The sequence below is a fragment of the Castor canadensis genome, chromosome 7, assembly GCF_047511655.1.
Source record: "Castor canadensis chromosome 7, mCasCan1.hap1v2, whole genome shotgun sequence".
NCBI classification, from domain to species: Eukaryota; Metazoa; Chordata; class Mammalia; order Rodentia; family Castoridae; genus Castor; species Castor canadensis.
In genome coordinates this window covers 150,185,950-150,329,221 of record NC_133392.1, presented here as the reverse complement: position 1 = coordinate 150,329,221, position 143,272 = coordinate 150,185,950, and the positions used below count along the sequence as shown (strand labels likewise).

Here is a 143,272-nt window from a genome sequence, read left to right as displayed (position 1 = left end):
TCTGACTCCAAATCCCAGGAAAACTTTTGCCCCTATGCACAGTCCTGGCATCCGAGCCTCTGCCTCAGAGTGTCCAGCCTTGGGGACAGAGCTCTCAGCCTGGCAAGAGCACTGGTCAAGGGCCACCACAGACACAGCCTCACCGTCCTCAGAGAAGGGTGGGGTTGTCATTCCTACCACATAGAGGGGAAGCTCCTGGGTGGGCTGGGAAATGAGATGTGGACCTAGCTGCATCCCTGGAGTTCTGAAGCACTGATGTGGACGAGGAGGGTTCTGCACATCTGAGGATGGAGTGGTGGAGGAGACCTTACTCACAGCCCACGGCCTGGTCTACGTGTGCTATACTGTCCCTTTGTCCCTTTACTCCTTGCCCAGACACGTGTGCACATCCCCTGCTGCTGCAGCTATCAGGGACACAGGTGGGCCATGCCTGGCGCCGATGATGGATGTAGTGTTTGCCCAGAAGAGAAGGAGCCATGGGAGGGGACCAGGAAAGGGCCAGCACCAGAGCCAGATGCTGGGAGAGAAGGAGCCCAGCGATGGCAACCGGCTGCTTCTTTCATAAAGTAGCAGAAAGCAGGAAAATGCAGAGGCGGGGTGGGGAAGGGAGCCTGATGGAGGAGGTGCAGCTCAGCTTCCAGCCTGATAGAAGAGGCACGGCTTCCACCCCAAGGACTTCCCCGTCTAGGGAGGTGAGCAGCAATCCCAGTCCTACAGAGAAGCTGATAGAAGAGAAGAGACAGTTTACAGTCCCATGAGAACCCCACTTAGAACACAGCGAGTGGCTCCTGCATCAGGGCGTGATGTGAAGTGACAGGCAGTGTGGCTCAGTGGGAAGAGCTTGGGCTTTGGAGTCACACGGACTCAGGTTGGAATTCCTGCCCCAAGCTGTGTGACCTTGACTACGTCACTTTGCCTTTCAGAGCCTAGCTGCTAACAAACCACAGTTAGCAGTTAAGTGACTTAAAACACTTGTGGCCCCCAGCTTGGCTGTGACCACCCAAAGCATGGCAGTGTGGAAGTAATCTTTGGGTGGGTTTGAATCCCAGAGGACTTCCTGTAGTAGAGCAGACAGCAAGGCTTAGATGTCTTGGCCTTACCTCTAAGTTTCCCTTTGCATCCCAGTCAAGAACACGCTCTGTGATTGCCTTATCTGTCACACCGATCACCTGTCATGGCTACATTCAATGCAGGTCTGGAGTCTGGCCAGGTTAAGAGGCGCACCTGGCAGCTGCAGGAGGGCTAAGAAGCCCTGAGAGTCTCAGAATTGTGGCCGGGAGCAGAGCCAAGCTGTGCAGCACTTTCCTTCTGGAGGGGTCAGTGGGCTTAAGGGCAGATACTGCTTGGCCACCTCCCTTGGCTGGCTGCTTTGTCCTTGTCCTCTGGCCTGCCTGGCTCTTGTGATTCACCATCCCTTCTTGTCTATTTACAACCCCAGACCTTGCCACATGGGGTCCTCAGATGGAGCTGATGGGGCCTGGGTGACACTGGGACAGGTGGGGCTGAATGGAAACCAGTGGGAAGTACAGGGCCAGTGGCTCGAGGTCTGGTGTGGCAGGAGAGGAATCTCGGGGTGATGGGACAAGCAAGTGGGAGAGACACCCATGTATACTGTTCCTCTCACCCGTGTTTGTTGAGACATTGCTGTGTCTTGTCTCTGTGATGTACACCATATCGGTTGGGTGCTATTGCAGATAGAGTGCCTGCCTAGCAAGTGTGAGGCCCTGAGTTCATGGGCTAGTGCCAGGGGAAAAAGAAAGGACAATGCTGAGAAAAAAGCAAGGCCCTGGGGACCAGAGTGCTCCTGCCGAGGAACCAGTATCCTGCCCCATGTGGTACTGGAGATCGTACCTGGCCCCCCGTTGTTTTATGAGTCCAGAGGAACCTGGTCTGTGGCTCAAAGGGGCTGAGTGTCCTATGTTTTGAACTTCATATGAGAAAGAGCAGTGATCAGAAGGGTTAAGGCAAGAGGGTTGTGTGGGAGAAGGAGAGAGAGAGAGAGAGAGAGAGAGAGAGAGAGAGAGAGAGAGAGGCAGAGAGAGAGGCAGAATGCTCCTTCCAAATCTCGTTCCCCAGGACAGGCTGCTCACAGACAAATGGGTGAAATGGCACGGAGGTGCGTAACGGCACAGAGTTATTTCAAAGCGATTATCTGGGATAACAGTAATTATGTCCAAGAACAGAGAAGGTCAAACCGGCTGGTCCCACTGCTCAACTCCGGCAAGACTCTGCCAAGCGACTGTGTGTGAAAGGAGCAGGAAGAGGACTGGAGGCGAAGGGGGGAGGGGGAGAAGGTGGAAGAAGGCACCGGACAGGGCCTGGCCCTGGATGAGGGGCTTCCAGGAGGTTGTCCAAAGTAGGAGAGAGCTTAGCTGTCTGTACCTGTGTCACCCAGAAAGTGCCGCCAGTTCTGGTGGCCTCTGGGAGACCGAGAGGGCTTCTCTCTTGACTGGGGAACTTAGTAGGTGCCTGTTCAGGGAACATGGGCTGGGCTGGGTCTTTTCTTGTCTTTCCCTTCATTTCTTCTCTCGTTTCTGTCTTTGTGCCATCCCACACCCCACGTGCTTGTCCATCAGTCACCTTGCCATTCACCTGTGGGTACCCTTCATTCTTGCCTCCCAAGAAGGGCAGGGGAGCATGTAGATGGTGGAAGGTTGAGAATGTGGGAAAATGGGTGATAGATAAGTGGATATGCACAGGAGAATGAGGATGGATGGAACACCTCTTCACCCATCTCCCTTCCCTCTCCTTTCTTGCCACTTGTTGGCTTACTCACTCTCATATCCATCCTTAGGGTTCACTAGGTGCCCTTCCATCCATCTACCTATCTACCCATCACTCTTCCACACATCCATCCATCATCTACTCATCCATCAAACCACCCACCTCCCTCTCATCCTTCTACTCTTCCATCCATCCATCCTCCGATCCCTTACCCATCCATCCATCCATCCATCCTTCCACTCTTCCACTCATCCACACTTCATCCTCCCACCCATCCATCCATCATCTACTCATCCATCAAACCACCCACCTGCCTCTCCCATCATCTATCCTTCCATCCTTCCACTCTTTCATCCGTTCATCCTTTTGTCCTTCCATCTGTCCATCTACCTACCCCTTACGCATCCATCCATCCGCCTCTCCATCTACCCATCCATCCATCCTTCCACTTGTCCACATATCTACCTCTCACTCTTCTGCCCATATACCCTTCACCCTCCCGTCCTTCCTCCCATCCACTCATCTATCAAACTACCCATCCACCCTCTCATCCTTCCCTTCTTCCACCTTTACATTTCCTGCCCACCCCTCCCATTCATTCCCCTGTCCATGTCCCATGTTCACCCTTCCACCTTTCTACCTATTCATTCTCCTACTTGCCCACCCTTTCTTCTTCCCACCTCTCACTTGTGCTCTTCCACCCACACTGACTCATTCCTCTCCTTTGTGACCCCTTAGCCTGCACACTGCTCTCGGCTGAGTCCCCTCATCTCCTGCTTCCATTGCTTCATTTATGCACTGTTCCATGCTTCCATGTTCTCCTGAAAGAGAACATGCCCCTCTTCAGGGTTTATCTTAGGGTCTCTATTCCAAGCAAGCATCACACAGCAGCAAACATGAGCCTGCAGGCTGAGAGATGAGCGTTACGTTCTGTCCCAGCCATTCATTGGCTGCACAAGGCTCAATGTCTGCCTAGGTAAGTTAAGAGGTCAATAATGCCCGCTTTGTAAAGCGGTCAAAGGGTTAAATAAGATTGTCTATAACGTGCCCAGCAGTGTACATGGCACCCAGGGAAGGCTCCACAAATGTGCGACTCCGTGGCAGAGGAAATGCAGAGATGATGAAACGCCCTCCTGTGCTCTCAGGTACATGGGTGTCATGCTGGCTGGCTGGGTACAAACAGCTTCCTGAGGCTGACTGCTGCCTTTTGTCTCCTGCCTTCTGGGGTCTCTGCTGTAGCCACTGATGGGTCCTCTAGAGGTATTTAAAGCAGATACCAAGGGTGGGTGGTGTAGACAGCAGGACATGGTTAAATCAACTTCATCCCAGCAGGGGGCCCAGGATGAGAGCACAGGCATTGTGCCAACTGCTCATTAGAGACGCGACACCCGCTCTGACATGCCTAGCAATGGCTCTGAGGGCCGGGGGCTGACGCTTCCAACGGGAGCTGGTGCTAACAGGAAAGCACTTTAGCTGAACCCTGTGGTCACAGAGGTCCTTGATGAGATGCACAGGGCAGTCAGACCCCAAAGGGAATGAGCATTGAATGCCCCCAGCCCCCACATGACAGGATCCCCAGAGAGGCTTGGAGTCCAAAGCTGGCGCTGTCTTCTGAAGTGCAAGGTCCTTTGTCTGTGAGGACAGCCTTCTCTCGGTTCTCCACGGGCCTGGTGGGAAACCTAAAAACCCTGCTCTTTGATTTGTGACCCTGTCCTCTGCTGTAAACCAGCCATCACGCACTAGTTCATGGTAACAACAGCAATCTCGCTGGGTCCTCATTAAAACAGGACCCAGCTTGTAGCACTTGCCAGTGTTCATGGTGTAAATACCCTCACCAAAGCTACCAAGGTGACATCATTAGACCCGGGTGGGAATAGCTGCTCAGAACACCCCACTCAGAAGCATTCTCAGCGCACAGACTCCACAGACACACACAAGAGCACAGACGGTAAAACGGAATTAGGAGGTGATGGATTCTGAATATTTATTGCCTGTTTTTAATGTAATTTATTTAACGGTAAGTTTGTATAATTTGATTTTTAATAATGGCTGTGTTTAACCTCACAAAATTCCCGAGAGTTTAACCATGGTTCTCCTGAGTCCCTGTGAACCGGCTCCCACAAGCCTTTTCTCTGAGTTCAAGGGAATGTGATTGCCGCCAGCCCTCTCAAAGTCAGAGGTGTGGGGGGAGGTGGAGAAAGATTTCTCAACCTTGAACTTCCGATGGGGCTCCCTCCAAGGTGATCTGGTGCCACGATGGAATGTGATTTTTCAGATTCATTCATAGGAGGGACTGGTGGTAAAATCGGCTCTGGGCATCTGTCCTGGGTTCAAATTCAGATTTTACCATTAGGTAGTGATATGTCTTTGAGCAAGTTACTCAACCTCTCTGAGCTTTTTGAGTCAATTAAATAATTGATTAATTTAACAGAGATTTATTGAACACCAGCTGTATGCCAGGCACTAGAAATGAGAAGTAAACAATGAGATCAAGAGAGTTCTCTTTGATATGCTGAATTCTCACTACACAAAGTTTTTGGTAGTTTCACATATGAGAGGTGCTTTTCAATGGTGCCTGTCATTTATTTTTTACACACTGTTCTTTATACCCACAGAGGTTGGATGGGGTGAAAATGGCTGGGATTCTGGTGTATTTCAAGATAAGGACACATTGCTACAAAAGCACAGTATTCTCTTTCATTCGAAGCTTTTTAAAATTGAAACAGACTCTCTTCCCTGGTGTTGCATATCTTACCTGGATTTCACATCATCTGCTTGTTAATCATCCATCCTTCCATCCATCCATCCATCCTTCCATCCATCCATCCATCCTTCCATCCATCCATCCATCCATCCTTCCATCCAACTATCCATCCTCCCATCCATCCATCCTTCCATCCATCCATCCTTCCATCCATCCATCCTTCCATCCTTCCATCCATCCTTCCATCCATCCATCCTTCCATTTATCCATCCATCCATCCATCCACTCTTCCATCCATTCATTCATTCATTTGTTCATCTAGCCATCTATCCACTCGTCCATCTATCCATCTATTCTTCCTTCCTTCCATTTATTCATTTACCCATCTGTCTACCCATGCACACACTCATCTGTGCACTCATTCATCTATTCATCCATCCATCCATTCACCTGTCCATCCATCCTTCCATCCATCCATCCTTCCATCCTTCTATCCTTCTATCCTTCCATCCATCCACCATCCATCCATCCATCCTTCCATCCATCTATCCATCCATCCACCCTTCCATCCACTCAGACACCAGGAGGAATACAGCTCTAATTTCAATGTTTTCTTCACAGATAGCTCAATTAGTGTAATTCTTAGCCCCTGTGCCTTTGGTGATTAGTGAATTTGGCTTCTGGTCCTTCCTGCCTTCTTCCCCTTTGGAACTCGCTATCCATAGGAAACAGACTTTATTTCCTCATCCTCTACCACCTTTTCCAAGATGGTAACCACTGACCACACGTGGCTTTTAGCATTTACAATGTGCCTAGTTGAATCAAGATGTAATTTAGTGTAAAATTTAAATTTAAAAACTAGTATAAAAAAGAATGTAAACTATCTCATTAATAATTTTTACATTGGTTATGTTTACATGATGATTTTTGGCAATATTAGTTTAATAAAATACATCAATACCAATTTCACCTGTTCCTTTAAAAAAAGCAAAACAAAACTATGACCACTCATTCTGCATGTGACCTGCCCTGTGGTCTGCAGGACAGTGCTGGTCCTGCACCAGCCCCTGAGAGGGGCTGGAGGTGGGGGACCTGCCCCCACCAGGGCTGTCTGTGATGTTCTGGGCTGCTCTGCCTAATTTGGGGGCTCACAGAACCAGCCCATTTGGGTTTTCACACCAGCTCATCTGTTCTTCAAACCAGCCTTCACCAGTACCAAAGGTGGTGTGGTGGTGGCTACTGGCTGCTCCTTCCTGTGTTTTTCTCACTGGGGTCTCTTCTGGGAGACAGGAGCACCATTTCTGGGTCTCTTTGAGGAACCCCTGCCATTCCTGCAAACCGAGTGGGCCAATCACTCACTTTGTGCCATGCCCTGTGCTGGGCAGTTCCACTCAGGTCTGCGATGTGCAATGGTCACCACACTGGGAAGCTTCACAGGCTGACCCAGAGCTCAGACTGTGCAGAGGGTTTTAGCAAGGTTGGTGAATTTCTAGGAGGATGTCCACGGGCCTGCTGCGGGGCCTACAGCTCCTGGCTGGAACCTGTTTAGGGGAGCGCTTCCCGCTCAGTAGCTTCGGCTTTGGGGTTGGGTTGTGCTCTGTGGTGGGGCTGCCCCGTGCATGGCAGGTCATTCAGTGGCACCCTGGCCTCCACCCACTGGATGCCATGAATGTGTTCCTCCTCCCCGCCACTATGCCCGTCAGAAATGTCTCCGGAATTGGCCAGGGTTAGGTCTCAACTTGACATCACTTACACCATCTTAAACGTTGTTTCACCTAGAACTGTTTGGCTCCAGTAGAGTCGGGCCCTCCAAGGGAAATGTCCTGGTTCCAGACCCTGTGCCAGAACACAAGACCCAGTTCCCGGACTACCCCTAGCAACTGACAATGAACAAGCCACCCTTTACCAGGTCCTTCTTTCCCTATAAAACCCCTAGTCTGTAAGCAGCAGTGCACTCCAGCTCTCTGAACCCCTGTGCAGGTGTCTTCTGAAAAACTTGTGCTGATGGTGAGGCATCTCCTTGTCTCTCTCTCTGCTTTTCAGTCTAACAGCCAGGTGTCCAGGGTTCTAATCGCCTCGGGTGAGGACTTCTGAGCTGTACCTGGCTAGATTCAGACACCAGTGCCACGGGCTCATCCTGCTTGCGGCACTCTGTGGGTGGGCTCTATTCATACTAAGGCCTTGTCTTACCCACCATTGGACCCCGGTGCCTGTCCTGGTATCCCTTGCCCTGCCCAGTGCTGGACACAGGATGGCTTTGTGAGCAGGGACTAATGTGAGAACCAAAGCCTCATTCTCTTCTTTCCCACTGGCGTGCAAAACTCACTAGTCCCCAGTTCTAAGTTGCTCATCAGGCAATCTTTAATTTTTGAAACGCAGCCTGTGCTGTGATATCACAACACCATTACTTCCTAAATTGCCACTGTGAGGCTGAGGGTATGGCTCAAGCACTAAAGTGCCTGGGTAGCAAGAAGTGTGAGGTTCTGAGTTCAAAACCCAGTCCCGCCAAAAAAAAAAGAAAAAGAAAAGAAATTGCCACTTAAGAGCAAGCAAGAATGAAGTCCTCCAAAAGCCTCAAGCCAGATGTTCCTGGAGGTCGTCCTGGCCTCTGCCTGCAGCTGAGTCTGACCCGCCCCTGAGCTGGGCCACACACTGTTCCCACCCCATGAGCATCCTTGCTGCACGGCACAGACCAGGACGGGCCTTCAGAGAGTGCTTCCCAGTTACCTGGGCCCACTGTCCCTGACAGTGAGGTATTTTGCAGCTGAACATCTTATTTGGCCCGCAGGTGGACTCCTTTTGCACAGTGGACGTGGTCAGCAGTTACTACCTAACAGGGTGGCAACCACCATCACAGCTCCTTGTGGAGGAGGACACTGAGACGTAGAGAGGTCACACGCCTCTGCCCAGGTCACATGACAACAGTGGTAAAACTGGGATGGAAAGCCAGCTGTTCTTTGACCCAGAGCCATAGTCACTACCTGGGATGTCTTCCGAGAGAGAAGCTGCTTGCGAGTTCACGCTGAGGATGCACCTGTGCCTGGGGCAGAGGAAGGGCCTGGAGGAGGAGCAGGTGGGCACCCAGACTGTGCTCCCTGAGCCGGCGTTGATTGGGCACTGGGGACAGGCCCGCTATGTGGGAACAAGTGCTCTGTCCCTTGGAGCTTACACTCTCACAGAGGGAGGCAGATGGTGATTACAGTGCATGTGATCGTGGGTGAGGGGTATGGTGGGGCGTGGGAGCAGAACAGAGCAGGGTAAAGATGATAAGGAGTGAGTAAAGGGGAAAAAATATGAATGGAGAAGTTAGGGCAGGCCTAGCCAAGACAGTTAGCATTTTAGCAAAGGTACCTGAAGGAGGTGACAGAGTTGGCTTTGTGAAGATTTAGAAGAGGAGTTAGAACATCTGGTGCAAAGGTCCTGAGGCAGGTGAGCTGCTGAGAAGCAGCAAAGAGATCAGTTTCAGGGGTCAGAGAAAGTTAGAGGGTAGTGAGGTGGGCTGTCTAGGAGCTCTGTGGGTCGGATAAGAGCCTGAGTGTTGATTGAACGAGATGGGAGCCACTGAGGGTACAGAGCCGGGTGAGCACAAGTGTGAGTTAGGGATTTCTACCCAGGATGCCTAACTCAGATGGAGGGAGCCCCGGCACTCCTCATGCAGCCCGGTCTTCTGTGGTGAGGCCGGGCCCAGGTGGCCTCATCCTCGGAAGGTACCAGAATTGTCTGGAATCCAGCTCAAGCCTGAGGCTTTGTGCACCCGCCAGGCCCAGCTGCCCAGCACCCACCAGGCTGGGTTCTCCTCCCCCACCAGCCGGTAGCTTTTCATCTCTTGCTCTGTCCCCTTGGGCAATTCTTTATTATTTCCTTCTCCAAAGTGTTTCTGAGACACGGCTCTTATGAAAGATGCTGTCCTGGATGAAGCAGGACGGCGTCATAATTCACCCTGGCGCCAGCTGAAACATTTGAGCGACAACACGACTGGTGTTGTCTGAGTGGAGTTGAATGGGATGGGTTCGGCAGCTGTAATACTGAAGGGAGAGTCACAGGGAGCCACAGGGACCCCCGGTCACCCCCCATGGCCAGGCGGACCTGCTGCCCTACTGCCCTGCCTCTGCCCTCAGACTGGGAGACCCTGCAGGCTGAGAGCTGGCTCTTCCTCAGTCTCCCCCATGGCACCTGATTCAGGAAGCCAAGCAAGGTGTGGTGGGAAGGATATGGCTCTGGACTCAGGCTGGCTTACCGTAAGCCCAGCTGTCACTCTTGCTAGCTTGGTTAACCTTGGGCCAGACCGTGGGCCTCAGTTTCTGTATCTGTATAATGGAGATACAGATAGCTACTCCAAACCTTGGCTGGGAGCACACCATGAGATAATGTGTATTAAGTGATCCTGGCTGCGTAACAAACACCCCCAAAATTAGCAGCTGGAAACAACAGGTATACATGGTTCACAGTGTTTCTGAAAGTGGGGGATCCAGGAACAGTTTAGCTGGGTGATTGTGGCTCAGTCTCCCATGAAGTATCTCAGTCAAGATGTCAGCTGGGCCTGTGGTCACCAGGTTTTCCAGGGCCTGGAGGGGCTACGCTCTCCTCTGGCAGTTCCAGGAGCCTAATGTCCTCCAGCTAGTGTGGTGGCCTCATGTCCTTAGGACATGACCCTCTTGTGACAGAGCCGTTGGTGTTGAATGGCCAAGGGAGAGCTACCAAGATGGCAGCCAGGCTACCTCCCCACCCCAGAGGTTTTCCTGAACTCACAACAGTTGTGCTAACACTACTACAGTCTTGTCTTAAACACTTCCCTCATCACCCCCACTACCAAGTCTCCTTGTCCCCGTTTATAATTAAACCACCCACTTTGTGTGAGGGAACAACAGAACATGTCGTGTGTCTGTCTGGATACTTTCACTTCGCAAAATGGGTTGGAGGTTCATCTGTGTCCTTCCATGCATCGAGCGTTTGTCTTTTTGATTGCTAAGTAGTACTCCATTGTATGGGTGTACCACATCTCATTCACCCGTCCTCTTAGATGGTTTCCAGTTCTTGCCTAGGGTAAATAGTGCCACCCTGGAAATTCCTGTGGCCATGGGTTCCCATTCCTCTTGTGTGGATGCCTTGGAGTGGGTCTTGACTCATTTGTTTATCTTTTTATAAGAAACTGCTGAACTATTTTGCAAGGTGGTGGCACCGTGTTATATTCTGATCAGCAATGCCCAAGGGTACCGGCTCCTCTGGGTCCTCAGTCTGTTCCCGCAGATGCATGGGGGTAGCCCGCTGCACTTGGCGTTTTCATTTTCCTAATGTTTTATTGAGCTGAGTATTTTCTTGTACGCTTGTTAGTCGTTCGCATATCCTCACTGGGGTTCTTGAACCTCTGGCCTCCTGGCTTCTTTATCTTTCTAGGTTCTCTAGGATTTTTATTAGGGACACAGCCCATGGTCAGACAGGTAACTTGCAAATACTGACTCCCAGTCTTAGCCTCTTCGCCAGTTCTGATGAAGTGCAGTTTATCAGCTTTTTCTCTACAATGATCATGTTCTTGTCACATGTAAGAAACTTTTGTCCATCCCCTACATTTTATCCTTAAAAAATGAATAGTTTTAGTTTAACTTTTAGTATTGCCATCCATTTCAAATGAATTTTTTTATGGTGAAAGTCTAAATTGATTGTTTTGCCTGTGAACATCCAATTTTCCTAGCACCAGTGGTTGAGAGATTATTGCTTCGCCGCTGGAATACCTTAATGCCTTTGCTGAAATGTAAAGATTTATTTCTAGACTTTTTTTTCTTTTTGGTGGTACTGGGGTTTGAACTCAAGGCCTTGAGTTTGCTAGACAGGTGCTCTACCACTTGAGTCATGCCCCTAGCCTCTTTTTTTTTTTTTTGCTGTAGTTATTTTTTGGATAGGGTTTAGCCTTTTTTGTTTTTTTTTTCCCCTCTGGGATAGCTTTCTATTGTGATCCTCCTACTTCTGCCTCCCAAGTAGCTGGGATTACAGGAGGGATCCACCACGCCCAGCTTCTTGTTTTTGAGACAGGGTCTTCCTAATTTTTTTCTGTTTTGTTTTTGGCCTGGGCTGCCCTTGAACTGCACTCTTCCTACCTCCACCTCTTGAGTAGCTGGGATTGTGTTTCTGGACTCTTAGTACTTACTGTTCTGTTATCTGTTCCTTGTGCCGGTACTGCACTGTCTTATTAGGTGTGTCAGGGTAAGCTTTGAAACCAGGGAGTATAAGTCCATCCATGTTCTTCTTCCTCAGAATCAAACATGTTGACTTTTCTTCCTCCCTTGCATTTTATATCAGATGGGACCCGCTTGTCCATTTCTACAAAAATGTGTGATGCTCTGTAACATGAGTTGCACCATTCTGTCATGTGTGCAGTCACGTGACATCGATGTCTTGGGAGCATCATGCTGTCATTTGTTCTTTTGATCTTACAAACCAACCCCAGCCCTGTGTGTGTGAGGACTGCACAGGTGAGCATAGGACGAGGAGGGGTCAGTGGGCGCCTTGGAGGGTCACGATCCCTAGTGGATGGGCGTGTTCCCTGAAAACTGCACACCCAAGGGGACTGTCCGTCCCATGGACTCTCCAAAACAACCAACCTGCTTCCTCCAGTCTTCTCGTCCTTTCCATGATATAACCTGGGAAGTGAAGTCCAGCGGCGGGGTGGGGTTCCTACCGGGGAGACGACAGGAAGCCAGGCTGCCATGCGGCTTCAAGTCTGCCTGGTGGACTTGGATGTTTTCAGGGGGAGTTTGTCCTCTTCTCCAGACTGGGAATGCCACACAAGCAACAGAGTGACCTCTAAGGTATGGCCTTGTGTGCAGCAGTAGCGGGTGACTGGATGCCCAGTCAGTTCAGGTGCCATCTCTTGCCACTGACAGTAAGACACCAGCTAGTGCCACATAACAAATCATCCAAACTCAGAGGACAATCTCAAGGTCCCAGTTGCCGGACGGTCAGGCAACTCCCTGGGTCAGGAGGGCTGGGCTCAGGCTCAGCTTTGGTTCAAGCCTGCTGTCATGTGTTCTACTGGAGCCCAGCTGAAGGTCAGTGGCCACCAGGACACGCTCTTCTCAAGCCAGATCCCCTGAGAGCAAGACAGTGGGGGCGGACCCAAGATGCAATTGAGGTTCCATCCTGGAATGTCACCCTATGGCTTCATCCACAGCCTATGGTAAATGAAGTCCGCCGGCCACCCCAAGGTCCATGGGAGGAAATTCACTCCACTCTTTCTAGTAGAAGGTTCTGCGTGGGTGTGCATGGCATGACAAAATGTGTGGCTACACTATTATAGTGGGAGGAGGGTGTTGGCAATTGGGAATCGTGTCCAGTTCACAAGTACCAAATTGTGTGGATGATGTGCCTTGAAAACAAAAGGCTGGGTGGTGTGCTCGGTGCTCAGAGCTCGCTGGAACTGCACTGATGGGCTTTCTGGGGCTGTCACACCTAGTGACTCGAGGGAGTGACCTGTAACCCATGGCCCTCTTCCCTGGGCTGCAAGTCACAGGTGCCCATCACACTCATGGATGTCACATGTTCTGAGTGTCAGAACAGGGAGGACAGTGGAGACCTACTAACACACGATTGCCACCACTGCAGCTAATGTCACTGAGCATCTGCCACCAGCCAACACTGTGCCAAATGACCAGCTTGTGAATTCTCACAACAACCCTCAGAAGTGGGGAAATACTGTCTCAGGAAATTTCACAGACCGAGGAAACAAGACCCAGAGGGATGAAGTCACATCAGGTCACACAGCTGGGGTTGGAACACAGACCTGCCAGACTTGAACCTGCACGGTTGTGCACCAGGCTTTCCTGAGCCTCTCCTTTGTGCAGTTTCACGAAAGTTCGCTTGCGCTCAGATCTTCAGAGGAGCGCTGTAACTCGAGCAGCTGTCTGGCAATGAAATGGGTGTTTTCCTCCTGAGTGTGGGGAGTGAGCTCCCCGTTTTTGGAGATATTCAAACAGAAGCCCGGTGGGTATCTTTCAGGGACGCTGGGCGAGACAGGCTGCATGCAGAGCCAGTTTGTAGCAGAGACTCCATCCGGCACCGAGCCCCGCGCAGTCATGGTCGTGGCCACCTGGTCAGTTGATTCCAGGGCCACACTTTGAATCCAGGTCTTTTGGCTCCCGGGTTTTAGAATCATGGACCATGGTTCTCAATGGTCATGTAGGACCCTGTCTTCATTTTACAGAGATGAGGGGTGACCAAGAGCCACCCTTGAGGAGATGGCACAAGGGCACCTCCACACTTAGTGGCAAAGCTGGACTTGAACTTGGGGCTTCAGGTGGTCATCAGTCTGCCTCCCCCTCTGAGCCTGCATGGGTCAGGAGGGAGTTAACCAGATAACTAAGTGACAGCCTCGCTCCACTGCAGGCTGCTCTTGTTTAGAAATGCAAATGCCTTGCAAGGCCACTGCTGAATGCTTCGTGTTTTGACGCCACACAAATTACTCTTTTTATTCCCTCCCTCTAAGACTTGTCTGGGATTGTTTGTACTACAAAAACCAGAGGGAACTGAACCATTTGCTGGAACAATCCTGCCAAACCTGCCTCTGGGAAGAGGCCTGCCTCAGCAATGAGGGCCCTCCTGCTGCTCCCCGCTACCTCCCTTGGCTGGGATGGATGGAGGTCCAGCTATAGGAACACACCCTTTTGCTCTTCTTCCTCCAGGGCAGGAAAGGCAAGCCGAGCTCAGGAAAGGCACCAGGCAGGTGCTGTGCCTATTTCACTTCAGTCCCCACTTTAGGAGACAGGCAAACCTTGAGTTTCCGATAGCTGGAAAATCCTTGCTTCTGTTCTCTGGCCCCCTCCACACCATCAACAAGTCCCTCAATGATCAAAAGGATCTGTGTGCCCTAAGGCAGCCCACTTGTAATGTGTGACATCCTTTGAGTTGTTAGCTTAATTCTTACCATGGGGTTCATTACCCCTGTTTCACAAAAAAGGAAACTGAGTCTCAGGGAGGTGAAGGGTCAGGTTGTGAAGTTTGCATTTTGTTGATCAAAAATGGCTGTGTATTGGTGACCTCATAGGGTCAATAACTTGCCCAAGGTCATAGAACTTCCACTAGTCTATGGACAGCAAAGCCATCTACCATGTTTGAGTTTAACCCTCTCAATGGCCCTGTATTTCAGTTGAGTAATCGACTTCTGTTTGGATGAGGGATGAGAATATGTACGAGTCATATGGTCCACAACAGGCACCGAGGTTCAGTCAAACTATATCCCTGGGCTCTTACGTGTCATGGAGGCAGAGGGCCTGGCTTCAACATCCCCATACTCAGCTGTGTAGTTACCTGCTGTTGTTTAACAAAGATCCCAACACTGCCTGATCTAAAACACACACTTCCTACCCCAGAGCTTCTGTGGCTCAGGAGAACTTGGGCTGCTGGCTCTGGCTCAGGGTCTCTCAGGAATCTGTAGTCAAGATGTCAGACAGGGCTGCACTCATCCGAAGGCTCGATTGGGGTTGAGGACCCTGCTGCTAAGAAGGTTCACACACAGGGCTCTTGGCAGGAGGTCCCCCCCATCCTAACTTCATAGGATTAGTTAAATTTCCTGACAACATGGCTTCCCTAGAGTGAATGATCCAAGACAGAGAAAGATGGAAACCACAATGTCTTTCACGAATTCAGAGGCCATTTTCTGTCATAGCTGCCACATTCTACATGTAGTCAGGAGCCGCTTAACGCTTTGGTCAACCATGGGCCACAAATGTGAGGGGGTCCCACAAATGGTATGACCTAGTGAACTGTGTCCATCTCAGTTTGTATCCATACATTTTACTTAATGATGCATTTGTCAGCATGAGTATCCACTGTTACATGGCGCATGACTGTATGAAAAGCACATCGATACATACAAGGGACTGCAATTTGTCCCCATAGAAGGGAAGGATGCCAAAGAATGTGTGGACATAATTTAATGCCACCCTGCTCAGTCCTAACCTGATGCCAAGAAAGCACAGGGAACAGAGAAACTTCCTGGCATGCTTTCCCCAACCTGAGCACCTATCACATTCTTCTTCAGGCAAATCTCCCTTCAACTGAGAAAAAAAAGTTTCTTGATATCTCTCCTATGCGGGAAAAGAGCAGAGAACATGGGCAGAAGTCAGACAGCCTGGCTTCTCCTCTCCAGGAGCACAGGTCCTGAACTTCCCCTTCTTCCCTGGTGAAGGCTTATGGGGAGTTGACTCCGTAAGACGGCCTTGGCCATGGAGCTTTGGTGAGGAGGCTGCAGGCTGTCACAGGACAGGCACTGGACAGGAGAAAGGAAGACCGGGTTTCAAGATGATCTATTCACAGGGGCTGAGGAAATGTCCTAGACGGGACCCCTGGGGACTGCAAAAAATGCAGCCCAAACTGGTTTAAGCAGAAATACAAAAATTAACACCTTCTGTAAGTGAAAAAGATGTGGGTGAACCAGGCTTCAGGAGCTGCTGAGGTGAGGTGAGCAGTGCAAGATGTGGAGGTAGAGGTATCCAGCTGTTCACCCAAGACTCAGGCTCCCTCTGTCACAGGGCAAACTTGTTACTGAGAAGCAGCCTCCCAACTAGGACTACATTTCCCAGCACCTCTTGCATTTAGGGGTGACCATGTGACCAGTTCTCACCAATGGGATATGATGGAAGTAGAACATTTCACTTGCAGACCTGGAAGCTAAAGAAGCAGGTACGCCTCCTTCATTCAACTCCTCCATCCAACTCTGCATCCAGGGCAGGATGCAGAGAACTCCAAGGAACTAGGAGTCCCAGGTAGAAGGATCCAGAAAGATCCATGTCAGGCTGAAATGTGAGCAAGAAATACTTTTTCATTAGTGTAAGCTACTGAGGTTTGGGGGTTATTGGTTATAGCATCTAGCATTGCTCTAATCTAGATATCAGGACCGCCTCTCTCCAGGGTCTATTCTGCATTGTTTTCTGCGACTCCAGTCTTAGTCTCCATGAGATAGCAATATGGCTGTCAGCAGCCCTAGTCTAAGTAAAGGTCTAGAGATTCCTAGACCGAAGGCCAGCAGAAAGGATTGTGTCCTGTCCTTTTAATAGTTTGAACAAAGTCCCAGGCCTTGTTGCTCAGGGCTTCGTCTGTGGGCTTATCCTGTGTCTGGGTGGCTGCAGTGCTGGGATTGGGCAGCACACACTTGGGCAGCAGGTTGGGGAGAGACTGGCTGGGCATTTGTCCAAGGCCATGAACTTGGGTTTCAAGTGTCCTTCCCTATTCAATGAGGGAGCTGGGCATCCAGCTGTTGTGGAGGGTTTGCTGGGGTGGAAGGACCTTGGATTGTTGCTCAGACCTGAAATTTGTGTCTTGGGGAAGCTCGAGTCTCCTTCCTGCGGGAGCATCATGGAATTGGCTCCTTTAGGCTCTGGTTGACTCTCCCAGCTGAGCGTTTTCTGTCTCCTCCATCCTTTTGTTCTTCCTCACATCCACGCAGGGCACTTTCTGGAAGGACATCAATGTCTGTGCCCAACACACGGTTTTGAACATCACTCGTTGGGCTTGCCCTGCTGCCAGCACTCTGGCTGGTTCGGCTGCCATAGCCGGCCCTTTGATTGGAAGAGCCTGCCTCTCCCGCTCCAAGGCAGCGGGCTTCAAACCTCGGTGTGGCATTTTCATGTCCTCGCCTGCGTTGCCAGTCCAGCCTCGTCTAATGGGGACATGCACCATGAGGCCCTTCATGTGGCAGATAATGAGGTGACTGGCTCTTTCAAACACCTCCTCCCAGAGGCCCTCCAGGCTGCCCTGTCCACCGAGCTCTCTGAACTCCTGTGTGACTCCTGTTTCAACAGCTAATTGTGGCCTGTCCTTTAAGTGAACCATTTCCTACTTCTCTGTCTTGTGTAAAGTCCTTCAGGACAAGAATATATTTTCTCCTCTTGTGTTCCTCGAAGGTCCGTGGCTAGAACAGAGCAGAGTCAAGGAAATGAAATAAAACGAAGATGACATTTATTTAACATAGACAACTGTCAGACACCCCACTGGGGATGTTTGCATTTGGCTTTCATTTGTCTCTCACCAGCAGCCCTGTGAAGTGGATATCTAGACACATATTCTTACACATAACGAGCCTGACACTTAAGACAGTGCCCAAGGTCACTGTCACTCATTTCTTCGGCATTTACCCAGTGTCTTCCGTGTGCCATGCTCTGGGCTGGACCCTGGTGGGAAATACCAAATGGAACCAAGTTCTCCAGAAGCTAGTGGTTAGGGGCGTGGGCTCAGGACTGGGTTCTCAGATTCAAGTCCTGGACAGCTATTGAACTCTGCCACCATGCATGACATATTTCCTTCCTCTGGCCCCAGATGTCTGTGCAGGTGAAGCTAGAAGCATGTTGGGACCAGTGTTCGTACCCCTGCTTCATACTGTTTATATACCAGGCCCTTGTTTAGCACTTATTTGCACCTACTGTATTCCTGACACCACTTAAAGCACCTTACAAGTGTAACTCCTTTTATGCTCTTCCAACCTGTCACTGGTGCTGTTATTATTCCTAGTTGACAGATGAGGAAACTGAGGCTCAGTCTATCATGGCTGCTCGGATTCAAATCCAGAACCCCTGCTCTTAGCCTCTTGGCTCTGTTTCCTTTTTACTTAATAGTGATGGAATTGGGCTGAATTAAATCACGGTAATGTTGGCAGGCCGGCTAGGGGTGAGTTTCCATGAGTCCCCATGGAACATATCGCCACATTCATCTCTCCTTGGACTCCGATTCAGGGAGTGAAGTCATGGTCCCATGAGGGAGGCCCTGACCAGGGTCCAAGCCCTATAGTTAGGCAGGGCAGCATGACCTTGTGAGTGGTCCCTGGCCCAGCCCTGGAGGCAGGGCTGCCCAGTGTGGTCCATGGCCCAGAAACTAATGCCTTGCTCAGACCCCGGTTGGTAGGGCTGGGAGCTGCCTGGTCATCTCTGAGCCTGGACTGTCCACTCCACCATCCCCAGACCTCCAGCACTCCTAGACCTCACTGCTGTCCCTCCTCCTAGAATCGGGACCAACCCTTTCCACCACTAGGTAGCTGCAGGCCAAGGCTGGGGCGGCTGCTCTGAAGGCTTTTGGTGTGCAGAGCGGTTTTCAAAGGAGTCTTGTTTGATCCTGGGGCTCTCTTTTCCCCTCTACTTAACTGGAAGTGATCAGACGCCTCTGACAAATCTCAGCGTTATTCGGCCATCCCTGGTGTGGCCCAGACTGGCAGCTCAGGCAAGAGGAAGCAAAATCCACCAGCTGGGGACAGGGAGGCTTGGGACTGATCCAAACACGCCTTCCTCCCTGCGGCCTTTCTTTCTTTTGTGGGTTGGCTGTTTGAGATTCAAGATGTTCTTTGAGGATGGATCTGTGTTCCAAAGAGAAAGCCAGTGTCTGTCTGGAAAAAGCTTGGACAGAACCTGGCTGCCCTGCACCTTTCATTGCCCCCCTTCCCCTCCCCTGTCCTACTCATTTGTGAAATTTTCCTGCACACAGAAAGATACGAGGAACGATATCAACCAAACCTTGTTTCCTAATCACTGGGAATTTACCTCAAATTGCAGAGGTGCAGATATGCACACCTGTGCTCAGGTGTGCACACTCCCTAACTTCTCCAACCCCAACTGAGCACTGCCTATCAGACAGCCAGCCCTACTCTCTGGTGTTCCCTCCTCCCTTACCTGATCTAAGGAAGGCAGGTTGGCCTAAGTAGCCGCATCTTCTTGATGGAGGACAATGAGGCTCAGATTGGAGCACGGTGGACTGGCTTTGGTCATGCAGCTGGAAAGTGGAGGGGTCAAGACTCTCAAACAAGACCTGTGGCCAGCGTCCACACAGCCTCTCCCTCTCCTGCTGTTTCTAGAAGCCAAGACAGTAAGAAGTGGACCATCACTGCCCACTGTGTGCCCTGTCTGTGTCCTCTGTGTCTTTGTCCCCTGGTGCCCACTGGTCATTGGTAAATACTCATCTGATCCCCCCACTGCCAAAGAGCTAGTGTGTGGCCCTGACATGGAGGGGAAGGCTGCTTGAGGAGGCACTGGTGTGACTGCTTTTGGATTCTCTGTGTGTTTCCTAGGGCGGCCATAAGGCTGGCAATACTTGGGATTCTTTTGCTGGAAGCTGCAGCATGTCAGCCTTTGTCCCTGTCTTCACATGGCTTCTCTCTGTAAGTTCCTTGCCTCATAAGGACACTAGTCGTTGGATTTAGAGACCACCCCCCCCGCCACCTCCCCATCCAGAATGACCTCAGTGAACTGCTTTTGGATGTGGATTGGAGAAGTGCTATAGAACTTAACGGGCTCCAACCCACCGCTCAGCAGGTGTGTCCTTGGGAAAAACATTTGCCTTGCTGGCACTGATACTTCCTTTTTTGCCACACTGGGGCCAATGGGGCCTGCTCACATGGGAATTGGGAAATGAAGTGTGCTGATGGCAACTGGCATCAGCGACCCTTACTACTGGTACTTCTGCTACTGGATAAAATGTGAGGGTATGGAAGGGTAATGCTTGTGCTTACAGTAGGATGTATTTAGGAGATAATGAATTCCAATAGGATGGACCAAATCTATTTATTTATTTATGTGTTTGTAATTACTTGGGTTTAAGTGGGGCCACAGCACACACCTTGCTTCGGGCCTGAGTTTGGAACCATTGAAAAACAGATGCCTGAAAGTCAGGCAGGCAGATAGAGGTAAAACTCCCCTGACTGGGGGTGAAGCTGTCTGGAGGGTGTGGCTTGGTAACTTGTCCTGTCCTGCTGTCCTGCTAGTAGAGGAGATGGAGCAAAGTGTATGTGCAGTGCCCCTCTCAGACGCGCAACCGGAGGGCTGGGGAGGGGAGCACTGGGCGAGCTGGCAGGGGTTGGGACTAGTGCGGGAGGATGGGAATGTTATTGGAAGACATCAAGTCCTCCCACGGAGCTCCTCTCCCAGATAATTAATGGCAATCCTAGCACTGCTGCCACCCTCTAGCTGGGAGACCTGTAACCAGTCACCTGGCCTCTCTGGGCCTCCCTTTGTTTTTACTTATAGAATAGGGACAAGGAGAGCCCCTGGTTTCTAGGCCTGTGCCTGAATGAAATGATTTAACACCTGGGAAGTTCTGACACAAAGCCAGATCTTAATGAGTGCAAGCTTCTCTTTTTATTATCCTTCTCAATGACTGTGTGACTGATGCTCAGGGTGGTGGCAGTGGTGATGGTGATAATGATAACGGTGGTGGGAAGGATGGAATGATGGTTGTGGTGGTGATGATGGCGATGGTGGTGGTGGCAGTGGTAGTGGAGGAGGAGGTGGCAGAGGTGGTGGTGGTGGTGGTAGAGATGGTGGAGGTGGTGGTGGTGGTGGTAGAGGGGTGGAGATGGTGGAAAATGGAATCATGGTGGTTGTGGTGGTGAGGACGGCAGTAGTAGATACTGGAGAGCAGTGTCTTACAGCATGGTGACAGTAGAAATGAGACCAGGAAAAGACAGCAAGGCTCCTTCTGGAACCTCAGCTCTCAATAGAAAGAACCTAATACCAATCAAAGAGGCGACCTGTCTGCTCACTTGAACAAAGGGATCGGTGGCCTTTATTGATCGGGGGGTGACTACAGTTTGATAATTGTCCATTGGTCAGGGGGATCATATCAAAAGATGTTTTCCTTCTCGTTCCCAAGCACCCTGACCTTGGGGCATGATGATTTAACCCAGGGACTGCTGAGTCACTCCTGTTGTGGGTGTCATCGTCTTGCACAAACGTCCTGGCCTTATGGTTTGGTCTGGGTCTATGACAAGGTTGAGGGGCAGTCGGTGCTGGAGTTGCCGAGAAAGCACAGGGACGGGGGACAGGAAGCACATCTGCTCCCATGGACCCTGGGCCGAGCTAACCCTGCCCTGTAGTCTGGGACAAAACAGACCTCAAATGCTCAGCAGGAAGGGGGTGGTGGGGCAGTGAGGTGAGGAAGAAGCCTTTGGAAAATCCTGTGGACTCTGCCAGTGGTCATTGCTAAGCCCCATGAGTCCTGTCATGCAGAGACCCCCTGCCCGATCCCCTCACCTCTTGTCTTATCGCACCCAAGGGTCCAGCCCAGCTGATCTGCTGTAGGTCCCCCAGAAGCCCAGTTGTCTCTCTGCCAGGCCTTAGCAATGCTATTCCCGGGGCCTAAGATGCCCTCTTTTTACGTCCGCCACCAACTCGATATCATCCTTCAGCCCTCCACTCAGCTATCACCTCCTCCAGGAAGTCTCCCCGGTACCTCGCCTTCTGTTCTTCCTCTACTTCCACTTACTGCACTGACTGTGGGTGGAGTGTGTCCTCTTGGGAGGGCAGGTCTCTTGTCTAACCACATGTGCCCAGCACAGGGCATGGAATATTCTAGGGGCTTTTTAGTTGTGTGTTACATGGATGGATGGATGAATGAGTGGGCAGGGGTGAGGCCCAGAGCAGACAGACTGCTTCCACCCCCTTCTTCTTCTTGCTTGGAGCCAGCCTCTGGACCTCCCCGCTGCTTCCTCAAGGCCAGGCAGAATGTCTGCAGGAAATATAGCGATATCTAAATGGTAAATAGCTATAGTAATGGCCGAGACGGGCTCTATGAACCCTGCTCAGGCTCATTGGCTAGCTCCAGTGTCCTCTCCACTCTTGATGCTGTTCTAGAAGGCCTGTCATGCCTAGTTAGTGCTCACACTTTGTCAGGACCTGTGAGGGTCTCCAAAGGGCCAAAGGGCCCCACTCAGAGGGAGTTGTCCCATGGGGGAAGCTAGGTGTCGGGTGTCCAGTCCCTCCGGCACACCCCCTGTGACCAGCAGGTGATGCTCGTCCTACACATCCTCATTCACGGTCTCTGAGAGCAAACTGCACACTAGGTACATTCCTCACCCTGGTCCAGGCTCTCAGAAGGAGCGGTGAAGGCCTCACACAGGCCCAGAGAGTGGGGCTCAGACAGGAGAAGAGACCCCGGTTAGGGAGCCCTAAAAATAGAATTCAGCCCAGGGCTGCTGGACTGCGAGCCTCTGCTGCCTAACACGAGGGGCTTGGCTGGATCAGAGGTTGGTAAAATGTTTGTAGTGGAGGAAAGCTTTGTTCAAACAGAATCTTACACAGAAACTCTCAGTAGACCACAGATAAAAGCAAAGTGGATCTGATTGAAGCTGGAGCAGGGATGGGTGGGTGGGAGGGGGATCGACTGGCTCTTCCCAAGCTCCTCTCCTCCCGCCGTGCAGTCTGCAGGGCTCACTGGGGGACCTAGAGTCTGGGTTCCTTCAGGATGAGCCTTATCCTGGGGCATACAATGACAGGGGCCACTTGGGGGTCACTCAGAGGGTTATGGTGACCTGAGAGTTCATGAGTCCATCTTCCCCAGCTGGAGGAGACCCAGGTCCTGCCAGGTTTCCTAGGCAGCACTTGGATCAAGCCTATGAGTGTAACATTCTACCTCTCCATATGGAATCCAGTCTCTATGAATTATATAGACTGGGTTTCCTCCAGCCACTTCCTCCAGGGGTGATGGGCAAGGATGGCTTGGAGTCAGTCTGCATTTTGAGCATCCAGTGGCAGGAACGGGGAGACGTGTAGGATCTCACTGCGGACGAGGAGGCCAGGACAAGGTGTGGAGGTTCCAAGCCCAGTTCTGGGCAGGATCAGAGCTGTGCAAAGGGCATGAGGCATGGCTGGGGACCAGCTCAGGAAGGTGGTAATGAACCCCAGGCCTGGGAGATTTCAGGCCATAAGGAAAGATTTCTCCTAGGCTGTCATGGTGGCCCATGTCACTGGGTGCTAGAGATGAAGGCCGACTCCCCCCCCTCAAAAAAAAAGAGCCCAGGAGATTGGGGAAGTGGGTGTGGACTCAGAGAGAAGCAGGGGCTTGCTCAGTAAGGAGGTCGAGGACCAGAGAAGGTCCCTCAGTTTGGCCATCCCTCCAGGGGCTCTGATTGCTCCAAGAAGTGTCATTTTGGAATATGAATTCAAATCTTCCCCTGAAGTGGGATTAGGAATTTTGGGGGGTGCTTTAAGGGAACCTCTATCTCAACCCCTGTCCCCTGAAAAATGCCTAAGTCTCAGGTCTGCATCCCCTATTCTGACCTTTCTTTCTACTCCATTTCTGTGCCCAGTGGTCTCGGGGTCATTAAAACACCACCAGCTATGGGATACCCCAGGCCTGACTCACACTCAGCACAGGCCTGGGAATCCTGGATCATAGTCCCGGCAATGCCCCTGCCTCAGGTCCCCCACGCGTGCCTTAAGGGTGCTGGATGAAATGACCTGGGAGGGTCCCTGAGGCTGGCCTACACTCAGGAGGCTGTGGTTGGAGGCTGGAGTCTATCCTGGCCTCCTCCCATTGACTGGGGCTGGCTGAGTGCAAAGGAAGCTGAGAGCCGCCAGGATTTCATGCTGCCCTGCCATCAGTCACCCTGGGTGGACTCTGGAAGACCATTTGGTTTATTAACACAGACACTCTTGGCACAGCCTGCAAACAGCAAATTGGATGGGAGTTCACGGAAGTCAGGGGATGTGTTTATCACCTCCTGCTCCATCACCTGTCGCTACTCCGGGCAGCTGGGGGCCGACCAAGGTTGGTCTTGTGGGGAGGGGGTGAGGAGGGATAAATCACCTCCAAAAATCCCTCACCCCTGGCTGTGGCTGCTCTCTGCTCTTGGTCTACGGCAGGCAGACCAGGATGTGACCTTGGCCAGGGTCCTTCTGTCTGGGCCTCAGTGAATGAGACCCAAGGCACTATGGGAACAGCTGGGCTTGAGTGTCAGATCTCCCACAGCTGGAGGATGGCCAGGTGCCCATGAACACATCTGCCTTTCCCTTTCCAGTGTGGAGCCTCACTCCTCCACTGTGGAATAGGGACAGTGGTTCATCTCTGTATTCCCTGGCCGTTTATCCTGAACCCCTCTGGGTACTAAGAAGCTAGGATATTCATAGGAGTGGCAGTGTGATAGCTGAGTGTGTTGTGTGCCAGCACTGCATGCATTCTGAGCACTTTGCTCCTTCAGTCATCCAATCTTCACGAAACCCAGCGAGGCAGATAGGGACACAACTCCATTGTTCAGATGAGGACTGTGAGGCCCGCTGAGGTCACGTGCTCTAAGGAGGATGATGACATTGGGTAACATACTGTTCACACCATGGTATGTGTTCAAAGGGTCATCCACGGGGTTGTGGGCTGCTGAGGGAGACCCAGAGGGTGAGGCTGGTTTTCTGTGAGGAAGTCAGGCAAAGCCGTGGGACAGGGTGACAGTTGAGTTTGATCTTGGGGTGGACGGTCACTTGGACAGATGGAGCTGGGAGGGAGTGTTCCAGGGTTAGGAGGAGTGTGTGTGGGGTCCGGGACACAGGCTCAGCACAGGGTGTGCAGGATCAGCAAGCTGTTTGCTCTACAGCAGTTCCTAGAGGAGGCACAGCATGTTTGAGATCTCGCCAACATCAGTTTCCGAGAAGATTCAGGGCGACGGTGCCCACCTGCCTCCTCTCTGACTTTCCAGGCTGTGGGGCAATCACGGAAGGGCACGAGGATTGGCAACTGTCCTGAGCAATCCTTACTTGCAGAGGCTCTGCTCCCTGGGAGGCCTGGGGCTCCAGAGCCCTGTGGGCAGGCAGAGGATGGTGAGCTCCCTCACCTGGAAGTGAGGGGCTATGAAATTGGGAGCCATCTTCATTAATGAATGCTTTTTCCTGCTCTGTTAATCTCAGCAGCAGGGCCAGCCTGCTCCTGCCTGCTGGGCGCTGGACTTAGTCTCACTGCCTGACAAGAGGCAGTTTGTTCTCTGAGAGCCACGCCTTAGAATCAGACTAGCCCTAGACCTACCACCATCTTACAGATGAGGAAACCGAGGCTCAGTTGGAGCATTCTAAATGTGACTTGTTCAAGGAGACACAGCAGAAGTGGTGGAGTGGGAGGTGGCACCTGGTGCCTGAGACCCCAGAGTCACGTCCATTCCCTACACCAGGAATTCCTACAAAGCCAGCTGTTCATGAGCAGAGGCTGAGGGACCTGCTCCTTTGTCCTTCTCCCTCTCTCCTTCCTTTCTCCTCTCCCTGGTGTCCTGCCCTCCCCTTTCCTCCCCTTCCCTCCCTCTCCCTGAGCCATGCCTCCTAGGTACGCATAGCAGACTCCCCTGGGAAACTGGAGGAGTCCTGATCTGATGCAGACCTCTCCTGACACTGGAGGCTGGCGGGCGGCAGGCATTAGTACTTTTACTCTGTAAATATTGTAGGCCATGCCAGTACCCAGCCAAGGCCTGGGGTTCGGAGTTGGGCTCTGTCCAGGGCTGGCTGCGCAGACTTTCTTTCCCTACCCTATCTGGCTCCTTCCTCTGGCAGCAGCAACATGGCTTCTCTTTGGTATGTCCCCTCACCTCAGTCCATGTGGAGTGTTGGGGCTGATCCCCCTCCCAGTCCCAGGAGAGAGCATGTGACTCAGCCCTGAACTCCCAGCCTCTTCTGCTTCAGAGATTGGCTCTGGGGTGGGCACAGGGCTCCTTTCTGTCCAATCAGCATCCACCCAAGGACTTGGGCTGCAGCCATTGGCAGCAGCTCTTTTGTTGGGGCTGCTGAGGAAGGAGGGTTGAGCCTGGAGCTGCTGGAGGCTGCCAGGTGCAGGGAACCTCCAAGTGGAGGTCAGCACAGAGAAGGGCAGAGCTCAGAGCTGGAGAGAGCTGATGGCTCATGGAGCCCCTGGATCCAGCCGAGCCCAGTGATGTCCTGGGCATCTCAGATGCATGAGTCAGTTATTTCTCATTTTGAGTTAGATTGAGTTGGGTTTCTGTCATTTGCAACAAGAAAGTCTTGACTGAAATGCTATGGGACTTGGGACAAGTCTCACTCGGGACTTTGCAGTCTGTCTGTAACACGACAAGGTCAGGTAGCAATTCTTCCGGTCCCTTCTACTTCTACCATGCTGTGTTAGTTACTTTTGCACAGTGATGACCAAATACCTGGGAGAGCAATTTAAGGGAGGAGAGATTTATTTTGGCTCATGGTTTCAGAGGGTTCAGTTCTGGTCACTTTGCCCTGAGTACCTGGGCAAAATATCATGGCAGTAGGATTGGTAGCAGAAGAGAGCTGTTTGCCTCATAGTGGACAAGAAGCAGAGAGCGAGACAGGAGGCTCCCACCTCCTGAAGTTTCCAGGACCTCCCAAAATAGTGTCACTAGCTGGGGACTTAGGCTTTAACATATGAGCCTTAAGGTGACATTTTGTATTCAAACCAGAACACATCCTATGCCTTGTCTCTTGGACTCTTAGACAAGGTGGCTTCTCTGGCTGTGTTACACTGAACATTGCTCTGGGTGTCCTTATGAGGTCATGCGTGCTATCGGGGCTGAGGACAGGCTCAGTGTGAGTCTCCTAAACTGGAGGCGTAACTGGGAAGGAGTTACCTGGTGCCACACTTCAGTATTAGCACAAGTGTCTCAGTCTGTTTTGCATTGCAGTAACAACATACCTGAGTCCCAGTATAAAGAAAAGAAATTTCTTTAGCTCACGGTGCTGGGGGCTACAGAGCACGGTGCCGGCACTGGCTTGGTTCTGGTGAGGGCTTCCTGGCGAATGGCACACAATGGCAGGAGTGAGGGTAGAAGAGGAAGAGAGAAGTTACACGGACCAGAGAGGGACCAGTCTTGCTGTGTTTCTAACAGCTGCTCTGGATAGAACTGGTCCACCCTAGGACACCTGAGCTACTGCATTCATGACCCAGGCACCTTCCACTAGACCCCATCTTTAAAGGTTCCCACACTGGGGACTGAGTTTCTACCTCATGAAACTGTATAGCTATAATCAATAAAACAAAAGTGTTTTCGTCAAATTTCTTGTGACCAGCCGTAATGGAACATCTGTGATGATCCTGGAGATTCTATGGAGGCCACCAGAGCCACCACTGCTTCCAAACTGTGCCCACCTGCTGAGTCTAAAGGGGAGAGAGTGCCTGTGAGATACACTTAGTCCCAGCGATGATTCTTTCATCAGCAGTAAAACAGCTGAAACCTACCTGGCACCAAAGCTGTCGTGTCACCCAGCCAGATTCTGATGGTGATAAACATAATCTGGAGGAAAAACAGACAGACAGATATGCTTTGGAGTCTGTGGCCAAGTTTGCTCTATTTCCAGCACATTTGTTACTGTCTCCTTAGATGTGTCCCTATCCTTTTGGCCATTCGTTGTCACCTGCCTGTCTCTGTATCAGTCACTATGGCCAAAGGGTTAAACAGGCTGAATGGCTGGACCTGCTCACTTCCGCAGTGGGAAGGAGTGTTAGCTCCACATACCCCCTTGAAGTCATGGAAGGAGAAGCCAGGCACTGCCCCGACAGTAGGAGTGGATGGTGGGCAGGCAGGAGTTGACACCCATCGGGGTTGTGAGGACAAAGAACGAGTGTGTACGCTCAGGGCCACTTGTGTGTGCATGTGATCACCTCCACGCACAGGAGCTCAGGAAGTACTGGGTGACCTGGGGCTGGCAATGGCCCTGAGTTAGGAGGCAGGAGAGTCAGGGCTGGGACAATGGCTTTGGGTGGCTGCTCAAGGACTATTTGGGTCCCAGTCAATATTACTCCAGTGGGCAGACAGCTCTCTGGGGAAGGGTTCTGAGCAGGTAGGCCACAGAGCCAGTACTCAGAGCATTCAGCTGCCATCATGCGGGTCCTGGCTGGCTCTGCTTTCCAGCCTGTGGCTCCTGCCTCCCTCTCAGCTCCTCCATGGCTGTCACCCTCTAGATGGGGCCCAGAAACTCTTGTGGCACTTCTCAGAGCACCCAGCATGTCTTCCACTGAGCGGGATGCTCCCCAGTATCCTGGTTGCCAGGTGGCCTTCAAACTCTGTCTCCCCAGTGTGAAGTCTCCAGCACAAAGCACAAACTTTGGGGACAGACAGTCTGGGTTCCTGCTATCCACTGGCAGAGCGTTTGGGACAAGTTGCTGGGCTTCTGTATGTCTTGCCCTCCTGTGGCTTAAAGCGAGGGCAATGGTGTTTCTTTTTCCAGGATAACATCAGGATGCATGGGGACATGGTGAGGGGGTCCCGGGCCTGTGCTCCTCACATGGTGTCTGGGCTTACTTTGTGTTCTTCAATCGTTTTGTGCACATTGTCTCAGGGCTGGGCCATCCAGGACCACTGAAATCTTTCCTTGGGCTCCCCAAACTTTGGAGTCCCTTGTGACATCCCAGAAGTCAGTACCAGAAACAGAAACAGACTTAGTTTTCCCAGGAAAGAAATACATATATTGGCTTCTACCTCCAGCCTAAAGCCCAAGTTCATCTCAGAGCAGGAGCCTAGGTACCGGGCTTGCTCTCTACTCGGTGAGTCTACCATCCAGACAACCAGTTCTAGGAGTGAGAATCCCAGCAGCTCCCACCCCCATTCCCTTGCCCTAACTCAGGCATCACTGGTCTAAGCCCCGGGGGCCTCCCTCCAGTCTGGGCCATGGCCAAGCAGAAATCAATTTGTGAGGTGATTTTTTAATTTGCCAGTCAACAGAGGCTGATGGCTATCTCTACTTGCTGTCTCTGTCCCCACAGGGAGGAAGGAAGCAATTTGAGCAGGATGGAGGGTGATTCCTGGGAACAGAACTTTCCAGGCCTGGTCCTTCCTGGCAAGGGGCTGACTCCTTTGCTCCTATTGGCTGCCTAGTTGGAATATTTTCTTCCATTGCATAGATGGATAAACTAAGGCCTAGAGAAGTGAGATGACAAAGGACCTGCTCGATGCTGTGGACTGGTAAGGGAAGTGCTGGGCTCTGAACCCAAGTTTCCTGACTCCCATGTGGGACTGTCCACCTGAGGTCCCCAGCATACAGTGACTATGACCAGGGTTGCTAGTGTGGTTCCTATAAACAAATGAGTTAATTTTTTAATTAAAAAAAAATCACAAAACTTACAATTTTATTATCTATCTTCTATCTATCTATCTATCTATCTTCTATCTATCTATCATCTATCTATCTAGCTATCATCTATCTATCTATCTATCTATCTATCTATCTATCTATCTATCTATTTATCTATCTATTGTGGTACTGGGGGTTCAACCCAGGTCTTGAGCTTGTTAGGCAGTTGCTACATCCCTTGAGCTATTCCACCAGCCCTTTTTGCATTGATTATATAATAAATAGTGACTGACTTTATTTCTGGGCTAGCCTGGACCTCAATCCTCCTATTTGTGCTTCCCCGTGTATCTGGGGTGATAGGCACATGCCACTGCAATCAACCATTGGTGGAGATAGGGTCTTCTGTGTTGGCCTTAAATTATGATCCTCCTGATCTCTGCCTTCTGAGTAGCTAGGATTACAGGCATGGACCACTGTACCCAGTCCCCATCTTCCTGGTTTAAATACAGTGAGCAGTGTTCAGCACACTCACACTGGTGTACACACAATTTTCAGAACTCCTTATCTTGCAGGGCTGAAACTCTATGTATCCCTTAAATGACAATCCCTGTTTCCTTCTTCTTCCTCTAGGCCCTGGCAGCCACCATTCTTCTGTCTCTACAGACTGATTATCCAAAGTATCTCCTGTCAATGGAATCATACCATCTTTAATCTCTTGGGAATTATTTCATTTGGTATAATGTCCTAGAGCCTCATCTCTATCATCGGATGCATCAGAGTCTCCTTCTATTGTAAGGCTGAATGCTGCTCCGTGGTGTGGGTGTGGCACATGTTAGCTGCTCATCTGCTGATTAATGAACCAGCTTGGGTTGGTTGGCCAGGATTTTAAGATTCTGTCCCCATTTCTTCCTAGTTGTATATTTTGGTAAAGTGACTTAACCTCTCTGTGCTTCTCTTCATTTGTCAAGTACAGATAACACCTCCTGGGGTTGGTGGTAGTTGTTGGAGATGCTTTGGGTGTCTGCCCAGATCCCCTGGACTGGTTATGTGTGCCCAGCGCCTAGTCACTAAGGGAGTCATTTTCAGTAGCTTGTCCTTCCCTAGAAGGTCACCCTGGTGACTGGAGCCATGGGTCAGGAAAGATCAGGAAGGATGTGCCCCTGCTAGCAGTGGTGGCCACTGACCAATGACTGCTTGGCACGTGTGTGTGTGCCCGTGTGCAGGGGATGTGAAAGCCTAGCTCCCTTGTCTTAAGGTGGGCCACACTCAGCAATACAGTCTCCGTTCCTGCTCTCCCTAGGGGACCAGGCCTAGAGGCTGGCCTTCCTCTGCACTGCATCTTAATTTACTTCCTTGCCCTTCCTTACCCTCTTTCCCTTAACTCTTACAGGTTTCTCCAAGAGTGTGCCCCTAAAACAAACACTTGCACACCAATCCCCATCCCACACTCTGCTTCTGCCAGACACTATTCTAAGCACCTTAATTATTAAGTAATTCAGTCCTGTCATACCTCTAGAGTAGGCACTATGAAAACAGTCATGGTATGTAGCAAACGTGCTGATGAAAATGAGCTTTTCTTACTGTTATTGTTATTGGCTGGTCACCTGGACAGAAGAGAGCTGGAGTGGGAGGAGACAGGAAGGTGGGAACCACAGAGCCTTATTAAAAAGGGGTCTTACCAAGAGGCTATAGACCATTTACTCAGACCTACCACATGCAGTGAAATTGAAGAAGCAATAAAGAGTTTCCCAAAAAAGAAGAGCCCAGGACCTGATGGATTCACTGCCTACTTCTATCAGAGTTTTAAGGAAGAACAAACACCAGGCCTCCTCAACTGTTCTGCAAAATAGGGAAGGAATGGTACCAAACATACTTTGAAGCCAGTATTACACCGATACCAAAACCAAATAAGGACACACCAAAAAAAAAAAAAAAAAAAAAAAAAAGAAAATCACAGACCAATTTCCTTGAGGGACCTAGGCACAACATTTCTTAATAAAACACTTGCAAACTGAATTCGACAACACATTAAAACCATGAACAAGTTGGTTTCATTCCAGGGGTGCAAGAATGGCTCAACACATGCAAATTGATAAGCATAATACAGTACATAAGCAGACTAAAGGACAAAAACACCTGATGGTCTCAATAGATGCAGAAAAAAGCCTTCGACAAAATTCAAAATCCACTCATAATGAAAGTCCTGAAGAAACTTGGAACAGAAGAGACATGGTAATGACTCCGTGCACCAAACATCATACTAAACAGGAAACTGGAGACATTTCCTCTGAGTCCAGAAAGAGACAAGGGTGTCCACTCTCCACTCTTAGTCCATACAGTGCTTGAATTCTTAGCCAGAGCAGCAAGGCAAGAGAAAGAAACGAAAGAGTTACAAACAGGAAATGATAAAGCCAAATTATCCCTATTTGCAGATGACATAATCCTATACCTAAAAGACCCTGAAGTCTCCACCAAAAATCTGAGAGCTGATAAACACTTTTGGCAAAGCAGCAGGACACAAATTCAGCTTACAGACATCAGTAGCTTTTCTATGTATATTGAACAATGAGCAGATCAACAATCCCATCCGCAATAGCACCAATAAAATAAAATAAAAATAAAATAAATGCATATGTATAAACTTAACCAAAAATGAAAGCTATAAAACATTGAAGAAGACACTAGAGGATGGAAAGAGCTCCCGTATTCATGGATCAGCTTGATTAATGCTATCACGTGACTACACTACTGAACGCAATCTACAGATTCAATCCAATTCCCATAAAAATTCCCATGTCACTTTTCACAGAAATAGAAAAACACAATGCTAAAATCCATATGGAAGCACAAAGACCCTGGAGAGTCAAAGAAATCTTGAGCCTAAAGAGCTGGAAGTATCACAAAACCTGACTTTAAACTATACTTCACAGTCATAGTAACACAAACAGCATGACACGAAACAGACACATAGACCTATGGGATAGAATAGAAGATCTGGAAATAAGCCCACACAGCTATAGCCATCTGGTTTTTGAAAAAATAGCTGCGCTAAAAACATACATTGAGAAGCCAGCCTCTTCCACAAATGGAGTTGGGAAAATTGATATCCACATATAGAAGACTGAAGCTAGACCCCTGTCTCTCACTCTAAGCAAAACTCAATTCAAAATGGATGAAAGACCTTCATGTAAGTCCTGAAACTTTGAAACTACTAAGAAAATCTAGGGCAAACACTGCATAAGCTGTGACTTTTTAAATAGGACTCCAACTGCTCAGGAAGTAAGAGCAAGAGTTGACAAATGGGATTATACCAAACTAGAAAGTTTCTGCTTCACAAAGGAAACAATTACCACAGTGAAGACAACAGGAGAAAATCTTTGCAAAGGATTAATATCCAGACTATTTAAAGAGCTCAAAAAATTAAACACCAAAAGAGTAAAATAATCCAATTAATAAATGAGCAAACAAAGTGAATGATTCTCAAAAGAGAGTAGAAATGGCTAACAAATACCTGAAGTCGTGTCCAGCATCCTCAGCCATAAAGGAAATGCCAACCAAAATGGCACTGAGATTCCACCTCACCCCAGTCAGAGTGACGATCGTCAAGAAAACACCAATCTGGCAGGGATGTGGGAAGGATGAGCCACATGCGGCTGGTGGATGCGTGTTAGTGCACCGCCATGGAAAGCAGTATGGAGGTTCCTCAAAACACTAAGAAATAGACCTGCCGTGGGATCCTGCTACACCGGGGCATATATCCCAGGGAATGCAAGTCAACACACAAGAGCGCTAAGCCCATGTTTATGACAGCACCATTCACGATAGCCAAACTATGGAATCAGCCCAACAACTGGGCTGTGTGTATATAAGGAACGTATGCATGATAGAGAATTATGCAGCAAAAAGAAGAATGAAATGATGACATTTGCAGGAAAATGGGTAGAACTGGAAATCATTATGTTGAGTGATATAAGCCAAGATGCAAAGAACAAAATTGAATGTTTTCACGTATATGTGAAGTTCAGACCTTAAAAAAAAAAGTGACATGATTGTGAAAGGGAGACTGTTCATGGGAGGGACAAGTTGGAGGGGGAAGGAGGTGAGGATAGTGATGGGGTGAATATGATTGAGCTACATTTACACACATGTATGAAAATAGCATCACAAAACCCACTAAGAACTTTAAAAGGGTGGGGAGAGGGGTTAAGAAAGTAATAGAGGGGCGAATTTGATCAGAGTACATTTTATTCACATATGGAAATACCACCATTTGTGCCAATAAAAAGAAAGGCAGTTTAGCAACTGAATGGTTCTAGAATCCCAGATGCTTCCACTTGGAGTGCTGTAGGGAAAATGGTTCTGGATTTGTGGAGTGAGCTTTCTCTCACTCCTGTTACTACTGATCCTAACTGGGGCTAACTGGAGGCGACGAGAGATGCAGAAATGACAAACGATAGACAAACCTGCATAAAGCCGAGCCCAGATGTGCTGGGCGCTTGGATGGAGATGCACAGCAGCCTCATTGCTTTTTACTATTCTTCTCTTTATCTGCTTTTTTTCTCTTTATTCTTTAAGGCCTTGCTTCTAAAGTCTTTTTTTCTGTTCTTTAAAGTCTCTTTCCTTAGACTCACTCTGTCCCATGGTGTTTTCTCCTAGCTTTTCTTTAGCATCATCTCTCTTAAAGTCTTTGCCCTCAGACTTGCACTGTCCCATGTTCCCTTTAATCTCTAGCAACACTCAGCAGCCCACCAATCAATCCATTCCCCATCAGCGAGTCTTTTATATCCAGTGATAAACAAGGAGGTGGAGCAACAGTTCTCAGTGACACTGTAACAAGAGGAAACTGCATTCCTATTTCTCTGAACGTAAACAACTTAGGAAAAGCAGCTGAGCTGCATTTTGTCTGCGCTGGGGCCGTGCCAAACTCAGCCTATCATTGAGCACAACTGTGCTCATGTAGGCTTCTCAGAATCTGCTCCTCACAGATTTGTATCTCAGCCCTGAAGGACACAGAACTGTGATGTACTCGTGATGTCTGCCCGGGCACAGGAGAGGGCAGTGATGGTGAATGTGTGGTGCATTTGCTACTTAAGGGTAGCTGACATGGAAGGTCTCTCCCAGCTTTGATGGCCTGTGGTTCTGATTCTAAACTAGTGTTTAGAGGGGTCTGTTGATGTGCTTGTCACTTAGAGATGGCCACTCCTTGCTGAGGAACCAATGCCTCCTGCTGAAAGCCAGCCTGCACTTTCCAGGCACATGAAAGCTCCATCTTGGAACCCGGTCTTCCAGTCCAGCCTTCAGCTGACCCATGTCCCCAGCTGAGTCCTTGACTACAACCTCATGAGAGGCCTTGAGTCATGACCACTAGCTAAGGAACCCCAAATTTGTGATCTGCAGAAAATGAAATTTTGAATGTTTCTTGCTGCTTTAAACCACCATAATTTGGGATGGTAATGAGTTTGGGACAGATTCCTGTCATGGGTGACTATTGACTTGAACCCAGAGACCCCTGACACCTCAATCCTAGCCCCGGAAGATAGGAAGCACCTCCTCACTGGCTTCCACCTCCCACATTCAAGCATTGGCTCCCGGACATTGTTTCCCCTGTATGAATGAATCATGTGTATATACGCCAAGAGCATCCCTGGGGCATCCCATGTCACAGAGGGAGGGAGGCCTGGGCAGGAAGTGAGAGGACATGGTGAGGTCTGAGGTGAGACACTATTGGCTCACACCACCCAGAGTTGACAGAGCCAGTGCAGAACTCTCACTATGATGACAGTGAGAGGTGGGGCCCAGAGGACACACAAACTGGGTGCCCAAAAGGTGTCTGATACCCTCAGTGACCAAGTGAGGGAGGCTGAGTGTGAGTTACCACATAACTGACTGACTGACTGACTTGAGTGCAGGGTGGAGACAAGGTCCACATGGGCTGGTCGCCCACCTGGAGAAGTGTAAGCAAAGGCAGCTCTTGCACTTCGGGGGCCAGGCATGGGGAATGGTGCCCCCATGTCCTGTGGCTCCTCGGGAGTAAGGGGGTTGCTCATCTCAGCTCCAGCTCCTCCTCACCCTCCCTGCAGAAGGAGGTGAAGGGGTGTTAGGCCCTGGCACTGAGTTCCAGGTGAGTGGGGCTGTGGAGAAAGAGAGAGAGAGAGAGAGAGAGAGAGAGAGGAGAATAGGGGGTGGTGGTGGTGGGGTTTCAGCAGTAGCTCTCGCTGGCCAAGTCCTGGCACGCAGCACATAGTTAGGACACGGGGAGAAACTATGGTGCCTTTTCTTCCCGACTGGGTCTTGCTAGAGAAATAACCCTGTTCTCTAGGAGACGGACAGGAAGATGGCAGGCTTTGAATGTGTTTTGCTACCTGGAAACTGGACCAAAACAACCTCTAGTTGAGCTGGGAACACCAGGCAGGGCATCTGAGAAGTGTCGGATCAGTGTCCATGGGATGCAATGTTTCTCACCCCAGAGGAAACCAGTTCCCAAATGGCAACAGTCCTCGTGCTGCCCTTCTGTCATGAATATTATCATGACTATCCCCACTGCACGGATGGACAAAGTGAGGCCCAGAGAGCTGGTGGTCTGCCTGAGGTCACCTATGTGGTGAGGCTGGAATGAGAACATGTTCAGGGCTCTTTCTTCTCCACCCCTGAGAGAGGTTCAGGGTGCTACAGTGTCATCTTAAGAAGTGGTGGGCAGAGCTGGAAATCAGAACCCAGGACACCTGGCTTGGACCCACACTCTGTGCCTTGCTGTAGGGTTCTGGAAAAGTCATTCCCCACTGGAGCACCAGCTTTCCCTGTGGAGAAGTGCCTGGGTGCATGCCCACTTCTGGAACCCTGGTCAGGAGTCACAGGGTTGGGTGTGTGTGGGTGGGGCAGTGACTAACTCAGCCACAGGGCAAGACAAGTGGCAACAGACTTGCTGGTCCCCACAACGCTAGGACTGGCACAGCTAGGCCATTTCACAAAGGACAAACAGAGGCTCTGCGAGGTTAGCTGACTTGCCAGAGGCACAGAGCTGTTAATATATGGAGGCAAGATCTGAACCCAGGCCACCAAGCTGCACAGCTTCCTAAGCAAGGGCACTTTGTTTTGTGGCTGTTGTTTATGGCTGATAAACACTGCAGTTACCATTTATTCAGCATCTCCCATGTTGGGCATTATTCTGGGTGATTTTATGAGCAATGTCTGCAGAGAACTTTTCATTTGCAAGTGAGGAAACCACCCAGAATGGCTCAAGCAAAATGTTGTTTACTGACTCTCATAATTGATAAACTCAGAGGTGAATTCCAGCACAGTCAGATCTTGGGGCTCACATTCTGTCCTTAGCTCTCCCCGTTCTGCCCCCTCTCTGTGTGACTGTCTTCCCGCCTGCTGGAGCTACACTTTTCCCTGTGGCTGCTCTCACATTTCCGCTGTCCTGGCTGATTCACCCCAATGGAACAGAGACTGCCTCCCACCACAGGTCTGTGTAGCCATTCCAGGGAAGGTCTCTGATTGGCTGTCTCTGAAGCAGAAGCCCACTCCTGAGCCAATCGGTGCTTCTGGAGCAATGGAGCTCTGTGATTGGCCAGACATGCCTCACATGGGTGTGGTGGGACCCTGTGATTGGCAGTCCCAGTGTACTCACAAGGCTGTTTACAGAACAGACACCGTATACCTAGATCAATCTCGTTAACCTTCACACAGTCTTCTGAGAAAGGCACAGTGACACCCTGTATCTTACAGATGAGGTCATGCAGGGTCAGAAAGGATGAGTAAAGTGTCCAGGTGACATAGCTGGGAAGTGACCATGAGCAACTCATTTAGACAGGCTCTAATGGGAATTGAGAGGGCAGGCACTCTGGTAACTCAAAGGACAAAGCGTTACGGAGCATGTCCTGTGTACAAGGCTCCGGGGAGAAGCAGGGGACGCCGACTCTGCCAATAGGGCACTGCAATCTACCTGGGGTGAGCAGAGTTAAAACAACAACAACAACAACAAAAACCAGCTATGGATGGAAACATGGATGGAAGAAGAGCCGTGATGGAGCTGTCGGTGATTAGTTGCTAAGTGAGTGGCACAGACCGTAGTTGCTCCCGGCATTCAGGGCAGGGACTGGAGACTGTGGGCTGCAGTCAGGGAAGCCTCTCTGAAAGAGACTCTGAACTTGGCCTTGATGCACAGACAAGAAGATGTGCAGAGGTCATGAGGAAGAGGCCAGGCTTCCCCTGGGGTGAAAGACTGTGGTACCCAGGCACACCCAGGTTTTCGATTAAATCCCCACAAGTTTAAATTCCAGCTCTGCCACTGATGAGCTGTATGGCCTTGGGCCAGTCCCTTCACTTCTCTGATCCTCAGAGGTTTCATCTATAAATTATGAGAGGGGATCCTGCTTGGAATAGGTTGTTGTGAGGACGGAATGAAACTGTATGACAGTGGTGAGGTCATGGGTAAACATAAGCAGTGATTGCAGATGACCAGATCCAAGGCATTCACGCTCAGCCTGGGGCTCCGGACGATTTGCCAAGGAAGACTGGTCCCCTACCCTCTCTTGAGCCCCTTGGCTTTAGTTTAGAACGACACAGTACTGGGCACTACACACAAGAAAGTGCCTCTTACCATGCCTGCCACAGAGCAGGCTCAATTACAAGCCCTATTTCCCTTTCAGGGTGTCCTTCCCAAAGCACTGGCAGGGTGTGTGTGTGTGTGTGTGTGTGTGTGTGTGTGTGTGTGAGAGAGAGAGAGAGAGAGAGAGAGAGAGAGAGAGAGAGAGAGAGAGAGGGAGAGAGGGAGGAAATGGAGCATACTGATTGGCCAGACCCAGGTCACATGAGCAGCCCTAATCCTGCAGGGTTCACTGAGTGTTTCTCAAGCCTCTGACTGCAGAGTGGGGAGAAGGGTGTTTATTTCTCCTCTACTGTAGCAGTCAGAAAACTCCTGCTTGTGTGCCGGGCTCGTGTTTGTGCAGCCCATGAGCTAAAAATAGCGTTTACATTTATAAAGGGCTTAATAAAAAAAAACAAACCCAGATACTATGCTATCTGTAGGCTCATGTGGCCTACAGATCCTAAAATATTTACTATCTGGTTCTGCACAAGAAAGTTTTCTGAGCCCTGATCTGTTTTGTTGTAAACACCAGGAACCTGTGTTGTCCAATCCATCAGTAGCATGCAGTGAGAGGGCTTGCTCAGAGCAACGCATAGTTGTTTCTGAGTCAGTAAAGGCGTGGGGAGGGGAGGTTCCAACTAGGGATGCAGAAGCACTCTAAGTCAGTACAGCCACCCTTCTCCATCTGAGAGTCCCAGAGATCCAACTGTGGATGGAAAAAATTCCAGAACAAAAACTGTGTCTGCTGAAAACATGGAGACCTTTCTTTTTATTCATTCCCCGAAGAGTGCAGTCTAACGGCTCTTCCCACAGCATTTACAAGTCATCCAGAGATGGTTTAAGTGTACTGAAGAGAGAGTTCTATACAAATGTGGTGGCTTTTGTATAGGAACTTGCCTCTCTGCAGATTTGGTGTGGAGGGGGGTGTCCTGAACAAATCCCCCAGGGATACTGAGGGACGACTGGATTTAAATGGCGAGGGTGGGCTAAGCGGGGCGGGGCGGGAGGTGCTTAACATGGGCTGTGGGATAGACAGGTGATGGAAGGGTAGAGAAGAATCCCACAGGGCAGGGAAACTGCTGCCAACCCCGGACCTCAGGGAGAAGGGGGAAGTGATGCTACCAGAGCCCATGGAGAGCCACAGCAGCTGAGAGCCCAGTAGGAGGGGCAGTCATGGGGAGGGAGGAGAGCCCTGGCCCTCCCCTCCCCCTTTCATTTACAACATGGCATCTGTCCTACTGACTAAGTCCCTCCAGAGGCCGCTTCCAGGGGCATCTCTGAAACTCACCTGCAGGGTTTGACCTCCCTGCTTTGCAGACCCCAGCCTGGGCCAGGTGAGAAATGAGGGGAGGGCACTGGACCCAGCATTGCCCAGAAGGTATGAACAGATTCTGCCAAGGGTCAGTCCCTCTGGTGATCACTGACAAGGCTCAATGCCTGGGACCATGCAGTCACATTTGCACAGGGGTTTTGCAGAAGCTGGGCTCATCAAGGCACTGCCTGGTCACTTACAGGAGATGTGTCCACCTTTATTGCATTCAGCTCCTACTTAGAGACCCCAAAGTGAGACCCCTATTGTTTCTTTCTTGGTTCAGGCCTGCCTCTTCTTTGTCATCACAAAGATGTAACAGTTTCTCATCCTCAGACATCACTCCACTCCCTTCCCAGTGTTTTCATACTCAGGGTATCACTCTGCTCTCTGTTACTGTAACAAGGTACCCAAGGTTGGGTAATGTATCAAGAAGAATGGTTTGTTTAGCTAATAGTTTTGGAGGCTGGAAGTCCAAGATCAGGTGGTCCCATCAGCTTGGCCCATGGTGAGGCTGCCTTGGCTGTGTCATCATGAAAGGATATGTGCAAGAGGGAGACACGGTGAGACAAGACTGGAGGGAGGGGCCAGTCTTGTTCTTTAGAACAATGCACTCTTGAGGGAACTAAGGGGTCATAGGTCATTAATCCCTTCTGAGGGCTGTATCCCTAATGACCTAATCATCTCCCAGTAGGCCCTGCCTCTTAAAGGCCTCCCACTTCTTATTGCTACCCTGGGACCAAACCTCTCACCCAGGAACCCTTAGGGGACAAACCCCATCTAAACCATGGTGTCCAGCCTTCACTCCAAGCCACTTCCTGACTGTTGTCACCATTCCTCTACACTCATGCACTCTGTTTTGGAGCACATTAATACACTTATTTTAGTTCAGGAGAAAACTTTGCATTGCTGCTGTAAATAGAAACTCAGAATAAGATGCATCAATAAGAATAAATATCCCCACATGGAATCAGTGTTCATTAAATCCTGGCTAGACCTGCAGCTTTGGCATGGGCTGTGAGCTTCATGAAATGCTTTGGTAAGAAGGGAAAATAATAAAAACAAGAAATCATGAAAGAAAAGCACTGAAGAGAAGCTTTCTCCTCCATGTCATCCCGGGACTGGAATAGAATTGGAGAGGGATTCGCTCTGACCCTGTGTGACTTGGTGCTATCAGTGCCATCTCTGTCATTTCTCTCTACACCTGGAATCATACTGAAGGCACACAGTCAACACCAAGACATGTGGCACCCCTCGGGGAACTGGCGAGATCTCTCCTTTAATCTCTGCTCTAAAGTTCCACTAGTCTTTCTTCTATGATTATTAGAGTTAGTAAGTTCTAGCCAGCCAATTTTTACACTGTGGAACACAGAGAAGTCTCTAATGCTCATGTACACACCTCATTCTTAATTAGATTAATTAAGTAACCACCTGGAAATAAGGACATTCTTATAAATGCTGACTGTGCTGAGTAAAGGCAGACATAGCCCATGTTACTCTTCCATCTTGTGAAAATTCTGTTTTGTTTTTTGTTGTTGTTGCTGGGATTTGAACTCAGGATCTGGTGCTTGCCAAGCAGGTGCTTACTACTCAAGCCACGCCCCCAACCCTTTTTTGCTTTACTTATTTTTTGAATAGGCTCTCCCATTTTTGCTCAGGCCAGCCTGGAACCTCCATCCTCCCTATCTCAGCCCCCCTTGTAGCTGGGATGTCAGGTGCACACCAGCACACCCAGCTTGTTAGTTGAGGTCTTGTAAACTTTTAGCCCCAGCTCGAACCACGATCTTCCTTATCTCTGCCTCCCCAGTAGCTGGGATCTGTTTTTTTGTTTGTTTTAAATGATAAATGAACAGTTTCTTATAAATAGTTACAACTACCTGTCATCTGTGTCAACATTTATGACTTAATGACATGGTTTCTGTGGTATGACTGGTGTTTGTGATGTTTTTGGCAGAATTTTAGGAAATACAGTTCCAAGCTGTTCTATATCACATATTGCATATTATACATTTAATTTCTTTGGAATTTACTACGTCACACTCTGAGAAAAGCCCTTACCTGGTCTTAATCCTCACAGCAACCCCGAGGGGATGGTACTGTTAGAATCCCTATTTTCCCAGATAGAAATTAAGGCTCAGAAAAGTTGAGCTACTTGACCAAGGTCACTGGCTACTGAGCATCAGAACTGAGACTAAACTTAGAACCATTGTTTCTCTCATCTCCTGGGGGAAACTGAGGCCAGTGAAAGGACCCACCTTGCTGTGTCCAGGGCCACTGTCTGAGTCTGAGAAGAGGTCAGCCTTCTGTCTCTGGCTCCCCTTCCCTGCCTAACCCTGCTCCTGCTGTTCCCTGCTCAGGGCTGTCCCTCCGAGTCTGCCTGTCCTCCAAGCTGGTAGGGCTGTTGTTGATTAACTGAAAATACTGCCACAGCTCCTCAGGGCTCTCTTGCTTCTTTGCTTCTTCTTCTGAAGAGAGCGCGTAGCTTCCCTCCCCGCCCCCCTGGCTCTAAAGTGATTACTTTTGCAGCAGACAAACATACAAATGTATCTGACGTTGAAATGTGGGGCGCACCAGGACAGGCTGTGTTTAAATAACAGCTCCATTACTCAAGCCTGGGAAGCTGGAGCAGTCTTGCTGGAGGCCTTCCTCCGGCTGACTTTGCCGTGGGATGGGAGTCTGTTTACTGCTGTTGCAGGTTGACTGTGATGTTGTTCTGATTCAACTAGTAGCAAAGTCAATCGGCCTACTGAGTACAAGCCCAAGTGCTTAGTTCAGGTGGGGGAGTGGCGTGGGGGGGTAATGTGTAAAGAGAAATAAAACTTTCCAGTCTTGGGAGGCCTCCTTCCTTCCTCCCTTGCACCCTCGGTCCCTCCTACCCGCTCTCTCTTTCTCTCTCTTGTCTTTCTTCTCTCTTCCCTCCCCATTGTCACTCCCTTATTCCAACCATTTTGGGACCCCGTTATGCTCTGGGTACCCTGCTAAGACATTTACGCAAAGATAAATCCTGATTGTTTCAGGACAGACCTAAAAATGTACTGGAACTGAAGGATGCCTGAGCTGGAGGGATTCTTCACAGTAACAGCATCTCGTTTAGAACTGAGAACACAGTGACCAGCAGGCAACTTCCCCAGGGTCACACAGCCAGAGGGCAGCAGTTCTCATCAGACAGCGTTTCTTCTAGCTCGGGGGGAAGCGCCAGTAGGACTTACGCCAATGCTGGTGGTTCTGCATCCGGAAAGGCTGGTTGTGGTGAATAGGAGGCAGGGAGGGAGCAAGGGAGTGGCTGGCCCGTCATTACCAGGAGGCATCAGAGAGACACAGGCACGAAGTGTCCCAGGCTTCTACCAGTGTTCTGGGCATCCTGCTTCTTTTCCCAGCCAGGACGGGTGCTCTGATCTCAAATAAAGGTCTAAGTAGACCCTGAGTCCCCTCTGTGAGTCACCACAGAGCCCTGGGGACTCGTGCCTCAGATCTTTTTCTTGCTCTCCCTTTTCTTAGGCCCAATACTTATTCATGGCCCATGACCCAGGTCCAGAGCCCACTCCAGGCTCCACTATGACCTCATGAGACCTGCAGAGTACCCTGGGCTCAGGGTAGGCAGTTGCCATGTGGGGACAGGGCAGAGCCTCAGCATGTAGCCTGCTCTGCTTGAGACAGAGCAAAGTCCTTCTCAGAGACACTTGGTCCAGCCAGACGAGGTCAACTGATGGTAGACGAGAACACCTTGTGACCCCCACATATGACTAAATGTACAGCTCCTAGTGCCTCCTCCACCCTGCCCTGGCCCCATGGGCCTCACAATGCCTCTCTAAGCCTTGCAACTGGCTCCAGGGCCCCAGCCTTGACCAACGTAGGCAACGAAGTCGCAGGCTGAGTCTCTCTTCAGTCGGTGGGCCTTGAGTGGTAACTGTAGCCCTTGACAGCTCTGGGCCTCCTGCTAGACACAGCTTCACACATCTGGAAGCACGATGAGCAGGAGGAGGCCCCTCTGAGCTGGTCTGACATAGTGAGTGCTGAGTGGATAAGAGCCTTGGCCTTTATGACCACCCCTGCCACTCGGAGGCTCAATCCTTTGGCTGTTCTCTCCTGGCATCTAGGTCCCCCTTGCCTCTCATTCCAAACTTCTCACCAGCCCATCAACACCCTCTCTGGATGGCTCTCTGATGCCCCAGACTGACAGGACAGAGCCATCAGCGAGGCACAGCTCTGTGAGACCCCAGAGAACTTGGCCAGCCTCTCTGGGCATTATTTTTCTCATCTGAAAAACAGGTCAACGAAATAGACCTTACCTCACATGGCCTCCTCAGGGACTAGTGACTTAATTGCAAAGCACTCAGTGTGTTTCTTGGCATGTAGCAAATGGGCAGTAGGAACACCAGCTCCAAGACTGTGACATAAAAGGTCACATGTACACAGAGAGGAACAGACGACCAGCCCTGCCTCGTGTCTACCTTGCTCTCACAACCTGTGTCTCCCACACATCCGGCTTGCTCTCCTGCCTCTCTGACCCAAGTTGAACACCCACCCTGTTGTGTCCTCATCCCCAGAGCAGGTGGCTGGCTTGTCCCTCAGAGGTCCCACCATCTGAGTTGCAAAAGAGTTCTTCCATGGCGGATGTCAGACCCTCACGGATTGGGAGGGTGCTCTAAACATCTCTCTTCAGCGACATTTGATCATGTTCCAGACATCGGGTTGAGTAGTTGACAAAGATTGTTTCATTTAGTACTTACAATGAGCCCATGGTGTAGATAATAGGATGAGGCTCAGAGAGGTGAAGAAGCTTGCCTGGGGTCATGTGAGCACTGAAGGGCAAAGCTGGGACTCAAGAGAGCAGAGTCCAAGCTCTCAGCGTCACCCTGTCCTTTCTCCAGTGCATCCGAAAGACACTTTTTTTACCTGACACACTTCCCCCTTCCAGATCCTCTCCCAACTGTGCATCACACAGCTGCGTCCCTGGCCTAGGGGGAAGGCCATCCACCTTCATGTCAGAGACATGATCTGCCCTTTCTCAAGCAGATGGCCTTCCACAGAGGGTCTGACCTTCAACCTCCTCCTGACCCTAATCCCCAGCCCCTCTCCTGCCTCTTGAATTACTCCTTCCTCGATGCAGCCATGTCTGCTGAGACCTGTGTTCCTTCTCTTTCTCTGCCAGAGCTGATGGCTTGCACCCTCCAAAGTACACATTAACAAGAACTCTCACATGGGGCCTGTGTGCTTTCGGGTCAAGCCTGAAAGTTTTCCCCAGAAAACAGAGGAACAGGCAAGGCTTTGTCAGCTCAAAAAAAGTGTGTTTATGTGTGTTCCAGTAACACAGACTCTACAAGCTGTCCCCAGACAGGGACCACTGGCTCCACACCCATGGCACCCTGGAAAAGCAAACTGATCTAACTGCCTAACCTAACATTTCCAAATGCGTTATTCATCTACAGGACTTTTCTTTCTTCCCTTGGCAACTCCAGTTGGCATCAAAAAGACCCTCCAGGGGAGACCTCATGGGGAACCAGCTCAGTCTCACCCACTTCCAAGCCCAGCTTATCTTATGAATCCAACCATCTCCCAGGCCCCAAGAGAACCCCACCTCTTCCAGAAAGCTTCTCTTGATTCTTCTGACTAGAGACAATCATGTCAGGAAACATTCAGGTCAGGGACTTTCTGGAGTGTTTCTGGAGTGGGCACTGGGTGGCGAGGTGCTTGACATGGTAGACTTTGGAGACTGGTACAAGTCTCCATTCCCCCTCTCCCCCTCTTCCCCTGTAACCATTTCCTCAGCTGCAGCCCGGGACAGTGATGGGATGTTTGCAGGATGTTCCTGTGCACACAGTGGAACACACGGCACACGGTAGACACTTAGCGAGTGGCAGCTGCTACTGTCACTACTGTTACTATTGCTTTGGCACCATTGGAGATGTCAATATCTAATTACTTGATTTGTTCCCCAGCTTTGTGGTCTTTGTCAGGACAATTTCAGGATCATTAGGTGTGTGACTCCCGCCAAGAGGTCAACTTGAAGCAGGTAATTCTTGCTTAAATTCTTCCTCCTGGACACTGTCTGGGATGGGGAATGAGTGATGCTCTGGCTTGTGACTAGGGAGTGGGGTGTCTCATGAGCTGAGTCAGCTCTGAGGTGGCTGGCAGAGGAGCTGGGACTCCCCGATGTGAGCACTCAGAGTGGCCTTGGCCTCCCTGTGTCCATGCTGTGAAAGGAAGGCACGGAGGTGGCTGGGTTTAATGAGTGTCTCTCCCTGGATAATCTGATCAATCGGTGAGTCCTCCTCACCCTGCTCATCAGTGGCACCTTTCAGGCCCTTCCTTTGGCTGCTTCCCGCCTGGTGGCGACCTGCAGTCAGCCATTACTTCTTAATTACTGGCTAAATGGTCTCATTTGTTCACCATTTGCCAGTGCCAAGGCCGCCCAGGGCAGCAGGAAGAACTTGGAAATTCCTCACCAAGCTTTGTCTTTGGGGAAATAAAGGATTCCCCCACCTCCGCCAGCTTTCCATTCTCCCCATCGTCCTCTGGCCACACCAGGCATTGAGGTGGCCAAGCAGCCCTGCAGGTGGTGCAGGCTGCCGTCTCCACAACTGCCGAACCTGCTTCCCTTGCCTTTCTTCTCGCCTGGGCCTCTCTTGTCTCTGCCCGTCCCTATCTTGGTCCTCAGTGCCTTCAGCCTGGTGCGATAGGACGAACTTGACTGCAACCATGAAACCTGGATTTGAATTCAGTCCCACACCAACCCAGTGAACTTCCACCTTTCTCATTTGGCTATTTTTTTGGCAATAGTGGGGCTTGAACTCAGTGCCTCACACTTAATAACCAGGTGCTCGAATACTTGGTCCATGCCACGAGCCTTTTCTGCTTTAGGTTATTTTTCAATCAGGGTCTCATGTTTTTGCCCAGGCTGACCTGGACTGCAGTCATCCTACTCGTGCTTCCTACACAGCTGGAGTGATAGATGTGCATCACTACGTCCAGCTCATTAACTGAGATGGGGTCTTGCTAACTTTGCCTGGCCTTGCCTTGAACCTCTATCTCCCGATTTCTGCCTCCTGAGTAGCTGTAATTACAAGCATGAGCCACTGCGCCAGGCCTGAACCTCTACATCTGTAGGAACAGAATGGGTGTGACAGCAACTGGTACGTCACGGTGACATGTGAGGGTGACAGAAGAGTGAATTCCCATCCAGGGTTGTATGTATTACAGACATTAACTTTAACTCTCCACTTCTCCCCAAACATGTTGCATCTCATTTTTTGGTGTTACTTCCATAGGGGCCTTGCACGTAGATGGGGGACTTTGGCTCTGGTCACCCTCTCACGCTGGCACACTCTACTGGTCTCCCTCCTCTTCTGCAGGACGGGAAATTCTTCTTCAGTTGTGCTGTTGAGAAACTTGCCCGTGCTCCTCGCAGGCGTGGAGAATCGACCTAGCAATAAGGTACCTAACGAGGTGCTGGAAACTCCAAGGGCTGTGGATGGACTGGCTGCCCATCTCTGAGTAGAGCTGGGTCTTCAAGATTTGCAGGCTGGGCTCTGTGTGCAGAGGCAGGGTGTGGAGAGCTTCCCCTTCACTCTTGGACGGCCAGCTGGGATGGGCTGCCAGTAGACAGGCTAAGGAGAAAAGACCTAATTTTACTAATGTGCCAGAGTGGGGAAAGCTATGGGGAGAGGCAGCATCTCCCCCTTGCCCAGTGCCCCTCCAGTGTTGGTACCCCCTTCTTCCTAGGGAAGAGAGGGTGGGGAATGGCAGCAATTTTGAAGACTGCTAAATGAATGAACTAGGAGACAGAAATTAACTTGTAAATGATTTTCTTTGGAATTTGAGGGAGCCTGAAAGACAGACATTATCTTGTGACAAAAGTCCCGTCCAGGTGTGACTGTGTTCTCCAGTCCTCTCTTTGGTGATAGATAATGAGATTTCAAAGGGGGGGTGGATGGTGACTGTGTTTTCCTTGGTGGATCCAAGTCTTAAGGCAGATGAAGGAATAGCAGAATCCCTCCCCCGGCCTGTGGAGAGAAAGAGGGTCAAGAGAGGGGTGGTGAGCCAGGCTTAGTGGCCGTGTATACCCGTAATCCTGGCACTCAGAAGGGGAGGGCAGGAGGATCAAGTGTTCCAGGTCACAGGAGGTAGAGATCAGGGGAATTCAGTTTGAGACCAGCCCAGGAAAAAAGTAAGATGCATTTCATTTCGACAAGCAACCCAGATGATGATTCCCATCTATGAACCCAGCTACAAAGGAGGTGAAGGTAGGAAGATCATGGTCTGAAACCAGCCTGGGGAAAAGTGTGAGACCTTATCTGACAAATAACTAATGCAAAAAAGTCTGGGGGCATGGCTCAATAGTAGAGCTCCTGCCTAGCAAGTGTGAGGCCTGAGTTCAAAGCCCTGACTAGGCTATGTAGTGAGCTCTAGTCTAGCCTGAGTGACACAGCAAGACTCTGTCTCAAAACGTTAAACAAATAAAATATTTAAAAGGAGGTGGGGGAAGGTTAGAAAATCCCTGACTCCAAGTCTGTTTTTCCAACCCAGTGCATCAAAGTGCCAGATCATTTCTGACCTGGGGTGAGGTGTGGTGAGCTCCCCAGGAACTGCTCCAGTGCACGACCCACAGAGGGGAGAGGAGAGAGGACACACTGGCAGAGGATGAGCATGGTGAGCTGCGGTGAGGCTGGGCCTTGTTCCTTAGGCTGATCAGCCTTGGGTTCTCCCTGGGGAGGAGCAAGGTGGGGATGCAGTGAAGCTCTGCTAGCAGGTGGGTTCCCAGGAGCTGGGATGCTATAGTCTCCATTCCTGAGGGACTCTGGGTAGACATCAGAGGGCTCACCACAGAGCCTCTCAGGCATCTCCCTAGCCCAGCCCGGCCCAGTCACTCCTGGCCTCTAGTCTGCTTCCCTTGGTTCTGGTATTCTAGGCCCTATGACTTCCTGTCTGCTGGGTTTTTGGTTTTTTTTTTTGGTGGTAGTGGAGTTTGAACTCTGGGCCTCATGCTTGCTAGGCAGGAGCTCTACCATTTAAACCTCGCCCCTAGCCCTTTTTACTTTAGTTATTTTTTAAAATAGGTTTCACGTTTTTTGCCTGGGGCTGGCCTCAGACCACAGCGCTATACCTCCCTCAGAGCTGGGCACACCCAGCCACACCCAGCTTGTTGGTTGCGATGAGATCTCAGTAGCTTTTCACCTGGGCTAGCCTCAAATCACAATCCTCCCAATCTCTATCTCCCAGGTAGCTGGAATTACAGGTATGTGCCACCATACCTGGCACCTGTCTACTGTGCCCTTTGTCCCTGGGTCCTGATCACTGCTTTCAGTCTCAACCTGGCAACCAGCTGCCTGGGCACCTTCTCCCCTGGCCTCTGGGTTTCACTCTGACCCCTGAAAACTTCTCTACTGCTTTCTTCATCACTCAGCCCGTGGGTTTTGCACTTATGGAAAGAAGCCACATCACCAGTCGCACAAGGGGCAGATTGGTTGCGAGGAGGTGGGAAGTATGTATGTGCTCTGCCTTCAGTCTCCTAAGCGGGCACGTTGGCCCTGCCACTTCCTGGCTGCACGACCTCAGGTCATTGGTCTTGCTGTGCCTCTAACCTATAACAAGGAAGATTTAATAACAGGACCAGTATCGTATTGCTGTTGTCAGCTTCGAACTCATCCTTCCAGGTCCAGCTGTTAGAACAGTGCCTGGTACACAGCAACTAACTAACTGCTCCATGAACATTTCCTCGATGGTGTTTGGTAGAGTTTTGTCAAAGCGTCATTTGTTATCTTGAGTGGCGTGACCCAGATAGGATGCAATGGCCGGAGAAGTTGTCCTGGCACTCATGGACGACCATGGATTTCCACCAAGAAGATCAAAGCTGAACAGCAATGAATAGGCAGGAGGGGTGGTTGGTCAGCACCAGGAACAGCTCCCGGGCCTCTAGCACTGCATGCCCTCTAGTCTCCACAGGACATGAACCAGCCATCCCTGGCAACTGCTCATCTCCTGGAAGCTAAGGTCCCAGGGCTGGGAGCCAAGTGGACATTGTACAGTGATGCCAGTGCTACCATGTCTGGTTTGCCCGCGGGAGTTGTAAGAAAAAGACTGAAGAAGCCCAAGAGTGGGAAACCTGACTCCAGAGTCTGTCCTCTCCAGTCAAGGGACTTGGAGGCAGGGTAGTAAGGGCAGGGTCCCCCTCCACTCTGGGGACAGGCTTTACCGCTGTAAAGCAATAGTTTTCTTTTCCCAAGACTTGCCAGGCTTTGGCAGGCTTGGATCCCTGGTGGTCCTCTGGGGATAGAGGTCATGGGTTCCAGGGACCAGCAGATGGCACCCTGTATCCTGTGTCCATCCCTGGAGCAAGGGTTTCCAGCTAGTGGCCCCAGGACACCAGAAAGGAGCTCTAAGACTGCAGGAGAGAGTGGAGTCCCCAAACCCTGATCTGTCGGCTCCCTCCTCCATCCATCTGTTCTCAGTCTCTCTAACCCCGCCCCTGGCTCCCATCAGCATGGCAGCTGGGGCAGAGGCTGGACCTTGGAGACAGATGTTGTCCTGACCCCATGCTGTCTGATTCCCCTTCTCCTCCGGGAGGTCTGCATTGTGGAGGTTGGGGAACAACCTACCTGTCCCTTCTACCTCTCACCCATCCCTTTGGTTCCCCACTGGAGGACACGCTGGGCTGGCCTGGGACAGCAGGGCAGTGTGGGGGAACAAGCAGTGGAGCAGAGGGAGAGTGGTGACCAGAGGTGATTCCGACTTGTGGTGCTCCTTCACTCCAGGGTGGGCTCAGGGTTTCTGGGAGTGGGTGATGTTCGGTGGGTCGCAGGGGAGTGAGAGGTGGAGCAGAGGAATGTGGGTAACTTCTTCTTCATCGTGCCAATCACACACCTATCCCACTTTGGCACATGACATTATCATTATTAGGAGGAGGATCCAGCATTCCTTCTTTCCTTCTGTTTTTTTGTGTGTCAGGACAGGGAATTGAACTCAAGGCCTTGTCCTTGCTAGGCAGGTGCTCTAGCACTTGAGCCACACTACCAGTTATATTTTGCTTTAGTTGCTTTTCAGGTAGGGTCTGAAACTTTTAGCCTGGGGCTGACTTTGGATTGTGCTACTTCTACCTACACCTCCTACATAGCTAGGACACACACTACTGGGTCTGGCTTATCTATTGAGATGGAGTCTCACTAACTCTTTGCCCCAGTTGGCCCCCAGTCACGATCCTCTCAATCTTTGCCTCCTTGGTATCTGGGATTACAGGTATGACCACCTTGGTTGGCCTTTTATTTTTTGAGATAGGGTTTTCCTAGGTTACCCACATGGCCTTGAACTCTTGGGCTTAAGTGATCCTCTAGTCTCAGCCTCCTGAGTAGCCGGGACTAAAAGTATGTACCTCTATGCTGGTTCCTATACTCCTGAAGACCATGCAGCTAAGTGGCAAAAATGCCTACCTTTGCTACAGTTAGCCAAACTGGCTTCTAATTGCAACTCTGGCCCTGAACTGCAGTTGTTTGACCTTGGACAAGGCCCTTCCTCAGTTTCCCCACTTAAAGACACCCTAGGTTGGCCTCGGATGCTCCCTAAAGACCCCCCAGCTTTAAGAGTCTCTGAACAGACTTTCCCGGGGACTAATGCTTTTTAAACACAGTTTGCAAGATCCCACACATGTGTCAAGGCAGAGCAGGCGGCAGCCCGGATAGTGTGAATGATGGTTGTTGGGAAGGGCCCTGGTCCAAAATATCTCTGTGGCTTATCCTGCTGCCAATGTGCTTAGAGTCCCACTGTCCTATGATGCTATCATGGGGCCCTACTTCAAAATGCCAGCCCTTCAGTGATGATGGCTTTTCCTTCTGGGACGAAGGAACTTTTGTTTTAATGGATGTTGAAACTGGCTTGCATTTCCTGAGTCCCAAGTAGTTCTCTTGCAGGTGGAAAGAGGCTGTCCAGGCCTGGCTGGGGCACTCCCACAGGTGAGTGGCAGGGAGGAGTCCAGAGGAGGCGGAGGCCTCCCACAGGTGAGTGGCAGGGAGGAGTCCAGAGGAGGCCTCCCACAGGTGAGTGGCAGGGAGGAGTCCAGAGGAGGCGGAGGGGGACTTGCTGTTTCAGGAGGCATCCCAGGCTTTGACACTGGGTGGACCTGGGTTTGAACCCCGGCAGCTGGCTGACCTTTGGGGGTATTACCTGCCTTCCTCCCTCCTGCAGCCAAATCCCTCACTCGTCTGGGACTTGCATACCCGGGCTGTGGAAAGTGTTCTTCTGTAAGGGTGGCATCCAGCCTGCCACAGCCTGCCAAGTGTGCAGCTTTTGAGGAGAGGCCTGGAGGCTGGTGCTGGAGCTGCCTCCACCTCCCCCTGGCTTTTCCTGGCAAGACCAGCTCTGCCACCTCCCTCTCTTTCAAGCCTGTCGGGCTGACAGCTGATGGATGGGAGACTGTTATTCTTCCCCCAGCCAATGTTGCCACCATGTCCCCTTCCTGTCCCTCCCCAACTCTGAGTACTATAAAGTTCTTCCTGAAGAGGGAGTGCTCAGAAACACCTGGATGGTCTGTAAACTGAGGACACAGCTGCACCTGTCCAAGCCGTGGCTGAGTGGGTAAGATGATGTGGGAGGCGCCTGGCATATGACAGGCTCCTGATGCATTTGGTGACACTCAGTGCTTCTGTTCTCACTCCAGATGAACATGGGGGTGACTCCTTGGTTCGTGCAGCCCTGGAGTCCTTACCTGAAGGCAACTCACAGAACCACCAATGGCAAAACTGTAGGAGACACTGGCAGGTACAAAGTAGGTGCTGAGGTAATTGTGGCACACACAGGCAGAGTGACAGCCAAAGTCCTCCCTGGGCACAGGAGCCTCCACAGGCTCATCCCAGCCCTGTAGGCCCTGGGATGTCCTCACCTTTAGCTCGCTTCTCTCTTGTTTGCTCCATCCCAGTCACAGGGACATTCTTGTTCTTGTTGGAACACACTGGGCAAGCTCCTGCCTCAGGCTGCTAGACCTATCTGCTCTCTCTCTCTTTCTCTTTCTCTCCCTCTCATGTCTCTCTCTCTCTCTCTTTCCGCAGTGATCCTTCTTGATCTGTTCTCTTGCTTCCTGCAAGTTTCTTTAACTGTCACCGTGGCAGCAAAGCCATCCCTAACCATCCTGCTAGGACAGTCCCCACCCCTCTCCTTCTTCATGCATTTATTTCTCACCTTGTTCATGCCCTTATTGGAGGCCTACATGCAAAAGTGACCATTTCATGACACGACCCCGTTCTGTTGGCTGCTTTCTGCCATCATCACGTAGCAGGTGCTCAGTAGACACTTATAGAATCAAAGAAAGGATACATGAATGAATGCACCTTGGGAGACACCATTTGTTCGGGTTCAATGTTTCCTAGCAAGAGTTTTCCCAGTCTCTAGAAGGAGCCAAATCTGTCCCAGCAGACCCTGAACTCTCCTAAAGAGAAAAGGGAACCAATCTCCACTTGGGATTCAATTCACATGGCTGTAACTTAATAAGGGAAGTTTGTTCCATAATATTCATTCAACAAACTGGGCATGGGGGCTGTGGGTTAAACATGTCTGCTCTAAAGTCTACTGCTGAAACTTAACAGCCAACAAGATGGTAGTCAGAGCTGGGGCCTTTAAAAGGTGATTGATTAGGCCACATGGGACTGAGATGCTTTTAAAGAAGGTATCATGTCGTGTTGCGCTTGTACTTGCTAAACTGTAATATGAGAACTCAGTGTGTTCCTTCCCTCAGGAGGATGGGACATAGCCCCAAGGCACCAGGTTGGAAGCAGGGAGCAACCCTCATCAAACACCAAACCTACCAGCACCTTGATGTTAGACTTCCAGAACTGTGAGGAGATAAGTTTCTGTTCTTTATAAATTTCCCAGTCTCTGACATTTTGTTACAGCAACATAAATGGACTAAGACAAGTTCTTATGATATGCTGGGCCCAAAGTCAGGTGTTAGAATTTTGGTGCCAGGAGAGACTCACTTGTTCATGCATTCTGGAGCTCACAGTGTCACGGTACACCTGCACTTATGGCATTTCTGACTCCGTCTCTAGATGGTCCTGACACAAACTTGTCCTGCCTCCAAGGGATGTCCCCTCTCTCTCTGTCACCCTCGGCCTGATCTTTTGTCTTGGGAATGAGGTATTGGTATGAGATGGCCCTTAACGACCTCTCTGGCTCCCACATTCCTGGTTCCCTGGGAAGGACCTGGGGAGACAGAGGTGCTGAGTGCTTCTGGTCTCAGGGAAGGCGGGGACACAGAGGGGGCAGCTCAGTGCTGGGGGCCAGATGAGGACAAATGGAGCCCCAGGCTTGCTGCCTATGTGAGGAGTTGGTTCTTCGACTCAGCCAGCATCCTGGCACAGCATGCTGGGAGCTGCTTTCCCTCGAGTGGCAAAAGCCAGGCAGAGTGCCAGCTCGTCAGGAAGAGCTTCACAGTCGCGGGAGCCAAGGGGACGTGGTGGCAATGTTGGGTGGGGGAGATGATGACAGCCTCCCGTCCGTCAGCCGTCAGTCCTGACAGGCTGCTGAAAGGGAGGGAGGGTGGCAGAGCAAGGGCCTGCCAGGAGCAGCCGGGGAGGCTGTGGTATTTTCCAGGCACCAGCCTCCAGACCGCTCCTGAGAACACGTCAGCCCAGGGGGCTGGTGCAGGCTGGGTCCGGGTCCCACCTCTTCTGGGAGAAGATGTTCACCAGCCTGTGCGTGCGTGTGGAGTCCCGAAGTGAGGGGTTTGGTCTGGGGAGGGAAGAAGTGCAAGTGAAGCTGGAAAAGAAAGAGCTTTATGGGAGGCTGGTGACCGTCTCTCCAGAGCCCTCACTGAAGAAAGCAGGAAGGACTAAAGTCAGACACCAGGAAAGACATCATGGCAGGCCAGCCCTCTGAGAGGACATTGGGTTACCAAAGGGAAGAGTCGCTACCTGAGAGGAGGGTGTCATTACTGATTTCTGGATGCGCTCTGATTCAGTCGTTCACTCATCTTAATTTACCTTACCATGTGCCAGGGCTGAGCCCTGAGTGGACAAAATCTCTGTCCTTAATGTGGTGAGTGAGACAAGCATGGGCTCAGCTAATTAGACAAGAAGAGTTCAGGAGAGAGAGAGAGAGAGAGTGAGAGAGCGGGGGGGGGGGGGGGGGGTGGAGATCTATTTGAGCAGGTCTCATGATACCAGGAAGATCAAGTATGAACAAAGACCCCTGGTGGGTGAGTGTGACACCCAGGCTTGCTTTGGCTTGGGTAGATGTCCTTGTCAAGGAAGGCTAGGTCACCTGGCCCACATCTGGCCAATCAGTACAGTCCATTCTCCTGGCTATGTGATTGGTTCCAAGATGGCATGTGATCCAAGATAGTCCAGTGAGAATCAGCCCTGGGATTTTTGATGCAATCACTTCACCTCTGTGTCAGTTCCTTCCAGTGGGGTCATCCCATGCCAGCCTTGACTGGAGAGACACTAAGGCTGGGAATCAGGGGAGTGGGTTTGAGCCCCAGCTCCGTCCTGTACCTAATGTGCAGTGAGGGCACATGACTGCCCTCTCTGGGTCTCAGTGTCCATGTTTGTAGAATAAGGACTTCTCAAAGCAGATGACCTTCTGGGTCCTTTTAGCTGCTTCTGTGGGAGGGTGTGCCTTTGTCTAGTTCGGTCCATCCCTGATCTGGGTGTGTGGGGGGTTCCTACCGAACATCACAGCCTGTGTTATCTGCAGTGTTTGGCTCATCCTCGCAGTGCATCTGCTTCCCTCCACCTTCACAAGACCGGAGGGGAATAGCTGGGGCTTTGTACAGTAAACGAAGCCGAAAACCCTGCCCGGCTGTCCCTCTCCCTCTTTGCTGGAGGCTCAGAGAGGGCGACAGGTATTCATCACTCTGTGCAGCTCAGCTCCTGCCCAGGACATGAAGACTCCGGGCTCTCTCTCCTCTCTCTCTCTCTCTCTGTCTCCTCCGCTCCCCCCAATACCTCCGCCCCAAGGCAGCTCCCCTGTCTCCATTCTCTGTGAGACTTTGGAAGTTCATTATTTCCCTGACTGGCTTTTCTGGTGAGTCTCAAATTAATTTTCCATCTCTCCCCTTCTCCCAAGCCTCACAATCATTAAATGCCAGGGAAAGTCAAATAAACACCTGATTTACAGACGCATTTTCCTTCTTTCTTTCTGTTTTTAAAAGCAGGAGCTTCTATTAATCAGTTGTGTGGAGAGGCCTGATTAAGCAGTTGCACACCCTTCAGATGAGCAAGTGTGGGGTCAGAGGGCCCAGAGGCTGGCAAGAGGCTCCAACCAGGGACTAAAAATAACACAGGTCCTTGTCCCCACCAACCCTCCCCACGGAGGTCTGGGGTGGCCTTTTCTGCAAGGAGGAATGAACAAGGCACCTGGCCAAGACCTGGGGTCTCGCCACCTGTCTGAACTGGGAGAGTTTTAAAAATATCTTCACTCAAGAGACTCAGAGAGAGGAGGACACCTTTCCAGGGTCACACAAGGTCAAGGTCATGCTGGGATTAGAAGTTCAGTTTGGGGGCTAAGGGCTAGAGAGGTTTCTTGGTTTGAATGCTTTGAATAAAGCATTATATAATTATTTGAATAAGGCCAGTGTGTCACATATACCAGCACTACCAGAGGGCCACACCTGGAACAGGCACAGAATCTCTCTTGCACATGGGCACATCTCACATAGAGGTGAGCTTGGGTTGCTTCTATTTTTTTTAATCTCTGGAAAGCAGGGTGACTTTGTCATCTTCCTGGATGGGGTGACCCACCCACACCTCTCCCTGGATTGCCTTTGCTGGATGGAGGACCATTGACCAGCCAGCACCCACTCACTCATTCTGCTGCTCCCTGATCTGTGAGCCCTGTTCACAGCATCATGGAGATCCCAGTGAGGCAAGGGGCCCTGGGCCCTGGTGTTTCCTCTTCCATTCGGTGACCAGAGGCTCAGGATACCTGGAGACTCATCAAGTGTGATGAATGTCCCCTGGCCCTGGTGGGGATTGTGTGGGTTTACAGAGCACCCACTACCAGGTTTGTTCATTGATGTGTGGGAAGGGCCTGCTCCCAGGGTCACTCCATCTCCGGTCTTCCTGGCTCAGCTCATAGCAGGTGTTCCGTAAATGGAAGGAGTGCCGTTGTCTGCTTGGTGTGAATGCCCTCCCCACTACAAAGTGCACATTGGAAACTTAATCTCCAAACTCCTATGTTCATGGAAGCGGGGCCCCTGTGATGATATCAGCAGTTTTGTAAAGAGAGGAAGAGAGATGTGAGCAGGCCCATGCACTGGGCTCACCGTGGACACCTGCACCAGGTTACAGTGCAGCACAGGCTCTTGCAGATGCTCTTATCTGTCGCTGTGCTCTGAACTTCCCAGCCTCCAGAACCTCGAGTCCTTCTCTTTATAATCTATAACTGGTCTCTGGCATTTGGTTGTCACCATAGAGAACACATTGACCCATCCGTCATTTACCGAGCAATTTTATGCCAGGTGTGAGTAGGCTTGGGTTCAGAAGCAGGTAGTTGGACAGATGAGGGTCTCCAGAGAGGAGCGCCCAGGTTGGGCGTGAGACACTTAAGAAAGTTATTCCAAATGTCCTGGAAAACTTCAGTGAAAAAGAGCCAGTCGTCATGCTATCGCCACACTTCCACAACTAAGCAATTAGGGTGAGTGCAGGACTGTGCACCATGCTTTGCCTGTTTGCTTTAATACGTTCTCCAATGGCCCCAGGAAGTGAACACTGTTATTGCTCTCTTGTTACACATGAGGCACAGAGAGGGTTAGTAACTTGCCCAAGGTCACAGAGTCCGAGGAAGAACAGAGGAAGCCAGGAAGGAGAGCTACTAATTCTAACAGGAGTTGGAGAGGGGCTGCTTCTGAGAGGGAGGGCTTTAGTGGGCTTTGATTGTAGACATGTACCCTTCCTGCCTGCTCATCAATGCCACCCTCCCCTGCTCCTTTCTTCCCCTCCTCTTCTCCTGCGCAGATCTCCAGGGAGCCAGCTCAGTGCAGGAGCTACAGAGGCAGCCACATGGCCTGCCAGCCCAGCCCGATTGGACTGAATGCATCTGACCAATGAACTGGACCCCAAGAGTCAGGGTCCTAAGTGTGTATGTGTGTTGGGGGGAGCCAGAAAGGGAAAGGGGCAGATCGAGGAAGAAACCACCTGGCTGGTCAACTTTCTTCAGGCAGGGGTGGGTGGAAAGGGCAAAGGGCTTGGTTTGGCTTTGCTTCCCTTTGGTTCCTGAGTTCCAGAGGCCCAGCTGTGCATGTAGCTTCTGGGGGTCGTGGGGTCCTCTTATAGCCTAACCTTCAAATCCCCATTCCCTAAGGGAAGCTGGAGTGGCCTCCAGTTCTTCCACAAAAATGTAGCCTGAGATTGATGGAGGCACAAGTCCTTACACACTAGGCCTAGCAGACAGGACTGGCATCCAGGATGGAGAAGGGCTGGCACGAGGCCTGCTCACCTGCAGGCTACACGCAGGCCAGGGGCATTGAGACAGACACTGAGGAGCCTCATGATCTCCCTGCCTCAGAGCTGCAGCCCAGATGCTGAGGGGGCTGGTCCACTGGTGAGGCAGCTGGGCTCTCTGCCTTGTTGCAGAGGCCCTGTGGCTCACTCTCAATCAGACCCTGTCCCCAGCACAGAAGCAGAGTTAATTAAACATAGCCTTCCCTTCAGCAGGGAAATGGAAAGCAACCTCCTGATAGAACAATTAGTATTTACAGCCCCGCCTCCCCTCTGCCTCTTCCCGCCCTCCCTGAATGCTGAGCCTTGATTGGCTCAGACTTGCACCGCTCAAATTTGGAGCCACTTGCTGTCCATAAATTAGCATTAAGAAGCAGGGAAGAAAGGAAAGAAGGAGGAGGTGACAGGGGGTCCTGCTTTGAGCCCCTACCACTTTGGAGGAGCTCAAGAAGAGACGCTGGTGACTGAGCTGCTGGGAGCAGGTACCTCAACCTCTCTGTTTTCTTGTGTATGTCCCAGGGATTAGGTGGCTGCCTCCCATATAAGTCTTGTTGAGATCAAATGAGAAAAGAAGGCACTAATGGAAATGCCAGGCATTGAAATATCCCGTGCCTTCTCCTCTTTCTCCAAATGTCAGAGACCTAAATTCAGCTCGGCCGCTGCTTTGCTGTGTGACTTCAGGCTGGCTTCTTGGCTTCTCTGGGCATCTGTGGGAAGGAAGGCTGTGCCTGCCTCTGGGATTTGTAGGATGGGCTGTGCAGTGAGGGGTCCAAAACAGATGCCTGGCAGAAGATGTCATGGACCCACCACCCTTCCTCTCTCTGCTGTTGCATGCCGTGTGCACTCAGGCAAGCTGCTTATAACTCTCCCTACCTCTGTTTCCTCAGTGTGGTGACAGCTCCCCTCTTGGAGGGATCAAAGGAGTCAGTAAGTCTGAGTGTGACAACTATTCGGACCCAAACAGTGGGGCCGTTCTTAGCTGGAACCCACAGCTTATCTCTAGAACATAGAGCCCACCTCATGGCCAACTGTGTCCATGGCTAAGACTGAGGGGGGAGGGGAGTTCGTCTGTGCCTGGGTTTCACCTTTTGTGAAACAGCTAATTGGGCCCAGCATTCAGGGCTGTTGGGAGGATGGAGAGGGACGAGGACGCAAAGCTCCTGGTGTGTGGCTCCCAATCCATGAACTGACTGGGGACCATTGACGCTCTGCGAGTCTCCAGCAAATCAGAGCACTTGTTGAGCACCAGCTGTATGCGGGCATCGTGCCTGGTTCTGGGAATGGAGGCAGAAGATAAGCTTGGACCTGCAGTTCACAAGAGCAGAGGTGCAAATGTGATACGTGTGAAACTAAACAGTGACTTCAGGCTCTGGGAGAGGAAAGCAACTTCCCAAGAGCAAGACAGCCCAAGCAGAGGTGAGAGGTGCAGACCCAGCACCAGAGGAGCTGAGAAGCCAGGACGGGGCTCCTGGGACCAGTGCCACCCCAGCCATTCTGATGGGAAAACTCACTCTGGGTCTAACCTGAATTCTTCCTGCTTCAAAAGGATCCCATTTCCCCTGGTCTTCTCATGCCAATGACAGATATTGTCATCTAGAAGCTAGCTTGGCAAACTTAAGGTCAAACTAGCAGATGATGACATGGCTTCTTACCCACATCACCAAAGAGTGAACTTGGGCAACCTCTTCACCCCCCAAGCCTCAGTGTCCCCATCTGGATGTCAGCCAGTAGCAATTCCAGGTAAAGGACTGTGCAAGGGCAAGAAGGGGCAGTGTCTCAGGGAGGTGGAGAGCTGGGCTGGCAAGCATGTCAGAGGGGGTCACGTCCAAGTGCAGACACATCTCGGAGGCGTCACTTTGACCAAGTGACTATCTCTTACTGAACAGCAACTTACTGATGTATAGAATAGAAATAATAGCAAAAAAAATTGAGTTCCATTATTTTGCTGTGAGGATGGGATGAGCGAATGCAGAAAGCGTTTGATGCTGAGTTTGGCACATAAACGATTTCTACTTACTGACTTGCTACTCTTATCATCACCTTTGTATGTGCCAGGTACTTGGAAGGTACCAACAGATCTGGAAATGCCTCCTGCCTGCTCTCTTCCGAGGCAGGGCTGTTTCTGTCGCCAGAGGGAATGCATGGGAAACTTTGAATTCGCCAATCTCTGCTGCCCTGGGGAGTTTTGTCCTTACCAGTGACTCCTCCTCTGTTCATTGTCAGAGCTTTTCTTGTCAAATAACCATTGACCCAAATCAAATCTTGACCAATAAGTGTTCAGAGTCCTTCCACACTTCTTTCTCTCACTATTCCATTTGGCAAGAAAGACCATCAAACCCCAGAGAGATTCAATGAGTCATCTTAGGGTTACCCAGCACACAATGCAACCCGCTCCTCAGCCTTTTCTTAAGGATCAGAGCACCAGGCACTTTTTATTTAAAGTCACTTTTTATTTAAAAATCACTTTTTATTTAAAAATCCCCTGGAGGGCTTAAAGAAATGGATTGAGTGGAGAATGTGGCAAAATTTGTCACTTGGTCAGTGAGTTAAAGATGCTGGGATTTAATGTTGTCTGGTCCCCATTGGCTACTGTACCCTTGTGACTTTGGTACATCCTGGTGCTCAGCTGAGGATCTGTGGGGAGTCCCTCCTGGACCAATATGAGCAATAAACTGGCCCAGAACCTGCCAGACTCTTAGGAGGCACTGAAAACAGTGCCTAGAACATGGCGGGGCCAAGGTACATGTGAGCCACTGACTGTTCTTCTCCGTGGTATTCACGGACCATCAGGCAGGGGGTACGGGGGATGGTAGAGACAACATGTCAGTAATATGGCCTCCTAGTCACGGGGTCTGAGTCCAAAATTTCAACTCACCAAGGATAGAAAGTATTGGAGAAAAGTTTCACCTATACTAAACATGTATAGGTTTTTTTTTTCCTTGTCATTTTCCCCTAAACAATACCATGTAACAACTATTCCCATAGTACTTACCTTGTGTTAGATATTAGCAGAAACCTAAGATAATTTAAGGATATGAGGGTGTGTGAGGTTCTGTGTGAACAGTGCAATGTCACGTAAGCTATCTGAGCATCCCAGGAGTTTGGTGTCCCCCTGAGTCTCCTGCAATCCATCTCTTTTTTTTTCTTTTTTTTTTTATTCATGTGTGCATACAATGTTTGGTTCATTTCTCCCCCCTCCCCCCACCCCCTCCCTTACCCCCCACTCCGTCCCCTCCCTCTCCCCCCCACCCCCTCACTACCAGGCAGAAACTATTTTGCCCTTATCTCTAATTTTGTTGTAGAGAGAGTATAAGCAATAATAGGAAGGAACAAGGATTTTTGCTGATTGAGATAAGGATAGCTATAGAGGGAGTTGACTCACATTAGTTTCCTGTGCATGCGAGTTACCTTCTAGGTTAATTCTTTTTGATCTAACCTTTTCTCTAGTTCCTGGTCCCCTTCTCCTATTGGCCTCAGTTGCTTTTAAGGTATCTGCTTTAGTTTCTCTGCATTGAGGGCAACAAATGCTAGCTAATTTTTTAGGTGTCTTACCTATCCTCACCCCTCCTTTGTGTGCTCTCGCTTTTATCTTGTGCTCAAAGTCCAATCCCCTTGTTGTGTTTGCCCTTGATCTAATGTCTGCATATGAGGGAGAACATACGATTTTTGGTCTTTTGGGCCAGGCTAACCTCACTCAGAATGATGTTCTCCAATTCCATCCATTTACCAGCGAATGATAACATTTCGTTCTTCTTCCTGGCTGCATAAAATTCCATTGTGTATAAGCACCACATTTTCTTAATCCATTCGTCGGTGGTGGGGCATCTTGGCTGTTTCCATAACTTGGCTATTGTGAATAGTGCCGCAATAAACATGGGTGTGCAGGTGCCTCTGGAGTAACTTGTGTCGCAGTCTTTTGTGGTATGCAATCCATCTCTTATGAATACCACAGCATCTAAGGGACAAATATATTTCATTTCAGTAGAGGGAATAGCAGGACACCAAGGCTCTTTTGGTCCCTGTGTCTTGGTGTCCTGAAACTTCTTCTTATTGCTTTTAAAAACAAAACCAGCAACAGCAGCAAAACCAAGAAAGACCCTGCCCAGTGAGCCCCAGCTCCAGCTCTAAGTCAGCAGCCTGAAGGACAGACCCAAACTGAGATGGTGGTGCCACCCTATTCATATCTGGGTTCCTGAATGGAGCCCAGAATTGGAGCCTGCAGTGCTGGGAGCTGGGTGGTGGCCTGTGTTCAGCCATCATGGGATGTGCTGAGCATGTGCACAGGGGAGCTGGGGCTGGCCTCATTTGGGAACTGTCATCTCAGAAGCTGGAGCACTGGGTTTGGGAGAAGAGGTCTGAGTTGAAAAACAGCTCCTAGAAGCTCCAGCACCTCCCCGTCTGAATTTGAAGGGAGGCAGCGATACCCCCTGCAGGGTCAAAGCCTGTTCTCTCTCCCTTCCTGCATTGTCTGCGCTCTGTCTGGCTGAGCAATGATCCATGAGTCAGTTGAACTCTTCTAGGAAATGGAGCTGCTGTCTGCTCCAAGCTTTGCAGTAAATGGACCTTTGCCACAACTTGCCCACAAGCAGGCTCAGGAAACACCTAAATCAAAAGGCCATTGCCAGCGGGTGAGGTCACAGAGCCATGCTCACAAAGCTTTTCTTATGTGCCAGGCACCAAGTACAGCCTCTTGCTTAGTCTCCAGTCCCCCCGAGAGCAGCGTGGGGACAGACGAGAGAGGGGACATCTGGAGTGCTCACTTACAAGACCGACTGTGTCTTCATGACCTGCTTGAGCTCAAACAGTACTTGCAACTCGTGTTATGATGGGATTACTGCTGTGAATGCCTGATTATTGGTTGGTTGGCCAGAAAACACCCAGTGCATCATGGGTAGGTCAGAGGACAGGTTACTTGTGGCTAAACTGGCAGCCTCTGTCACTGTCCAGGAACCACTCGAGTCATTTCTCTGAACAAGGATCTTCCGAGAGTGGTGCCCGTTTCTTCCTGTTTTACCCATCTGCAGTCTGATTCATCCAGGGGGGCCTATATCTCCATGAGGTGTCCCTATCTGTCATAGACCCTCTGGCAAGATCAGCCTAAAGGACAGAGCTTGCCCGGCAGCCCACACCTGCTGGGGATCAGATAGGCAGTCAGCATTCCAGTGTCCCTCAAGTCTTTGGATACCCTCCTCTACAGTCTCCCAAGGAGATACTGGCTTTGAACTTGATTTAGTGGAATGCTTTTCTGCATCCAGACTTTAACCAATCAGCCAAGCACTGTTAAGTCAGTCCAGTGGCTTGTGTCAACATAATGAATCCAGAATGTTGGTGTCATGCAACCCTGTCTGTGAATTCAGCCTGGTTCTTCCCCCTTGGGAGCCATTCCCCGAACTATGGAGAAGGGGATTCTGGGAAACGTAGTTCCAGGGTTACTAAGATGTCATGTGACTACACACCCTCTTGGTTTCCCTGGAAGTGGATTGTTATCTTTTTAGAGCTACCAGGGCACATGCAATGACACCTCACCCCAGATTAAACCTAAAGGTCATTGCGTCTTCCTTTGAGCCTGAGACACAGCCATCCTGCATGGAGTGATCCTCTTTGTCCTAATAACAGTTACCCACTGTGTCACCTAATTTTGGCAACCTTATGATAGAGGAATTGTTGTCTCAATTTTACAGAACTGAAGCTCAGAGGGCAAGGCTGAGTTATCAGTGAGGGTTGGACCAGAATTCAGACTCAGCACCTGCTTCTGCAGCCAGGGCCAGTGGCTGTGGGAACTCCTGCCCCTTCTCTCTTTCCCTGCTTGAGTTAAAATCTGGTCGTTGGTGACAGATTAGATATGGAACTCCAGAACCACAGACTGTCCTGGCTTGCTGCACAGGGTCTAAAAAACACTTTACAGTGCAAGAAATTAAGGCCATCAGTTAGGCACCTGGTCCCAGGCAGCCCAGTGGGTTATTTAACAGGGCTTAGGCCAGAGGGTGATTCATGTCTAAGGGGATCAGAATTGTGTGGCTGAATGAGCTGCGTTCCAAACACGCCCAGCGCAGGGACACGCATCAGCCCAAACCAACATTACGCCTCCGTAGGCAGCGGCAGGCTTCTTCCTGTCATAGTCTCTGGTCCTAGAAAGTTAAGTTCAGCTGCCAGCTTGGCTCTAACCAAGCTGTATCAAGTGACTACTTCATTGGTCCAAGAGCCAGCTGTCACATGGGTGTCTTTGGCTTTCTCTGATACAAAGGGAGCAGGGTTCTCTTCTCTTGACAAATCAGAGGAGAGAGCAGGGCTGACATGGAGGTGGATGACCTGCTCCTTCAGTTCCAGTCTGATTTGTGTGCTTGCACAAGATGACAGAGCCACTTAGTCTTATTTTGAGCTCATCCAGACCTGACAAGAGCAAAACTGTTCAAGTGCGAGCATTGGCAGTTGAATGGGACAAGTGTCCTTTCCTTGATGTGTGGCCCCCTCCACATTCTGTTTTTACCCAGTGCCCAAAACAGCAGACAGTGACCAATGAGCTCTTAGGTTGTTCATGTATTCATTTAACAAACACTATCAAGCCCCTTCCACAGGCTAGCATGGTGTCAAGTGGAGGGTGTACCTGTGAGAAAACAGACACTGCTTTATTTTGTTGAGTTATAGTCTAGTGTGGAAAGACAGGCAAACAATGAAAATATATCAAATGACTGTGATAAAGGTGAGATGGAAGGGAAAAGAAGGCTAAGGTAAGAGATCACAGGCATGAGAGTTAGGAGGGCGAATTGCAGAATTAAAGGTCAGCCTTGGGCAGGTGACACCTGAACAAAGGATTGTAGGAGGTAAAAGAAGTGGTCCTGTGGATGTCTGGGGAGAAGCATGCTAGAGAAAGGGAGCAGCCAGGGCAAAGGCCCTGGGGCAGGGAGTGCTGGTGTGTTCCAATAACAGTCAGGAGGCTATGGTGGCTGGAGCACAGGGGGGAAAAAGAGGGAGAAGCATGGAGAGGAGGTCAGAGGGATGGGCAGGGTGGAGGCAGATCTTTTACTGTGACTTTTACTCTTGGCAAGATGACGGAGTGTGGCAGGGTTGGGCTGAGCAGCTACTAAACTGGCTTCCTTGGGTAAAGGCAGGTTTGGCTGCTGCACGGGGAGCAGGGTGTGGGGCAAGGGGGAGGTGTTGCAAAAACTGGGTGAGCTACGATGGGCGCAGACCTGGATGGCGGCAGGAGAGCAGGAGTGTGCATCAGACTTATGAGTGTTGTGTAAGGGGGGAGCCAGTGGATTCAGCTGAGGGGTTAAACATGGAGGGTGAGGCCAGCAGGGTAAAGGAAATGCCAACTTCTCAGCCCCAGCAACTAAATGGACGATGGATGGCAGATAGACTTTCCCAACTGGCTCTGCCATTTGGTGGCTGGAGTACCCTGAGCAAGTTAGCTCCTTAACAGTTCTGTGCCTCAGAACTGTTAGGAATGAGTCCTAACTTCTCAAGGTCATTATGAAGACTGAGCTGGCACACAGAAGGTACTCAGTGAACCTGAGCTGCCACAGTTGTCATGGTGGTTGTCGTTGGTGTAAAATCTGGATACTGCCTGTGTCCGCAGCCACACTACTGTGGCAGAGCAAACAGTCGCAAAGCCCAGCGTCTCTACTGCCTGGCTCTTGGCAGTCGCCCCTCACTGCTCTAGACCAAACAGGAACTTCTTCAGAACATGCTTTGGCCTGATTTCTCGTGCTCCTTTGGAGGTAAGGGTCTGCCCCATTCTGTACCAAAAGAGGGGTGGGGGTGCAGTGGATGACCTTTGCCTCCCCCGCCCTCACCCTGAGATCTAACCCCCAGGCCCAGAGCTCCGTCTGGCTCTGGGAGAGGTGCCCGGGGCGCCTCCTCCCTGGCCTCCAGAGCGTGTTGTGTGCGGTGATCACACGCCCGTCACAGCTTCTAATGCTGTAGAATTATAAGCCGAATGGAGGGATTAACAGTTACTGGAGTGTGTGGCCCTGGAGATTCTGATCTTGGTCTGCTGCAGCCTAGCATGACTGCACCCTGTCCCCACCTGTCTGTCCCCCAGGCTCTGCAGTGGCTTCTCCAGGCAGAGCCTGCTGGTAGTGAGGCAGAAGGGAGACACAGCAGTTTAGGAGGCATCCAGTTTGGAGTTGATCCACTTGTGGCCCTCACTGGCCGTGTGACCTAGACAAATCACTTAGCCTCTCTAAGCCTCATCCCTTAATGTTTTGGGGATGACAGAAGATCCTATTTATATGTTTGGCCCAGGGTGAAAAAGAATTCTTTCAGGGAGCATGGCAGCCTTGTTTTATCTCCTAACGACAGGGGTCCAATCACAATGTTTGGCACATAATAGGTGCACAAGAAATGTCTATTGAGTGACTAAAGGAGTGCTGAGTCTTCACAGCCTGGTTTCCTGGCTCCCATTGCTCTTGGTGAGTAATAATTTTGCTATGAGAAGGTTTGATTGTCCAATTCTTAGAAGTTTCCCTTTGGCCAGCGTGGGGATGTGGGTGAGTTTCAGGACAGGGGCAGGGTTTTCCCCAGTGTGAGGAGGAAGGAAAAGGATGTGTTTGGATTCCCATTGGAAAGCAGGTCAGAGAGTCAAGGCCACAGGCAGTCCTGGCACATGGAGAGAGACAGGTGACAGATGAAAAGACAGACAGAAAAGTAGATGGATTGGCAGATAAATAAACAGAAGACCTGACAAAAGGCAGACAGGCAGGTTGCTAAGTAGGCAGACGAATAGACAAATAAGTGATGGCAGGTGTCCTCGGCATCTGTCGCTCCTGCTGCCCCTCCCAGCCTCTGCGTCACACACTCAGAAGCAGAGCCAGTCTTGCAGGGCAGGGCCTTAGGGAAATGTTGGGGCTGCAGCACCTGTGTGTGCCACTACAGGCAGGGGCTGGATGCTGATGGAAGGAGGAGCTGAGATAGGAGGCTGAGTGGCTGGGCATGGGCCAGGGAAGGAGGTTAGACTGGAGGCAGGAACCTTAAACTTGACCTCCACTGTCCATTTTCTGACCCTGTGATCTTGAGCAAGCCTTGCCTCTCCAGGCCTTGCTGCCTTTCAGTCCTGTGGCAGAGGCGATGAGGAGAAGTGGCCCACAGCAGTCAGGGCCTGGTAACCTGGCCACTCATATGACAGTGGGGTGGGGGGAGCCAAGGCACCAGATGCAAAGCAGCTTGGAGGTGAAGACAGTTGGTGATGCTTGCTCAAGCATGGGTCCTTCATCTCTGTGGGGTAGGAGCTACTGAATTTTGAAGACCTGAGTTGAAGAGGGAAATCTGGGGACAGGTAAAGGCTAATGAAGGGTCCCTTGAGGTAGGGGTGAGCAGATGAGGGGCAGGGAAGGTTTCTGGCCCTTTAGGGATCACCTACACCTAAGACTCCACCTTTGTGCTCAGATTAAAAAGAAAAGACCAAAGAACAAACTTGGGCAAATATTGTATGTGTTGGCGTGGTGGGTAGCCCAGGCTTGGGTAGGAGGGTGGAGAGGAGGTGTTAAGCACTGTGGCCGGTCAGGGAAGTCTTCCTGGAGATGAACATAGCATCCTTCCACAGTCCAGGAGCTGATCCTGAGTTCTTCCACGCAGCCTCCCCCCATCGGGAAGAAAGAACATGTTGCTATGACAGCAGCAGGTCTGAGCCAGGGGATCGGGGGATCTAGAATGTCACCCTTGATATTTAGGGGCCCACGGGACTAGGTGGGTGCACAGCAGACACCTCCTGTGGGCCTGTGTCCAGGGCTCTGGTATTTGGCCTTCATGGTAGGGGATGAAAGGTCTTTGCAAGCTTCTAAGCAGGACGATGACTTGATTTGACTAAGGGTTAACAGTCAATCACTCCGGTGCTGGGCGTGTGACGGAGGGGAGGAGCCCACAGTGGAGACTAGCAGACCCTTCAGAGGTGGTCTTGGATCCCCAGGCAGGAGATGAGACTTTGGACCAGGTAGTGGGGTGGAGAGTAGTGGATACATTAGAGGTTTACTCCAGAAGTTGAACGGCAAAAGAGGATCCCTGGAAGAAAAGGATGGTGGGAGTGGGGGACAGAGGGACAGGGGAGACTACTGGGTGCGGCCTGTGGGGTCTGAGGTGTTAGTGAGGCATTCTTGGGAGAGGCCCTAGAATGAAAGTTCACACTCTTCCTCTTCGCTGGACTTTACCTTCAAGGTCCACACGGGGCATATCACTGTCACATGTGACAATGCTTTGATCCCCACAGCCAGCCTCTGAGGGTGGATTTCAAGAGCAGGAGTGGGACACTTGGGGTCTAGTTCTAACAATGCCTTCTTAGGAGCCCGCAGATCCTTACCATGGATGTCCCCCTGGCCACACGGGAGAGTAGTTCCTGTCTCTGAAATGAAGGCTTTGATGGAGTCTGGGGAGAGAAGAAAAAGGAGAGGCAAAGTGAATGAGGCAGAAAAATAAGGGAAGTGGGTTGGGAATGGAACTAAATAATGGAGCAGCTTATAAAGGATGGAGGTGAAAGGAGAAGGGAGAAGAGGTGGAGATAGGGTGGTGACCCAGGTGCAGGGAGGTGAGGGTCAGGAAACAGTGGGCATGTCGGGGCATAACCAAGGAGACCTGGGAAGTGGAGGGAACAGCCAGGGCCAGAATGGGTCCCTAGGGAAGTTGAGTCCCAAGACCTGGTAGGAGAGGAAATACAGCATCTACCCCTCTCCTCTGGTCTCTGATTGACCAGTGTTTCCTCCCCCTGGAGGAGCCCTGGTGATGCCTTCTGATAGGTCACCATGGGGTGACGGCCAGGAAAGGAGATGAAGCAGGGGTCGATACAAACGCGAGGAATGCTGCTCTGGGTGATGGGTGATAGAGATGAGATTTAGGGAAGAGAAGGGTTGTGGGCCGGTGATGGTCCCGTGTTGATTAGCCTTGAGTTTCCTTTGAGCTCCAGGACAAAAACGATGTGGTCTCTCTGGTCAGCAAGGCAGAAGCTCCAGCTGCTACCCAACTTGGTCTCCCTCTACATATGCATTTGTCACTGCATCAAGGGGACGCCTGATGGATAATTAAGTGAGAACGGACCTGTTGTTGGGCTTGAATCTCATTAACTGTAACATCCCTGCCCATCTTGCTGTTCCTTCTGGAAGCTAGGGGAGCCTGGGATGATCAGGTACCTTCCCTCTGAGTGTCCCAATGCCAGCTGGAGGCTGGACTGCCTGCTGCTCTGCTGGACTGAATTACACTCCAGGGCAGGCCCTGCAAGGTGAGGGTCAGTGTGCTGGAGTCCAGAGTGGAGCGCCAAGCACAAGGTGAAGTGTCTTAGGTAGGTCCAGGTCCCTGGAGAGATTGAAAGAGACATCCTGGTGATATGGAGAGTTGGTACAAAGCTTCTTTCTACATTCTGATTTCCCCATGTTATGGAGCTCTGACTGTTTGAGGATTTCCAGGAGACAAGAAGTGGTGGAAGTCCATACAGGCCAGTCCAGAAAAACACGATGAGCCAGGTGCCTGTGACAGATGCCTGTAAACCTAGCTTCTCAGGAGGCAGAGATCAGGAGTATCATCAGGCTTGTCAAATAGTTCTGGAGACCCTAGCTCTAAAAACCCATCACAAAAATGAGTTGGTGGAATGGCTCAAGGTGTAGGCACTGGGTTCAAACCCCAGTACTGAACAAAAATAAAATAAAAAGAACATGATGCCCTTTTCAGTACCATCAAGGCAGAGGTCTGGAAAATCTTCCTGACCTTTCTCTCCTTCCATGGGGCCAAAGTCAGTGCAGACTGCAGCCTCCCTCCTGGAAGCAGCTCTGCCCTGAGGCCAGTGAGGGGAAGGGGAGTTCACATTGGTCACACCACAGAGTCTATGCTGGGAACAAGACGAGCAGGTAGAACTGGAGTCTGGAGCTGAACTGCTTAGGGTTGAACCCTGGCTCTGCCTCTGACTAGCTGTGTACCCTTGGGCACTTAACCTCTCCGTGTCTACTCTACGGTTGTTGGAAGGATTAAAGAAAGTGTCCATGGAAAGTGTCTAGAATGGTTCCTGGTGCACTGTGGGAGCTCAGTAAGCATTACTAATCTTGCATTCTCTTGCAGAGTTTCCCAAACTCAGAGGTGAGACCTAGGGGACCGCCATTTTATGAATGAAGAGAGCAAGGTTCCAGAAGGGGCAAAACTTGCCCAAAATCATATCTCTGAGGAAGGTGCAAGGCAGGGCACACACCTGGTCTGGCTCATGCCGAGCCTGAGCCTTTTCCACTGTCCACGTCTGCACTGGGGTGTTGCCTAGGAATAGAGGTGGGCAGGAAGTGAGAGTTGCTCTGAATCCCCGCCCCACAGGTCATCTTGCTTCTCAAAGTGCCTTTACTCAGGCAACCCAAATACATGCTGACAGCCCTGTCCCTTGATCTTGTGTTGAGTCAGCTGGGAAGGAGGCAGCCCTCCTCCTGCCACACTGTCAGATGCACTGATGTGCGGGTGGAGGCAGCAGCTGGTGCAAAGATTTTGGCTCCCAACACTAGGGAGCTTCTGCCTGGCTCCTCTGACAGGTGGCTCATGGCTTAGGAGCCAGGTAGACTGGTACCCGAGGATGGATGGCAGGATGGGAGTGTGATGGTCAGGTAGTGTCTGAGTTTGTTCTGGCTTCCCTGGCTCAACTCCATGAAAAAAATCCCACAGATTGAGCCAGCAGAGAAGGGGATAGGTGACGAGGATGGGGTTTATAAACAACACTACGGGGTGAGGATGTTAAAACGGACCTGTTGGGTCAGATCCCCTTCAAGGGACATTGAACTACAGTCACTGACTCAAAGTCTCAGAGTTGGGGAGGCGAGGGAGAGATTTCTTGCTATAATTACTTCATTTCTCAGATGGAGAAACTGAGGCCTGGTAATTGGAGATGCAAGCTCAAAGCCATACAGCAAACCTTCCATGACTGACCTGGACCTAGAGTCCAGATTTGTAAAGTCAGGTCAGTGAGAGCCCCATCCAGCCTTCCCTGACACCCCCACCCCCTCCACCCCCACTATGCTGATAACTTGGCTACCATTTTTTGAGCATTTACTAGATACTAAGTGCTTTCAAACACTTTCAAGAGTTAACTGCTTTGATCTCACCTCTTAGGAAATAGCACTAGACTGAGTTCCATGTGGGGAAACTGAATCACAGAGTAACTTGCTGAAAATCATCCTCCTAGGAAATGGCAGAGTCAGGATTTGATCCCTGAGCTCCAGGGTCCAAAGCATCTGAAAACCTAGACAAAGAGTGGCAGGGGCCTTGGAGCCCATTGCTTCCCAAGTAGTTATCAGTCTGGTTGCTCTTGTGGGTCACTGAATTTTTCTCCTTAGCATCTTCCTTGCTGAATGTTCTCACGACAGGGCCCCAGGGCTAGAGGAGATGAGAGCTGAAGCGATTTCAGGAAATAGGATACAGGAAGATAATATTCACTTGTGGAAAAAAATCCCACAGCTCCATGGAAAGAGCAGAGAAGGAGGCGCAGGGGGTTTCTGTCTGTGGCTGGCTGGAACAGGACACAGAACAGATATGTCCCTCTGCTGGCTCCACCTCTCCTTCATGCGGATGCTTGGTCCCTTCCCACCCTCTGGGGGCCTCTGGAAGCCCATCTATAAGGAACGATGTTGATGTAATTTTCCTCTAAAAACCCTCACAGCTCTGATGTCTGAGGCTTTGAGGAGGTCTATCACAGGCTACTTCTCTACTTTCCAGCAGGTTGGTGCCACAGCCCCTTGGGAGTCTCCTGTCCTTTTCACACATATCTGTTCTCCCTCCCAGGAGCTTCCTCTCACTCTAACTGGAGCCCGATTCCTGCTGGGAAGTTCTTCTTAAGTCTCCCTTAGGCACTGTCTCTCTCATTCTAAGTTCCTTCTTCCAGGATTGTTTGGATGTTTCTCTTAATGCCAGACAAACTTAGATCATGACTCCTAGCTCAGATTTGCCATCCTGGACTGGGTGTGTCCAGGCCTTTCAGAGATGCCACTGTTAGCTTCAGTCCGCTGTTCCTGAGCAAACCATGCCAGGGAGGGGAAGGGTGGGCTTCCTCCCCTCCCCAAGCTGAGCTCAAGGTAAAGAGGGTCTCTCCATCTCCCCAAGTCAGGCAGAGCCTCTGGGGCAGTAGAGAGGGGCAATTAAACTCACAGGCTTCAGGGCAAGCCATGCAGCTCACCTGGGACCCCCTCCTCTGCAGCTCACAGCTCAAGATGCATCTCCTCCCTCCTAACTCACTCCCCATTCTTACTCATACCTGCAATGGTTTGACACATTTGCCAAACGCCTTCTGTGTGTCATAATCCAGGATGGGTGGCACCTGGCATCCCAGGAGCTTGAGGGATGGTAAAAATGAGCCTGGAGTCTGGATTCCGCCAAGCCTGGGTTTAAGTCTTGAGTTTCATACTAGCTAGCTGCAAGATTTGGGGAAATGGTTGCACTCCTCTGATGTCCTGTGTCCTTACTTACAAAGCAGTCGTAACAATATTAGCTCCTACAGTGGCTGGGAGGACGTGATCTACTCCACGCCTGGTATAGAGCTGAGTATAAAATGTTAGTTTCCCTCTTCCCTCTCCTCTCCCTTGCCTTTCCCCTCTGCTCTCTCTGTGTCATGGCTTTTTGCAAGCATGTCTCCCATCAACTGGGGACCCTTAGAGGGCTCTCTCTCACACTGGTCCCCAAAGCAGGTCCCGAAGTTCCCTCTCAGACTAGGAGCTCCCTGAGAAAAGGATTTCTCATTCCCCACTATTTGGCTGATGGTCCCAGGAGTCCCGAACTGGCCAAAGAGCTGGCCGTGGTGCTGACTTACTCTATCGTACTATTGAGGGGAAAGGCATTGTACTCCATAAACGGCCTCACTCCCTTGCAGATCCTCTGGCTCCTCCCATTACAAACATTTTTCCCAGTATGAAAACCTTTAGGGACAGGCCTAGGAGGGGCACTCTAGAGCCATGAATAGGCCAGAGCAATCAATCAATCCAACAATGACAACTTCTACCCTCCATTTCTCTGATGATGGAGGAGGGTGGGGATATGAGAGGGAAATTTCTAAGTGCACAAGAAACCATTAGACAGTTGCCTACCTGTCTACCTGGCTGTGACATTCCTCTCCAACCTTCCCCATGCACTGCAGCCACACTCTTCTGAAGGTCTCACTATTGCTGAGACAGAATAGCCAAACAGAAAGAGCCAGAAGAAAACTTCAAGGTCACAGAGTTCACCTTCCTCATCATGTAGATGAAGGAATGGAGGCTCAGGTGACTAGGACACTTGTTCATACCCAAAGAGCCAAAGAGGGTCAGAGATGGGGCCAACACTCTTGAGTCCAAAACACAGTGTCCATCATTTGTACAAGGCATGACAATTTTCAAGTTACTTTCTTAATTAGTGACTTGACCTTTGCTTCCCCAGGGCCTAGAGCATGTCTGGCACAGATGTTTTATGGATGAAGATGTGATATCAGCAAATTCTCACAGTTATGTTAATTAGGCAGAGGTTACATCCCCCATGAGGTGTACAGGGCGGTGGTGGTCGTAGTTGCCTGTAGGGTAAATGACCATGTCTTCTGCATCTGCATTCTGACACTTTCCCTCAGTTTCTTGCTAAGGCTCCCATTAATGTCTAAGCAATCACAAAATCCCTTGGCTTGGAGACTCTAGTTCCTGTGTCTCATTCCTTCCCTCTAGTCTGGCAGCCTCTGATCCAGCCAGGCCTCTTCCCATCGTGTGTCCTACACTCTGCTCTCTGCGTTCTTGACTCTCAGGTGACTCATGACATAGTTGCATGCTCGGCTCAGCACAGGCTGTGACCAAATGCGTACCTAGTGAGCCTTTGAGGAATGGATGCTTATGCCACCCCCTGTGTGTCCTCCTGTCATCCTTCCATTCTCCTGCAGACGCCGCCTATCCTCCTAGGCTTAGATCAAGTCCCACCTCTTCTAGAAAATTTCCCAAACTCTCACAGAAACTTGTCCCCAGGGGTCCTTCCTTTTTCTAAATTCCTACAGCTTATCCATGATCACTTATGTCCCTGTGTGCTGGGGCATTATTTTACCTTTTCCTCTGTCTGCAATGTGTCCATACTCTCTCAGCCAAGTGGACCCTTGTGTACCATGGTTACAAGCTCCAGCTTGGCGCTGATGAGATCCCAGTGTGGGTCAGCATCTAACCCCGAGCCCAGTGAAGGAGGACGGAGCACCCAGTGTCTCCGCGCCAGCCAACAGCAGTGCAGAACTCAAACACCTGCTTCCCAGGCTCCCCATCTGAACCCCCTTCGAACTGTGTCACACTGCACCCCATATCTGTCCCCTCTCCTACTGGCTCCCAGCTGCCTCCCAGCATGCTCCAAGGTCTGGAAATCTGGCTTTTCTCAGCTGGTAGGTGGCCTTTAGAGGGAAAAAAAAATCCCTTGATGGGGAGCTGGTCAGAGTTCTGATCACAGCCTGTCACTGGCTCCTGGTGGTTCCCTGGGCCAGTGAGTGTCCTCCCATCTCTGTGCCTCAGTCTCCTCCTTTGTAAAACGTGCATGACTGACTGGCTCTGGCTGCCTCTTCCCTCCTAAGGGAGAAGACAGAGAAATAGCCGGTGCCCTGGAAGACCCAGCCCTGCCCAGTTCTGCAATCTTCACACCTGCTGTGGCACATCCATTCCCTGCTCAGAAGCCAAAGGGATCTTTCCATCATGTCAGTGTCTCCGTGCCACCTCTGGGCTCAACTGTCCATCCTTCCAGGCCTCTCATTAGGAATCGGGCTTTATGCGGTCTCACAGACTCCTGGTGTCTCCATGCTTGTCTCACTCTTCCTCCCTCACTGCCTCTGTGAGGCGCTCTGCTTCACTCATACCTTTGAGGAGCTTGGCCATGATATTCCCCCTCGCCACTGATGTCTTCATGCCACCTCCACCAGGAAGCCTTCTGTGCTCACCCGGTGAGGCTGGGCCTGTGCTGTGTGGCCCCCATCATGGGGACCATCCGCTTCCTGAGTGTATACACTGCCCCTCCTAGCTAGAGGTGGGGCTCAGTCCTCTTTGAACTGGGGTTGGTCTTAGTTACTTCCTTGGCTAAGGGGACAGCAAAGTGACATTCTGGGACTTCCAAGGCCAGGTCATCAGAAGCTTTGGATCAGGCCTGGGCTTCTCACAATGTAGAGAGCTGCTTATGAGGCCTAGTCAGCTGCCTCATAAGGGGCCTCACTACTCAAGACTGCCAGGTTGTGAGGAAAGTCAGCGTGGCTATTTGGGAGGACAGGGGACATGGACCTTCCCCTTGCTGATGTGAGCATCCCAGCCGAGGCACCAGCTGTGCTGGTAAAGAGACCTCTGGGACACTCGGTTGCCGTGGGACACAGCTGTGTGACAGCCCCTGTGAGCGCTGCCCAGCTGAGCCCAGTTGGCCGGCAGAGAGGTTGTAACACGTTTATGTTTTTAATCCACTAAATTGTGAGGGTGGTTTATTCTGCAGTAGCAGACCATGAGAACAGTCCGAGCCTCCCCTGGCAAGCATCCATCGTGTGTTGTTGGGATTACTTGTCGTGGCAGAGAAGTCAGCTCCCCAACCCAGTGTGCCTCCCTTCTGCGTGGCAGCCCCACCGTCAGGAAGCACTCGCCAGCCAGAGGCCACAGCTCTCAGACCCCTTTGCAGCCGGCAGGTCGGATGACTGAACTCAGGCTCTCAGATTTGGATAAAAGTGGTAAGCACAGTCCAGGCCCACTAAACGTCCTGTGCAGCCGCAGGTTGAAGGTGACGGTGTCTCCATGAGACTGGGTCCCCGAGGAGAGCCCCATCGATCGACCTTTCTGCAGGAGAGAAATAAACTCCGTGTCTGAAATTAGGCGGTGGACGTGGCTCTGCCCCACACTGCCTTAACAATGTCCCGCCCTGATTAACCGTGTGCTCCCACCAACAGGGTGGCAAGCACAGAGACAGCCTCGTTCTGTTCACCATCCTACCTGCAGCACAGCGCTAATGCCCGGTGCGTGCTGGACGTGCAGTGAACCCCAGGGCGTACCGCATGCTGGGCTGTTCATTTACTCTTCCGTGTAGGTTCTCAGAATCACACAGTACCCTCAGGTGAAGCCTGAGATGTGAAAATTCTTTCCCTTCCCCAGAACCTCCATAGAGGGTGGGGACTGGGGGCATCCAGCTTCCAATCCTCCCTTTGCTGAGGTCTGATTTGAACGACTGATGATTTTAGGCTTTGGAGGGGTGGTGGGGGCGGTTAGGTGGTGGCAGCTTCTTTCTAGCCAGAAGCTAAAAGCACGTTGATTTTTTCTGATATCCTTTCAATGGGCCCCTTCTCCACAGACAGCTCCTCGCAGCTGTTAGGACTTCAAATTCCTCCTGCATTCAGGGGGGCAGAGAAAAGATATGAAAGGCTTTTTGACTGACACAAAAGAAGGGAGAAAAGTGGAATAAAAACGACAATGTGGTTAATACAGAAAACGGTGAAATTCCTGGCACTCACCATAACACTAATCTGTCTAAAGTGGCTTTGATCTCTTCTGCTTTAATTAACTTGTAATTATAACATGATTTTTGCAGCAGGCAGAATCTGGGATCTGGGCCCTGACAGTGCCTTTAGCCTTGGAGAGGCGTCATGAAGTGGGGTTTGCAGCATCTGCCTTTCACAGAGCGCGCCCCACTCCTGGGCTTCCTCACGTGCACAAGCACGTGCACACGCACACACGCTCTCCCCACCTCCCCGCCGCCACCACTGTCAGGGGGTGGCAGCTGTGTGTTCCTGCAGTTGCCGAAGCTTACGGCTGAGTCTGGGGCTATTGGGGCAGCGTCAACCTCAGGGTAGAGTTGCAGAGGGCTCATATTGTTTGTGAACACGGTTGCCTTCTCTTGATGGCTCTGGCTGGTGCGTCTTGGCAGCCCCATTTTCAAGATGAAGACACTGAGATCCAGTGAGTTCAAAGCCTCCCGGTCCATGGCTAGCTGGAGTTTTGAGGCAACAAGAATTAATCCACATCATGGTGGGATGAGATTCCACCCCAGCCCATGAGTCTCTGAGAGCTGCCTTGGAGCTGAGGGCTTCTAGGCTGACATATTTTCAGACTTGTGGGGGTGAGGAGAGACAGACTTCCTCCTCGTCCCCCTGGCTGCTTCTGGTCGGTCTTTGTGATACTTCACTGCAGGAGTGTGTTCTGGTGCCGAGGCACGTTTGGAAACCATGGATCTGCCCCAGCTCCCTCCTTGTACAAGTGAGGAACCAGAGGCTCAAAGAAGAGAAATGACTTGGCCAAGACCACAGCTGGTCAATGTTGGAACCAAGATGGTGTCCCAGGCTGTCCACCCCTCAGTCAGAAAATACAGCACCATAGGTCAGGAATCCAAACAGAGCAGAGATAAGGAGGGAGCATCAGACTGCAAACTTGGTTCAGAGAGGTGAAGCATGGGGTGTGGGGTCCACCTGCTGCTTCTCCGGCCTCCCTACAGTTTCTTCTGCCCAGCAAGGCTCCTGTGGAACTTCTGTGGCTGGTGATCCCCACAGTTGGGGTGTGGCACCTGTGGCTTTGGCCCAACCATGCAACTTTGGAAATAGGTTTGGGAGACGCTCGTCCTCCCATGGTGCCACACCCTCCACGCTGGTCTCTGGTTAGAGGAGCGCTCCTGTACCTCCCCTTGGTTGCTGTGATTGGCTCAGGGTTGGCATGTGACACAGCAGGATATCCTACTATCAGAGTCTTCCTGGGCTCAGGAAGCTGAGCACATGTGGGAAAGAGACAAGGAGATCATCTTCCTGAGAAGGAGCCAACATAAAAGAGATCAAGCTGAATACTGAAGAGAGTAAAATCAACTTTGGAGACACAGTCTGAGCCCCTGGATCAGGCTATGCCTGAAGTCTACCCTGTTTCAGACTTGGCAGTTGATTCAGCCAATAGAGCCCCCCACCCCCCCACCCCCCCGCCAGCCTAGGCCAGTTTGGGTTGATTTTTCTATCATGAGGCTTCACTGCCTCCTGGCTCCCTGAAAAATCAATGCGTGTTTCTCCAGAAGAGACTGAAGTTAAATGAGTATAATTCAAACCATGATATATTTTTCCCAGTAACCTCTTTTGTGTGTCACTTTTGGTCACATGTTTAAAATGCCAGATGGATTCACAACCAAAAGGATTCCTGCCATATTTTGTCACTCTACGTGTACATTCTTTGGCCTCTTGGACTCCTTCTCTTTCCGAACTTTGAGCTATGAGTCAGGGACCAGCATTCTGACTAAAGCTTTACTGTTGAAATGCTGTGTGGCTTTGAGAAATTCACTTGCCCTCTCTGGAGTTCAGTCTTCTCACTTCTAATTTGTCCTGGTGGCACCAAAAGATGCCACCAGCTTCCACACCTGTTATCAGTAAGCTTGCTGTGTTCTTCTGCTTCACCTCCCAACTTTGAGGTGACTCCCTCTGCCTGGAGCAGTTTCTCCTTGGTCAATCAGAACCACATTTCAAACTCTAGCCCAGCTCACCTTTCTCTAGGAAGCCCTGCTGGCTTGGCTCCTCTGCTGCCTAGTTCCAGTCCTGCCTCTGGGCTCATGCTGGCTCCTCTGAAGCCAGGTGGGGTTTTCCTCTGTGTGATGCCAACTGATACAGCTTTTAATCCTGTCACTACCTGCTGATCCATGCCAACGCTGGGAAAATGGCCTTTGTTGGAGAATAACCTCTCAGTGTGGTAGAGTTAGGACTAGGGGTTGTGGGTGTGGACCCTACTGTGTGCACCTGCTACAGATGTCTGGCGCCCTCATCTCCCTGAGTGTCTCCAGATGTATTCCCACCTTCTTGCTTGTATCTTGCTCTCCCTACCCCGCACTTGTCACCCTTTCCCTCTACCAACCCAAATTGCCTCAGAGACCAAGACCCAAGGCCAGCTGAGTCCCTCCATGAGCATCTGAGCCCCAGTTCCGGGTTGCCTGGCTTCTGGGGGTCCCAGCTGTGGGGCTGCAGCACCTCACACTTGCAATTATCTCATGTGAGAGATAGTCTTGTTTGTCCAGCCTGACTGCCCAGCCCCCAGGGACTGGATTAAGTCCCTCCTCTGACTGTCCAGTATCCAGCCCTAGGCCCAATGCAAGCTGGGAAACCAGTGAATGGCTCTGGTTGTGTTCAGTGTGTTCCAGGGAGACACATGGGCTGGTGATCTCGGGAGGTGGGATGGATGCACAGAACTCACAGTGAGTGACTCTGAAATACCAGGCCACTCAGATGGCTGCCTCGTGGGCAGCACGTCACTTAATCTTCCCAGCAACTTCATTTCATCCATTCGTTCAGGTCTCTCCTAAGCTCCTAACACATCCAGACCACGTGCGGGGCAACGGGCACTGGGTACTGCAGGTAATGTCAGTCAACACCAACCCTAGAAGCCAAGCTCAATTGCCAGCTGCACTGTGAGATGAGAGTGGGGGAAGAGGCCAGTCTACCAGACTTGGGCCCGGCAGGTGCTTCCCCAGGGGTGGTCAGCCTAAGCAATAGGGGCAGGAGGTGAGAAGACACGGGCACAGCACAATGCCAGGAGCCCTGGAGAGTTGGGAGCAAAATTGTGGGTGAATGTCAGTAGTTTTGGACAGGAAATGAGTGGTATGCAAATGAAATGCAAAACTATGCAAATCATGGACATTCAATTTCAGTCCAAAGCTACTTTGGTAATAAGTCTACAGCAGGGCTGATAATGGAGGGGAGGGTGCACTGCTTGTCCCCAGCCTTGGAGCGGAAGGCAGACTTGCTGGAGTCATGTACTCAGAGGTAGTCGGAGATGGTGCTAAAATTGGGGGTCTTTGCAGGGCTGGAAAGCGTGGGGTGCAGGGACAAGTAGGAGCAGTCTTGATGGAGTGAGGTGAACAGGCTTCGGGGAGAGATAGGATTTGAGAGGAAGATGTGGTCTGATACAAGGACGTGTTGCGTGGGCCAAGGGCAAGGGTGGGAGAGCAAAGTGAGAGGTCACCATTCGGGTTCACAACCATGGGGCTGGGGAGGGAGAAACAGGAAAGGCAAGCAGGACCACAGTTGAAGGGGTTTGGTTCAGAGCTTCCGTGGATGGAAACCCAGATCCTCCAGAGGGGGGTGTTACAAGGAAGCAGCTGCTGTTTGCATTTTAAACGCATGGCAGTAGCCATCCCTTCCACAAAGAAACACGCTGTCTTTGTTTTCCTCCAATCATGAGGTCTTCAGGGCTATCTTTTGTTTGCCAACTTTTGACAGAGTCATGTACAAAGAGATTTCCCTAAAATAAGGAAACCACAGATTAAGATCCACAAGAGCACCTGGCTCTGACTGGGAAGCACATTAGTGGCGAGGACAGAGTCCAGCCATGGGAACCACACGTGCTCCAGGCCAGCAGAACAGTTGTTTCTTGGGCCCAGAAGGGCAGTGCCCTGCAGGAAGGCAGGGTTTTCAAAAGAAGGATTCTATGTAAGAAATTACAATATTTTTTGGCTCAAACTCTTCATTTCTTTTTAAATACACTTTTTTTAAAGCAAAAAATATAAAAGCAGAAAGAAAAAGGAAAGAAGGAAAACCTAGAGGCCAAGAGTCCTCGGTGGAGGCTTCTGTATGGAGGGTGGTTAAGGAAGGAGAGGAGAGGCAGGCATGTGGTTGAGTGTCAGCTACCCACAGCCGTGGTTATACTGTGTAACAAGCAACCCCAGAACCTCAGTGGTGCACCACTGGAAGCATGCACTTTTGCCCATGAGTCTGGGTCTGCTGGTGGTCCTTGTGAAATGCATGAACCTGGGCTGGGGCCTTCCTGTGTCTGTCAGCTGAATATGGGCCAGGTAGCCTTCCTGGCCTTCTGCACTCTTATGTTGGAGCCAGGTGAAGACGCCTGGGCTGACTGGGCTCTGCTTGTTGCTCCAGCAGGCCAGTCTAGAATATTCTCATCAGAGGCAGAAGCTAAGAAAAACTCTGAAGACTCTTGGGATAGAGGCTTGGAACTGGCAGATAGGCCACGTGGCCTAGCCCACGTTCAAGGGTAGGGAAACAGCGCTTTCCTCTCAGTGGTGAGAGGTGCAAAGTCCCATTGCAAAGGATACAGATGCAAGGGTCGGGGAGAACTCCGGCCTTTTTTGCAATTCACTTATAACAACATGGCTTCGGGGAAGCCACCCACTGTGTCTGGCCCTGTTTGGTGATCTCTAAAATGAGGAGGCTGCATGGGGTGATCCTTCCAGCTTGGCTAACCTGGGGGTCCCCTCATCCCTGGCCTTCAGGGTCTGTCTGGATTCTAGCTGGTGACAGTGAAGAGGGTCTTGCCTTTGTTGCTCCTCTGCTGGACCCAGGAAGAGCTTGCTCTGGAACCCCAGGTGTCTTTTAGAAGGGATCAATAGCTCTTCTGGTTCCCTAATGGGCTCCCAATGGCCAGCAGCTGTGGTGGGGCCATGTGGCGAGGCGCATTAGCCCCTCTTGTGTCCCTGAGGGGTGTTTGTCCTTAATGGAGGGAGGGACATGGCTGATCCGGTCTCTGTTGTTTGAGATATAAATGAGGCTTTTATAGATGGCACCTTGCTGGGGAGGGGACACAAAGGAAAGGACCATCTCACAAGCCCCCTTTCCATGCGTTGCACCTACAGAAACTGCTGTAAGGCATTCATTCTATCTACGTTCCTATCCATCTGTCTTTGCATCCATCCAACCTCAAAACTTTCTATGTGCCAGGCCAGACTCAGACAGTACCAGGATGAATAAAACTCAGCTGCAATCCTGTGAGGGGCGGGTAGAGAAGGAAGTCCATGCTGGGTGTCTGGTGCAGCCATGCTGAAGTGAAGGTCGGAATCACTCACCATGGGCCTGCATTTGAGATGCTGGTCCCCAAAGGTCTTAGAGGACCTTTGAAAGGATGTAGGTCCCTGGAACTCTGATCATGGTGCCCCCAATCCTCTCTCCTGTGTCCTGGGCCACCAGAGAATGGAACCCCCCCCAGCACTTTCCATGTGAAGAGAATCCTAAGCTCCCTGATTTGTGGCCATCTGTGGAAAAGGGTGTTGAGTAGCCAGTAGGCGATTCACCCACTCCTGACATCCAAAGAGTTTTCCTCTGAGATTAACTGGTCCAATCCTAATGACTAGTTAGGTGCTATGTAGATGCAACAGTGGCCATGGGCTCCACCTACCACCCACCACCCACCTTTCCCACCAGGCATAAGAAGGGACCAGGAAAGCCACGCAAGGGAGACCCTCTTCCTCAGTAGGGCAGAGGAAGCCCACCCAAGACTCCTAGAGAGAGGCTGATCCTTCATCTGCAGCCGCAGAAACACGGGCAGATCATCAAAATTATGCAAATCATTCTAGGGAGACCCCCAAAGTCTCCTTTTTAACCCCAAGTTAAGAACCCCAACTTCAGATTAGTTCCACTCCTTAGATTTCTAGCTCAGATCAATACAACTTTGTAGCATTAATAGAGAAAGCCAGTACCCGGCCCCTATCAAGATGGGCAGGGAGGGGATGTTGCAACATTGCCTCAAAGTTATCACTTCTGTTCTGCGCCCCTGGGAACGGTAACTGCCCGGGAGGAAGAAGGAAAGCAGCCATTTCTCTCTGGAGCCAGAACCAGGAGCTGCTGGGCAAAGAGGAAATTTTATATCCTCCCCGGGCCTCTTCACCACGGAAAGCCTTAGCATCGATTCATCACTTATTACCTCTCCAGTTCCGAAGACAGATTGTGTGGATATGTAAAATAAGTGTAACAAATAAAGGAAATACATGTAAAATGTACAAGAATTGGCCAATTTTGCAATATTTCACCTCAATTTTATAAACTGTCAAATATACTTGAAATACATGTACACTGAGCACGTCAAATATACAGAAACTGAAGCTCTATTATTGTGCTGTAATGGGCTGGGGGATAGCTTTGGAATAATATTCTGTCTGTAATAAAGGCTTTTCTCTGAAGCTGTCTTAATGCTGTGAACAGAACCCTGAGATTTCTCGAGACTTCTTCTCTTGAATCACTGCTCTCTGAGCCCTTCCGTCATGATGAGTTTGACAACCACCTGGTGGGTGGATAGGGGCTGAGTTCCTGAGCTCAGGTGAATTAGGGTAGGAGGGTGGGGGGGCGTGAGCATGCACTCCAAGTGCAGTGTCTGTGTGGCAGGTGTGCCACGCCTGGTACCCGGGCCCTGAGACCCACCTGTCTGCCAGCATCTCCACAGGGCAGCTGTCCTCAGGAAAACCAGAACTATGCTTGGCTCAAGGGGTGGGTTCTCCCCAGTGACTGTGGCATGGAAGTCTGTCCCCTCGCTGCAGCTGGGGGACAGCCTAAGGCCCCAGGGACCCAGACTCTGCAATCAGATTGCTCTATGTTCAGAGCTTTACTTGCCACTTACTGTGCTTTGGGCAGGTCCTATAACTTCTCTGAGACTCACTTTTCTTGTCTATGTGAAGTGACTACTCTTGGGAGGCTGAGGCAGAGAAGACGGCCAGTTTGAAGCCAATCTGGGCTACCCAGTGAACCGCGGTCTCAAAAAATAAATAAAAGGGAATAGCAATTCCAAATTTATAGGATGGTTGTCACCCCACTGCACACCTCCAGGGAGGGCTATTTACATTGTGCCCTAGGTTCATGATGCTCCTTGAAGTTGGACAGTGTGCTACCTGTGTAGCCTATGTGACAGCTCTGCATGGAGCAAAGACCCAGCACCTGGCCAGTATGCAGCGGGTAATAGCTGCTATTGCCCCTGTGATCCTAGCACAACTAGTCCTAGAATGCTGGGTTTGGAAGGAGGCCCAAATGGGTCTGTTTCACAAAGTAATAGAAAGAGTGGGTATTGACATCAGACAGACCTAGATCGAGGCCTGTGGTCTACCGCTTCCTAGCCCAGCTCTCCTGGGGAAGTTGCTTGACTTCCCTTTGTCTCAACTCCTTCTCCATCAGTGAGTATAAGACTAGAGCCCGGTGCTGGGAGCATTAGGTCTGACAATTCAAGTTTGAATCTTTATTGGGCAGTGTCTGGCCCATGACAGGTGTTAGACATTAGCTTCTGTAGGGAAACTGGACAGACAGATAGAGTCTGCTCTCTGTGAGGCACACCAGCTCTGTGCAGCACACCAACTGTGCCCACTGCAGTGTGGATGGACCTCAAAATCCAACATGGAATAAGAACGCACACAAATATGACCGTATGCATTGCGCGAAAAGACTCACGCACAGGAGTCATGTGAAATGCATCCAAAGGGTGGCCTGTGGGAGGGAAAGGAGTGGGAAGAGGAAACCGAAGACACAGGGAAGTTGTCCCCTCTTGTCTCCTCCTGGTGTTTGGGGGGCACACATCTGCAGGGAAATGGGGCTGCAAGAAGCCTGTCGAGGGCCACGCATTTGGTCTTCTGCTACAGCATCTGAGACTGTAATGGGCTCCTGCCGAGCCCTGGTTCCAGATAATGCCTCCCTATATGGCGTCTGGATGCAGGAGATGTGGCTACCCCTTGAGCCCTTCCCACACACCCAGGGCAGGTTCCCAGGGGTTGCAGGTCAGGGGCTGAGAGGCCCAGGCTTCCAGACATCAGAGAAATCCAGAAGCACCTCATTCAAGCAGTGCCCTCTGGGCCCCTCTGCTTCTCCTGAGGCTGGGGGTGAGTACCATAATCCCCCAAGAGCTGGAACAGAGTGGGAACCAATGTTTGAGCATCCCTGGGTCCTTTACACTCATCACCTGGCTTGGTTTCTCAGCTGTTCTGTCTCCCCTGGACTATTGCAGCAGCTTCTGACAGTTTTCTTCTCCCTGGCCCATTCCTTCAAGAGCCTTCTCTATAGATCGGTCACAGGTTCTGTTAACACCAACATGTAATCATGCCACTTCTTTGTTCCAAACTTCCCAGTGGCTCCCGATTCTCCCACGGAGGGCGAACACCAGCAAGGGTCTGGAAGCCCTTCGTTGTCCATCTTTTTACCTCTCTTCTCTCCTGCTGTCTCCCCTTGCTCGCTTCACCTCAGCCACTCCCACTCCGTTGTTGGGGCTGGAATATGCCGGGCCCCTCCTGCTCTAACGGCTGATCTGAAGTCCTGTCCCAACAGTGCTTTCCCCTACTTCACTCCACTTCTCTCTGACTCACCCGCTGCCCTCAGCATCCCGTCCACTTTACCTCTGTCTCCTGTTTACCTTGTGTCTCCTTAGGCTCCGTGAGGTCCAGAGATGGCTTGTGCCATGACAGTCCTTGGTATCTCATGGGGGCTCAGGCCACATTTGCTGAATGAACCAACAACACTGCGAGGCAGGCATTTGAGAAAATGGTGGGTCCTCCAGGGGAAGCCATTCCTCCAAATTCAAAAGGCAGCCAAGTCGGTGGACCTTGAGTTTGAACACAGATTCATCTGGCTCAAAAGACAGAAGTTGTCTTTTACCTCAGCTGGTTACCACCTGAATATACACAACCATATCCCAGGTACCAAACCAGTGGGTGTGTCAAATTTTGGTGTGCATCAAATATCAGTGTAGATCCCTGAGCTCCACACAACCCTAGTGAAGCCCAAGGGGTGCTTTTGGGACACACTTTGAGAAACATGACTGAAGACTGTTTTCCCTTGATACCTGTATTAGTTCACTTTCTGTTACTGTAACAAAAGTCCTGAGGCAGGCTAACTTTATAAAGAAGAGATTTATTTACTTCACACTTTCGAAAGCTGAAACCAGGACACTCTTGGCTGTGTCACACCATGGCAGATAGCATCATGGCAGGACAGTGTGTGAGAAAGAGGTTTCCTTATAAAATGGGAGGCCAGAGAGAAGGGGAGGGCCAGGCTTTCCCATTTCATAGCAACCTCTCAGGAGAACCAACCAAGGTGCTCCACAAGGACAGCTTTCATTCCTCCTTAGGACAGTAGGACAGTGCCTCAAGGATGGGATGACTCCCCACTAAGCCCCACCTTTGAAAGGTTTCACCACTTCCCAACATCGTAACCCTAAGGTCCAAGCCCCAAACCATGAACCGCGGGTGGGGGGGGAGCTGTGCTCACTTCATACCTGAACCTCAGCAGTACCCAAAGGCCCGTGCTAAGCCTCCTACCATGCTCTGGAAATTTTACCCTTGCAATACTGAGCTGTGTGGGTGTGGGAGGGGCACAGAAGGGCATCAGGAGCTGGCTGTCTAGCTCCTAGGGTGAAGGGCAAATAACCTTTGCCGAGTGCATTTGAGCCCTGTTTTGGGAGCCTCGCCTGTGTCGGTACAGCTGAGTTGCAGTCACATGCCCTCTGGCCTAAGGCTGCCAGGTCTGAGGTCTGTTCTATAACTTCTGCTAACTCCGCCAGCTGGTGACTTATTTAACCCCTCTGGACTTCTTTCAATATTGGGATTTGAACTCAGTGCTTCACACTTGCTAAGCGGGTGCTCTCCTGCTTGAGCCACGCATCTAGACCGTTATACTCTGGTTATTTTGGTCTTGCCTTTTGCACCCGGCAGCCTGGAGCCTGATCCTACTATTTTACACTTCCTGGCATAGCTGGGATGACAGGCACGTGCCACCATGCCCAGCTTTTTTCCATTGAGATAGGATCTGGCAAATTTTTTTTGCCTGGACTGGCCTCCCAATGTCAGCCTCCCAAGTAGCTAGGATTACAGGCATGAACCACTGACACCCAGCTGCAATGCTGACTTTCCTGCAGATGATTGTCTCCAATATATATTCCTCTCCTCTCCTTTTAGTAATGGAATTGCTGGATTTTAGCAGGGCACATGGTCACCAGCTAAAGACTCCATTTCCCATACGCTTCTGCTACTAGGCAAGGTCACATGATTATGTTCTGACCAATAGGACTAAAGAGGAAATTATGAAAGCAACTTCCAGGTCATGCCCTTAAATGGAAATGGAATGGCCTCCATCCCTCTTCCCTCTGCCTGCTGGTGAGAATGCAGAGTTACCAGGTGGAAGACATGTGTGGACAAGTTTGGAGAGGAAAGTTGAAGAAGGCCTTGTTTCTGACCTTATTGGTCCTGGATCAACTGCTAGACAAGAGGGAAACTTGAGTCTTGTTGAAATCACCACTATTTTGGATTTTGTTCCAGCAGCTGGGTCCATATCTTAACTAAAACTAATTTTGGTACCTGTGTGGGGTGTCACAAAACAATAGTGAAACTAATAAGACTTGGCTTAGTGTCACAAGCAGGTGGAACACACCAGGAAGACCTGCTGTTGCAGGAGAGGAAGCTGCCCTTGTTACAGGGTGGCATCTGAGATCACCTGCAGGACCTTGGAAGCAGATCACGTGCCAGGTGTCTGTAACTCCAGCGGGTCTGTTAAGAATCTCAGGCTGTCATATTATGGACTTATCCCTCCAGGTTTAGAGGAGAAGGTGACGTCAGGCTGGTTGTAAGAGAGGGTCTGGAAGAGGAAGGCTTGCCAGGGCAAGAGAGAACACTGCTCTCTTTCTCAACCTTTCTCAGTCACTTCAGCCAGACTGTAGGATTGAAGTGTGACTGCAAAGGTCAGATGAAAGCTGCCTCCTGTCTCACAGGACCCAAGGAAGCATCATTTAGGTTGGGTGCTGAGCAGGAAAAAGACAACAGGAAATGAAAGACAACAGTTATCAAACATTGAGAACTCTGTCTAGAAAACACCTTGGTGGGTGTTATTTGTGCATGGAACTCTGTGGAAGAAGAGAGGACAAATGCCTATGCAATTCTCGAGGGAATTACATTGCCAAAGAAATGACCCAATTCTCTGGGATAAGTTGACCACCCCAGGAAGAGCCTGTCTCTGGAACGGGACTCGCAGTTTACCCAGGCACCTCTTGTAGAGTCTGGCCACTCTTGAAAATGTGCATTATTGTTCCAGGACAGCTAGAGCTGCACCTTAGAGGTCACCTGGTTCCCTTCTACTTCCTTGTTTTATATGTGAGGGAATGGAGGACCAGAGAAGGATAGTGACCAGCTAAAGAACACACAGCTGCACAGTGGGTAGAGAAGGAATGTTAATGCATATTACAGGATTCCCCGTGGGGGTTCTACTTGTTACCAACTCCTTTATGCAAATTTTTGGACCATGTGAAATGAAAAGAAAGAATGCTTGAGAAAACAGAGTGCACAGGAAGTGAGCAGAGCTAGGGACTCCTGTCACAGTTGCTACCTCTCTCCTCACCCCCACTTGCTCAGGTTGTTGCAGCAAGACAGAGGGAAAGGAAGACCCAGCAGGAGCACTATACTCCTGGTATGAATGCCAATTATGTCACCTGCTGCCTGTGTGACCTCAAGCAGGTAATTTACTTCTGCAGGCCACAGTCTTCTCAGAGGTAACCATGGTACCTACCTTGGGGTTGGGGTGGGGGTTCTGTAAGGCTTAGGCAGGGAAATGCTACAGGATGTACAGTATGGTGTCTGGCACATGGGAAGTGCTCAGTAAATGTCACTGTGTTAGGGCGATCAGTGTAAGCACGACCTCACACCATGGTACAATGAGGGTTTATTTCTCCCCTGTATCAGTCAGATGTCAGCAGTGGCCCTTTCCTACCTTCTAACTACCCCACCCAAGGTCTCCATACTGAGGACAAGAGAGATGGAGGCTGAGTCCAAGGACCAGGCCTGGACATGGCAGATGTCATCTCTGTCCACATCTCACTATAAGAAACTGCAAGAGAGGCTGAGCAGTGCTGGGTTTTCTGGGAGCCCACTATAGGCTGGACCATAGGCTCCTGTCACAGCGGGGCTGTCACACTGACCCTACCCCGTGTGTGGTGCATGAAACTGGACATGGTATCTGAGCCCCAGTTTTCTTGTCAATGGGCTAATGACACTGGTTTTCTTATTATGAAGTTCACAAGAGAAAAGGGAGGTTCTGAGTGCCCTGCCCACTTGGAAGATGCTGGGTGATGTGACTGTCCTTCCTTTCTTTCTTCCCTCCACAGCCTTTTCTCCCCACTTCCCACCCCTTCTCTTCTCCTCCCTCCTTCCTTCCCCTGCTGTTAGCAGATAGCAGCTGGTACCCCTGATCTGCAGTCACAAAACCTGTCTGTTTTCAACCAAAGGGTCAAAATGGTCAAAGCACATCCCGAGTGGGAAGTTGTTGGTACAGAGTGGGTGGACAGAGCCAGGTCCCTTGTTCCCCACCATACATCTTTGGGAAAACCATTAGCAAGCCCTGCAGCTCAGAGGCAAATTACGAGGCAGGGAATCAATGTTATTTTCCCACAGGCTGAATTCATAACGGTTTATGGCAAAATCAATGCAAATCTTCATGAATAAAGTGATGGCAGATGCACGTTACAGAATAATAAGGGGAGGGGAGGAGAAGCCTCAGCCAATCAGCAGCAGAGGAGGAAGATGGGGGAAAGGCACCCAGGGAGTCACCAGCCCAGTTGTTGCAGGGCTTGGTTTTTCCTGTGGAGAATGGCCTCAGCCTGTCTGGACACCCTGAGGGGAAAGGGGCCCGTGGTGACACAGGTGTTCTGAAGAGATGACTTGTTCTCGGGAGCTCAATCCTCAGTTTTGGCCTTCATTTCCTGGTTCTACTGGATTCTTGAGCACTCTCAGAGATGGGCACCTTTGTTAACTTCATTTCTCAGGTCAAGAAACTGAGGCTCAGTGAGGTGAAGCAAGGAGCCCAGTGTCATGCGGTTAGTAACTAGACATCCTGGATTCTAAGATGGCTCTTCCCATTCTAGAGCTGCCAGGCTTCTTGTTGGATTCAGCATCGCCCCTCTGTCTTGTGCTTGCCACCTCTGGGCTCTGTATGCTGTGTCCTTGCCCCAAGTGCCTGGTTCTCCTTTATTCCACCTGGGAAACTCTAGATTGACTCTAATGTTACGAGACAGGATGAGGCTCTGTGAGGTCGTCATTATTATGCCTTCCCCGGTGTCCATGAGGGTTTGTGTATGTTTCCAGTGTGACTCTGTGACATTGTCTAGGGAGTGTTTGTTCCCCTGGCTCCATATCTAGGAGTGAGTACCTAAGGGTTGCCTTATAGCCTGTCTTACTATATCTCTTTTGATCCACTCACCTGAATACCAGCATCAACATTTGCCTATCTATCTACCCATCCACAATCTATCCATCCATGTATCCATCCGTTCATCCACCCATCCAACCAAACATCCATCCATGTATCCTTCCATTCATCCACCCATCCATGTATCCATCCATATCCATCCACTCATTCATCCAACCAACCAACCATTCACCATCCATCCACCCACATCTATCACCCATCCATCCATCTCTTCATCTGCTCATCTATGTATCCATTCATCTGTGCAGCCATGTATCCATCCATCCATTCATCTAACCAACCAGCCAGGCAACCAATCAACCAACAATTCATCCATTCATCCATATATCCTCTATCTATCTGTCTGTCTGTCTTTCTTTCTATCTATACATCCATCTGTCCATTTCTAGATAGTTCCCATGACTTGCAAAATTATCAGATTTTATCCTGACATATGCTACAACTGGACAAACTTGAAGACTTTTTGCCAAGTGAAATAAGCCAATCACAGAGGGCAAATCCTATGTGATTCCACTGATATGAGACACTTGGAGTAGTCGAGTTCATAGAGACACGCTGTAGCAATGTAAAATGGTGACTTCCAGGGGTTGGAGTGGGGAGAATGGGGATCATTATTTAAGGGGTAAGCAGTTTTAGTTTTGCAGATGGAGAAGTTCTGGGGGTGGACAGTGGTGATGGCTGCCCATCAGTCGGACTCGACTTAGTGCTGCTGAATTGTGTACTTAAAAAATAGTGGCAATGGTAAATGTTATGCTATCTACACTTTTACTCAATTAAAAATAAATTAACTTTTATCAGCTTTCACAAGGAGGCTGCAGTATCTCTTATACAAAATACCAGTTCCTCTCTCCCCATGTTCCTGTAGGGCTCTGATCTAAGTCTTGCCTCCCCAAAGCAGCCCCAGTCTTCTCCACCTCCTTTCCGCACACAGCAGGTGTGTCCCACAGTTATAGCCGTGTCGATCGTGACAGTGATTCCCATGGATGTTTGATACCCTCCCCCCAACCAGATCCCATTTCATTAGTCCCATTCTGAAGGAGAGGAAACTGAGGCCCAGGGAGGTGACATAACTTGCATACTTCCTCAGCAAGAAAGCTGCAGAGGCTCCCGGATGTGACATGTCTGCTGTCACAGCCACTCTGTGCTGCTTCCCACAACCTGTACTTGCTTATTGGGCCCCTAGGTATTGAGCTTCTAGAAGTCTTATTTCCCCCAAGACCTTGTGAACTCCCTGAAGACAGGGCTGGGTATTTATTCTGTTCATTACTTGCCCTGGATGGAGAGTGGACCCAGAGGAGGGCTCCGTGGGGGGATTCCCTTGTGGGACAAATCTAAGGGGGCACTAAAAACTCAGCAACTAAAAGAAATTATATCTTAATGCAATGTGTTAAACTATCAAATTCAATGCCAAAAGATCTGTGATAAACAAAATGTCGGAATTTTAAATAAAGACCAGATCCAGTCCTGCACGCCCCAACCTCTTTGCCTTACCTAATCCCATCCCTGTGCAGCAAGTTTTTTAGATTCTGCTATGCAGTGGCATGTTTTGTTTCTGGAATTCCTGACATCATTTGTTGAGTAAATAACCATTCTCTCTAGGCCAATCCTTGGGCAGGAACTGCAGGGAAGAGGCTCATGGATTTTGAAATCAATCTCGGCTTAGAATTCTGTTTTGGGGCCTTTGCAGCTGTGTGGCCCCAGGCAAGTTGCCTAACCTCTCTGTGCCTCAATGTCCTCCCCTGTAAAGGTTTTTTCTTCATAGTACCAACTTTATTGTGCAGCCTTGTGGATGAAATGAGACAAAGTGTGCAAAGAGATTAACCCAGCACCGGATGCATGGCTGACTAAAGGTTAAAGCCTCAAAGGAAAGGAAGAGTTTCCTACTGCCATCTCTGGACCTCCCCTGGCCCAGGGGAGTCGGAGGTGCAGGGTGGGCAGCATAGAATCAGGAGTTCCTGGTAGCTGGGGTCAAGGAGATTTGGTACTTGGTGTACAGAGACTGTGGGCTTCTGATTTGCTCCCTGCCTTCAGCAGGAGAAGCTGCTCCCATTTTTCCAGATGTGTGTTCTGCACATCTGGATAAAAAGTGTGGGGGACATGAGCTGTTTAATCCCTCCATGCTGACAGCAGTGCCGGAAGGCCCAGCTGACTCTTCTTAACCCTAGGTGTCAGGTGTGAGGTGATCTGGGGAATCTTGAGGTCCCATGGCCACTCCAGACCAAGGGTAGCTCTGCCTCTTCCTGGTGTTGAACTTGAGTGGGACGCCCCCTCTCTGCTGTCTACTGCCCCTAGCCCCCCGGAGCTGGGGGTTCTGACATGTCTTCCTGACCAGTCAGAGGGATCAGAGCTGGCCTGAGGAGGCAGAAAGAAGGGAGAAGACTTCACAGAGTTGGGGTACAAAGAGAAATTGCTGACATCACATCACACAATGATGACGTAGCCTGCTCCAATGACTCCTGCGAGCCACGTGGGTTAATTCCTGCCATGGACAGAATTCCCTGGGTCCCAGATTGTGGTCAAGGTGATCGATGACAGCTAGACCCCATTTGTTATTTTGGCTACATTTTCTTCCTTTCTCCTTCTCCATCCCCCCACCACTTGTTAGGTTTAATTGAATATTGATAACAGATGCAGGCACAATGAGTCTCTGTGGTCCCAGACTGGGAGGTGAAGGGACTGCTGCAGAGAAAGAGGACAGAGAGAGGGGACAAGCACCCTGTGGGGACAGACCTGTGGCATCTAGTCCTCAGGATTCCCAGTGCCAGTTCTGATCCCTTGGTTTTTATGCTCTCCCCACCCATGTAAAAGACAGTGCTTTCATGGCCCCTGCCATCTGCCCTGCCCCCTCCAACCCTCTCCATTTTCTTCAGGCCCCATGTATTTCCCTTAGCCTCAGTGCTACCAAGGCAGGACCTGCCTGGAGGAGGTGATCCAGCTGAGATGACTATTAGCAGACACCCCTCCCTGTCCTCCTGTGTTGGTGCAAGGTCTCTGTCCACCCAGGTGGAGCTTGGCCACAGTCCTGCTCTGGCCTAGCTGAGACCATGTGAATGTGTGTGTGAGTGTCACTTGGCTTGGTTTCTTGACTCTTGTGACCTGGCAGGAGAAAATGGTTAGGGTAGCAACTGCCACAATGAACCCTCAGGGGTCAGACCTGAGCCCAGCTTCAGCCAGGAGCAGGGCTTATTAGCCCTCATGGTGTCAGCCCCTGAGACCAGGGCCACTCGTTGTATATCATCATTGTTGCATGACAACAGTGCCTGGTTGGTACAGAGGATTGGATGGGACCTCAGTTTGTGATGGAATGAACCAGGTTATTCCAGGCCACGAGTCAGGACACCTGGGCTCTATCTAGTCCCAGACTTCTACTGACTTCCTCGGTGCCAGCCAGCTTTCCAGTACTGTGACAAAACAGCTGACAGAAACAGTTTATAATGAGGAAAGGTTTATTTTGGCTCATAGTTCCTGAGGTTTAGATTTCAGTGTATGGTTGGCCCAGTTGCTGTTGGGCCTGTGGTGAGGCAAAACATCTTGGCTGCAGAAGTAGGTATTGGAGAAGGCTGCTCAATTCATGGAAGAGGACAAGAAGTTAAAGAAGCAGGAAGGGGCCTGGGTCCCAATATCATTTCCTATCTCTTGGATAGAATATTGGGACCCAATAGTGTAACTTCCTTCCATTAGGCCCCACCCCCAGTGACCCAACTTCCTTCCATTAGGCCCTGCCCCCAATGTTCCAACTTCCTTCTATTAGGCCCTGCCCACTATGTTCCAACTTCCTTCCATTAGGCTTTGCCTCCTAAAGTTTCCATTCCCCCCCTCCCCTCAGGGACCAAGCTTTTAGCACATGAGTTTTTGGGAGACACTTCCAGACCAGAGCAAGAAAGAAGCCAATGTCCGCTGACTGTATCCACAGGCCAGGACTGGGCTTAGCATTTTCCATGCTTTATCTTATTGATCACCACCATTTCTGTTTCATTCTGACCCCAATCTGTGTCCTGTGTTTTGTTAAGTGCTTTTGATGCTAATTAGGGCTATACTACTGACACTGAAGCATAAACCAATAATGATTTCAAAAATAGTCATTTGATGAACACATGCCCTGGGCTAGATCTGCTTTGGTTATTTCAACATGTCCTTTCAACTCATCCTCAACCCATGAGACCGTGGACTCCAGGATGTGGGCATGCGTCATTGCTGCTGAGTAGAAGTCATGTGAGGGAGAAGCTGCCATAGTCACCACCACCCCTTCTGCAGGTGAGGAAACTGAGGCAGTGAGCTGACCTCAACTGTGGCTCTAACAATAGAGGGAGATTCTGACCCATTCCCTCAGGGACATTTGGCAATGTCTAGAGACATTTTTTGTTGTTCTGCCTGGGGTGTGGCTGGCCTACAGTGGGTAGAGGCCAAAGGTGTGACCCATCCCACAGGACACCCCACAACCAAGAGTGTCTGGCCCCAGTGAAACTGTGCTGATGTTGGGAAACCCTGGCCTGGATATATCACTAGAGCTGGGCTCTTATGGCCTGGCGGGGAATTAAAGCAGATCTGCTTTGTCTCAAGCCACTTCTATTAGTTTCCCAAGGCTACCTTAACAATAGACCACTGCAGGGCTTAACACTTCAAGAAAGGCATCCTATCTTCCCATAGTGCTGAGGCCAGGTGCAAAAGCAGATATGACAGGGCTGCCTGCTCCCTCTGGGGCTCGGGGACATCCACTCTTTGTTGCTCCCAGTCTCTTCTGGTTGAGGCTGCATGGCCCCATCTCCTCTCCTCTTCTGCCTGGCTGCCTCCCTTTGCCTGTCTCTTATCAGGACCCTGTCGCTGGATCCAGGGATCACCTGGATACTGTAGAGTTACCTTTTCATGGGAGGTCCCTTAACTTAATCTCATCTGCAAGACCCATTTCCCAAATCAGGTCACAGCCCCAGGTTTGGGAGATTTCTTATGACTATCTCTTATTGGGGGGGTTGTTTTTAAACCCTGTCCCCTCTGAACACTGACCTGTCCTGATCTTCCACAGATACCATTTGCATTTCACCCTCATGCACTCTCCCAAACAGCACATGTGACCCTGGTTTATCCAGACAGTAGTGAGGCTTGGAGAGGTTGTGCCGTTCTCCTGAGAGGCCCAGCACTCTGGTCAGGATTTGCCCTCTAGCTTTAAAGCTTTTGCTTTCATCTTCCAGTTTTCCCTCTGCACTTGGAGATGCCAGACTCTGAAGGGAAGCTGGAGATACCCTGGGACCTGCCTTGCAGGTAGTGGTCAGGGGGTACCCTACCCAGAGGTGGGGAACAGACATACAAGCCATCAGCAGCCTTTCCAGGCAGTTAACTCTTACAAATGACAGGGTCTCTGGGTCCAGTGGGGAGAGAGACCCAGGTTCCTCAGCTTTCCCTGAAGAGAGGGAGTGGATGGTGTCACCTGGGGACTTTGCTGCCAGAGTCGGGCCCAGTCCTCTTCTCCCCTCCTCTTTCCCCCTCCTCTTCTCCCCTCCTATTCTCCTCTGTTCTCCCACTTAAGGAACTGTCAGCTGAGTGGCAGGCTGGGAAGGGAAGGGCGTAATGAATAGCAAAGGATGGTGGTTAGGGTTGGGTGGCTTGGATGGAGCCCATAAGAGGCAAGGTGTGAGGCAGAGCAGGTACCACCACACTCCCGGAGGCAAGCGTGCCTGCTGCTGTGTCACGTCATTCGATGACCTCAATCAACTCTAGGCTTTCTTCCATTTTGGAATACTTTATTGAAGCACACTTTGCACAAAAGGGAATCACACATCTTGAAAGGACACATCAGACAGATCTGATGGACATACAGGCTCCCCAAGCCATCAGTGAATATGGACGCCACACCCCAAGATCCCCTCTGCCCCATGGTGGCACCATTTCCCCCCATTCTCCCACCTCCACGTGTTTTCTTCCTGTAGACATAACTTCCATTTTCTGGAGTTTTTACACACACACAGTCACACTTCTTTCACTCAGTGTAATTATTTGAGATTCACCAGAGTCGCATCGCACACCAGGGCCTCACTCTTGTTGTCAGTGGCTCATCTTCCACCGTGGGGCAATTGCACGCTTGGGTTACCCTCTCATCTGCCAATGGCCTGGATTCTTTCCAGGTATTGATGAGTGTGAATAAGTGGCAGTGAGCATTTGTGCGAGCAACTCAGGATGCAGGCTCTCTTTTCTCAGGGGGAAATACCTGAGTGGTGGATCGTATGGTAAATGCATGTTGAATTTATGAACCACTACACTGCTGGCTGAAGTATGGCTACCACCCCACACCTCCCCTAGCAGTGTGAAACCCTTCATTGCTCCACCTCCCCCCCAATGCCTGGAATGGTCCATGGTTTTCTACTTTTTAACTTTCAATAAGGATGTCGGCTTCATTTGATGATAGCTTTCATTAGCGTTTCTCAAACACCGATTCACATCAAGTGTGTTTTCATGTCTCCTTGTCATCATACATCTTCGGTGAAATGCCTGTTCAAATCTTCTGCCCATTTTGAGTTGGATTGTTTGTTTTCTTGAATTTTGAGAGTTCTTTATACATTCCAGACAGAGTCCTTTTGCAGACATGTGATCTGTGGATATTTCCTGTCTGTCTCTGTCTTACTTTTCATTCTCTTGACAGTGCCGTTCAAAGAGAAGTTTTTCATTTGGATGAAGTCCAGTTTCTGGTTTGTTCTTTGATGGGTTGTATTACTGATGTGTCTAAGAAGTCTTAGCCTAATGCACTGTCTGGAAACTCCTGCAGTAGTGGGCTGGGAGCCGAGGGGCTGTGCCTTTCCTGTCCCTCTGGGATCAGTTCCTGATGGCAGAGTCTGGAAAACCACTGCTTCATATAACTCATCTGTTCTGGTTCATGTTCCTGGAAGGGGGTAGATTTGATCTGTTACTCCACCTCGGTCTGAAGCCCCTCACTCTAGGCATTACTTTTCTCGTACTTTTCCTCACTTGAGGAAACAGGGCTCAGAGAGGTGAAGCGGCCTGCCCAGTGTCAAACAACTCACAATGGTGCTGTCATGACATCAACCCAGGACTGCCCAGTCCAAAGCCCAGTGCTACAGCTAGGTATCCTCACACTTCAGGCACTGTTCCAGGTCCCACTTGCTGCTCAAAGTCCATCCGGGATCTGGGATCAGTCAAACAGGGGGCTCTTAGCCAGTCTTGCTGGCAGTTATCTAACCTGCTCACTGAAAACATTCATTCTGCCTCACTCTGTGAAGGGTGTAACAAATTGCAGTAACAAAACCACTGGCTTTCTAAGACCTTGCATCCATAGACTCTAATCTTCACCACTTCTACAGCAGGATTAAGATATCTAAGATTAGAGACAGGAATGGTGGCTTGTGCTTGCGATTCCAGCTGCTCAGGAGGTAGAGATAGGAGGACTGTGGTTCAAAGCCAGCCTAGACAGTTGGTGAGCCCCTGAATGAAAGAACAAACCAGGTGTGGTAGTTCTCTCCTGTAATCCCAGCTACTCAGGAGGCAGAGGTAAGAGGATCATGATCTAAGGCTGGTTGGGGCAAAAGCACAAGACCCTTTCTGAAAAAAAAACCTAAAAGCAAAAAGGATTAGGGTTGTGGCTCAAGTGGTAGAGTGCCTGGAGTTCAATCCCCAGTACTGCAAAAAGAAAGAAAGAAAGAGTGGGAGGAAGGAGAGGGAAGGAGGGAAGGAGAGAGAGAGAGAAAGAAAGGAAGGAAGGAACAAAGGAGGGAGGAAGGAAGGAAGGAATTAATTAAGGACTGGAAGTAAGGAGGAACTAGAGGAAGGAAGGAGGAGCTGGAAGGAAGAAAGGAAGGAATTAAGGACCAGAAGGAAGGAAGGGAGGGAAAAAGGGAGGAAGGAAAGATCCCAAGGGCACATGGCATCACCTGGCATCCTGTATCCACTGCAGACATTACTAATCAAAAATAGAATGTTTTCCCACTGAGCTAGACTTAATCCCAAACCCAGTGGCTTTTAAAAGTCTAATATTCAACTTCCCCCACCACTTGTGGGTTGGCCCATGGGATGAAGCCTGTTTGCATCCCCAGTCTTCAGCATGCTGGTCAGATGCTGCCTGGCCTCTCATGCACACCTACTTTGCCAAGCCACCCACCCCCCTCACCTCCTGCAGCCTCCATGTCATCATCCAGCACAGAATGAAACTTCCTGTGTGTGGTGAACACACCCACTGTCTGATCTCATTGTCCATTGCATTGAGTGGTGCCCAGTGTGGACTCAGAGAGCAGACAGCCCAATCTCCTAGAAAAACTGAAGTCCTTCATATACAATGTGAAGGTCACTGTCATGTCCCCTCTTCATCAAGGGATGTGTCTCCAGCTCCTGACATGTGACACATGGTTCTTTAGAGTCTTCTTTCCTTGCTTTTGGACACCTTTTGTCCTTATCTCCTCTAAAATGTCAAACCCGAGTTTGCAAAAAATACCCAGTATATGATCTGATTAGAGCACAATTGCAACTGTTACACCTTGGTCTCAGTGTTTTATTTTATTAACAGAACCTAGGATTTTACTGGCTTTTAAAGCAGTCATCTCATACTGTTAGCTCCTGGGAGAAAATGGGAGGGAAATTTTATATGAACGAGTTAGCCAGACTCTTCCTTTCATCTTCTGTGCAATTGAATTTGTGGGCCCAGTAGGGTACTTGGCACTCTCTCCCTGGGGCATCTCACCTGTCTCTCTGTGAGTGTGCACAGAGGAGCTACATTTTCCAGCCTAGCCAAGTGCCTGGCACAAGCTGTATAATAATAATAACAATATTAGCTAACACTTATATGGCAACTACCACTGACACTGCTTCACTGTGGTACATACTGGAACTGATCAAATCCTCCCACAGGCCCTGTGAAGTAAGTTCTATGTTAGTGCCATTTTGCAGAGGAAACCAAAGCAGAGAAGTTTGAGTAAGCCAGGAGTTGGCTGAGCCAGGATCTGAAGTCAGCTCTGAAGTCTGTGTCCCTAAACGTCACGCTATCTTGCAGGACCTGGGCAAACACATGCTGTAGACGTTTATGCTTTTGTAAGTGGTTCTCAGGAGGACATCCTGGAAGTGGCAGGAGAAAGCTGAGATGTGAAGGCATACTTACTGGGCAGGCCTCTCCCCAGGCCAGGCCTCTCTCCGTCTGTCTCATCTGGATTAGACTCTGAATCTGGATAAAGATAAACAGAGACAGAGACAGCCAGGTGGTGACTCAGCCTCTGGCCTATTGGCTTCTCTGCTAAAGTTTGGCTTACACAGCAGGCTGTAGGCAGGTGGAAACCCAAACAGGACTTTATACCCAGTTTAGGCAGGCCCAGCTCACCTCTGCCCCATATCTCAGGGAACAGCCATGGCTGTGGTTTATAGCTCAGAGCTCCACTCTGCAGGATTCCCATGGACCATTACAAGATAGAGGATCAATGGACAAGACCAGGTGAGGACACAGGTTCAACATCAGCACAGCCACCTGCTCCCTCCCCAGGGTCTTAGGGTGGCCATCTTTCCTCCTTCTCAGATCCAGTGGGGTCCTGTGGTTTGGGTGGGGTTGGCTCTGTCCCCTGCTGGACATGTGATCTAACAGGAGCCAACCAAAGTTCTAGTCCCTGGTCATTGATGTTGACAATTGTCACCCTGCAACTCAGCCAAGGCCAGGCAGAGGCAGGCCTGGGATCAACACCATTCTTTTCTATGGATTGAACCCGGGCAGAGAAAATTCTGAGCCTTCTTGGAAAGTCTGTCTGTCTGTAGGCAAAAAGAGAATGCAGAGCTAAGAGATGGTGGAGTCCCAAATCCAGCCACGGTGGACGCTCACATATTTGAGTCTATTACTTCCTGTTTCCTGAGCCAGTGAAAGCAGCTCTTTTGTCACAGACGACCCAGAGAGCTCTGATGAGGCTCCAGCCAGGATGTCCCTGTCTGTTTTGTGCCAGTCCAGGGCCAGGGTCTGTGAGGGCATTCATCACCCACCATGAACTGTGGACCCCAGCAACATGGCAGACCCAGTGGTAAGCTATGACTCAGGCACAGTCCTGGCTGTGAGGGGCTCGCAATCTAGGTTACAGCTGACTCCTGGACAGCCGACGTCCATGGTGAGGCTTATCAGAGAGGTGTACCGATGTGCCTGAGAGCTTGGGGGGAAGGGGCAGGCCACCATCCCCTGTGCACAGGAGAGAAATTGACATAGCAACCTCAGGGAAGTGATGTGTAAGGTGACACACTCAAGAGCATCATGGCAAATCGCTCAGGTCCTAAAGCATTGCTGGTTCAATTCCTGGTTCAATTTCTTGCTAGCTCTATAACACTGAGCAAATTACTTAACCCTGTGGGCCTCAGTTTCCTTCCCTGTAACATGGGTATCCACCCCAGTGGTTTGTCAAGAGGACTAAATGCGATTGTCTAGGAGTCGTGATGGACTAGAGTAAAGTAAATACTAGTTTATCACTAATGTGACAATTTTATGAGGCAGGCACACCGCAGATGGAGGGAAAGCCAGGGCAGGGGGTGCCTTGCTGCTTTGGTTTAGATATGGTTGAATATGTCTCCCAAGAGTTGGTGGGCTGGGAGCTTGGTCCTGGTATAGCACTGTTGACAGGTGGGGCGACATTTAAGAGGTGCAACCTGGTGGACAGTGATTAGCTCATTGATAGCCCTGCCCTTGGAAGGGATTAATGCTGGTCTCTGGGGGAGTGAGTTCTCAGGAGAAGGGTTGTTATAAAGCGAGTTCACCCCATGCCTGTGCACCCTTCTTTGGGCAAGGGGGGGGCCCACAAGAGGTGGAATAGATGGGACCACCTGATCTTGGAATTTCAGTCTCCAAAATTGTGAGATAAATAAACCTCTTTTCTTTATAAGTATCCAGATTCAAGTATTTTGTTACAGCAACAGAAAACAGACTAAGACCTTTGGTGCTCTTTGGCTCACAGCTGCATCACCCCCAAACTCTGCCTCTATCTCACGTGTCCTTCTAAATCTCTCTCCTCATAAAGACTCCAGCCATAATTAGAGCCCACCTTAATCACCAGTGTTAACATGATTACATTTGCACAAGCACTGTCTCTAATTAAGGTCACATTTGCAGGAACTAGGAGTACCAGTCTCCTCTTTGGGGGACACAGTTCAAGCTATAATGCCTACTCTGTGTCAGGCCAGGTGAGAGGCACAGGAGGAAAACACTTGTTGCACTGATGGCTTTGCTCTCAGACCTCATCGCATCCTCTGAATGGAACACCTCACTTCCTCACCCACCACAGGCTTGGAACCCAGGTTTGTAGGGCCCCAACCCACTTCCCCTCTCCACATGGCCAGCCCCAGCCTCACCGGCCTGGTTTGGCCCCGAATGGAACCTTGCAGCTCATCAGTAACCATGAAGGGAGCAGTAGGCAGAATAAATCTCACTCGGAAATTAATGTAGCTCAGGAAAAAAGCACATTTACTCATTGCAACTCCTTGTTGCAAGACTCATAAGTGAATAAATCCAAAATAAATGTAACTGGGGCGAAGGGAGAAGCCACGATAAATGCAATCCTGCCGCCCTAAATGAAGACAAAGACTCCGAGACAATATTAAATTCCATCCCCACAGGCTCAGTTCATTTCAGGCCCAGAGCTCCACAAAATCGAGTTTTCCAGCTGAGCTAAGCCCCCTTCTGCTGCTGTCTGCCACTTCACCCACTTCTTCCCCCATACACAAGGCCTCGCCCCTGCTTCCTGCCAGTCCCCTGGCCTCCACCAGGTAGGTTGCCAGGCCCCCCAAATTCTGAAGACCTGGCAGCTTCCTTTGCACTCAAGAGGCACAGCTTAGGCTGCACTGGGGTCCCCCAGGGGATGCTCAGGTTCCCAGGATTTGCATAATCTGCTCCCCCACCCCACCCCCCAGCCCAGGTGCAGTGTGAGCAGGTTGCTCTCTCCTGGGTCTCCACCTGTGAGGTTGGGAGTTCAGCACTGCAGCCCAAATAGTTCAACCTGGCACTGTGGTTCAAATGCGTCCCCCAAAATTCATGTGGTAGAAACTTGAGCCCAGAGCAACTGTGTTGAGAGATGGTACCTTGAAGAGGTGACCGAGTTCTGAGGGTTGTGTCTCCTGCATGGATTAATGTTGGTACAGGAGACTGGGTTAGTGAGACCGACAGTGGGTTCCTCAGCAGGATGAGTTCAGCCCTCATCCTCTCTTGCAGGTGTGCACATGTCCTAGCCTTTCTGCCTTTTCCCATGGGAAGATGCAGCACAATGTCCCTTGGCACCTTGACGTTGGACTTCTCAGCCTTCAGAACCATGAGAAATACATCTCTGTTCTTTGTAACTTATCCAGGATCAGGTGTTCTGTTACAGTTCCACAGAGTGGACTAGAACTCCTGACATGACGGGGCCAAGCCTCTCTTCATGTGAACCTCATAACTGTGGGTTTCGTCCCCGCCCTTCATTCTACAGAGCCAGTGCCTAATGTCCTTAGGGTGATTGGGGTGGGGAATGTAGAGCCGGGAGCAGCAGGAGCCCCTTCCAGGGAACGTTCCCAGCTAGTGCAACAGCTTTTCCCCATGGAAAGCTGGCCGAGACCCCTTGCACCAAGGTTGGGCCACCGGGACAGGGAGATGCCTGCTTGTTCGCAGTGGACTCCATCCCTATGCTGGGTGCAGAGGTGGCACAGGCAGGATTGATTTACACTGCCCTCAGTGACCAGCCCCCTCCCTCAGTGTCAGCAGGCGGGAACAATCTACCCTTCACTCAGCTAACCTGAGCCCACTGAGCACTGAGCACGCAGTGAAAGGTTTTCAGGGAAGCCAGTGAGGAGCCTGGAGGACTGACAGGTGTCTGTCTCCAGTGCTGGCAGTTATGTCTTGAGACAGACATTGTCAAAGTCAAGACCTTCCTACCTGTGCCCACTCCTACCTGCTCCTTGCCAGGTCCAGGCTATGGCTATGGCTGGGATGGGTTCACGTTTAACCACAGCAACAGCTGCCATGTGTTAACGCCTACTGTGTGCCCATCCCTTTCCATTCACTGAGCGTGTCTGTGTGTGGGGATGCCTGCCGGGTGCTGGCTCCTGCCATACTGGAGCCTGGCACACTCTGGCATGCGCCATGAAGCTTACGTTCTGGAGAGGGTGGCAGTCCTACATTCATCTATTATGTTGTAAAGTGATCATTTATTTACAAAAAATTACATACAATTTATTTTTTTAAGCTATGTCTTAATTTTTTAAATTTTACTTTATTGTTGAATGAGCAAACAGTCATAACACCGGGGAGTGTCACTGTGACAGTTCCATATGTGTGTGCAGTGTACTTTAACAAGCTCGCCCGCCACTGTGAAGACATGGACCGCTTCACCACCTTGTGCTCCATCCTTGTGCAGGCCCGGGTTCATCTTCTGCGAAGGGTTCCAAGTTCAGTACACGTGCTGCTGAAGCGAGCGCTGAAATTTATTTTATGTTATATCATGTCATGTCATATCGTATCGTATCTTGCATCCGTCATTCTCATTCTATCCTCCGATCAGCCCCGCCAGGGGGCCTCTGTCTTTGTGTTCGAGGCGGGAAGGCCATCCCAGGGGGCCAACGAATTGGCTCAGGGCCCCAGGCTGCAGGCAGTCAGTTGAGCAGGAGGGCATGGGAGGCACTGGAGGAGGTGGATTTTGGAGTGGGACAGCCCCGGTGACTCGCCCTCACCAGGTCTGTTTTCTCACCCTTAACACAGAACTGCTGAACCTCCATTCTCAGATGCTGAAGACTCCTGCAGGCCAACACCGCGCCACACCTGCCTGGGCGCCTCCCTCGGCTGGGTGCTGCTGCCCTTCCTCTTGGCTGTGGCCCTGAAGGTTATGAGCAGGACCCCAGAGCTGGCCCTGGGGCTGCTGGTATCACCTCGTAGTACCAAAACTGGGGAATCAACAGCCCCCAGTGCTCACTTGCACTCTAGCCTTGGCATCAGAGAGGGAGGGACAGCCACCCTAGCTCATCACCTGGCTGTTACCAGTTCCAGGACAGGAGCCACAGGTGTCACGGTTGCCTGGCTGCTACTCACCACCCCCTGCCTTTGTAACCTGATGCTTTACCTGGTGTATTGGCTACTTTGTGCCACTCTGACAAAATACCTGAGAAGAACAACTTAAGGGAGGAAGGATTTATTTTGCCTCCCCTTTCAGAGGGTTGGTCCATCTTACAGGGTGGGGGGCACACCTAGCTGGCTTTTTCTTCTCTCCTTTTATTCCTTCTAGGCCCCCAGCTTTGGGGATGCTGCTGTCAATGGAGAGGGGTCTTCCCCTCTTAGTTAATCCTCTCTGAAATGCCCTCACAGACACCTATGATTTGATAATATCCTAGACACTTCTCAACTCAATCTAGTTGACAATGGACTTCACAGCTGGGTTGTTTATGGGAAGGGTTTAAGCATATGCAGAGGAGCAGGGCCTCTGCATGGAAGGCACTGGGAAGAGCCTGAGAGCCAGTGCCCAGCCAAGCCTTGCCAGCTGGGTTTGCACTTGGCCAGACAGGAGATTCTCCCCTGGGCATTGCAAATCAGTCTTGAAAATGAAGTGCCAGGAGTCAGGACACCTCTGCCTCATCTTCCAACCTCTCTGTAAGCGCATGGTTCAGGAGCCCACCCGACCCTGACTCCTGTGTGGCTCACAGGGTGACTTGAGTAGCTGCCTACTGGGTACAGTTTCCAGGGTCACAACCCTAATCACTCATTTCCAGCTCATTAAACCAGCTTGCTTCTTATTGAATTTTTAATTTTTTATATTCTTAAAACTCAGTGATTTTCAGTATCTTCACAAAATTATGAAGCCAATCAATTTTAGAACATTTCATCCCTCCAAAAAAAAAAAACAAAAAAGCCCAAAAAAACGTACCACTTAGCTATCACCCTCCCAATCCCCATCCGCCTGGGCCCTGGCAACCACTAATCTCTTTCTCTATATATAGAATTGTATGTCGGAGACATTTTATGTAAATGGATGGATTCATATTTGTGGTGGTCTTTTGTGACCCTAAGTTTTGTTATAGACTCTAGCATGTACAGGGTGAGGAGGGGTCTCCAAGATCCTCTAACCAAATCTTCATGTTTTAGATGGGAAAGTGGTCACCTCATCCTGGTCAGGGCAGGATTCGAACACTTGCTTCCTGGAGTCTGGCCTCATATACTCTTCCTTTGCTCCCTGATCAGAGCAGCTTAAAATTATGACTCCTAAGAAGAGAATAGTGCCCTTGTGGGCAGTAGGTAAGCAGGTACATTTCCATCCATCTGTTTATCCATCTGTCCATCCATCTATTCATCCATCCATCCATCCATCGATTCATCCATCCATCCATTCATCCATCCATCCATTCATCCATCCATCCATCCATCCACCCACCCACCCACCCATCCTTCCACCAACAAGCAGTTAACTACAGATGGTAATATGTCAGGCTCTGTTCTAGACAATAGAAAGACAGATAAAGAGGAGAGAGGTCGGGCCCTTGCAGCTTTTAGACAACACACATAGCAAGGGACAGATACAAAGAATCCCTGGAGTTGCCACCAGCTCTAAGTAATGGGGCAAAGTGGGAGGAAGCCAATAGTAGGGGCCAGAAGATGCTTCTTTGGCTTGGGAGACAGAGAAGGCTCTTGGAAGGGGGAAATTTGGTGTGAATGGGACAGTTCTGCAAGGACTGGGGAAAGAGCAGCCTAGGAAGAAGGAACGGAGTTTGGGGTGTGAGTTTGGAGAGGGGGTGCAGAGATAGCCAGCGTGGCTAAAGCATGATAAGATAGGGTCAGTGGTGGGAATGCCTTTCCAATCCATCATCACACAGCTACTTCCTTATGGCATTGTCTCCTATGGTGGCCTGGAGGGCATCACCCAAATCTTAGGGTACTCTGAGTTCCCAGTGCCCAGCATGGGGTGTGGTTCCCACCAGGAGCCAGGCAGGTTTAAATGGATGTCTTCACACAAGTCCCATTCTCCCGCTTCCTGAGATGCACAGATTAAGGTGGGAAGGGAGGCAGCTGTGGACCCCGAGGGGTCAGGAGAGAGGTCCCAGGAAAAGGGAGCAGACCTGGACCTTTCACAGAGCAGCCTCACCATGGCACCCGCCTGCCTCCACTTCAAGGTTCTGTGGCCTGCCCTTGTCTCTTCTGTCATTCCTTCTTGAGAAGCAAGTTGCTTGGGAGAGAGAAAACCAGTTGCATTACTGTGTCCATTGGCAGGCATACTCTAATTTAAAAAAAAAAGTGTCACTCTTCAAGCTGTGTGCCCCTTAATCAGGCAATTACATTATGATGTAGTATAGTTAAGGAAGAAGAAGGAGGGAAAAAACCAAACCAACTACCAACCCTTGAAATCTCAAATAATTTCTTGGGAAGAACTAATTTGGTAAATGTTTGACTTGAGCTCAAGAATGTCTTTTGTTTCCATTTCCAAATGACAAAAGGGACTCGAAAGAAAAGTAATAATTAGGTGTTAATCAATCTTATTCATTAAAATTAGCTCCTGAGCCAAGGGTGTCATGGAAACAGCAGGTGTTGGGAGAGGGGACAGGGTTACAGCATCTGTGTAGCCCAGGGGACACAGCACAGGACCTGATGGCACTGAAACTAGTGACCATCCCCATCAGGAACTGAGTGCTTCTCAGCTCCCTTATTGCTCTGTACTGAGAGCAACTCAGTGAGGTGAGCATTGCTGTGTCCATTTTACAGTGGGAGAAACTGAGTCGGCAAGGTTAGAGAACTTGCCACTGGATGTGGCAGAACTGGGACTTGACCCCACGTCTCCTCACCCCATTGCTGTCACTGCCCAGCTCAACACCCTTCAATGCCTTTGCTGTTAGACCGGGGTGAGGGGGCAAAGCCCCCAGGCCTCATGGTTTGAGGTTGCAATCAATGATCTAGTGGCCCACTGTTTGGGGCAGCAGATCATGGTGGGAACTTGTGGTAGGGCAAACCACTCACCTCATGACAGAAAGCAAAGAGAAGAAGAGACTGAGGGTCACATCCTAATGGCATAAGGACCTCCTACAAGTCCCCACCTTTTAAAGTTTCCACCACCTCCCAGTAGTGCCGCCTTTAATGCATGGGCCTTTGAGGGACACTGAACAGCCAAACTACAGCCCCCTACTCCTTAGTGGAAGCAGCTCCTGGAGACCCGTGGCCTCTGATAAATTGAAATCAGAAGCCCTAGGCAAGGAATTGCTGTCTCAGGCTTGAGGCTCCATGGAGGATTGTAAGTATTAAACACCTGCTCTATACAAAGCATTTCATTTCCTAGAAGGCAGGTAGTACTTTCTCCATCTCATAGATAAAACCTATGCCTCAGGGAGGTTAACTTACCGGCTCAAAGCTACACAGCTTGTAAGCAAACATCGGAACCTAAGTCTGCCTGGTGTTACAACATATTCTTTGGCCATTACTGTCTTGCTTCCCAACAGCAGGGTCTGTTTTCCTCTCTGCTGGAAGAGGAGTGACCTCGTGACCCTGTAACAGGCTCTCACGTTGGAAGAACAAGTTTGTGATTCTTCCTTTGCAGCATTAGGGTGACCAGGCTCCAGGGCCACCATTGGCAATGTGGTAGGTGGGAAGAGACATTGGATAATTGATTGAAACAGGGCATCCATCAGAGCACAGTTCTGTTGGCAGGAGGGACCTTTGTTTTTTGGCAGTGCTGGGGTTTGAACTCAGGGCTTTGCGCTTGCAAGGCAGGAGGCAGTAGCTCTACCAGTTGATCCACACTGCCAGCCTTTTTGACTCTGGATGTTCTGGAGACAGGGTCTTGCTTTTGCCCAGGTCAGCCTGGACTGCCATCCCCCATTTTATGCTTCCTGCTGTCACTAGGATGACAGGTGTGCACCACCATTTTTCTCTGTTGAGATGGGGTCTTGAAAACTTTTTTGCCCGGCTGGCCTGGAACCAAGAGCCTCCCAATCTCAGCCTCCTGAGTAGCTGGGATGACAAGCGTGTACCGCCACATCAGATATTGATTGAGATGAGGTCTCACGAACTTTTTGCCCCAGCTGGCTTCAAACCATGACCCTTCCATTCTCAGCCTCCCAAGTACCTCAGATTACAGGAGTGAGTCCTGCTAGCTTGTGAAATCACTGAAAGGTGAAGACACAGGCTCTTGGCTGAGCCTTTGGGATTGACTCAGGACAACACAAACCTGGATCTCTGTGGCCACTGCACATGCCCTGTCATCTAAGTTTGCTCCACCAGTCCCGATGCCACCAGCCCTGCACTTGAGGAGGCAAAGAAGTGAGGCCTAACGCTGTGACCCAGCGATTGTGGAGTCAGCTCAGTGAGCATCCCCACCGCCACTCTTCCATGGGTGCCCAGGACACTGATGGAAGAACCCAGAAACTTGTCACTGGAAAGCCAGGCAGAGCAGGTTGGAAGCCACAGAGCCAGGACAGCTGCCTCCTGGCTTCTTCCCATGTCAGGCAGGCACACACTGTTGGAGGACACCTCATTTGATTCCCAGTCCTGGCTGCAGAAGAATCTGGGAGACAGGGAAGCTGGCTTTCCATGCCTGAGATATGGGGCAAACAGCAATGGAGTTAAGACTTAATGCTGGTATCATTAGACACCATTCAGAGCAACCAGGAAGGAGGTTGTGAGTAAAACGAGAGGTGAATCAGACTGCAGGGTGAAGGCAGCCTCTCTGAGGAGGGTTATGTCCAGGCTGAAATCTGAATGCTGCAGATGAAGTAGGCTGGGCCACGTGAACAGCATGTGCAAAGGCCCTGAGTCTGGGGGTAGAGGGAAAGCACAGTATATGTTGGACAGTTTGGAAAAGTTCTCTTCCCTCCCTGGTCTACACTGGTGGTAGGTGCTTCCATGATCTATTTGTGCTGGGCTTTGTCACATGGCTTGCTCTAGCTGGATAGGATACAAGCAAAGGCTTAGTTTGGCCATAGTCCAAGTCAGGCACCAGTGTCTCAGTCCCAGGTGCTTTGCAGTTGCCTCTGCCTCAGGTGGCTGAATTCACATCTTAGCCCGAGGAAAAGCAAGAGGCTCCCATCCCATTGCAATTCCTGGGGTCTCCTCTGCTGTCAGCCATCACCAGGTACCTGGAGTGAGGTTTCCTTCCCAGAAGTGGGTTCACGCAGCCACCTTCACCCATGTCTAGCAGGAAGTGACAGAGTGGAGGAGGAAAGACACCAACACTGGTGACTTCCGTTCCTGGGAGGAGAAGGGGGCACCAGGAATCCACGTGCAGGACAGTCCCTGCAGCCTGGGCAGGGACAACCTGCAGCTGCTTCCCACATGGGCTCTGAGGGGGCCTCAGGGCTCCTGGAACAGTAGCATGTGCTCTGCAGAGCAAAGCAGCCTGGGCGGTGCTGTCCCCCATTTCCCAGCTCAGTGCTTCCTGGGTCCATGGTGCAGGGCACTTCCTGCCCCTAGTCCTTGGCAAGGCCGTGTGACCGGCTCTGGCCAATGAGACACAAGGCCTGGCTAGCTGACTGGGAGAGGAGTGGCTGCTGTGAGGCCTCCAGAAATTCTCTTCTCTGCTGAGAAGCAAGTGACTATGGGGGACGAACTCCCCTGTCACCTGCTGTGAACACGGAGTGTGATGGAGAGGCATACCTCTGCCGCTGTGAGCCAGAAGCATTTTTGGAGATGTTTGTTACACAGGACAGCTAGGTCCAACCTCAAGGTAAAAATGACCCTGTGAGAACCAGGAACGCTGGCCCCTTCATTGTTCTCAGAGTTTCTTGAGACTCATGAACACTGTAAGGGACCTGAGAAGTCCTGAAAAAGGAAAGAGAGAGGTGGGGACTGGTGGTGCACGTCCGTAATCCCAGCACTTGGGTGGTGGAGGAAGGAGGATCGCGAATTTGAGGCCAGCCTGGGCTCCATAGTGAGACCTGACTTGAAAAAAAAAAAGTAGATTTGGAATGCTTTGGTCAGTGACATAGTGGGCCACTCACTACTTCTGGGATGTCCCTGTCAGTAGACAAGCAGCTCCTGTGCTACAGGGGACCTGGGGTTCTGCCCTTGGGATCCTCTGCCCAGGACTTGCCACCAGCCAGAACCCATGGCATGGGGCCCTAGTCTTCCTGCCTCGGCAGAGGGTCCTTCAGGTTTGGCTTCCCCAGTGTCTGGCCTCTGCCGTCCCCTCCCTCCCCATTTCCATGTTCCCACAAGCACCAGCTTCTCCTCCAAGCCCTTTCAGCCTCAGGCCCTGCAAGGTTACAGGCAAGGTTACAATGCGATGCGTCTGTGCCCTTCTGGGGATTGAACCCATCCTGGCTGGGAAGGCAGTGCCCCCTTCTCCTTGGGTCTCAGGTGCTCACCTGCAGTGAGGATCATGGGCTGTTTCAGTGGTTGGCAGCCACCCGATTTCAAAGCCACAGGCCTTCCCCTGAGTGAGATCTGAGGTGGGCCCTGCACAGTGCTCTGGGGAGGGGGCAGGGGGCTGCTCATCTTCCCACTCACTCATCCCACCTTCACACACAGGTCCTTGGCTTTGGTGTCCTGCTGGAAAGGCACTGGGAGAACCCATAGTCCTTAGCGACAGACCTACTGCCTCACCCACACCCTGCATCCCAATGTCCCCTGGACCCACAAATGTGCCCCTATCCCCAGTTACACTGCCCATCTTGCCTCTGAATCTCCCAGGACGGCCATGGAAGCCTGGGTGGGCCTTCTCTCCCCGACTTTTGGGCTAGCGCCCCACCTTTGGGTCTGGGGGGCGAGATGCTAGAGGTGGGCATGGTGGGGTGTTTGCTGGTGGGATGTCCCACCTTCCCACTTCATCTCTTAACTGTGGCAGGGCCTGAGCTGTGCCTCTCCCCACAGCTTCTGGGGCTAGGGCTGGGCCACCCTCTCCTCTGTCTCCTGGCACCAACCCCTTTGTGACCTGCTAGCTGCAGAGGGGAGCTCATTAGCTACAAATAAGAATTACCATTCAGCTCGAGCGCCCTGCCGGGGCCTTACACAAGGGAGCCATCCGGCACCTGGTCCACGGACGCGTGTCCTTGCCTGAGATGTGAATAGTCTCCAAAGGTGTTCTTAATGCAATAATAATGATGACGGTGATTACAGGGTACAGTGCTGTCCCCTCCCCGGGCCCGGAGGCCTTGCTCGTGGTGCCCAGTGAGGCTCTGAAGTGGGGGTGGGGAATGCAAATCTCCTGTAAAAGAACCTCAACCCATGGTGGAATGACTTCCTCATCTGCTCACAGATCCCTCTTGCTTCTTTGGACCCCTCCTCCAGCAGAGAGAACTCTTAGGAGCAAGTGACACAAAAACTTCAGCAAAACTGCCTCCGGGAACCACCTCAACAGCTGATTGGTTAGACACATACATTTGGGCTAGAGCTTCAGGTCTGGTTAGATCCAGGCAGCTCTAAAAACAGGTAAATACTTTTATCATTAGTCCCCAGTATAAAAAATATTGATCTTTCTCTCTCCATCTCTGGGCTCTACTTTTCTCTGTGTCCACTCTGATCCTGGCTATCACCTCATGGTGGCAAGATGGCTGCCACCTCCTCCAGGTTTGTACCTTTAGCTTCTTGGTGAGAAAGTGTGTAAATCAGACTTTGTGTCACTGTGACAAATACCTGACAGAAACAATTTTAAAGGAGAAAAGTTTGATTTAAGCTCACAGTTTCCAAGGTTTCAGATCGGGGTCAACTGCATGCATAGTTTGGGCCTGAGGCCAGGCTAAATCTCACAGCAGCAAGAGTACATGGTAGAGGCTGCTCACCTCAGGGTGGACAGGAGACAGAGGTGACAGAAAGGAACGAGCAGGGGACAAGATACATCCCCCGGTGACCTTCTTCCTCCAACCAGACCCTGCCTCCTAAGGTTTCCGTCATCCTCCAATTATGCTGCCAAATAATGACTCCGCCAAGGGCTTGAGGCACTGATGAGGGCAGAGCACCGGGATCCCATCACTGCCCCAACGCCATGTAGGGGACATTTCACATTCAAATCCTGGCAGCTAGGGTCTTCCTCTTTTCCAGGAATCCCTTTTGAGTTCCAGCATGGAATCCCATTGGCCCACCTTGGTCACATGGCCATCTCTGAACCAATCAAAATGTCCAGGAGAGGGAGTTGCTCTGATTGGGCAGGTCTGGGTGACATGTCCATTGCTGAGGCAAAAAAAAAAGAAAAAAGGGACCATCCCATTCAAGCCACCTGACCTGGGCCAAGAGGAGAGGAGGGTTAAGTGTGCCAGGGTAATCCCTGTAGTGCCCAGAGGTCAGGGGATGGATCCTGGGTATCTGTGCTTGTGTCCACCTTGGAGGCCTCTGCTGCCCACCCCCCCACACTGCCACCCAGCCCCAGAGCTGGCACAGATTGCTGTATAAATGAATAAATTTCACAACCGGTTGGCTCTGCCTTTAAAATCCATTCTCCTGTGTGTGAAGTTTTAACCAAAATGAAGCTTGGGGGTGGGATGGGGATTTCTATACTTTGGTTAAAACCACTGGGCAAAACCTTACCATTCCGAGGGGACTTCATGTCAGAGGCCTTAAACCAACCATCCTCACCTCCACCCGTCACTCTCTCCTGAGGCCGCCCAGGACTAGGTCCTTCAACTCCCTGAGTTTGCAGTTTCTCTCCTCACCCTGGATTCTTGCTCTAGACCCAGTCCTCTTGGTCAGCACCTTGTCCCCAGTGTCATACCTCTTCTCCAGGTGTGGGAGTCCCAGAGTATAACAAAACGATCACCTCCCACCTGCTACATATTCTACCTCCATTAATATGGTCAATATCATCCCATAATTGTTTGAGTCCCCATATCTCATTGGAAACTCACAACACACCGCTTCCTATAAGTCTTGTATTTTCAACATATACTAACGAGGCTTTCCCATTCCTTAGTTCTGTAGCTGCCTTTTGTATGGCTCCTGATACCCAACAAGGAAAGGTCAATGCCACAGAAACCCTTTTGGAGTACTTGTTGTGTGCCAGGCACTTCACATATCCTAAAAGCCTTGTGAAGCAGGCCTAATTGTCCTTAATTTATAGGCGCTGAAATGGCAGCTCAGAGAAGGTCTCCATTTGTAACAGTCACACAGCTGAAGGAAGGATGCACTCAGGACTCAAATGCCCATGCTGTTATAGTGACACTAAGAATTCCTCCTGGTGACAAGGTGGTAACCAGACTCCCCTGCATTCCCCATATACACACCAGAGGATTTTACTGTGCTTGCACACCCCCCGCCCCCACCCTGCCCTCTGGCTGTCCTCCCCAGCATGCCTCCAGCTGCCAGCCTTCTGCAAGAACCCATAACCTGATACTTCTCTGCGTCCATCTGCCTGCTTGGCGCGGCCGCATCTGCAGAGCACCATGGGCAGCAGATGGGGGTCAGTGAGGCTGGGGCCGGTGAGCCATCTTGGAAAAGGTATCCAGAAGAGGAAAAGGGCAGAGCCGGTCTGGCACATTTCTGCCTCCACTCACCAGCTTTTGGGGGGACGGGGGGGCGGAGAGCACTGGCCAGTTAAGTGGCTGCTTAGGGCTTTCAAAACCGCTAATCAGACCTGCCAAAATCTTTAAAAAGGGCTTTTCAAAATTTTTCTCTTCTTTTTTCTTTTTAAAGTGCGCTTAAAGGTTCATTAAGATCCCCAAAGGATGGAGAAACCCATCTCCGGCTCCCTCCCACGATGATTCAGATCAGGGCTCCCCCCACACCAGCCTTCCTGCCTCTCCCCGGTTGGCACTGGGACCACCAGGGCTGGGGGGGGATCAGAGCAGCTTGTTAGCGGGTCTGCCTTGCAAGGAACCTCTCGCTAATGCGAGATGCTAGGAGTTGGTAATTTGGTAAAATCGCGTTGTTATTGTCGGCAGAAGGCTTCCCCAGCCCCTGCCCGGCCCCCGCCTGCTCTCTGCCTTGTATTTGAAGCAATTGAAGCCCAGCTGGCCCTCTGGGAATGCAGGCGGAGTGTGTCTCCTCGAGGAATTCCCCAGAATAAGTGGTGTTCAGGGGCTGCAGCTCAGCCTTGAAACGGCCTTCCGGATGGGGAGGGAACAGGGCTGTACAGAAGAGGTACTAGACCCCAAGTCAGAAAACGTAGGCCAGTGCCCCCATTTCTGTCTGACTTACCCAGGGCAGGGGGCCTCGTCTCTTGGCCTCAGTTTCCACATCAGTAAAGTGGAGACTCTTTACAGTCTGTTCCTTAAGGGATTGCCGTGACAGCCATGCGTGACACACAGCAGCAATGAGAATGACAGCTGCCATCGACAGAGCATTTGCCATTAGCAGGACACACGGCTAAGGTCCTCCAGATACCCGTTTTGTAGACATGAAAACTGATGATTTGTCAGTAAGCATGGCTGAGATGTGGAGTGGGCCTGTTTGCAAAGCTCTGTACTACACGTTCTTGAAGCCAGAGTCACACGCAGGTATGACTGTGACCATGGTTTGGAGGCAGAAGAGAACTAGCATGCCCGATCTGCAATAGCATCACCTGTTGGTACTCTGTGAGCCTCTGGCTTCAGACCGGGAGAAGCAGATGACCATGATCAACTTGAGGGAGGGAGAAGCAGGGAAGGAAGGAGAGGCCAGCGAAGGTCCTACAGCTCACAGTCCTGTGCCCACCCCAGGAACAAAAGGGGGCCTGACCTCCCCAGGGTGCAGTGAATGGAGGGGCCCAGCATCTGCCCAGCAGCAAAGTCCACCTTCTATTAGGAGCCAGCATGGAGTAAGTGGAAAGGTAAAACTACCCAAAAAGCCTTGTCCTCATCTACTAAGCTGATACCTGTGTGCCCAGCACCCACCAGGGGTACAGCTGGTGCAAGCACTGGGATGAGTCGAGTGTCTCAGACCCCTGTCACAGCACCGCTGGTCCCTATGTCACACATGGGAAGTCCATAGCCCTAACTGACTGTGATCTGACCCATCAGCCCCTGCCTGCCTCCTGGGCCCTTCTGCCTTCTCACTCTGGACCAGGGGCCTTTGCACTGCCTGAACTCTCACCTCAGAGCAGAGGTCCCCACCTTGGAGGCTCTCTCCCTGCCTTGTCCCTCTCTAGGAGGCTCTTGCCCTCCCCAAGAATCCTCCTATCCTTTCTGCTTCCTTTTGTAGCTGTCAGCATTGCCCACTGGAATTTTTAGTTGGTTCCCCCTCCCCCCACCCCATCCTCTCTGGTCACTCAGAGGCCTCCTGAGGACAGGGCCCTTGTCTCTCTCCAGGGCCTGACACCAAGGATGGGCACAGACCAAAGGGACCATGCGGGAGACACCACCAGCCCTAGTGTAGCTTCGGGTGCTTGTGGGTTGCATCTGAGGTGGTAGGAAGAACAGCTAAGCCTGGAGGACTTCCTGGTGGAATGAGGCCCCTAGTTTGGGGAGTGGTCTGGCACAGCCAATTCCTGGGGAGAAAACAGAGTTTGGGGATCCCTGTTGAGCAGCCCCATTCCATGGGTTCCTAGAGAACAGCCCTACTGCTCAGATGACAAAACAGTGGCAGAAGGTGAACATAGGTCTTGGTCCATCATTGGCAGAGCTGGGTAAGCGCAGGGAAGGTGGCAGCTCAGTGGCTGGACTGCCCAGGAACCCTACCCAGTCCCTAACCAGCAGAGGAAGCAGGTACATTTATGCCTCAGCTGGACAAAAAGTAGGAAAAAACAGGGAAAGTAAAAACCCCACAAATTCTCCAGGCAACAGCCTCTCAGTGAACAAGGATGCACGGATGCAGGTGAGGCTCAGGCAGGTTGCCAACAGTGACCTTATTTCCTTGCTGATACAGGGCCCACCTGCTGCCAGGCAGGGCAGAACTGGCCACTGTGCTGGCCTTGCCAGGCAGGAGCCTCTGCCAGGTAAGACATTTCTCCTGGAACGCAGCACTGAGGCCCAGCAGGCCTGCGGGAGTCTGATGAGCAAGAATTCTTTCCCATGTCAGCATCCCAGGCTGACAGACCTTTCCCAATGGCTGCAAGTCCCAGGCTCAGGGCTTCCAGCTGGGGAACAGATGAAAAGCCACAGGACTGACCTTGAGAGGTGGGGAGGGGAGAAAGACAGCAAATGGACTGTGGAGTGGTGCAGCAGGGACAGGAGACAAAGGAGGGGTCATTTGAAGGTGGTGGCCCTGGGACACTACCCCTCCATTTGCTAATGAGCTTCATGATCCAGCGATATGGGATGCAGCCGAGACACGTCAATGATCTGAGGTCATCTCCACCTTGCTAAGCCCAGGTCTGTGAGGGTCACAGATCTGCCACCATATTCTATAGGTTCCCTAGGCCCAGAGCCAGGGCAGCAAAAACCATAGGTCTGAAAGGTTTTCCCCGCTGTTGGCATGGACTGTTACTTTTCGGGGTAGAGCATGGTGACAGGGTGATGGTTATGAGTTATGGTAAAGAATTTGCTGGGAGGGGGGATGAGTGTGATGGTGTGATGGCTGTGATGGTGACACCCAAAGAGACCACAAAGGCAGGGACAGAGATGTGGGATGAAGAGAATGGTGGCGATGGTGGCAGCAGAGCCATGGAGCTGGCAGGGACCTTGCTGTTGCAGGAGGCTGGGGTGATGTGCAGACCCCTATAAAACAGGCCCCTCTCACAAGATGGAAGTGTACCAAGTATCAGACATTGGTCCCCAGGCAGTGCCCCTAAAGACTTCATTTCACAGTGGCCTTCTGAGACTGGCCCTCTGAGACATAGACATGGTCTGGCTCTGCCTTTCTCTTTCTTCTCTTGAAGTACTTGGGATTTGAACCCAGCACATCCTAGAAAGCTATGCAAGTGCTCTGCTGCTTGAGCGATGACCCAGCCCTTTTCATTTGTATTTCATTTTTGAGATGGGGTCTCACTGACTTTGCCTGGCTGTCCTCAAACCACAATCCTCCTGTCTCAGTCTCCTGAGAAGACTGGGATTTCAGGTATACACCATCACACCCATCTGGCCTGGCTCTCTTGGAGGGTCCCAAATAGGGAATTCTTCCCCAGCAGGATTTTCCACAAAGAAAAGTATGCCTATAGGTGGAAGAAGTCATTTTGAACTAGAGAGACTAGGTGCACATGTGGGGTGGTATTAAAGGTCAGGATCTCAAATCAAGTCAGCCTTCAAGCTCCAGCTCCAAAGTCACATCCTCAGGGAAGTCCTCCCTGATTGCCCCTGGGCTGAGTAGGGTCCCACGGGCCTGGATACTCCTTTAGTACCTTCTTGGATCATAGTGCATGATTGTGGCACAAAGTGTGTCTGTTTCCCAGGTAGACTATGCCTTCTTTCAAACAGGGGCTGAGTCTCTTGTTTGTTGAACCCAGAGTCTGTGGAAGTGGAGACATGAGTCACAGTCAAGGGTCTCCCCATCGCTCTCTGAAAATGGTTTTCTTTTTCTTGGTAGAATTGGGGTTAGAACTTAGGACTCTACCTTGCAAAGCAGGTGCTGTACCACTTGAGCCACACCTCCAGCCCCTCCCTGAATATCTTGATGGGTTCGTGTTGTGTCACAAAACACCACAGACATTTATTTCTCACAGTTCTGGAAGTCCAAGGCCAAGGTGCCGGCTGGTTCAGGTCCTGGTGAGGGCCCCTTTCCCGGTGTGGACAGCTGCTTCTCACTGTGTCCTCACATGGCAGAAAGAGACGAAGGGGAGAGCAAGCACTCTGGTCTCTCTACAAAAGCACTAACGCATCATGAGGACCAGTCCACGAGATGTTATCTGACCCGAATCCCAAAGCCCCACCCCAGACACCATCACCCTAAGTGATATGAATTGGGGGCACATTGAGTCCCCACCACTGGTCCTATCTCCTCTGGGAGCTGTGCAGCAGCCCTGCAAAAAGGCAGCAAGTGGACACTCCCAGTCCTGGGCTCCAGCTGGAGAATTGAGGCTAATACAGGACCCTAATGGTTTGGAAGGGACATCCTTGGACTCTCTGCCCGTCCTGGCTGCCTGACAGCTGACCAGTAGCATGAACAAGCTCCAAGTTGTCTGTGTTGGTGACCACTGACAGTGTGGATGCTGGGGAAGGAGTTTTAGATGCCAGACAGAAAGAGGGTAAGTAACCCTGGAGACAGTCCCAGCGAGAACCATCCTCTAGGATGCCTTGCGGAAGAATTAACTCCTTGGAGGACTTTAGGGAAAATGAGACAAGTTAAGAACTGCTTCCTCCGTCCCTGTCTTGCACACACAATTACTTCTTGTCTCCTGGGCCACTCTGGGCACCGCCACTCATTCATGCATCCATATTTGTTGTGCACTTATTCTAGTCAGGCCCTGCCCTTGGCCGGGGTTGGGGGGTGGGATGCAGATGCTGCCTGGGGAGTTCCCAGCCTCTTCCGTAAGCACAAGAAAGACAGGAACAACGGAGGAACACTGGCTTTGGAGTGAAATCACGTGAGTCATATACTTATTCCAGTGCTGTGTGTCAGCTTCCTTGTCTGAAAGTGGAGAGCACACCTGTTCACCAGCCTGACTATAGATGGCAGCTCCAAAATCTCTCCGGGAGGGGCCGAGTTCAAGGAGAAGGGTGCTGTCTGTCCTGAGGGTTGTAGGAGTCTTTCTTGAGCAGGGGACTGCAATTCCAAATGGCTGGGGAAGCCTGGGCTCAGCAGAGCACCTGGCAAGGAGCACATGACTGACAGAGGGCAGCAAAAATAGCCACGCTCTGTGGCAAGAGCCAGTCGGTTTTCTTCCTGACCTGCATATGTTCCTGATTACTGTCCATCTTCCCCCACGCAGGTCATGAGCTCCCAGAGGACCATCTGTGCTCCCCAAGCCTCAAGCAGCTGCACAGTAGGGGCTTTTGACCTGCGTTTGCTGGATGACTGAAGAAGGTCACTGCTCTGCAGGTCCCAAGGGACCTTCATGGTGAGGTCGACCATCTATTTGCTCATGGCCTTCCACACATTCAGTTGCTGTGTCTTTAGGGACACCTGACCCCATAGAGACAAACATATGTTGAGCTAGTGGAGTTCCAAAGAAATAGCCACCCAGCCCCCTTCCCTCAGGGTATTCAAAGTTGAAATACTTAATGGGATTATTTATATTAGCTTTTTATCTCAGTTATCCCAATGGCCAGGCAGGAACATGAGCTCCATTCCCCAGTGGTATTGCAGAGGAAAAGGAGGAGGGAGGCAAGTCCTTGTGCTCCTGGAGATGGGCAGAATTGGTTCCCAAAGTGAGGGCCTGTCCCCTAGCCCAGGGCTCATTCTGGCAGCCCTACCTACTTACCACCAAGCTCCTGGATTCTCGTCCCCCTGCCTTCAGAGGGTGTCTGAGCGTTCATGTGAGTCCCGTGCTGCAGCCTTGTGCAAGGCAGTCTTGTCTCCGAGTCTCAGTTTCCTCACCTGGGCAGTGTTTTCACCTGCCCACTTCCTGGGAGGCTGCTCACTGTGACTCAGGACACAACCCAGGCCAGGCAGACAGCAGGTGCAAATGCCGGCTGTCTTTGCTGACCGAGCAGTCACAGTCGTGTGGAGGGGATAGGGTGGCACGGGAGGAGGTTCCAGGGAGCCACTCAGACCGTGAGTGGTGGAGGGAAGAGAGGAGGGAGGCTCCTGGCAGCAGGAGAGAATAGGGAAGTGAGTGAGTGGCGGGCCAACGCCAAGCAGGAAGCAGCATAGCATGCACCTGCCATGTCACATAAGTGATAAACAATAATAATAACATTGGTTTGCATGTAATGAGGCAAACAGACTGAATTACGTTGGTAATGGGCAGCAGACACCAGGGAGCCATTTGTTCTTGAAGGAAGAGCTGAGGGTTGTGCTCTCTCTTCTCTCTCTCTCTCTCTCTCTCTCTCTCTCACACAGAGTTGGGGAGCAGGGGAATGAAGCCCTGACAGAGAGGACCAGAGGATGAAGCAGCTCAGGCTGGGGCAGACCTGGGAGAAGGAGGGGTGGGCATCATTCTGCTCACCAGATGCTTCCTGTTCCTACCTCTGGGCACACATGGGTTTGCATTTCCTGGCCCTGTCCTGGTTGCCGGGCCATTGAGTGGCCAGGGGAAGTGATACGTGACACTTCTGGGCTGCAGCCTGCAACAAAGGGTGCACCACCCTCCAGGGCTCCCTGCTTTCTGCCAGTGACTGTGTGAGACCGAAGGTGACCCACTTGCCCGCAGCCCTGAGGGAAGCAGCCACTGGGGAGAGTCCCTGTCACAAGAGAGAAAGAACCAAGCCTTCGCCGCTTCAAGCCATTGAGGCCATTGTTGCAGCAGCATTGCTCAAACTATGCTGACTACCACAGGGCTGTTCATCGGAGAAGCAGAGCCACAGACCACAGACTTGTGCACCTGCCCCCATCACAGCCCCTCGACCAGGGTCACACCGAAATTTCCCCCAACCCTCTGCAACTGACCTCAGTCACGTGATGATCTGCTTCTGCAATTGCTTTGTCCAGCTGGCTCTAGGACTTTCAAGTCACTGTTTAGTTGTGGGAAGAGAAACCCAGCAAGTGATGTCCAGAGACATCATGGAGACAGGAGGTGACAATTATTTTTAGGTCATTAGCAGTCAGAACACCGTGGCTTTGGGGTCAGACCTTGGTGGTTGACATTAACTACAATTTCAAACCACCCCGATGATGAGGTAGGAAACTGAGGCTGATATTTTCAGGTTCACACCAGATACTCTGGGGTGTCTTCCTAATTTGGCTAGCATCAACCTGGAGTTTCTTCCAACACTTCGTGAAGCTTGGAGAATCTGAGTGTTGCCTCCACAGCTTGCTTAGCGGGGAAGCGGGGGGCCATGTGGATTTGGGAAGAGAAAACCTCACACTGGGTATGAATCTCAGAGGCTGGAAAAGGGTACACAGTCTCTGCCATTTTCCCATTTACTCAGCAGAAGCTCAACTGGGGTCTCAGCCCCTATGGCCCTCACTGTCAAGTAAGCAGGGATGGGGACCCTGCTCTGTGGCCTCTGCATTTCTACTCTGGATGAGAATTCACTCTTGGCCTTTCTTGCTGGGAGGTGTCTTCCTTGGGACCTTGAATCATGTCCACAGCTCTTCTCTGGATCCTTTCTGGCTGACCCAGGCTCGGCCTCTCTACATATTGTGCCCCTGTGGCCTTCCCCGGCCCGTATATCACACACTCACATAGTCAGTCTAATAGCCTCGCCATCCCAGGACATAAATCACCTTTAAAAAAAGAGCAAAGTGTTTCAGCCTCCTAAGCTGGAGCAATAACACAGTGGTGAGCATCCACTGCTCCTTCCGGCCCCTGGCACTGAGCTGGTGCGATAGCCTTCCCGCTGAGGACATTGACGCACAGAGTACAAGGCCACACGTGAGCACGCATCAGAGTCCACGCATCAGAGACCACATCCACTCTCTGGTCTTCCTTCTCAACCCCCGCACTGTGTGCCTTCCTGAAGGGAACTTCAGGGTCCTCCAAGATAGCCCTGTTAGGGGACAAGGCCCAAGAGGTGACTGACGCTCTCCTGTTCCCACGGGGAAGGAAGGTTTGGGCAGATCCACCCCCTGTAGTTTCTACCCAGGGCCTCTGGTAGATCTGACCCAGGCTGCCTGGCTCTGTCCTCTCCAATGACAGGGCAGGGTTTCCTCCTTGTCCTTAAAAGGAGAGGAGCCCACCCACCCTTCTCAAGGACCCCAGTGAACAAAGTGCTCCTCTCCCAGGCATGCCTGGTTATGGTTTAGAAATGATAGAGTAAGAGAGATGTGTCCCCAACCTGTGTCCTTTGTACTAAAGATGCCAGCCACAGGGGACCAATAAGGATGGGTTGCTGCCCAGCCAGGGCTTGGTTGAACCAGTTAAAGTCTGCTTAGTTTCCTGACTTTCTGCTCCGCCTAAGCCCAGACTCCTGTTTCCTCCTCTTCAAACACCTCTGCTTGACAGACAGACAAAACTGATCCTAGTATAGAAATACTTGGGACTTACCTGGAATTCCCAGGGTGAAAAGCAGAGCAGACAGTTGCCAACCTGGGAATGGGCAAGCCTCGGGCAGGGGTCTCTGGGCCAACAGGTGAGAGACAGAATTAGGAAGAAGACCCCCAGAGCTCTGAATTTACCTTCTCAATGACATACCATGAAACATTAAAGCTAATCAGCTGTGTGACGATTTTTATTACATAAGCCAATAAAATCCAAAATTACATTTTCGCTGTTAACTTTTAGACTGAGTTTTTGAACTTTATATTTTATAGCTTTGTGGTTCCTGATGACTTGAAAAAAAATATATTCCTTCATATTGAGCAAAATCACTCAGGGGCTTGACCATCCTCCCGACCTTCCTTGCATACAGTGACTTCTGCATCCTTTTTCCCAGCCACATGGGCACATCCTTCCTTCCCTCGCTCACCCATCCATATTTGGGGAGCACTCACTGGATGCCAACTGTGGCACATAGTAGGTAGGATTTATGTCCCTAGTTGTCCACTTACCTGTATTCCTGGAGTGGCCATCACTCAGGCCCCCGACACCACTGACTTTTGTTACGTGGCCCTGTGTCTTGCAGGAGGCATTGGAATATGTGGGAGGGTGACAATCAAATCATTCTTACTGAGTTTCTGTCTGTCTTTTGCAAGGTTTCTGTCCTCAACCGTGCACAGGCTGGCCCAGGCTGCCTGGTCCTGGGATATGAGGCACGTGAAGCAGAACTGATCTCCCCCGACCTGCCAAGTAGCAGCCACAGAAATGTCACGATCCGTGTTCATATGTAGCTTTACTAAAACAAAAACCTGACCAAGGTAACACAGGTCCTCATGGAGGTAGAGCACTTGGCAGCTCCAGTTGGGAGAACGGTTTCTATTAATAGTAATGACTGTCATTTAAGGAGGGCTTGCGGAGTAAATGGATGGAACTGGAGAACATCATTCTGAGCGAGGTTAGCCTGGCCCAAAAGACCAAAAATCGTATGTTCTCCCTCATATACAGACATTAGATCAAGGGTAAACACAACAACGGGATTGGACTTTGATCACATGATAAAGCGAGAGCACACAAGGGAGGGGTGAGGATAGGTAAGACACCCAAAAAACAAGACAGCATTTGTTGCCCTCAATGCAGAGAAACTAAAGCAGATACTTTAAAGCAACTGAGGCCAATAGGAGAAAGGGACCAGGAATTAGAGAAAAGTTTAGTTCAAGAAGAATTAACCTAGAAGGTAACACACATGTACAGGAAAGCAATGCAAGTCAACTCCCTGTGTAGCTATTCTTATCTCGACTAGCAAAAACCCTCGTTCCTTCCTATTATTGCTTCGACTCTCTCTTCAACAAAATTAGAGATAAGGACAAGATAGTTTCTGCTTGGTAGCGAGGGGGTAGGGAGAAAGGAGGGGGGTGTTTAAGGGAGGGGGCGGGGGAAAGGGAGAAGAAATGACCCAAACATTGCATGAACATATGAATAAAAGAAAAAAAAAAAAGGAGGGCTTGTGGAATACCAGGCTCCATGCTGGATCATTTCTATGAGCATCATTTACAATTGGGGAAATGGAAACTCAGAGGCCAGGTGACTTTCCCAAGGTCACTCTGCTAATTAGTGGTGGAACTAGAATGTCAGATCAAGCCTGGCAGCCCACGAAACCCCTGCCTCTGGGGCTGGTCAACCCTGCCTACCCTGGGCCTCTGTGATGTTGAGTCATCCTCTGAGATCCTTGCCAAGGTTCTCATCAGCTGGCCTCCAGTCCTTTAATTAAATAAAGAGGGACTTAGCTCTTCCCCAAAAAGGGTTCTCCAGTGTTGTATGTTTCTGGTTATTGGAAATTCTTCTTTACATTGAGCCAAACCTCAATGCTTCTGTTCTTTGGTCCTGAGCTCCCCTGCCTCCCCCAACACCCCATTACGTGGAAAGACCCTGGGCTGTCTTTTCATTCCAGCCTTGCAAGTGCCCCAAGGCAGGGTTTGCATTTTGCTCTGGTTTCAACACACACCACAAATTCCACCTGTTGGAAACATGGCTCCAGTGCTGAGAAGTGGGACTTGGGGAGGTGACGGCGACGTGAAAGCTCTGCCTGTGAGTGGATGAATCCATTGGTGGATTCATGGGTCCCTGCGTTATCTTGGGGTGACTTTGTTATATGTCTCTTTGGCATGCTGGCTCTGGCTCACCATGAGATGCCTCATGTTTTGCAGGCAGGAAAGCCCCCACCAGATGCCAAGCTGGTGCCGGAGCCATGCTCTCAGATGTCCCAGCCTCCAGAACCAAGAGCTAAATAAATGGCAATTCTTTCTTTCTCCCTTCCCTTCCCTTTCCATTTTTCCCCTCCCTCTTTCCATCTCTCCCTCCCTCCTTCTCTCCCTTCCTTCCTTCCTTTCTTCTTTTATTTGAGTCAGGGTCTCACTGTCCTGACCTGGGACTTGAGTTCCTCCTGCCTCAGCCTCCTGAGTGCTGGAATTAAGTGCAAGCACCGAACCCCGCCTGCAGCTAATAAACTTCTATTATTTACAAATCATGAAGTCTCAAGAATTTATTAAAGAAATAGAAAAGAAACCAAGACACCATGTTTCCTCTAAACTAACTACTCCTATTTCCTCTAGCTTTTCCTTAAGAAAACACATATTTATTTGGAAATATTGCAGGCAGAAAATGCACGAAGTGTAACAGCTCAGTTTTATAAATCCCTCTAAAGTGAGTCCTTTCAGTCCCTTCTAGGTTGGGAGATGGAAACTTGTCATCTCCCAGAGACTCCGTGTGTCCTTCCTGATTATCTCTGCCCTATCCTCCGTGCCACAGCTGTAACCACCATCCTGACATTTTTCCTGGCCTTTTTTTTTTTTTTCTGGTGGCACTGAGGTTTGAACTCAGGGCTTCATGCTTACTAGGCAGGAGAGCTAACATTTGAGCCACACCCAGCTCTTTTTAAACAATTTTTTTCTTACTTTAGTTGTTTTTCAGATAGGTTCTTGGGTTTTTGTCCAAGGGGCCAGTTTCAAACAGTGGCCCTCCTACCTGTGGCCTCCTGTGTAGCTGAGATCACAGGTATGGCCACCATTCCTGGCTTGTTGATTGAGATGGGCTCTTGCTAACATTTTGCTCAGGATGGTCTTCTTCCATATCTTCCCAATCTTTCCAACTGCCTCCAGAGTAGCTGGGATTACAGGCACGAGCCACCACACCAGGCTTTGGCTTTTCTTTATGGTTTTTACTACTTACATATCTTTGCCTAAACAATACTGTTTGGTTCTGCCTGTCTGGGCTTTATGTAGATGTAGCCATACTGTAGGGTTCGTTTGTACCTTCTTTTAATGCACATTTTGTTTATAATTTCTGGTTTTGCTCACACCTATATTTCATCTCTTTTCCTTGTTGCATAGTATTCTACTACATGAATATATATTTTGACTTCTGTATCTGTTTGGCTTTGGGTTGTGATATGCAAAGCAACTGCAGATTTTCTCATACACATGCCTTGTTCAGATGTCTAAGAGTTTCTTTCAAATCATAGGACATGGGTGTCTTTGACTTTCCTAATAGGTGATGGACCCTCTTTCGCATACCCACCAGCAATGCTTGTGAGCTCCGTTGTCTTGTAGCTCACTATGGCTTCTCCACATATGCAATTGCAATTGCTCACGGTCACTTGGAAGGCGATGTGCATCACCCGCCTCCCCCACCCCGCATGGGTAAAGATGAGATTTCCTTCTTGACTAGGCTTCAGAAGACACTATCTCTCAGTCAGTCACTGACGGTCAGGACAGGGAGCAGTTTCACTTAGTCACTGTCCTAAGTTTGTATTTGTGGAGCACTCAAAAAATAAACAAGTCCTCCAGAATTGCTCACTGCAGAAGCCTGGAGTGGGGTCTGCCCCCTCCTTCCCTGGCCAGTCCAGTCTCGGGTGTGGATCTCACTGTGCCCATCCATGGTGACCAGCTCCCTCCTCGTTCTTCTGTGCTGAGGCTCTGTGGACGTCTGGCTGTGGCCGATGGAAGGTTAACAGACGGGACCCGAGCAGAGCTTGCAATGCTCACGTGCATTTTGCATTTCACTGTGCTCCTTTGAATTTGCTGGGCCCTGGAAAGAGGACGAGGGCCACATGGAGCAGGGCTGCCCCACCTGAGCTCCACCAAGACCTGCACTTCCAGCCAACATGAGCAGGAAGGAGTGCTGTGGTTGTAGGGCCATTTGATGTGAAGCAGCAGTCAGCCAGCACCGTTGTCATTGTCACCGTCACTATCATTCTATTAATAACAGCTAGTGTGTCAAGCATGTGTTCTGTGCTAAGAACTCCACATGCATTGTCTTGTGGAGAGAGGCCCCCGCCCCCTGCAGTAGATGGAGTGATTAAACCCACTTTGCAGTCAGAATCTGAGGCTCAGAGAGGTTAAGGGACTTTCCCAATGTCACACGGTCAGTAGGAAAAGGCACCAAAGCTTGCTCTCTGGTCTCCCTGATTCAAGAGCTCATATCCAGCATGGAGGAGGAGGAGGAAGAGTCTTTTAAAACAGAATCTGAACTTACCGTGTTGTCGAAAGGCATTAGAGGACACAGGTGTCCCTCACTGAGGTCCAGTGGTCAGGCTGAGAGGCAGAGGGGAGCACACGCGGGTCTTTTAGGGAGCCTCCCCTCCCCCCAGGACAGCTCAAGCTGTATTTGGGCTTTTTCTCCCTTCTGTTAGAATCTGGAAAAAAGCTCCGGCCTTGTGTTCATGGACCTTGGTGCAGGTCAGAGCTGGGCAGGAGTCCTGGCTTGGCCTCTTACAGCAGTGTGTCCACCCAAGGCTGCTCCCCCTTGGCCGTAAAATGGGGAGGAAAAAGTAGCCCCCCATAACTCAGGGGCACTGTGCCAAGAGAGACAAGTGAAATAAGGGATGTAAAGAGTTGGTGAATGGCAAACCCTCCCCAGATGTTGGTGGCTGTCGTTTTTCTTGTTATGATTATCCCGTGGGACCCCTTGTGACCAAAGACAATGCATCACTTGGGTCTCCAGACTGACCTTCAGAATGGCCAAGCCCCCTCTGAGGAGGGTGGCACCCCAACCTGGAAAGAAGGAGAGAAGCATCCTTCTTTCCCTACTCAGAGAAAAGACTCCAGGGTTGACCGTGTGGCCATTGAGGCTCTCAGGGGCCACTGAGGCTCACAGGCCTCTTCTGGACAGGGAGTTTTTTGGACTTTGTTTTCTTGTGGTGCCGTGAATGGAACCCAGGGCCTTGCACAGGCCAGGCAAGCACTGTAGCACTGAGCCACACCCCTGGCCCTGTCCTTACTCTTCTGGTGACCAGGGCACCCACAGCCCTGAGAGTGGTGATGTGTGTGGGATGGTCATCTCCAACATCCTGTGTGCTGCAGAGCACAGAAGGGCCTTGCCTTGGCATTCAGCTTTTATGTGTGCTAGCTTCAGCAAAGCTTTTTCATTTCTCCCCAAAATGGCATCTGACAGCCCTCCTCACATGGCTGTGCGAGGCTCTCTTTGTGTGGTGGAATAAAGGAGCTTTATTTTACGGGAGGAAACGCCTGGGCGAGTGTCAGGGAAGATATCTGTTTCCTTGAAGAAGCTCCCCCAAGCCTTTCAGGCTCTGCTTCTGAGTCCCAGAGCTCCTTGGATCCAAAGGCCTCTCTGTCTTCCACACTTTCTGAAGCTGTTACTTGGTGATTTTCCAAGGCTCTGCCACCGCAGGCTTCTAGAAGCCCCTGAGTGCTTTTGACTTGGGCCCCATCTTTTTGCTTCCTTCTTCACAGCCAACCTGAAGCCAGGCAGCACTGGGGCCTGCAGAGAGGGGGAAGTGAATTTATAGCAGACGGGGTCAACAGGAGACCTTCACCTGGGGTGACCCATCAGAAGGCTTTCTGGAGGTCCAGTATGTCTTGGCCAAGTCTCTAGCATCTGAGCATGGTCAAGAGAAGACTGATGTCCCCGCTTTTCAGTAGGGACATTGTACAGCTGTCCTATCCCTGGCTATCATGGGGGATGGGTTCCAGGACCTTCACATGCCAAAATCTGTGGGTGTTCGCGTCCCTTAAATAAAATGCTGTCGTATTTGCATAAAATCTAGGAAATCCTCCTGTGTACTGTAAACTCTTTCTAGGTGACTTCTAACACCTAATACAATGTAGAGCCATGTGAATAGTCGTCACACTGCACTGTCAAGGGAATGACGACAAGTCTGCACAGGTGTGATTTTTTAAAAAAAATGTTTCAATCAAGTTGGTTGAATCCACAGACAAAGAAACCCCAGATACAATGAGGACTGTGGCCCACTCACTTTTCCACCTTGGTTTTGCTGCCCACTCTCCTCCCCAGGCCCCCACACTGTCCACCACACAGCTTCCAGTGACCCAGGACCCAGGACCCACTCCCTCGCCCCTGTGCCTTCATGTACTCAGCTTTCTCCTGGAATACCCTTCTTTCTCTTCTGAACCCAATTCCCGTATTGCCTTCTCTGACCACCCAGAATGGCCCAGCACCCAGCTGGCCTTGAACTCACTATCCTCCTGCCTCTACCTCCTGAGTGTTGAGATTACAGGTGTGCACCACCACACTGGATCTCTACCTGCTTTTATGATAGTACTTCCTGTATGGTCCTGGCTACTTTGCTCAGTACTTATGTCCCCTGAGGCAGGAGTTCCCTGAAGGTCAAATGCTGTTCTACCCGGTACATGGCACCCCACAGGGCCTCCATCAGTTTGGCTTTCTAAGGCTGAGTTCCATCCATGTGGCCTTGGTGATGGAAGATGGAGGAGTTAGTGCAGGGCAAACAAGGCAGTGAGCTCTTGCTGGGTTCCATAGTTTGTGGGTCTCTCCCAAGTGTCCTCAGAGGTCACAGTCTTCCCTTACAGACTTGGGCACTGACCCTGATCCCACGTGAGGTGGCAGGGTCTCTGTGCTCACATCACAGCCAAAGCCTTGTGCAGGACTCACTCAGGGTGCCTTTTCTCAAAGGGGATGGTGGCAGGCTCAGGAAGTCCTGGGACTCCAGATTCCCTCCCTAGAGCCACATGCCACTCAGAGAAGAAGGCGGGCTCTCAGAGCGGGGAGGAGTCTCTCTGTGATGGGGAAGCATCTGGCCCCACGGAGGTAGGGAAGGAGGGAGAGACAGCAGGAAGTAGTTGGCATGAAGTCAACGTCCCTGTGGCATTTCAGAGCCAGCAGGCGATTTACAGCACCTTCCCTGTATATCTTGGCTCTGGCTTCTGTAGGCAAGGACTTCGTATATGGTCTGCCATGGTCCCCTAGCAACAAAAATAACCGAATTTGCCAATGTATTGGCTTGTACATTGCACTTGATCTTCCTTGCAGTCCACTGAAGTCAGGCCTGGTCTTGTCCCACTTCACAGGAGTGGCAATGGGACTTGGGTTGGTGAAGTGACCTGCTCCAGGACATGGAAGGACTAGGTCTCCAGCCCAATTAGATGTGTGTCCTCTACTGTCCAACTGGTGTGTCACAACAGCTATGACTCCTGCACTTGTCATTTCTCTGGTCCCTGCCTTGGCTTCCTGCAAGCTACATCATGCCCTGGGCCATCAAAGGGACTGTCCTCGTGCCCCCTGGTGTTTGCAGAGATGAGCCCCACTTCCTATAGCAGGAGCTGCCATTCTGTGGTCCTTTGCTGCCCAGAAGACCTGAAGCCTTTCTGGTCACCCACGGAGACTTGAAGCCTTAGTACAGCCTGCCCAAGGTTCACTGGCCCCGGACAGGCTTTGGCCTTGACCATCCTCCTCAGAGGAATTTGTGGTTTTTACTAACACTCCACTGAAATCTATACAGTTTCCACCATGTAGGGCAAACTTGGCTGCCAGACATGGCTGGAGTGCTCTCTTCCCTCCATGGTGGCTCTTGTCCTCTCCCTAAGAAGCCCTGGGCCCCAGACACTGACTGCCACAAACTGCACTCAGCCACATCATTCTGTCAGCAAGGATGGCAACTGTAATCCACACACTCTCCCCGGGGCAGGCATACGTGCCAGACAAAGGCTGGAGCATTCCTGCTGTATCCTTTCTGATCCTAGGTGGGTTTCATAGCTCTCCCCACACAGAAGAGGAAACTGAGGCCCAGAGAGAACAAACAATCTTTCTAAGGTGGACACTTTAGGCTGTCTGAACATTGTGAGGGGACTACCTCCTCAAAGGTGGCCAGCTGTGCCAGGCTTGGTGCTCCAAGGTGGTACCAAATTGTTCTCCAATTTGAGACACTTCTCTCTCTCTCTCTCTCTCTCTCTCTCTCTCTCACTCTGTTCTCTCTGTCTACTTTCACTCTGGGTTTTGAACTCAGGGCCTTGAGCCTTTGAGGCAGGTGCTTTTCTACTTTCAGATAGGGGCTCATGTTTTTTGCCTGGGGCCAGCCTCAGAACTTGCTCCTCCTGAGTAGCTGGGATTACAGAGGTGTACTACCATGCCTGGCAAGACTTCTCCTTAATACGTGTTCTGTATTGAGAAGGGTTCCAGCCCCAGACCTACACCAGGGTGTGACCTCGCCCTCCTTCTGTGTGACAATAGTAATGAAAATACAGCCCATATTCAGTGCATCCTCCCTGATGACTAAGTGCTTTGCATACAGTAGAGCCACAGAGAGAGGCTTCATCCCGAATGATGTGGATGCAAGACCCAGCATCAAGGGCCAAGGGTCTCTCTCCCTGCTTTTCTCAGAAGCCTACACCTCCTATCCATCCCTGGGACCACCCAGGACAACCTGGCCTCCACCTTTCCTTTGCCAAGTTCCATAATGAGATTTCTGCTTTGTGGCAAAAGGGGGAGGGTAGAAAACCTCCCTCAACAACCAACAAGAAATAATTAGCGCACGTTGTGTCATTAAACACTAGACTTTAATTAAATCGCATGGAGATAAATACCCTAACGACTGGAAATGTGGGGATGGTAGACAGAGAAGCACTCGGCGTAATGGAGTAATAGACTCCGCAAATAGCGTCAAGTCAGGGATTCCAACTTGATTAAGAACCTGGCTAAATTGGGCTGTCACCTCGCAAGCTGCACCTACTACCCGAAAATTGCTCGTTATCTTCACCGTTTGATCTTCTCGGAGCTAACAAGCCTTTGCGGAAATCGCTCCACTGATCAAAGAACCCATTTATTTGGAATTTTTTCCCATGTCGGGGTCCTCATTGCCTGCGTCCCCTTTCTCCCTTTCCTATTTGCAATGAAGCATCACCTGGCAGCAGCCTGGGGTGAGGCCAGACTGGAGGTGAGCTGTGTGATTCTGAGATAGAAGTCCCTCTTGTCACCTTGACTATGGGGGCCAAGAGACCTGCTCTACCAGGCAATGTGGGTGCCCCACTCTTGCCTTTGCTTCCCACAAGCACTCAGCCACCAAATCTGGCCCCAAGGCCTCCCTCGAGTCTTGTGTCTCTGGGTCTGTACCTGCTGCATCTGAAGAGGGTCACAATGTCCATCCCCTCGCTTGGCTCTCTCTGCTTTGACCAGCGTGAGACCTCTGAAGCACAGCTTGAATCCAAAATTCCATAAGGAGACACTCAGATCCTCACTCAGCTTTCTAAGTGTTTCCCATTCTGGTCCCAGTCTGCCTTGCCAGGCCCCAGATGAATCAGGGGACAGTGTGTGTCTCCAGACAGCTCCTCGAGCTCCAGTCACACTGAGCTGCCCTCATTGCCTAAGTCCGAGCTGTCTTCTCACCTCTTATTCTCTTCCTTCCACAGGCCATGCTCTTCCCTGAGCTCAGTCTGCCAACGTTATGTGCACTCCCCTGGGCCTTCCTCTGAGGCTCCTTGGTCACAAAGCCAACTCTAAAAACTGGACACATTGCCTGTAGTCCCAGCACTGAGAAGGCAGAGGCAGGAGGATAGAGAGTTTGAGGCCACCTTGGGCAAGACCTAGTTTTAAACCCTTCCCCACACAAAATAAATAAAATAAATAAAAGCTGGGTACAGAGGTATTTGTTTCTGGGCCAGCCTGGGTCTGAATTTCTTGTGACATCACAGCTGGGAGCCACAGAGCAAGACCCCATTCATATACTCACATCTTAGAAAGTGCCCACTGTGTGCCAGGTGCTGTTGCACTCTGGGGACAAACACTGAGCCTGAAAGCTGCCTCTCTTCCCCTACAGAGCCTGGAGATCCTGAACTCAAAAGTTCATTGAGCCAAGATGGTGACATGTTCACAGGTGAGGGCTGAACAGGGAGAGCTGTGGGAGAGGACTTCTTAGAGGAGAGGTAGGGTTTGATTAGTTGAGCATGGTCAGATGAAAGAGTCACATGAGCCTGGCCCTCTCAGGCACAGCTCAGAGAGTGAGGGGGTGAGAAAATACGGGGGTCAATGGGAAGTGAGGTCAGCAGGGTGACAGGCCTGGAGAGCAAGCCACGGAGGCTGAGGAGGGTTTAAACTAAATCCTTTCCTCCGGGAGCCTTGGTGTGTCCATCTGTAAAACGGAGCACATGCACACCCAGATGGCTGAGCTGGGCTGGCCTCAAGTACAGCCCCTCCCCACAGTGCATCTGACACAGGCGGCTCGCAGGTGACTCCCAGAAAAGCTGCTTGCTAAGATCCCCTCACCAGCTCAAGCAGACTCCTGCTCTTTATCTCTCTGTCACTAGGTGAGCCAGGCAAGGACAGGGACTGCCTGAGTCTCCCCTGGGCCTCAGGCTCTTCTGCAGGTGGAGATTATGGCAGGGCCTGCCTCGCAGGTATGGAGGACTTTAATAGGGTAACAGCAATGATTGTGGCAAACACTCATTCATTCCTTCTGTCATTCATTCCTTCTTTTATTCATTCCTTCTCTCATTCATTTATTTGCTCGTTCATTGGTTCACTCATTCATTTGTTTACTCGTTCATTCATTCATTCATTCATTCAATGAATACTTAATGAGCTCCCACTCTGGCGGGCACAGTCTGTGAATAAAAGAGAAACCTCTAGCCTGGTGGAGTTTATAAGCCAGCAAGGGAGAGCAGACAAACTTCAGTGTGGTACACACAGATGTGCACGTAGTGTGTCAGACACATGAGTGAGGCAAACTTTTCTGGTGTGATGTGTCCATGTAAGGTTTCCTGTTTGTTACAAAAAAGCGAGCACTTTTGAGAGAACAAACAAAATGCAGGACAGGTCCAGGACAGGCATTTTCAAAAGGACAATAAGGATGGCCTCTCTACACACACGTGTTTGATCCTAACAGTGCTTATTATTCCCAAGGCTCAGAGATCAGTCGAGGGTCTAAGAAGTGGAAATTCTGGCATTTATTTGTGTACACTGCAAGGTCTTTATGAATGATAGTTTCTGATGGTGGTGGCAAGCCGATGTCAACACTCCACAGACACTGGGTCTGGTGGTGCACGCCTGAAATCCCAGCTGCTCACGAGGCTGATGAAGGATGATGGAGATCTGACACCAGCTGAGCAAAAGCATCAGAAAAACTAAAAGCAAAAAGGGCTAGCCGAGTGGCTCGAGTGGTAGAGCACTCGTCTAGCAAGTGTGAGGCCCTGAGTTCAAGCCCCAGAGCCACAAACAAATAAACAGAAGCCCACGCTCGTTCCTTGTCCTGATGGGAACCCAGCCCCATGCCCCTGCCTTTACTAGATACCCCATCTCAAGGGCCTGGCCTTTCCAGCAGGACTGATGCCAGTTCATGGGGAGGAGGGGAGGCCGAGCTGAAGGACAAATGTGAGGCCAGCCGGGAGTGACAGCGTGAGGAACCCACTGCAGAGAGTCAATAATTCACACGGCTCTTTTAAATATTTACCTCTCCATCTGCTTCACATGTGGCCCTGTGCCTTCAAATGGGTTCATTTTGTAGTTTGATCGCAGAGATGCAGACAGGTGAGAGGTGCGGGGTAGAAGGCTGTGGTGGGGCTGGAGCCCTCGGAGTTATGCAATTGGAGGCGGGAGCATGCTGTTAAAGTGCTGATCACCCCACTGTCACTCACACGGAGAACACTTACTGCAAACTCGCTCCGGAGCCAGGGAGCCCAAGTACAACGCTTGACTCCACCTTGTGTGACCGTCTGCGTGACCCTGGACACATCCCCTAACCTTCCTGTGCTCCAGTGTCTCTGTAAAACAGGATGAGAGGGGTCACATGTGGAGAACCTAGAATCTGGTCATCACATCCTGACAGCATGATAAATGACAATCATGACTATTGTCACTGTCACCATCCATTTATTCCCTCGGGAAATATCAATGATGAGACAGGCACCTGTGGGAGTATAGTAGGGACTTAAAAAGACAGTGTCTGCCTGTGAAAAGCCTCCACTGAGATCTGGATCATAAGCAATTAAAGTCAGTAAGCGAAGCCAGTCCACATTGCCAAGGGGCTGGGGAAAAAACAAGCAGGCTGGTGGGAGATGGGGGTCTCTAGAGTGAGGAGGCTGTTTCAGCTGGGGAGAGGACAGGGAGAGTCTATCTGCAGGGCTGATGTTTATACTGAAATTTGAAACATGAAAAGGAGCCCAGGAAAGAGACTCCAGGCAGAAGAAACACCAAGTGCAAAGGCCCTGAGGTGGGAAGTACCTCCATGTCTACGATTAAGAAGAGAAAGAAGTCATTATGGATATAGGGTAACACGGTCTTCTCTGAAACTCTCCAGGCCATTTGGGATGTTTTGGGGATGTGGAAAAGGTATACAGGTTTATCCAAATCTTCCCAGCTGGTATAGGTAAGATCAAGGTATGGAAATACATGTCTGACCCCTAAGTCTGTGCCCCTAACAGACCACCTCCAAGTGGGATCACTGGCCCCAAATACTTGGTTAAGATTAGAGTGGATTTGAGGTGACTGAGTGATAGTGTCCTGACAAGCAGCTTCCTACTTTGGAAGTCTGACAACCACTCAAGTCAGGCCTCCCACACCCAAAATGCTGCCACACTAATGAACACATCAAAGGCTCCTCCAAGCTGGGCATGGTGGTACATGCCTGTAATCCCAGTATTCAGGAGTGGAAAGCAGGAGGATCTTGAGTTCAAGGCCAGCCTAGGCTACATAGCAAGAACCCTGTTTCAGACAAAAGAAAAAAAAATAGAAAAAGACCCTGCCGCTTGATATCCCTCTGAGGATTCAGCCAGCCCCACAGAGAAATTCCAAAAAGCAGTATGGGTCCCACCGGCAGTGGAGAAAGGAAACCAGGCACACACAGGATGAGCAGATGGGGTGGTCATGTGGCCCCTTTCGTGTGGCAAGCCCATGCGTGTATCTGAGGTGACTTATGGAAACTTGGAGTGCAGGTACCCTTCCTTACCCTAAAACTATGAGGCTCAGAAGTGTCAAGGAAACTTAGCTGCTGTTACACAGCCAGAAGGCAGTGGGCCAGGATGAGGGCCAACTTCAAGGCAAAACCCAGCACTAAACGATCTCAGCTGCCAGCCCTCAGACCCGGTGGCCCCATGTCACCTTGCCTTGCCCATCTTTTGCAGTCACTGATTGGCCAGGTTCTCCTGTGCCAGAACCTTTGAAGCTGTGGCCACATTTACCAATGACCAAAGTGGCCGTCAGGCCTGGGAATTCACAGCAGGCTTCAAAATTCTTAGTGAAATTCCATGGAAGTCAGGGCAGCTGTATAGGGGACACTGGGTTGTCTTCATGTCATGTAACCAAATGCTGTGAGGGTCATAGCTGGCTCAGGTTAGGAACGAACAGATGGGCTGTAAATTCCAGGAGATCTTTTTTACTGTGGAATCTCCCAGAGCCCAGTGCTTAGGTGGAATTTCAGAAATAAGCTCAAATGAGAACACTGCTCAGGTCCTGAGCCCGTACCAGGCACTGCTGTGACTTCACCGTGGTGGGGCACAGCCTCGGCTGCAGGAGGAACAGCATCAGAATGTTGAGAAGGTGCTGATGCCCGAGTCCCGTTCCCATAGACTCTTACAGTTGGTTGGGGGAGTGACCTGGACACTGGTGTTTCTCTAGCTGTCCCCATGATAGGTAGATAGCCAAGACGGAGTCACTGCATACCTGCCTCGCTTCATCACCTGCCAGGAGCTCTTGGAAGTGGTTACTGTTGTCAGGCTCATCATGTAGAGAAGAAAGCAAATGATCAGAGAGGTTGAACAGCCAGCCCAAAGTCACACAGCGCAGCAGAGACAGAGTCAGAATTTGAACAGAGGCAGCCAGCCTTGGCACCCGGGGCCATGCCAGGAAACAAAACCCAGAGAACACCCAAAGGAAGGAGGGCCCGTCATCAGAGCCATGGATACGGGAAGTGTCAGGGAAGAGGGAAGGCCGCTGTCGATATTTAAATCACAAGCCCTTCCTAGGGAAGTTGATTCCACCCTCAGAAGGGGCCCACCTGGGCTCTTTGTAGAACAAGTGACACCTTTCTGAATGTCCCTTCCTTCAGAGATGTTTGGCTTTGGGACAGCTGTGTGATTCAAGGTCAACCAACCCACAGACTGGCCAGCAGCCGGTCAGGAGGCCTGATATGGAAAACCTCTCCTTGTCCTATAATCCAGTTTATATAAACCAAGTAAGCATTTCGGAAATTAATTGCTTAGTACTGCATTTTACAAACCAATGAGTAAATTGAAGTGTGGTCCCCATTTACCTTTTAAATCCCAAATATCCACTTCCCTTCCTGGACCCCCTAATCAGCTTGAGCGATAGGCTCTGGCTGTAATGACAGAGCCATTCCTTCCGTCCTTCTTTCACTTGTTCGTTCCTTCCTTCCTTCACTTGCGGGTCCGTTCAGTATCTTCTCTGTGCCAGGCTGTCTCAGGGGAGCGGGCGTGTTTTCTGTGGGTAACCACGCATTAAACAGCAATGAGAGGGGCGCCTGAATTCATGTTGATCTTCACTTCCCCAATGTAAAACAGGATTGCCTGCATTTCTGATTTTGCTAGTTTATCTTACACAGCCAAAGCCCCGGTTATCTCTGCTTCACTAAGTCTTGAGATTGGTTTGGGACTGGAACATATATCCTCTGAAACCATTAAAAGTGGCTTAATTGGCTGTTCAGGGCTGTCCTCCACTCTCCTCTCCAAACGGATCCTCCCTTCCTGCCTCTCCCGAGACCTGGGGGCCCTCGCCTGGAAGATCCACTCCCCTGGAGGTATTTTCTCACTCTGGGCCCACAGGCATCCAGCTCTGTATATCAGAACCTGTCTCCTTCTTCCCGCACCCATCAGAGCAAAACCATAGCCCTGCACTTGTGACAATGACCACTGGCGGTGTCCAAGGAAGAGCTGGCTCTCTATAAAAAATTCTAACCTTATTCTGCTAAAATACGGTGATGGTGGAGTTCAAGAGAAAGATAGGCAGCTGCTAGAATCACATCCTATGGCAAGATGATGACCTGGGGTGAAGGGGTGGCCTGCTGCCATGCCTTTGTTGGGTGCCTCTCTGCATCCATCCAGGAGAGGGCCTGGATCAGACCCAGGCTCTGCCAGCTCCTAGCAGTTTGAGAGAGTCACACAGCCCCCTTTGAGCCTGCCTGGGGGTCCTCTGACAGTGAGGGGCGGCCACACTTGTGAACACAGGCAGTGGAGAAGAGCTGGGGTTAAGGGTACTGGAGCCCCGGCAGCCCTCATCAATGACCGTTATGTGTGCGACTTACCTCCTCCCACTCACCTGGAGGTGTGATGCGTACTGTTTGTACATACACGTGTAGTAAATTTCTGTATGTTTTGAGAAGGTAAATAGAAAATTGGGGAGCTGAACAAGAGAGACAGGGCAGGGGTGTTTCTGGAGAGTCTGTGGAAGTCATTTCTACATCAATCTTAATGCCTAGCAAAGTGTTTGGTAGAGAATAGATACTGAACGCATGTTTGTTGAATGACTATGAGTCTATGATTCCCATGCACACAGGAGAGGAGAAGACAAGAAGCAGAAAGGTGGGCGTGTAGGATCCAGGTCGTAAAACCAGGAACTCAGGGGCGATATCATGCTTAACATGAATTCCACACGATGGCATTAAGTAACTCGAGGTCGGATGCAGTGGTACACACCTATAATCCCAGGACTCAGGAGGCTGAGGCAGGAGGATCATGAGTTCAAGGCCAGCCTATGCTACAAAGTAAGACCCTGTCTCAAAATAAAATAAAAATAAAAATAAAAATAATTAACAAATCACAATATTGAACTAAATACTAGGAAACCTAAATATATTTTTTTCTAATTTTTCTCTCTCTGTTTTTCCTTCCAGTTAGCATTTCCAGATAAATAATAGGATGTCCTATTAAACCAAAATGTCAGATTCAAAAAATAAACACTTTTATAGTGTTAGTATTTCTCAAATATTGCACAGTCAAGTATTACAACAGGTGTACTTAGGCTAAAAAATAATTCCAAAGGATGAAGAAGAAGGCAGGACACTACAGATGTGCACCCGCAGACCACATGAGGAAACCCACTAACACTGTATGAAAATGAGGGCGCAGAGAGGCGCTGGGTATATGAGAGAGGGGCAAGCTTGTTCAAAGTACTCTGTGGGCACATACCGAATTTTCACACTGAAAACCCCTTGTCTTACTAGTGGTGCTAATTCAAAAATAAAATTGAATTAAAAAAATTCATCCTGGTTTTTTACTTGCTACACTACTATCGTACACAACAAGTCACTCAATTCTCCTTTTTTTTTTTTTGGCAGTATGGGGTTTGAACTCAGGTCCTCACACTTGCTAGGCAAGAGCTCTGGAACTTGAGCCACTCCACCAGCTCAGTTCCACTTCTTGAAAATGTCACCAAAGCACTCCCAAGACGCACCCACGGGATAATGCAAACCCCTTTAACCCACAAGTTAATCCTCCGGTCAGGGCGCGCGCCTGGCCACTCCAGTGCCACCGCCTAACACCCTCCGCTGTCCCGGTCCCTTCAACACCTGTACGCAACTGAAGGCAGGGGGTGAGTAGTTTTGGTCTTGTAGTAGTTGATATTTGCATTAGCAAATTCTCCCAAATAAAGTTAAATACTACCATCCTTCTGTATCCACAGGGGTACCTGCTAAGACCCCAAGTGATGCCCGAAACCTGGGGTAGTCCTGAACCCTGCCCTCTACGTTTTTCTATACGCAGGCTACAGAGCGAGTGAAAGGTAGGTAGCGTACAGTGCGTGAGCACGATGGACAAACGCAGGAGTCTCATCCTGGGATGGAGAGCGGTTGGCGTGAGACTTCAGCAAGCTGCTCAGAACAGCACACAACTTTAAACTTTTGAATTGCTCATTCTGGAATTTTTCATGTCATGTTTTTAGAACGTGGCTGGCCATCGGTGGCTGGAACCACGGAGAGCGAAATGCAGAGAAGGGGGCAGGGCTGCACTGGCTGGTCGTGGATTTGACCCCTGCTGTTTTATGCCCAGAATCAAGCCTCACGCCTAAAAGCCCATCTTTCCATTCTTGGGGCACTAAAAATGCAATTCCCTTTTCCCTCATCCCGGAGGAGTCGCGAAAGGGCTTACTATCGGTACAGCCTCTCCTGTGGGTACCCAGCCATAACTCAGCCTGGCTGCAGAGTGCATCGTGCATCGCCCTGATGAGGGAGCCCCCGAGGTCAGAGAGCTTTCCCTCCCCACCTGGGTCTTGTTCAGCCCTTCAGCACGCCCCTTCCTCAGCCTGGACAAACCCCCAACCCCGCTTTGGACTGTTTGGAATATGCTTGGAGGAGGGGCTGGACTGGGACCCCTTGCATCCTGGGGACTATCCCCTGAGTGTCAGTCACCTCATCTGCAAAAATAGGAGCCAGGACCCTACCTCTCGGTGGAGGTAAAGACACAATGAGACTTAATTATGCGTATACAGACATGGTCTGTCCTCAGTTTATTCACTCTCTTACATAGCCTTAAGTCCCTCCAAGGGCTGGCTGTGCTCAGAACAGCCTCCAACTCCTCATCCTCCCATCTCAGCCTCCCTAGTGCTGGGATTAGAGGCACCAAACTCTTCCCAGCTATGGAGCCAGGACTCCAACAGTCCTGACGCTGGACCACTATCAGCATCATTTAAAAAATGACGAAGTTGTAACCTGGAAATTCGAGTCACCTGTACAGCCAGCCGTGGTGGTGCTGGGATCTTCACTGCTGGGCCCACAAGAGCTGGAGGTGAATTTCAACTCCAAGTGCAGTTCTCACTGCAAGCTGGGAGCCTCTAACCTACCTCCCCCACTTTCGTATGGGGACTCCAATGCCCCCCTCCGGCACGCACCACCCCATAGCCACTGGATGAACCCAGGTTTGCTGCAAAAGCAGCCCTGCTCTTGGAAGTAAGTGTCCTTCTCCCCCGTCCCCTCCTCCACACAGCTGCAATCTTTTCCTGGGTAGCTTTTTCTTTATTTCCTCTCTGTGGCTCTGGTCTCGCTCCCTGGAAATATAGTTTGGTGATATTAAAAAGAAACACACACTCACTAAACACATTTTATATAGTCTTTCAAGTCTAATGGCCTCAGGCTCCTGAGCCGATAAGCATGCAGATAAAGTGCCAGGGAGACAGACAGTGCCTGGTGCAGTGCAGCCCAATCCTGGGGTGCAGGTGGACCCCGAGGAGGGAGGCAGGGCCCATTTAGAATGGTGAAGAGAGGAGATGGTACAGGTCTGGAGGGAGGGGCCCCCCTCTGTCCCCTAGCACCCCTAATGTAAACCTGAGGGGGGGAAAGAGGACAACAGGTAGGGAGGGGAGGCAGTCCCAGAAGCTGCTGCATTCCAGAGTTCTCTGAAGGGTGCTGGTCCATCTCTCAGAGGCTGGGTAACTGGGGGGGAGAAAAAGGATGCTCTGTGCTCCCTGAGGCCTCAGAGGTCATATAGGTGCCCAGCAAAGGATCAGGACAGGGAATTGTTAGGTTTCTAGGCTCACACAGACTTGTCCCTTTCCTATGAACCTGCTTGGATGGAGTGGGGACACTCAGCCTGAGCCCAGAGGCTATGATGCCAGACACAGTAGAAGCAGCCCGGTGAAGTGAAGCTGAGAACCAAGGGGAACTGTCTGCAGGGGGCACCAGATCCCATGGAGAAGGGAAAGCCCTGAGCTCCCCCAGCAGCTCCAAATCAGATGGAGGGAACACAGTCATTAGAACCTCACAGCCTGATAAGGTGGTAGAAGACAGAGTCCCTACCTCCCAGGGACTGACATCTCAGGCTAAGGAAGAAAACTGTGGTCCCTGTCTGCAGGAAAGTCCCCAGTGCTATGGGGGCAGGAGAACTGACAGAAACACAGAGAATGCTGGTCTGGGAGAAGCCCTCCTCCTTCCCAATCCCCACCTGCCATACCTGGCACCTAGGACCCACCTAGCCTTGCGTGGAGAGGCCTTCTGTCTAGGAGAGGAGGCTGTTTGCTCCCCATGCTCCCAGCACCACCTCCAAGGTGGCCACAGGCTTTGACCTCAGCAGGTCTCAGCTGTCAGGCTGTCTGAAGTTGCTCCATCTTAGACCCCACCCTACCATCAGTCCCCATCTCTCCCTGTCCTACTGTCTCATGTTGCACAAGTGTTCCTTGTCTTGGTTTCCAGTATTGGAAACCCAGAATGCGTGCCCATCTTCTGTGGACAGCAGACCTCCTGATTTCTTCAGCTCCTGACACAGCACAGGCCACCATGTCCATGTCACATTGCTTAAATGCATGCTCTGTGCCAGGCCCAGTGCTGTCTCCCCTGCACACAGGAGACCGAGGCTCCAAACAGTGTAGTAACCTGCTCTCCCACTGCCTGCAAATTTCCAGTCCCCCCTCAGGTCTCAGCCCTTTCCTTGGAGGTGTTCTCTCTGACTCCCCACATCCTCCTCAGCATCCTGAGCAGACATGTATCTCTAACCACAATGGCATTTAATTAATCATTTCTGTGATTCTCTCCCAACTTATCCCTAAGCACCACAAGGGAAGGAAACATGTTCCCATGGCTTATCACCCGGTCCTGAAGGCTTGGCACAGGCACGGGCTTCTAGAAGCCCCCCGTGAATATGCCCCATTTGACTGAGGTCCGAGTGTTGGATTGCAAGCCCACTCTGGAGATGCCTTCTAGTCTAAGGCCTAGAAAATACTTTTTTAAATGTCACATTCCTTCCTTGAATTAAAACGGCAATCGGATCAGGAAAAGTTAGGATTGGGGCTCATGTCATGACTGATGACAGTGTTCAGAAGGAAACCAGATAGTATTCAGGGAAATGAAGTGCACAAACCATACACCCTCCGGCCTCACCATCCCACTCCTGGAGACTCGGGAAGCCCTCGCCAGGGTCCCAGGGAGCTGGGCATCTCTCTAGAATCCTACAGCAGTCCAAGGCAGGGAAAAGATTTATCCACAGCAGCTCAGGTAGATCTAAAAACACAGTGTTAAGTTAAAAAAAAAATTAAGCAACAGAGTGAGATCTATAGCCCAATACAGTTTATGTAAATTAAAACACATTCGCAGGATAAACAGAGCCATATATTTCACAGGAAGTATCCATATCTAAGGATGCATATTAGGAATGTGGAGTGGGCTGTGGAGGAGGCTGGAGGGAAGGACTGTGGAGTAAGAAGATTGGAGAGAAGGGAGAAAAATCGAAGCCAGCAAAACCAGCCTGACGCTGAATGGGTGACAACCACAGACAGTGAGATGAACGTGTGTTGAACTTGACTGATTCAACGCTCTTCCCAAGTTGAAGATAACAACTGACTGACTACTAGCAAGTCTTCTACCTCCTCTTCCTCCCGCCGAGCCCAGCAAGCTTTAAGAATGGAAGAGGTTTGAACAGGGTTTCTCAGCCTAGACACTGGTGACATTCTGGGCTTGTCACTGTTTGCGCTGGGGCTGTCCTGCAATTATACAAGGTCTCTCAGTATCGCTGGTCCCTACCCATGGGATGCCTAGAGCACCCACTAAGATATAACCACAATGTCTCCAACATTGCCAAATGTCCCTGCAGGACAGAGTCACCCCTGGTTGAGAGCCACTGGGCTGGAGTAAAAGCCTGAAAACTGTGCTGAGTTTCCCAGGTAAGTGGCTTGCCGTGGTTTACAGAAATCCATCCACAGGGAAACAGCATAGGGATAAGGGGTGAGGCTTGGTGGTTCTCCATCTTGGAAGCCACCAGTGTCCCTTGCGTGCTTAAATCAAGGCTCTGCAGAGATTCCAGTTACAGCCTGCAACTGCGGCTGCTTGGGCTTCCTCCTAATTTTATCCAGCAGCTGGATTTGCATAGGACATTTGCATCTGAGATTACCCATGATTCTTGGGGAGCCGGTCTCAGGCAAATGATGGCAAATATATATACATCATTCCATTTCAGCTTGCAGAGTGGGAGGGAGGAGGGAGACAGAGGCTTTAGGAGGGAGGGTACTTGAACTGCCTTCTACAGCAGGTGAGTGGGATGGTAGGTGAATACAGAGAAGACAATAACCTGTCTGGGCATTTGGTGAATGAATGACTCAAATATCGAATGGGTGAGGCCCCCTGAGACTCACCAGAGGGGCTCCTGTTCCCAGTTGAGGGAGGCAGAGGGAAGGGGAGGATGGTACAGACCCATCCATCGAACAGCCCAGCACCCACCAGCATTGCCCAAGGGCCGTGTGTGCCAGACAGCACACTCCAAGTATGACATTTCATGTGCAGCCATCTCTCTCAAGAGAGGTGTCACTCCCTCACTGGAAGGAGGAGCAGATAGAGGCTCCTCTATAAAAAGCAGAGCCTGAATTGCAGTGGAAGTCCATCAGACTTCCAAACCAGTGCTCTGCCCACCCAGCCCCTCAGTGGGCTCTGTGCTGATTTACAAGTTAGTGAGTCAGGCGAGGCTGATAGGAATGAGGCAATGGCTAAGTGGGGAAGGTGACCTCTCACACATAGCTTAGCAGTTTCTGCTCAGCCCAAGAGTTAGCCAGGCTTGGACTCCACAGCCCAAAGGCAGACAGATATCTCTAACTGTGACCCAAATGCCAGGAGGTGTGCATGCCCCGTGCAGCCAGGGACTAACTGGCCCCTTCCCGGCCCTCCTTCCACTTGCCACAGCCACCAAGTTTACCCTTGCTGTCCACTTGCTGCCTGGTGCCTTCAGGTCCTCCATCTCTGCCCATTCCTTCAGGTCTCTCACCCACATGGCCATGAACAACTTGGTGACAGGGATCTCTTCAGGCTCATTTATCCATCCTGTGCTCAAGTAATACACGGGCCAGACACTGAGCTAGTTTGGGGCCAATGGCCAGAGACTAACCAGTCTGCATCATTCCAGTCAACGTGCTCCCTTGTTCTAGAAGTTTTCTGATTTCCCTGGAAAGATGCGGTCTTCCCCCGAGCTGTGGGACAGAGGC

At 50.7% G+C, this 143,272-nt stretch overlaps 1 long non-coding RNA gene across 2 annotated transcripts; it reads left to right on the top strand.

Moving 5' to 3' along the window:
- Positions 1 to 57,897: 57,897 nt before the first annotated feature.
- Positions 57,898 to 122,341, top strand: LOC141425027 (uncharacterized). 2 transcript variants are annotated; one of them, XR_012450102.1, is made up of 3 exons: positions 57,898 to 57,999; positions 117,959 to 118,087; positions 119,032 to 122,341. It is a non-coding gene; the product is annotated as an uncharacterized lncRNA (long non-coding RNA). The 2 variants fall into 2 exon arrangements; XR_012450101.1 differs by having other exon boundaries at positions 57,902 to 59,257.
- Positions 122,342 to 143,272: the final 20,931 nt, after the last annotated feature.